This window comes from Chelonoidis abingdonii, chromosome 1 (genome assembly GCF_003597395.2).
Source record: "Chelonoidis abingdonii isolate Lonesome George chromosome 1, CheloAbing_2.0, whole genome shotgun sequence".
Taxonomy (NCBI): Eukaryota; Metazoa; Chordata; order Testudines; family Testudinidae; genus Chelonoidis; species Chelonoidis abingdonii.
In genome coordinates this window covers 104,814,950-104,959,128 of record NC_133769.1, presented here as the reverse complement: position 1 = coordinate 104,959,128, position 144,179 = coordinate 104,814,950, and the positions used below count along the sequence as shown (strand labels likewise).

Below are 144,179 nucleotides of genomic sequence, written 5' to 3'. Positions count from 1 at the left end.
AGTTCGAGGCTTGTCTGCACGGTGCATTAGTCCTCACCAGAAGGATGAAAATTCTAGTGTGCTCTAGAGTGTCGCACACTAACTGGCCTGTGTGGACCATGCTGGTGTGGTAGAAGTTCCCTACTGCACATTAATATAGCCCTGTATGAAATAGGACTGCATTAATGCACATTAGGGAACTTTTAGTGTGCACCACAGGCCAGTTACTGCATAACACCCTAGTACTCACTTGAATTTACACCCCTCTAGTGTGGACTAATGCACATTGTAGATTAGCCCTAGCCTTGCCTATATGGGATCAATATGATACAGTCATGACAATGGATTAGTTTTTCATCTGGTGTAAAACAGGTGGGGATCTGACTCAGTATATAGAAAGAGAATTGATAGAGAACAACAGTATAACCAAATTTGGATTTAGTTTGGGGATAAATTGAGAGTAATGAATTATATTTTCGTGGCACACAGTACATGCTATATATTGGCTACAAAAATTAGGAAACACTGAGCACTAGAGTTGGTTGACTCTAGTAAAAATGGGGGGGGGTTATTGTCAACACATTTTTTGTGGAAAATCTTTGATGAAAATGAGCATTTTTTTCATTTACACCAAAAATTTTCACTGAGTGAAAAAGTTGTTTCCCAACTAGTTCTCCTGAGTGCTCTCAGTTCCCAGTGCACAGGAGCTGACTCACCAGAGCCTTTAGGATCTTCCAGGAGTGAACCCTGGAAAAGAGAGATATGGCTTGAAAATCACACAAGGAGCCTTGGCAACAGAACTCTCCCTAGTGGAAATCTTTAAAAGGGTCTAAACAATGTGCAAATTGTTGGGATCTGTGCTGTAGTTAAAACAGTATAAAAGCCATAGGAGATATTCTGCTGACTCTGTACTGTACATTGTTCTGGCTAGACCCCCCACTTAGAATACTGGGCCACCTCATTGCAAAGCAGAGGTGTGATCAGACATCACTTATTGTCCACTGAGGAGTGGAAATGAAAACAATTTAACATCTGCTACTCCTCACAGCAACAGAACAACTCAAGTGTGCAACTCAACTATCTAGCTTTTATACAAACAAAATATCACATCAGCATTTACAATATTATAAATCAAGGTTACAACCCCGAATGATGTTAGTCACACGATAAATAGGTAAATCAGAAAAAACATCTAAGCTAAAAAAAACCCCATGTCTCTTGAAATTTATGCTGCTGCTAAAACAAAAGGGATAGGATTCAATGGGAACAGATGTTCCTTGCATGCTGTTGCCTCCACCCATGCATTTTAAACAATATTCAGATTAAATTGAGCATTCATAATGATATTTTTTCCCTAATGCTTTTCTAAGGTCTGGCTCTTTCCCCTACACCCTCATTCCCTGACAATTTTATCTCACAGCTGCTAATTTCATAGACTGTATCACTCACAGGCGGTCTAAAGTCTTGACTCTCCTTTTGGATTCTATAGACATTAAAGCTGATACGGCCGCTGCTTAGCTGGTTGGTTGTACTATGTCTTGAAAATTAAATCTTTAAACAGGCCGAGTTGGACTGTGCCTGGGAGAACAGAGCTAAGCAATAGCTGAGTCCAGGAGTTTCAATATACCCCCTCCCCCAACACACACACACAGTGGCCCAGGAAGGCACTGTAGCTCAGACACACAATTCAGTGATTCTCAGGCATAATTCCTTCTCTGCTTCTGTCTTGCTCCTGGGTGTATGTGTGCAGTAATTTGCTGCCAGCAGAAAATTAGGACACACACCCAACAGCTGCATTGGCTAGTGCATTGGGGGGCCAGAGCCAATGTTCCATCCACCCCCTGTGCTTTTGGGTTGGGAGTAGCATTCCCCCACTTACTCCTACATTCCTGGACCAGAGGCATGGGTAGTCCATGCAGGGGTGCAAGGGATGGTCCTACTACTCAGAATATCATTCAACAAGTAAGAAGGAGGACACATAAGGTTTCATGGGCCAAAGCAGCGTAAAGAGGCCTTGGGATAAATGACAATCAGGCCCTCATTTGCATAATGACTTTCATTACCAGTATTCTATTATATACAGGTTCTTTCTTATACTACCCTCATCACCGTAATAGCTAAACACCTTCCAACGGGGTATTCAGCAACATACTAACAAAGTGGGGATTTAAGGTAATAGGAACACCCTATTCTGTACAGGTTCTTTTGCTGCACTCATCATCATAGTGCAGAGGCCCCAGACTATGGAAGGGGGCAGAGGAACATCGGGGGGCCCAGTGGGGCCCAGGCCAGCTCCTACAGGGGGTGAGGGAGGAGCACCACCAAGCCCCGCTCTGCTCTGCTATGGCCATGCCTCCAGCTCCAACCCCCATGCCCAGTCCTACCACCAGCCTCAGCCCCCAACCAGGGCCCGGCCATGGCTTCACACCCAGCCCTGCTCCTGGCACTGGCACCGTCCCCAGCCTCAGCACCTGGCCACAGCCTCAGTCCCATTACCCCTGGTTGCAGGGAGTGGGGGCTGCAGACCTGAACAGTTTGGGGACCATTGCCATAGTGTCTGAGCACCTTCCAGTAATTCATTAAGCAACATGACTAACATCTGCCACGAGTTTGTCCTAGGAAAACATACTTTGACTTTTTAAAATGTGTTTTAAAATACAAATGCAGATATTTTCTAAGGTGTAGAATCAAAAGGAAATGTGTGAATATATCTGGTTAGATGGCATAGTTACCAAGGGACCACATTTTGTATGGCATTTATATACCGAGAATCCCGTTACCTGCAATGCAGATGCACGTGTGAAACTGGGTGCAGTATTTGGGGGTGCCTGGGTGTAACTATGGGGAGAATTTGCCCCAATGATTTCCTCCCAACTTCATTGTTCACTGCTAAACTGCAATTGCCACTGACGACTTCTTCATTTGAACTATCCCAAACAACTACAGACATGGGCGTGGGACTAAGCACCTGACAAGGGGTATTTTTTAAACTCTCTTTTTAAGAACACAAAAAAACGTAGCAAGGGTTTCAATTGGGTTGGGTTCTTTAGATCGACGTATGCACCAAAGTCTGTAAAGTGCTCAGTATCTCCTGGGTTGTGCTGTGCAGCCTCCATTCCCTTTCAGTTCTGTGGGACTGAGGCCTCTCTCTGCTCCTTGTAGGATATGCTCAGAACCTAGAGGCTAGGGACCTATGGTTCTGATTCAGGAAAGCATTTAACCATATACTTAACTGTAAGCATATCAAGTAATCCCATCCCTATTCAGCAAAGCTTTTAAATCCTTGCTTAACTTGAAAGATGTGCTTAAGTCCCGTTGATTTCAATGAGATGTAAGCATATACTTAAGCCCTTTGTTTAATCAAAGCCTATATGGTTAAACAATCCTAAATGTAAAAGATTTTTTCTTTATTTTACATTTCCAGTATCCCGTTCTAGTAACACAATTTGCCAGAAGTTTGTTTGGATTTGTTATTTTCAAGGCACAATTCTGTGCACTTCTCCCTCAGTCATTAAAGCAACAAGCCAAGCAAATAAATAAACAGCAATACTTCTAGTATTCTATACAGATTAGTGGGGCAGCTGGAGTGAAATTCTTTTTTGTTGTTCACCGTGTCAGTGAATTGTTCTTCTCCAGATGTTTTTTTCTGATAACTAGTTCTCCAAAAGATTCATTGTGGCACTTAAAGCTGGAGCAGGGAGAGGAGCCAGTTTTGTTGTGTGTAACAGGAGTTTTATGAACTAAGTTCAGTTTCAGTTTTCCCAGATAAACACAAATCTTACAATTTAACTGTGGTCCTCATCCTGCAGTGCTGTATTCCTTCTTCACTCAAATATCCCACTGAAGCCTATGGGACTAATTGACTAAGAAAAAGGTTGCACAGTTGGGCATTATATATGTAACTTGTATAAAAAAAGCAGTTTATGAAAATCCAAGCAAAAATCAAAACATGTATCCAATTCTGCACCCTTGAACTCAATTTAAGTTTTACCACATAGGAATAGTCATACTGGGTCAGACCAATGGTCCATCTAACCAGTATCTCATTTTCTGACACTGGCCAGTACCAGATGTTCCAGAAGGAAAGAACAGAACAAGGCAATGTTGAGTGCTCCATCCCCTGTCGTGCAGTCCCAGCTTCTGACAGTTGGAAGCTTAAGGACACCTGGAGCACAGGGTTGCATCCTTGACCATCTTGACTACTAGCCATTCATGTACCTATCCTCCATGAATTTATCTAATTCTTTTATTTTAACCTAGTTACACTTTCACCATCACAACACCCCCTGGCAACAACTGTCACGAGTTGACTGTGCATTGTATAAAGTATTTCCTGTTGTTTGTTTTAAACCTGCTGCTATTAATTTCATCAGGTGACCCCTGGTTCTTGTGCTCTGTGAAGGGGTAAATAACACTTCCCTATTCACTTTCTCCACACCATTAATGATTTTATAGACTTCTGTCATAACCTTTCCTTAAGTCATCCTTTTTCCAAGCTGAACGGTCCCAGTCTTTGCAATCTTGCTTCATATGGAAGCTGTTCCATACCTCTAATCATTTTCACTGCCTTTCTCTGTAACTTTTCCAATTCCAATATATCATTTTTGAGGTGGGGCAACCAGAATTGCACACATTATTCAAGGCATACCATGGATTTTCAAAGTGGCATTCTAATATCTTCTGTTTTATTATCTATCCCTTTCCATTAGTGTTTTTGACTTCCACTGCACATTGAGGGTATGTTTTCAGAAACCTATCCACAATGACTCAAAGATCTCTTTCTTGCGTGGACCCCATCTTTTTGTATATATAGTTAGGATTATTTTTCCATTCTGTATTATTATTTCATCTGCCATTTTGTCAGATCCCTTTGTAATTCTTCATAGTCATTTTTTAATTTAACTATGTAGAGTAATTTTGTATCATCTGCAAATTTTGCCACTTTACTCTTCACACCCTTTTCCATATCATTTATGAATGTGTTGAACAGCACAGGTCTCAGTACAGATCCTTGTGGGGGGAGCTATTTAACTCTCCATTGTGAAAACTGACCATGTATTCCTACTCTTTGCTTCCTATTTTTTAACCAGTTACTGATGCATGAGAAGACCTTCCCTCTTATCCCACAACTACATAGTTTGCTTAAGAGCTTTTGATGAAGGACTTTGTCAAAGGCTTTCCAAAAGTCCATTGACTGCTTGTTGATTTGCTCAAAGAATTCTAATAGATTGGTGAGGCTTGATTTCCCTTTACAAAAACCATGTTGATTCTTCCTCAACAAACTGTGTTCATCTATGTATTTGATAAGTTTGTTGTTTACTGTAGTTTCAACCAATTTGTCTGGTTCTGAAATTAGGCTTGCTGGCCTATAATTGCCAGGATCGCCTCTAGGGCCTTTTTAAAAAGTAGGCATTACATCAGCTACCCTCCAGTCATCTGGAACTGAGGCTGATTGAAGCAATAGGTTACATAGCACAGTTAGTAGTTCTACAGTTTCATATCTGAGTCCCTTCAGAACTCTTGGGTGAATGCCATCTGGTCCTGGTGACTTATTACTGTTTAATTGATCAGTTAGTTCCAAAGCTTTTTCTACTGACACCTCAATCTGGGACAGTTCCTCAGATTTGTCACCTAAAAATAATGCCTCAGGAGTGAGGCTCTCCACTATATCCTTGAAGATCAATACAAAAAATTCATTTAGCTTCTGCACAACTGCCTTTTTTTCCTTGACTACTGCTTTCGCACCTTGATTATCTAGTGGGTCCACTGACTATTTGGCAGGGTTCCTGCTTCTGATGTACTTAAAAAAAATTGCTTTTAGGTTTTGTGTTCTTAGCTAGGTGTTCTTCAAATTTTTTCTTGGCCTGCTTATTATACGTTTACCCTTGACTTGCCAGAGTTTATGCTCCATTATATTTTCCTCAGTAGGATTTGATTTCCAATTTCAAATGATGCTTTTTTTTACCTCTAGCCACCTCTTTTATTAGGTTTTTTAGCTAGACTTGCATTCTTTGGTTCTCTTGCTGACTTTTTGTTATTATTTGGGTTATACATTTAATTTGAACCTTTAGTGTGGTGTTTTTAAATAGTTTCTGTGAAGTTTGTAGGCATTTAATCCCTGTGACTGCTCCTTTTATTTTCTGTTTAACTCATTTCCTCATTTTTGTGTAGTGCCCCTTTTTGAAGTTAAATGCTACTGTGGTGGGTTTCTCTGGCATTTCCCTCCACACAAATACATACCTCACATAGATGCAAAATGTAATTGCATTATGGTCACTATTACCAAGCAATTCAGCTATATTCACCTCTTGGGCCAGATCCTGTGCTCCATTTAGGACTAAATCAAGAATTGCCGCTCCTTTTGTGCATTCCAGAACCAGCTGCTCAAAGAAGCTGTCATTAATGATGTCTAAAAATGTTATCTCTGTATCCTGTCCTGAAGTGACTGAGGATAGTTGAAATCCCTCATTATTCTTGCCTTCGTAGCCTCTCTAATCTGTCTGAGCATTTCACAATCACTGTCACCATCCTGGTCACATGGTCAGTAGTATAGTCCTACTGCTATATTTTTATTGTTCAAGTATGGAATTTCTTTCCATAGCATCCATCCATGGTAAGTTTGATTTAAGATTTTTACTTTATTTGACTATGCTTTCTTTCACTGATAGTACCACTCCTCCACCAGCGTAATCTACTCTATCATTCCTATATATTATGTACCCAGGTATTATCATGACCCATCGATTATCCTCATTCCATCAAGTTTCAGCAGTGCCTATTATATCAATATCCTCAGGCACTCTAGTTAACCCATCTTAATATTTAGACTTCTAACATTTAGATATAAGCACTTGTGTATATTGTCAATATTCCGTTGTTTGCCTTCATGTGTGTGATGGGTTGGCTCACAGAAACCCCCTTGGGGCTGCCAACTGATGTGCCAAGACTGCCCCTGGTTTCCCTGCCAACTTGGGACTCCAGAACCCTGCCTGGTTGTGCCAGACACACTTGCTTAAGAAGTGTTCCTGTCTCTAACACTCAGATGCCCAACTCCCAGTGGGGTGCAAACCCCAAATAAATCTGTTTTACCCTGTATAAAGCTTATACAGGGTAAACTCATAAATTGTTCGCCCTCTATAACACTGATGGAGAGATATGCACAGCTGTTTGCCCGCACTCTAGGTATTAATACATACTCTGGGTTAATTAATAAGTAAAAAGTGATTTTATTAAATACAAAAGGTAGGATTTAGGTGGTTCCAAGTAGTAACAGACAGAACAAAGTGAATTACAAAGGAAAATAAAGTAAAACACAAAAGTCTATGCCTAATACATTAAGAAAACTGAATACAGATAAAACCTCACCCTTAGATGTTTCAATAAGCTTCTATCACAGACTGGACACCTTCCTAGCTGGGCATAATCCTTTCCCTGGTACAGCCCTTTTTCCAGCTCAGGTGGTAGTTAGGGGATTTCTCGTGATTGCCCCCCTTTGTTCTGTTCCACTTATTTATATATCTTTTGCATAAGGCGGGAATCCTTTGTCCCTCTCTGGGTTCCCACCCCTCCTTCTAAATGGAAAGACACCAGGTTAAAGATGGATTCCAATTCAGGTGACATGATCACATGTCACTGTAAGACTTCATTACCCACTTGCCAGCACACACATATACAGGAAGACTTACAAGTAAAACAGAGCCATCTGCAGACAATTGTCCTGGTTAATGGAAGTCATCAAGATTCCAGACCATCATTAATGGCCTACGCTTTGCATAATTACAATAGGTCCTCAGAGTTATATTTTATATTTCTTGTTTCAGATAAAGGAATGATACATTCATACAAATAGGATGAACACACTTAGTAGATATAAGCTTTGTAATGATACCTTACGAGAGACTTTTTGCACACTCATTAGCACATTCTCATAAAATCATTAGGGTGTAATGTCACAGTGTGTTTTATTTAAATGGGATTTTTTTACATTTGACTGTTTCTCACTAACTCCAACCTGTACTTTACCAACTCCTTTCCTATTCTGTTTACTAGGACGTAGAGTTACCCCTTTTAATAAATTCATCCCTAATGGATGTTTCCACTTGAACTGGGGGCTCCTGCACACCTGTCAGTTCCTCCCAACCCTAAGTTTAAAAACTCCTCTCCAACCTTTTTAATTATAAGTTCCAGCAAGCTGGTTCCATTTTGGTTAAGGGGGAGCCCATCCTTATATGTTCCTTCTTTCCCAAAGGGTTCCCAGTTCCCAGTAAGCCTATATCCCTCCTCCCTACACAATTGTCTCATCCATGCCTTGATACTCAACAGTTCTGCCTGTCTAACTGGCCCTTCGTGTGGAACTGGAAGCATTTCAGAGAATGCCTCTGGAGGACCTGGACTTTAATCTCTTATCTAACAGCCTAAATTTGACAACCAGGACCTCTTTCTTACTTTCTCTATGTCATTGGTACCTGCATGTACCATAATCACTGGCTCTTCCCAGATCTGCAACCATCTGGGAGGCAATTTACCATGTAATTCTCCCAGCCATCACAAACCCAGTTGTCTATATTTCTGTTAATCAAATCCCCCATTACTATTATCTGGCTTTTCCTAGTAATGGGGGTTCCCTCCCCAGAAGGGTTATCCTCAATGCGAGGATGTCGTCTGGGAGGAAGATCCCAAGTATGTGATTCTTTCCCTGTGCTCCAGCTTGATGCTTTCCTTCCCTGAGATTTTGAGCCTCCTTAACAGCATAGAGGCTGTCAGACTGGAGTGGGACCTGCTCTATTGTGTCCCTAAAAGCCTCCTCTGTGTACCTCTTTGTCTTTCTTAGCTCCTCCAGTTCATTCACTCTGGCCTCAACAGCCTGAACCATGTCTCTGAGGGCCAAGAGCTGCTTGCACTGAATGCACACATATGCCACCTGCCCACAAGGCAGGTAATTGTACATGCTGCATTGAGTGTGCTAAACTGGATAGCCCCTACCCTGCTGCGGGACTTTTGTCTGCCTTATTTTTACTCTTGATGGTTTGTTTGCTTGTTTTTGGGGGTGGATTTATTGGCCTAAGTTTACAGTATGTACGTTAGGTGTATCTGCCTCTCACACTCCCTCTTTAAACTCCTTTGCAAAACTTCCCTATTGGCTAGATCCTCTGGTCGTTTAGGAGCTGAATTTTTAAACCACTGTTCTCCCTGAGTTAGTCCTGCCTCCTTGTCCATATAAGCAGAACCAGGACCTAAATAAGATGGCAAAATGCTTGACTGCTGTGCTGTCCATTATGTGCAGCATAAAACTTCAACAAACAGTGGGACTGCTTTGCTCAGAGATTCTTTGTACAGGGAAAATGAATGAGGGCAAGCAATTTACAAAACCGGGTATTCTGGAATCCCATTAATAAAACCAGGCAGCTGTTCGGGAATCTTAGTCTGATTGCCCTGTGTGATGGAAAGCCCAAAGGTAAAACACAATATAATTAAAGCCAACTTTGGAGATCTGATATTTAGACATTTCAGCATTCTTGTTGTTCTGTGTCACCATTACAATGAGCCTCAGCTAGGAAAAGGTTACAGAGAGACCGAATTATATGTTGGCCCATTCTGACACTGAGTATGTTTCAACCTCTGTAATTCCTGGCAAGTGGCAATATTGAATGAGGCAGGGCTTTATTCTTGGTGCCAATGCCACTCCAGCATTTTCTTCTACCAAAAAAAAAAAAAAGAAAAGAAAAATCATAAAATTTCAATTGGCCTAAATAAAATGAAATGAAAGCTAGAGAAGGCTGTTATTGTCTAGCTTTGAATAAATTAAAATACTAGCACCTGAAAAACACAGGGAAGAACTTTAGGTTCAACTCATAAAACAAGCTTTGGGCTGCAGAATTTGTGCACTACAGAAAGCATACAGATGTCCAGCTTATGCACCAGTTCTGTATGTAAGTGTTTCATTAGCCCTGCCCTTATTAATCCTCTGTTGTCTGTGCCCCTTTAGTAGAAACAACGTCATATTGAGAGTTAGTCACATGAAAAAGGTGGGAAATGCATCTTAATTTCTCATTCATAAAAATGAATGGCTCCATTTATAAGAAAATAGGATGATGTCGAAATTACAGGGAAACCAGAGTACCATGACAAGCTCAGTGAGTTCAGCACATACAGTGCTTACTCCATTATCTCTTGAGAGCAGAGCAATGGCATGAATAATAAGCAGTTATTAAAGTCCTGGTACTGAGAGTTTTAAAGCGGAGGAGTGTGCCTCATCAGAAGTGCAAACTTAAGAGGAGATGAGAACATTCTGAAGAATAAAGCCAAGAGAAGAGAGAAAGATGCACCAGGAAGAAGAAACATTAAACCATGGCTGGACTAGAGAAATTTAGTCCACTGCAAGAGTGAAAATGAGACGGATTTAGGCTTGATGATCTTGAGGCAGTGGGATCAATTTGTACAGAAGAACAGAGGAAAACACACATAACTTACCACCAGGTGCTTCTTCCAGGAGTGCCTCTTGGGAGAGAGCACTCAGATACCTTAGAAATCAGCACATTATAAATGGATGGATGTGGATAGAGAGAGATCAGGCGGAAGAGAAGAGAAGAATTTCTTTTTGGCTTGAGAGGATTTTTTTCTCTCTCTTTCTCTCCATGTAGTTGGTCAGCAACACAAAACAACTTCTACAAGAGGAAGGATAGGCTTGAGGTTAGGCACTGGGTTTGGAGTCAGGAGATCTGGATTCCATTCCTGGCTTGGCCACAGACTTTCTGTGTGACCTTAGATAAAACAATCTCACTGTGGGTACGTCTACACTGCACGATTATTTCGAATTAGCTTAAACCGATATTACAAAACAGATCTAATAAAATTGGTTTAGCGCATCCACAGTGGGATCCCGAAATCGATTGTTTGCGTCCATGGTCCAAAGCTACCATCGATTTCAGGAGCGGTGCACTGTGGGTAGCTGTCCTCAGCTTTATCTCATAGTTCCCATTACGTGTTGGAGAGCACAGTGCCTGATGGGGCAGAAACATTGCCCCGGGTGGTGCTGGGTACAGCCTCACCCCTCCCTTTGTGAAGCAGCAGACAACCCTTTGGCGCCTTTTTCGCGGAGTGCATTGAGCAAACGCCATAGCACAGCAATCTTTCCCTTTTTTTTTCACTGTGTGGGGGGGGGAAATAAACTGAGGAGCTGTTTCCCTGAACCACGCCAGACACTGTGTTTGAACCTACAGACATTGGGACTCAGCCAAGAATGCAAATAATTTCAAGAATGCTGTGGACTGTGGATAGCTGGAGTCCTCAGTACCCCCTCCCTCCTTCATGAGCGTCCATTTGAGTCCTCTGGCTTCCCGTACGCTTGTCCCGCAGCGCTGTGTATCCTGCAGTTTTTAATTCAAACGCTTTGGCATTCGTGTTTTGTAACGGAGCTGGAATACAACAGATTTGTCTCCCCATATAGCGATCAGACTAGTATCTCCCGTCGGTCTATGCTGGAGCTCTTTTCGATTTCAGACTGCATGCGCAGCCGTGCTGATCAGAGCTCCACACTGGCAAGCAGGAAAGTAATTCAAAAGTTCGCGGGCTTTTCCTGTTTACCTGCCCGCTGCATCCGAGTTCAGATTGCTGTCCAGAGCGGTCAGTGCTGCACTCTGGGATGCTGCCCGGAGGCCAATAACGTCGATTTCCGTCCACACGACCCTAATCCGAGTTATCACATCGAATTTAGGCTACTCCTCTCTGTTTGGAGAGTTCCAAAATCGATTTAAGGAGCTGTTTAACTCGATATTAATGACGACGTCGTGTGAACGGATACAGTGTTAAATCGGTATATCGGCCATTAAACCGATTTAAAGTCGCAGTGTAGACCTGGCCTGTGCCTCAGATCCCTATCTATGTAACAGGATAGTTTTTTTTTCCCTCCACTCTTTCTCTGTCTTGTCTGTTTTGACTGTGAACTCTCCAGGGTCCAAGCACTGTCTTTCTCTCTATATATGGATAGCACCTCCCTGATCTCAGGTAGGGGATCTCTAGCTGCATCTGTTCCTGTAGGATAAATAATAATACTGTCTCTGAAGTTAATGAGAGTTTTGCTCTTGGCTTGGATGGGAGCAGGACCAGACACCAGTTATATTTATGATCATACAAGTGATATCATTTAGAGCAACATTTTCAAAGGACCCCTAGGATTTGCTTGCAGTATTTGAAAGCTTATCTGTTGCCACAAAAACACTCACACTTGCCCACCCTGCACAACGGATTATTATGCAGGACAGGTATTACTTTTGCAAACAAGTGCAGCTGCAAATATTGAGGATATACTACCAGACACCCTAACCAACCTGTGTTTATTTAGAGGCACTTTGAAAATACGGAACTTGAAATACCTTTAGCGATGCCTCACTGTGTAATTCACATTCGTTATTAGGAGTGTGCTACTAATTTTTGAACATACGAAAATCTGACATCATGTGTGTGAGGAGTCCATGGAATTCATTTTAAACGATAGCAAAAAAAAAAAAAAGCTGAAAACTTCAAATCGTGAGTGAAAGTGGATGCCAGGTTTTTTGCATGCCAAACATACAGAAAATGCCAATTCACCATTTTCATAGTCATGGGTTTTCCTGAGTGGAATTTCCATGAGAACAGTTATTCCAAATTATACTCCAGGCATTTTTTACAGAAAGGTCCACTTTCCTTGCAGTAATCTCTTTTTTTAACACCAAACTCAACCACAAAGCAGACCATCCATCCCCACAGTCTAAACTACCTGAGTTTAATATTTATTTAATATGCTGAAATCTGCTAAGCCACTTCCCCAGTTAACCTCACCTTCTACAAGTGTGTTTCATTCCTCTCATGTGCTGAAGTAACAGCACCACCTAAAAGCTGGGTTTTGTTGAGTGGTGGGTTTGACTTTTAAACAAAAATGCAGCTTCTAAAATCAACCAGCATGTATATGGAAAAGCTTGAGAATGAGATTTTAATATTTCTGAATAGTCAATACAGATCTGTTAACTAGTTTTCCCCCTCACTAAACACAAAGATCCAGCATTTTTTATACTCACTCCTTTGGTGGGGAGGAGAGGGAGAGAGAGGAGGAATTCTTCAGCTACATGTGTTTCCAGAAATGAGACATATTGTCCTCTTCCTGCCTTCCAGGAAGAGGAGAGAGTGACTGGGGTGAGAACAGCTGACTTTTCAAGTGTACTGTAGTGTTGTGTTGTCTAGTGGTCTGATCACACAGCTGGGAACCAAGCACTCCTGCATATTAACCCCAGTTCTGCCACTTACTTCCTTTGTTACCTTGAATGAGTCACTTGCAGGGCCTAATTTTCAGAAATGCGGAACACCCTCAAATCCTGTTGAAGTATGTGGGAGCAGCTGATGCTCAGCACCTCCAAAAATCAGGCACTTACCTTCTTCACAGGACTGTTGTGACTGGATTACTTGGTGCTCATGAAGTGCGAGGTAAAGCCCTAAGTAGTCGTATTACTATTAACAAGGACAGTTTTTGCGCAATACCAGTCCCAAGGCAGAACACATTAATGTCTGCAAATGAGTCACTCAAACACGTGTGGCCATGAAATATACTGATGGTTTATACAGAACCGTGCTGGCACTTGATGATGGAACTTCAGTGTGCATCGGAGACACAACTATAAATAAATCTCCATACCATACTGCAGAACCAGCTTTCATTCTCAGCTGGGTCCTTCCAAGGACCCAGGAGTAACAAGCTTTTGGGATTGTACTTCTACATCCGAGTCACTTTCTCCTATAGTTGGTGGTTCCATTTCACCTCTGGTGAGCTGAGAACATCCTTAACTGTGCACCAAACCTTGAGGCGGTTGTTAGCATGTCTCCTGTTTTAATAATCTGCATTCAATAGCCTGACATTCTGCACAGCTTACAGCATGTCTCAGAAGCAGCTGACTTCCTTAAGTACTGAAGCAGGGTACCTTACATAACCTTGGTGAAGGAAACACCAACATTTTCCCCTCACCGCCTTTGTTTTCGGTTCCTAATCTAGGAAACACACGTCCTTTCTATTTACTGAGAAAATAATACTAACCTCGTTGTGCCTGGATCCCACTGCACCTCGCTATTAAAATGGAAACCCTTGTGCTGCAGACATGGCTAGGCTGCTAGAGCACTTAAGTAACACACCATGAGTTGCACCCATTTATTACGTGCAATTGTTTCTATGAGACCTAATAGCTCTACCATTGTTATTATAACACTGTGCACTAATATAAATGAGCCTGTAAATGGGGAGCCAGCTAAACTAAAACCATAATAATCACAGCCTGGGTTGTAAATCACAGGCTAGTGTGTTCTGCTGTGGTTTGACTGAGAGCCAGGCAATAGTCAAATAATCAAACTGCAGATGTAGGGATAGCAAATTTAAACAGTGGCAAAGAGCCAAGCAAGGGTCGGGGGGGAACTTTGCACAATGCAGGAATTCCCCCTTCCCCCTTTGTTGTTAACTGGGGTCTATGAAATAACCAGCATTGTTCCTTGGAAGCGTGTGTGTCAGCAGGGGCTCATGGGCTCAGCCAACCCCTTTCAGCGCAACACTAAATATCTGCAACAGTACTAATAATTAGCATGAGTTTCCTGGCTTCTGAAGTTCCCCCTTCCCTCCCATTGCAAATGGTGAGTTAGAGCTTCGGCTCTGAGTGAGAGGAATTCAGGTGTTTCAAAGAGTTTGAAAATGCTGGCCACAGTCCAACGCCCTTAACGTGGGCGTAAATCCAAAGGAATTTCACGGATTTCGGTGCAGCCACCCCCAAATGTATGCTCGTGCCACTGACATCAGAATCAGGCCCGCAACTTTGAACAAAACACCCTCCTGTGTTGTTCTAACCTTTTTACTCTGATTCTCCCTTTGCCCCATTGCTTATATCTGTCTCTGTGCTCTTATTAATGATCACAACAACCCTGAGTAATCTAGAGTCTTTAACCACAGAGCCCGGAACACAGCTACAATTCAGCACCTAAGGCTACCCACTAATAGCCATGTGACAATTAATTAGTGCCTTATGTTGAGGGTGGCGCCAAGCTGCACGGTCCCGCTTCCCTTGCCTCTCTGCACCCTGCCCCCAACAAGCATCAGGAGGCACTGTGCCTCAGATAGCCCTGCATCCAACTGGCTCTTTTTGGGGTGGCAATTAGCAGGGAGAAGCCTCTATGTCTGTGAGCACTCAGAAGCTGCATTTGGTCCCTGAGCAGTTGACACCAAGGAGGGAAGTTTCGTTGCACCCACATTCTCACAGCTGGCACATTTCTGTGCAGAAGCCAGCTATAATCTGGCCTGAATTGTGTTGTCCATTGAGAGAATAGTGATTGTCATTGCATTGGTATGGGGTTGGGCAGTGAGAATCCTGAGGGAAATGAAGTGAAGGACCAGGAGTGGCACTGTAGGAATTATAAGTTGCATGTTCAGACAGTAAATGTGTTTAGCTGAGGACATGAGGGGGAAATTCACCCTGTGCAAAGGATCAGCACAAGGCCTGTGCAAAATTTAAGCCCAATAGGGCCTGTTCTGGATACAGTAAATATCACTTTATCTTTTTTCATCATCTGGCAAACCTGAGAACTCATGCTCTACGTGAACATAGCCATTACCCTCCTTAACTGTCACAGAATGTAAACGGGGATGAGGAGTCCAAAAACCCAAACAAATGGAGGCTGAGACGACCAGAAGCGTGAATGAAATCCATAACAAGAGGGCGACCAGACTGGTGCTAAAGAAGGAAAAGTAGGCTAGAAAGGCAGGGCAGCGGAGCTACCTCCTTAGTAGGTGTCGATGGTCTTAGCACCATTAAAAGTCAGTGCATTTGAGCTGAGAATTCTTGCTATGATTGTGACTGTGGTAACAATGACAGGACACTCCTGAATGCTCAGGCTGTGTTTACTGTTTCCATAGTTGTGAGAGATGCAATATGGTTGCTTTTCACTTCCAGTCAGGAGCCAGACTCTGTATCAGTAGTATATAAACAAAGGAAGTATGTTTCCATTTGGCGAATATACAAGCCCAAGCCACTGCCCCATGATATTTGAAGTGATATTATAAGCTTCTTTTAGGAAAGTACATTTCCATTTGTTTCTCTGACAACCCAAGGCAAACAAAATGGCTGGATTTCAGTTTTCTATTTAATACATACCAGCACGCTGTCATGTGAGGTGACAGGAGGGTGGTAAAATATGAGAGCCTCCTTCACATTACTTAAAAATGACCGTAGAGGAATTTTTGTAACTGTTTTGTTTTTTTTCAAATGTAACATTTAAAGGCTGTCAGTGAGTGGTAAGAGCAGTCGCTCATCAGGCACCATGGAAATGCTTTGCTGAAGCAAGTAGCAGGCACTATCATGTCGGGGATAAAAGAGTGGTCTGGCTGGAGATAGTCATGACCTGAGTTTGCCAGCTGTAGATGAAGATTTGATGGATGACAAATTGGTTTATAATTATTTTCTAGAACTCTCTCCTTCCTCAGCCCATAATGCTGACACAGCAGCAGTGAACGGGTACTGTCATTTTCCTGAAATCCCAAGATTCATGCCACCAGCAGGACAGTTTCCCCTTCCTGCTCTGGAGGTGTTTGCAGCTGAAGTGTCGTGAAGGTAACGTGAACTCTTCCCACTCCAGATCCAAGCACAAAGACTGTAGGCATTGGGCGGCTAGGGTCAGACGGCGGCACTGCTCCCCCCACTCCAAATTTATGTCTGCTGCACAAGTGTAATGCTCCCAGAGTGGTCTGGAGCATTGCTCCTGCATCTGCAATACACGACAGAGCTACAGTCCAGCACTTCATAAATACCCACAGTGAGTTTCCTGCCTGCCAGTTTTGCTCTGCTCCCAGCCTCCCCTCCTCCCCACACACACAAATACCTGACAACTCTGCCTGAGATTTGCAGTCCATCTGGGGGGCAGGACCAGGGCTGCCGGGGTGGGGGGGGGGCAAATGGGACAATTTGCCCCAGGCCCCGCAGGGGCCCCGCGAGCCGCTTCGGGTTTTCGGTAGCATTTCCTTGGCTGGCCCTTCACTCACTCCAGGTCTTCGGTGGCGGGTCCTTCAGTGCAGCAGAAGACTCAGAGTGAATGAAAGGCCTGCTGTAGAAGTACTGCTGAAGCCTCAGAGCGCCACCCGGTGAGTACAAGCACTGCCAAGAGCGGGGGTAGAGGGGCAGGGAGAAGGAAAAAAAAACCCATGATCAGGGCACTTAGGCTGCTCTACCACCGCTGCTTCATTCTTTGGCGGCAATTCAGTGGCGGGTCCCTCTCGGAGGGAAGGACCCACCGCTGAATTGCCACTGGTCCTTCCCTCCAAGAGGGATCCGCCGCTGAATTGCCGCCGAAGATCTGGCCCCGTCCCAGGCCCCCTGAATCCTCTGGGTGGCCCTGGGCAGAGCTCCCTGCCTCTGTCCCACTGGCTCTGAGCTCTGCACACTACAGCTCCCTCAAGGCCAGGAGGGAGGCTAGGGTTATGCACTGGAGAAACAGTGATGTGTGCAAGCCAGGCAATATCAGCGCTGCTGCCGGAGTTTCAAGGGTATCAGCTTGGCCCAGTTGGTATCAATACCTTTTCAAATTGCTCCCTCCTTCCAACAGGCTCTTTCTGGACACCCAGGACTACTCCTGCCAGTCCCATGCTCTGCTAAGTCGCAGGAAGTTATTTATCTCATCCCACTCCTCAAAATAAATGCCTTATCTGCCACTCCTTTTATATGCCACAATTTACTTTGTTTGGTTTGGCACTAAATGAACTAACTAGCCCTAACCTTGGCCCTAGGAAAGAAGAATGGCTCCCACCAAATACATGGAGGTTAGTTGAAGAGAGGAAAGAGTTAAAGAAGAGAATTCATTAAGAAGCAGACAGCAGTAGAAGAGATATTCTTAAACAAAAATATGTGAGCAAAGACAAGGAAGTTAAAAGAAGATCCAGAAGAGATAAAAGAGAATGGACAGAAAATAAAGCAAAGGAAGCTGAGGAGATGTACAAGAAAGGGAAATTCCAAAAAGCTCTTTCAAGTATCTAAACAGCTGACATCACAATTCTCAAACTGTTTTGGCATTATGAATGCTCAGGATGGTACAGTTTTAACCACAGAGGAAGGACAGAAAGCCCAGTTGGATGGAACATTTTCAGGCGGTGCTCAGCCAGTCAGAACGCTAACACACATGGAGAGATGTGAAGCATTGGTTGACTTTATCTCTAGAAGTAATAGCCTTTGCTGAAGTAGCTAAGACCATAAACCAACCGAAGAGTGGGAAAGCAGCAGGCTATGATAAGATAGATGCCGAAATGTTAAAAGCTGGAGAGGAAGTGATGGTCAATTACATAGGCAGGTTGTACAGGCTGGTTGGTGGAAAGAAGAGCTGTCCTAAAGATTGGAGAAGAGGTGTTATCTGCAAAATTTCTAAAAAGAGGCGCAAGCTTTTCTCTGATAGCTGGATAGGGGTGACACTTCTGTCTGTATGTGGAAAAGGGTTTTGCACTATCATTTTGAATGGGATGAAAACTGCTGTTGATAAAATACTCAGAGAAGAACAGGCTGGATTTAAATCTGGTAGGTCATGTTCAGACTAGATTTTCACCCTGAGGAGACTTATTGTGAGAGGCTCAAAATACCAGCGGAAGATGGTTTTTAACTTGCTTGATTTTATGAAAGCATTTGATAGCGTCCACAGAGAACCCCCTGGAAGCTCCTGAGACACTATGGATTTCCAGCAAAGACTGCTAATTTGATAAAAACGTGTATGATGAGTCTGCATGCTGCATCAGGACAGATAGTGGAGAGCCAGAGTGGTTTAAGATTTAAGATACCAGCGCAAGGCAATGTTGTGTGCTGTCTCCATTTCTCTTCCACATTGTCATAGACTTCCTGATGAGAAAAGCGATGGTTGTCATCAAGGACATTGGTTCTGTGTGGGCTGCAAGACTTAGATTTTGCAGATGATATAGTCATATTGGATACCAGCTTGGATGGAATGAAAAGACTCTTTATGAGCAGAAGCTGCTAAAGTGGAACTTTGTATCAGTACGCGGAAGACCAAGACCAGGGAGGTAGGAGAGAAGGCTATCAACACAGGTAGATGTGTGATTGATGGAGAAGAGCACAATTGAGTTGATGAATTCATCTGTCTTGGAAGTACAATATCTGCTAGTGGTCAGCTCACTAATGTGGCAAAGGCAAAAATCAGTAAAGCCAGTGGATCATTTTACTGCTTGTCAAACATCTGGAAAAGTGAGAAGAGGCATCTACACACTATAATGAGAGTGTTCAACACTATTGTCCACCCTACTCTACTGTATGACTCAGAAATGTCGCAGATAGTGAATGTATACAACAGGAAGCTGAATGCATTCAACTACTGCTTGTTAAGAAGAATATTCGGAATTCATTCCACCTGGAGAGAAAAGAGGGCATGGAAGACAAATGAATGACCTATCACAGGACAAGCGGAAGGATGCTACCATCATAGAGAGAACTTACGACGGAGCCAAACATCTTCTTCTGGACAGACAGCAGTGGGGAAAGTCGGTTGCCTCATGGGCCACTAGGCAGAGCAGATTCTAAGTAAGGAAATCTCAGTCTAGCCCCTTGGGACAAAAGCCGCTGTGGGGGTGGGTGCAGGTTGGGTTTGCTTTCCAACGTCCTACCCCCTGAGCCTCCCCTCCATACCAGACCTGGATAGAGACAACAACCGCCCATATACTCTGGGGAGTATACCTGATACCCCCAAAGAGTGAGTTCTTCCCGCTCACACACAGGGGTGGTGACCTACCCACACTCTGTGCACCTAACATCCTCCAACCCCCATGAAAATTATTTTCCTCGGCTGCCTCAGCTGAGGATACTGATAAGGTGTTGTTTTAAAAAAACTCATTAGCAGATTGAAACCCCTTTCCCGATTGCTCTCACCATATGAGGAGGCTGAAAGCCCCCTCCTTTCTGCCCTTTCTCCTTCTTCCTTTCTTTAAAAAAATGTGTCATCGCTGAGACAGAGAGCTCTTCCGCCTGAAACTCCTGCTAAAGCATATACAATGTGAAATCAGGAAACTGTGCCACTCATAGCACTTCCTGTAAATGACAACTTTGATTTACACTGACTATAGATCTTCTCTCCTGGATTCCAGATTCCAGAGGCCTTTCCTGCCTTTTCAGTCAGGCGTACCATTTTTAAAACTGCCATTCTTTTGATCTCAGGCTTACAGTAAACCAGTGTTGCTCAGAGGAAACTTGTAGAGAAAATTTTACGTCCTCTGATGCATTCCTGCACTGCTTACTCGGTGAACAGAATTGTTCTGGTATGTGATTCAGCTAAGCTTTCTCTGGTTGTCATCCAAAAGACAAAAACAACGCAACCTTGCATCACTGATACATTGTGCTATGTGTGATATGAAAGACCTATTATTCTTTTGCTACATATAGGTGCTTTATTGTAATGTACATAGATTAAATCAATTCTGAAGGTCACAATGAACATTACAAAATCATTAAATTGCAAGGTTGTAACAAGCAGTTTGGTGAATAATCAGAACATCCTGCTGGGAATGCTGATGACTATACATAAAGGAAATTTCACTGTGTGGCTTATAAATTTATTTGACTAAATTAAGCACAAAAATACTAGACAGACTCAGCTTGATTCACCACTGTGTCACTCCAACTTATTTCTAGTAACACAATAGAGTTATGCCAGCATAAAAGTGGGGTAGCGCACTGGTAATCGGTAAAGCTCAAGACTTGTTGCCATTGATTTCAGTAAGAACAAGAATGAGGTTGCATGTATATCCACCGTTGCCATATTCTAGCTGTGAAAATGTTAATATGGTAGCTCACACACCTTGAAAAATTATACACTTGAGTTTCTGGTATACAAGTTGCACCCACTTATAATGAACTCAGATTGAGTGACGGTCCACAGATGAACTGGAATAAAAGTCCAATATTGTTTTAGTGTATGGCAGTGCAGTCATTTCAAGTCCATATATAGTGAAACTTCTCTTATTAGTATAATTATTCTGTGAAAAGAGTGACTTCATTGCAAGAGAGGACTTCTGTACTTGCTGCTATGAAAGCTGAGCTCTAAAGCTTCTGCAATAAAAATAGCATTGAAAAGACTGTTTAAGATCCCATGCCACTGACAGTACCATAGACATTAGAGAAGGAAATGACCTGTTAGGTTCTCTGTCCGATGCAGGGTTACTCTCTGTGGTGTACTGTTGTGGGTGTTGGCTAGTCTACTGCTAAATAGGGTGTCTACCAATTTCCTTGGGAAATTATTCTGTGGTTTGATTAAACCTTCCCAGGAGTCTTTTCCTAATACCCAGCCTAAATTTTCCTTTACTCAGCTTCATCCTAAACCATTCCTCTCCCTCCTTGGTGTGATTTGCATCCTTCAAATACTTCTAGACAGTTATTATACCTGCCCCCCTTCAATTTCATTTAGCCAAGTTAAACATAGTCAGCTCTTTTAATCTTTCTTCATAAATCCAATTTGCTCTCTTGAAATCTAAGCCCCTTCTATTTCAATGTGCTATCCACTCATTCCTGGGAATGAAAAAGTCAAATACTTTGCGGTTAATTCCACTAGCAATCCCCATTACTGACAGGAAGGAATCATTGTGAGCAGGGCCAGTGCCTTAGGCGAAACTTCCCCCTTGCACCACCACCCCACCCAGTTACACCCCCCCCATGGGCTAACTACATCCACCGCCACCCCCCCACCAGAGAAGCACCCTCCCTGCGGCAGCTAACCCAGCCCCCCACCCGGGAAGCCCCCCTCCCCCGCAGCAGTTACCCCTCACCCTGCAGCTGACCGCGCCTGGGGAGCTCCTCCCCTCCGCAGAAGCTAACCCCACCTGGGGAGACCTCCACCTCCTCCGCTGAGCATGCCGGCATCGCTCTAATTCTCCTCCCCTCCCAGGCCTGCAGCGCCGATTGGAGGAGACTTAGAGCGGAGTCTGTGTGCTCAGTGGAGGAAGCAGAGTGGAGATGATCTGGGGAGGGGAGCAGTTCCCCTGTGCGCCCCCCAGTTACTGCAGGAGGCCCTCCCTGTGCCCCCCCCCCCAGCTCACCTCCACTCCACCTCCTCGCCTGAGCGGGCTTTTAGATGCCTTCAACCACTACGCGCCCTAGGCAGCCACCTAGTTTGCCTAAGCAGTTGCACCGGCCCTGATTGTGAGGCTGTGAAGCAGATCAAGGATAGCTTCTATTCTAGTTGAAGCCTCTGCTGTCTGGATCACGACCATGGCCTCAGTGACCATCAAATTTTGGGATCTCTTTGAAGGTTAAAGTCATTGGGAATTTCTGCAGCTGAAACCCTATGCATCACTTTGCAAACTAACCCTGGAGGGTAACAAATTAGCCATTTTAATTCTTATTTTACATTGTATGATATATATAATAATAATATTTAGTTCTTAAATAGCACTTTTCATCAGCAGATGTCAAAGCACTTTACAAACAAGGTTAGTGTCATTATCTCCACTTTATAGATGGAGAAACTGAGGCACTTGGCAGGGCTGACTTGCCCAAAATCACCAGGCCAGTGACAAAGCCAGTTCAGATCTCCTGAGTCCCAGTCCAGTGCTCTGTTCAGTTGGACACATTGTCTCAAAGACAGCAGTGTAACCAACATAGGATACGCTTGAGTGTTTTTTCACTTGCTTGCTGTGAAAGTATGTTAACATATAGGGTAAAATTTGACTTTCAAATGGGACTAGGATCCTAAGTGACTTAGGAGTTTATGAAATCATTACCTACATTGTGACTGGTTTTCAATGAGTGACACAAGTACCCATGTGGGACAGAACTTGTTCACACAGCTGGAGGAACATTTGTTATGCTTTCTCAGCACCAAATTTCTTATAGCCTAAGGGGAGGCCTGTGTAAATAAGAAGAAAACATCCACTCCTGTGTGTTGTCAGCCACATGAGATCAGAGGTTTGTTAAACTAGATTTTTGCACCAAGCTCGGAGGTGGTGTCAAGGAACATCCCTTTACTTATCTAGTCCTTGTTCATAGCATTACTATGTGTCACCAGATCATCAGGTGGCATAAACTGGGAGAGAAAGGATGCTCCGATGTTTAGGGCACTAGCCTAAGACTTGAGAGGCCTGAGTGCAAGTATCTGATCTGCTACAAACTCCCTGTGTAACTTTGGGCAAGTCATTTAGCCCCTCAGAGAATCAGGTGGAGATAACACTCCCCTACCTCACAGGGATAGTGTTTGGATAAATATAAAAAGGCACAGTACACTGAGACACTCGGATCTTGTGGCCAAAGCAGATATGCATCTAAAATAGATAAACTGGTGTAACTCTATTGACATCAGTCAGTGAGAGCTGGCCCATGATCTTTATGTAGATTATTGGAGGACACTAGAGCCGGAGGTGGCAGAGAAGGTATCCCAATCCTGCCACTGACTTATTGGTGAGATCTTGGGCAAGTCACTTAACTCCCTCTGTGCTTGGCTTTCTGTGTGTAGAAGGGCACAGTGATGCTTCCCTGCCTTTGTAAAGCAGTTTGGGATTCTCAGATGAGAGATGCAGTATAAATCCAACTATTCTAATCACCAAACCTGTTTGTAAATTTCTCCTCAAGCCACAACAGCTTTGGCTTTCCGCCTCAGACCTGTTCCACAGGAGCTTTATTTTACAGATAAGGGAACACATTTAGGTGGAGATTTTCAAAACTGCCTTAGGGATTTGGATACTCAGTCTTCAAGGTGTCTCTGAATAGCTCAGCTTCGTATATTGGTGATAAACCATTGAAACAACTTACTAAAGGATGTGGCGGAGTTGCCATCTATTGGAAGCTTTAACTCCAGAGCAGATGACTTTGTAAAAGAGTTGCTGGAGCTCAACCAGAAGTTATGGGCTTGATTCAGGAATCATTTGATAAAATTCTGTCTTGTGTTAGAGAGGAAGGGCAGATTAGAGGTTCTTCCTTTCTGCCCTTAAAAGTATTTTAATAACCCAGAGTAACGGGGTTTACAAACCCCTCACAAAGTCCGAGGCAGGGGACATGCTGGAGCAGGACTGGGCCAGGAAAGTTCTGCCCTTCAGGCACTGCCGAGCATGTTCCTGGGGCAAGGAGCAGTATTAAAAGAGCTCCAGCCGCCCAGGCAGAGGGAGGAGAGAAGACATGTCCAGGAGGAGCACTGCCCTGAGACAGGAGGAGAAGAAAGAGCTCTTATCAGGGTTCTGAGTCTTTCCTCTGTTCCTTTGAGACATCACCCCAGAGGGAGGGAGAACCACACGTGGGCCACCAGAAGGTCACCTGCATCAGCCCTGAGGTTCTGGGGGTTTGAAGCAAAGGACTATAATCAAACAGCAGACACTCCCTATCATAAGCATTCCCAAATCTGGACCTTAGCGTCCTGAAATCTGGGTGCCTGCATGAACCCCTCTAAGCTTAATTACCAGCTCAGATTTGATCTCGCTGCCACCAGCCAAAATTCCAGTTTTGTCATCTGGTTCTCCCCAAACCCTTCCTGGGGAACCCCAAACTCAGAAACCTTGGCTACCCGAAAGGGAATAACCCACTTCCCTTCCCCTCTCCTCCCACCAACTTTTCCTCTCTGAGCAACCCTGGAGTACTATGCAATCTCTTTACCTCACAATTACCAAGAAGCCATGTCTCCCTATTCCACAAAGAGACAAACCCCAATACAAGGAAACAGAAATATTCTATCTCTCCTCCCTTCCCACCAATTCCCTGGTGCCTGCCGGCTTACCCTCCATAGATCTAACACAAAGCGAATTCCCCTTCCCTATCTTCCTAGCCTACCCAGAGAAAACTCAAACAAGTCTTAAAAAGAAAGCTTATATAAAAAGAAGAAAAAACACAGCTAAACATCTGACCTCTGATTAAGTTGACATACACGGGCGTATTACTTAAAGAAAATATGAATAAACAGACTTATTTCAAAACAGATACACTTCAAACATTCAGCAAACTACATCACATGTAAAACAAAACAAAACATATAAAATCCTATCTGTTTGCTACCTTTGTACTCACACCTTTGACTGAATTAGAGCTTGAAGGATAGAAAAGAAGTCTCTCATAGCCGAGAGACAGAAAAAGACTCAGACCCAAAAAATTCCCTCCCCTGAGCTTTTAAAACATCCGGTTTCCTGATTGGTCCGCTGGTCAGGTGTTTGGTTCCCTTTGTTAACCCTTTACAGGTAAAAGAAACATTAACCCTTAGTTATCTGTTTATGACACTCCCCAAACTAAGACATTGGGAAGGGTAGGAGGTGGGCCAAGGACAGGCCAGCCCATGCTGTCACAGTCAGATCCCTGAGCCTGCACCCCTTACCCACCCCATATTCCCCTAGCCCTAGCCCTGGAATGCGCAGGGTGAGCGGGTTACAGTCAAGAAAGCTGACCCAGCTGCTCCCTGTTGAGGGGGTCTGTGATATACTGAACTGAAAGCGAATCTAAAGCAGCAGCCCCTGACCAGTAAGCCTGCTGACTGAACAACCTTGCTACACCCACTTACATAACTGTATGTGAGTAGTTTACATATATTTTACATTGGTGTTGGCGTCATTCAAGTGCAACACCTAAGAGAAAATGTCTAGAGAAGAACCAGGCTAGTTAGAACAGCTCTTGGAAAGCTGCAAATAATGAGGGAAAATCCCCAGTGCATGTGATCTCAGTATACGCCTTGTCCCGTTTCTAATTCCTCGGGCCAGGATTTTTTGTTCATCTGATCTTTATTTACATGTTGCTGACTCTCCATCTAACTGCAGCTGGAGAGTGAGTGATCAGGAGAGCTGGCTGAAGGTTTTTGAAATTTTAGATGACATTTTTTTCGTGAAAAAATTCAAAAACCAGTGAATAATATTCTCCATTTTTTGACCAGCTCTGGTGACTGTATTGTTTTAATAGCATGACTTTGGGAAAAAAATGTAGTGTCACATTACAAGGGTTTGTGGATGGAGAGAAGGCCAGGCTGGAATGGAGGGTTGACTGAAAAAGTGAATCTTCAGGAAGAATTTGAGGGTGAGAGAAGCAACACAGATTCTAGGGAGTGGAGGAGGGGCACACTGGCTGTGGAGGCTACTGTTGGTCTGTCTCCAAAAGTGGCCACCAAGTGGCTTGTCTGTTGCTGCTCTGTGGCCTGGAGAAGGGAGATACATCTCCTTGGCCATGAGGCAATCCTTATTCCACAACCCAGCAACTGTGACTGCTCCTGGATTCCAGTGTTTGGCCTCCTGACTTCAAAGAAAGTTGCATGCTTCTAGCCAAGGGCAGAATTTGCCCTATGTTAGGGGAGCCAAGGTGTATAAACCAATGGATTTGATGACCAGCTACAGCCAGATTCTGACCCAATTATTGCCTGTGCATCCCAGTTAACTAAAGTAGATTTCAATGGGATTAAGCTGGAAGTAAGTGAGGAAAGAACTTGGTCCGAAAGTAAGAGCCATCAGTTAGACAGTGAAAAGCAGCAGGTAAGCCCTTAATAACAAGAACAAAATTAAGGAACTAGAGTTACATAGAAACCACAAAATGGATACCAGTAGCCAGGAAGTGCAACGGGTATAAACAAAAGACTACAGAAGGGACAAAGCATCAAAAATAAATAAATAAATAACTCTGTGAGGCTACTGTGTGTGCAGAGATCCTGAGCAGGGAGCAAGGTTGGAAAAGAGCATTCTCCTCAAAGTGGACTGACACAAGGTGATAATTTTGATAAAGCTGCTAATGTCCTATGAAATGTAACAGTGGCTGATGGGCACCACGACATCCTCAGTAATGTAGAAGCTGAGAAAAAAGTAATGTGTAAAACTAACTGTTTTTATTAGCCCTCTAACTTTATGTCCTTTCTTTTCGGTTTGGCTTTACTTGGGCACTTTTTTAAAAAAAAATTAGAACAGGTTAAAGGTCATCTTACATTTTTCTAAAGTTTAAACTATGAACAGAGGAAATTTTCTGTGTCCCTTAGGAAAGAAAAATCTTCATGTAAAACCTGATTTGACATCCCATTTTGAGTTGCAGCTGCAACCATACTGGATAACGTGCAAATGAAAATATGCACAATAGGTAATTCTGGGTAATAGCCAAACAACCATAGCGGCTTTGATATTGGCATTGTTCATATTGTCTCTAAACATACCTAAAAAAGGAACTTCTAAGATAAAATTATAATTAAAAAGTCCTTATTTTGCAGTTTCCAAGGAAAGCAGTGGTGTATTTTCTGCATGCAATAAGCCCCGTGCAGCACACCTCACACATTTTCATCAGTCTGAATTTAAGACAAAGACTTGGCTTTTGAAGTCGGGGATGGGGTGGATTTTCCTACGTACTACTCTCTCTGTCGGTGTTAGAACACCAACTGCGGACGCGCTCCACCGACACAAGGAGTGTTGTGTGAACATGCACAAGCAATGTAATTACAGTGGTTTATGAATGTCAATGTCAGTTAAACTGACTTAACTATAGTGTAGACATGGCCTAAGGTTCCTAAATACCTTTGAGGATCTGGCCCCTGCTCCCATCAAGGTCAATGGAAGCTTTACCACTGACTACAGTGGAAGCAATTAGACCACTGCAGGACACTTCTGAAAAGCCCTTCTTTGGTTTATCTATTCATAGCACAATCAGTGGTAGAACTGACCTCCTGAGGGCCATTTCTCCACTGAAAGAAATACTTAAACTAGAACATAGCAAGGCAAAACTATGCTAACTCTTGTGTTCCCTGGATGTTTGGGATTTAGTGAAAGACAGATCTGTAGTATTCCAGAAAGCCACTTCTAAACAGCGTTTGCCAGACTCTTTGTTTACGTTTTAAAAAAGTGAAACTCTTCTCTCACTCTTCCTATTTTAATCTTTTATATATTTTATGAATAGCATTTCTTTGTAAGCTAAAAAACGTGGCCCAGATTTAGCAAAGTACTTAACCCTGTGCCTAACTTTAATCATGTGAAGAGTCCCATTGGCTTTGAAGAGGATCTACTTGTGTTAAAGTTAGGCACCTGCTTAAGTACCTCCCTGAATAAGGGCCCACATGAGAAAGAGAAGATGGAGACTTCATAAGAAGCCTGACATAGTGAAAAGATCTGTAGATGTTGAGCTTGGAACTTTAAATTTATTCACATTTTTTTCCTTTTTTTTAAAGGACGCATCAGCTCTGGATCAGCGACAGAGCTCTACTTTATAAAGTAGTGGTTCTGCAGAGAAACAGACTAAACTTGGTTCCTACCTTCCCAGTGTTCTTATAACAGACTTATATTATGATACATTATTTATTCTGGACAGAGCCACACAAAATAGCAGTCTTTAACTGGGGGCAGCATACTCTTGCCTTAATTTTGTAGATGCTGGAAAATAAAATATGCCCTGAAAAGAATCTTCCATGGCCAAGATGTACAAAAGCAACTAGTGATTTGGGGTGCTTTGATTTTTGGATATCCAACCTAAGACACCTTAAAGGGATCCTGATTTTCAGAAAGTACTGAGTCACTCATTCTCTAAAAATCAAGCCCCTTATAAGTTTATCATTTGGACATCCAAGAATTGTGGCATGTAAAATCAGTAGCCATTTTTGAAAGTCTTGGCTCATACCTATAAAAACTCTGTTTTACTAATGAATAGGTCTGTAACAAAAACATGTTTGTCCTGCTGAAAGACAGAGTCTGTGATCACCTCTAAGAAGCCCACATTTCGTTATTTTTTGTCATTCTTCCCCACCCCTCAAAGCAAACTGAGATGACCTTTTAACACTAGTTTATTTCTTCTCTGCTTGGTCTGAACAAAGGCTTTCTATTTCACATGGATCTGAATGCAAAGAGGATATTTTTGTGATGAAAGGTCAACCCTTTCTTTTGAACTTTGCAGTGCATGAGCTAATTGTAGCATCACTGCAGATTTTGCTGTTATTTCAGAAATCAACCAATAAAACTTTATACCAGGGGCATGCACCAAGTACAGCCGAGAGAATAATTTAGAGTGGGTAATTTACTGAATTAATGTAGCCTCTTTGTCTGCTTTCAGGATGCTGGGGATGCAAATGCAATTTCCTCCAGTTTATTTGTGTTTTGGAATTGCTCGACAGTTTTTCTGTGGATTTTTTATGCTATGAATTGATCATGAACAGTTCACTACTAACTATTCGCTACTCAAAATTTGAGCTACTTGGAAAAGTTGTGACTGCCGACATTAGTCACATGATATTGTTTCAGTTCCCCAATAGGATGAGCATAACTTCAATAACTTCAGTGGCCTTGAAGCAGCTATTGACTGGGGCTTTGAACCTTTCTGGGAAAAGAAGCAGTTTAGGAAGTGGAGGCAGATGAATAGGATTAGGGCATGTTAAGACATTTTTATCCCTTCTCCTTTTGCAGCTCCACAGGCCTTGTCCAAGGTATGACTCCTAAGAAAAAATCAAAGTCTTGTAAGATTTAATGTCTGGGTGAAGAGTTTTAATCTAATGTTGTCTCATCCACATTCATTAAATGCAATTAATTATGTGTGTGCAGTTCTATTTACACAGGGTGAGGTCAGACCCTTGGCTGCCTCTGAGCAAAGCTACTGGTGAGGGGCGTTGTGGCCCCCTACTGGGTTAATAAGCAGCATCCTATCCCAAAGTGCTTTATTGCATTTACTTGTCTGTAATTTTATGTCAGCACCACAAAGATCAGCACAAAGTAATTGCATGTGCGTGCATGCTCCTAATTGTGAAGAATGCAAATCGCATCAGTGATGTGCTGCCAATACTTTAACAAGAAGCTCCCACAAAAATGTTCCTCCCTCCCCACTCCTCCCCAGCTCAGCTTATGCTATACCCTGTATACCAGGAATATTTCCTTTCCCAGGAGAAGTGTTTTAGTATTTCTGCCATTTGAAGCAATTTTGGTCCATTCCAGAGGCAAACATGCTCTTCAAAAGTATTTTTAAACTATCTCTGGCAGAGGTGACTTAGGAGAACTTTGAGAGGGGAGGCAGGCTGCCAAAGAGCAAAATCATCCAAACCCTCCCCTCATTTGAGTGGCAGAATTTTAACAAGAGGCTCCTTGGAGTCTCCAAGAGTCCCTTTCAGCACATTACTGCTTCCAGGCCCTGTCTCGCTGTGTGCCAAGGTTCTGGTGAGGGACTTGGGGAACCTAGCCTGCTTCTGCTCTGAGCAGTGTCCCACAAACTATTGCACTTCTGCTGCCAATAGCCCAAGTGTGTGAATGAGGAGGACCAAGGTGAATGCTCTCAAACTTTAGAATGGATGTGCATGGCAGGGAAAGCCCATGCCCCTGCCTGCCCCTTTCCATTCCTCTAAGGAGCTGAACACATATTTCATTTTATGCACTGTGAGCCATCCCACTGACTTGAGTAGCGGTTTCTGTTGCAGTGTGGGCATAAGTCTTTGCAGGATTAGGGCATTAAGTTGGTATGTTTCAAAAACTGAATTTTGTACTGTTGCAAAGCCTTGGTTTGCAGTTGTCTCTTTGGTGAGCAGATACAGGATAGGTAGAAGTGTCATGAGTTTCTGAAATGCTGTTCGTCCCCCAATTCTGGCCTATTGGGACCATTTCTACACATGGGAAAGTAGTCTCAAGACCATCCAAACCTGAGTGCCTCCACTGAAATCACCAGGAGAGGTTCTGATTGGGGGGGAGGTTGTCACATGGATCCTTGTCCACTAGGAACTTAGCTGAGGCCACCAGTTCAATCCTACAGAACACCAAACAGTCTTGGAATGATGACTTTGGACTGCTGGCAATCTGGCAATCATTTGAACTGGAACTGCAGAGGTGAAAGGCTCTGCATCCCATTACCAGTACCCTCAGCCACCCAGTCCTGCTACTTGAAAGATATTTATCATGATTTTTCATATGCATCTGAAAAATTATTTAACTATTCAAAATCTTGGTGGAGGGAACTTATATAACCTACTGGAGCTCTCCTCCACTCTACTGCATAAATAATGTGAAGTATTCCATGAAGGATTGCTGGGCAGAGATGAGGTCTGTGACACTGGCAGACCAGGTGCCAGCTCATGCCAAGGCCCTAAGTCTCCCTGAACACTGACAAATGCATATCTGGAAACCAGTCTGGTTCACCTGTGGGTTAGTATAGTTAAAATGGATATTAATGTTATAAGAATGTGTTTAGTTTGTAGACTTTATGGAATGCATATATTAATCCTACTTATATCTGTATCCCATGCTATAAGGTAATACTGAAGTTTGCTCTGTAACTGTAAAATGTTTGTTATGAAACTCTGTAATTCACAAAACAGGAAAAATACACCTAATGCAAAATTCTGGATTGCTACAGAAGGTGTTATCTCCTGCCCCTCAGGAAGGACTATTGAATCCAAATGGGCCTTTGTGGAACAAAAGTTTTGTCAATTGCTCCCCCTACCCACCCACAGTGAGGTTATGTGTGGAAGTGCTCATCCCATCAGCTTGGACTCTAGGGAGGGGAGGAATAAAAAATCTCTGACCAGAAGGGGCTTTTTATGCTGTTTGGATTCTGTGGGACAAAGATTCCTAAATATAAGCAGGAGATCCCCAAGATTAATTGGAGTTTTCCCTCATGGACATACAGAGCTGGCATATTTCAGCGGCTCTGTCACCATCTGAAACCTAAGACTGCAGCTCATTTGTGAGTGTGTGTTTATCTGTTTTAACCTTGTAAATAACTCATTTCTCCTTCCTAGTTAATAAACCTTTAGTTAGTTTATTACATGATTGGCTACAAGTGTTGGCTTTGGAGTGAGATCTAAGATGCAAATTGACCTTGGGTAAGTGACAGGACCTCTGAGACTGAGAGTAACCTGAATATTTTGTGATCTGTGGTGTCAAGTGACCATCTAGCACAGAGTCAAGCTTGCCTGGGTGGCAAACTAGATTGGAATGCCCAAGGGGACTGTCTGTGACTCCATCTTAAGCCTGTATACTGCCTGAGGAGTTTACACTTGGTTAGTGAAATCTAATTATAGAACTCACAACCAGTTGGGATTTGTGCCCTCTTCTTAAGAGTCTGCTCTGAGGCTAGTATTCATGTATCACTTGACAGTGTGACAGAATCCACCTATCAGGGAAGGAGAAGAGAATCTTTGGATGCAGACTGGCTAACCTAGCAAGGCAGGCTTTAAACTAGGTTTGATGAGGGCAGGAGACAAAAGCCCACAGGTATGTCTAAATATGGACACCTGGGTGAAGGGTCAGAATCTGGGGGGAACATGGGCAATCGCAGCAGGGACAAAGGAGAGACAAAGAGGGATTATAGGGGCAAAATCTAATGAACATCTTAGATGTCTGTATAATAATGCGAAAAGTATGGGGAATAAACAGGAAGAACTAAAAAGTAGTGAATGATCACAATTATGACATAACTGTCATCACAGAAACTTGGTGGGATAATTTACATGACTGGAATATTGATATAGAAGGGTACAGCTTGTTCAGAAGAACAGGCAGGAAAAAAGGGAGGAGGTCTTGCTTTGTATATCAAAGATGTATACACTTGCACTGAAGCGGAGATAAAAGTGGGAGGCAGACTTGTTGAAAGTCTCTGGCTAAGGATAGTAGGGGTAAAAAACAAGATTGATGTCATGGTAGGTGTCTGCTATAGACCAGCTAACCAGGAAGAAGAGGTGGATGAGGCTTTTTTTAAACAACTAACAAAATCATCCAAAGCATGGGACTTGGTGGTCATGGGGGACTTCAACTACCCAGAAGTCTGTTGGGAAAATAATACAGCAGGGCACAGATTATCCAACAAATTCTTAAAATGTATAGGAGACTACTTTTTATTACAGAAGGTAGAGAAAGTGAGTAAGGAAGAGGCTATCCTAGGTTTGATTCTGACAAAAAGGGAGGAACCAGTTGAGAATTTGAAGATGGAAGGCAGCTTTGGTGAAAATGAAATGACGAGTTCATGATTCTAAGGAATGGTAGGAGGGAAAACAGTAGAATAAAGACAATGGACTTCAAGAAGGCAGACTTCACCAAACTCAGAGAATCAATAGGTAAGATCCCATGAGGAGCAAGTCTAAGGGAAAAGGAGTTCAGAAGAGTTGTCTCTTTAAAAACCTACCCTTATTAAGAGCACAAGGGCAACCTATCCCAGTGCATAGGCAAGTTAGAAGATATAGTAGGAGATCTTCAACAATCTCAAACTCAAAAAAGCCATACAAATAGTGGAAACTAGGTCAGATTATGAAGGAAGAATATTAAAAACAAAAACAACAAGCATCTAGGGACAAGATTAGAAAAGTCAACACAAAAAATGAGATTAAACTAGCTAGGGACATAAAGGATAACAAGAAAACGAAGACCAAGGACAGGGTCAGCACACTATTCAATGAGGAGGGAAAGCCAATAACAGATAATGCAGCAATGGCAGAAGTGTTAAATGCCTTTTTAGTTTCAGTTTTCACCAAAAAAACAATGATTGGATGACTAACATAATGAACATCAGTATAAATAGAGTAGGAACCAAGGGTAAAATAGGAAAAGAACAAGTTAAGAATTACTTAGACAAGTTAGATGTCTTCAAGTCAGCAAGGCCTAATAAAAATCCTACAATACATAAGGAACTGACTGAAGAGATCTCTGAGCCATTAGTGAATATCTGAGAACTCATGGAGGATGGAAGAGATCCCAGAGGACTGGAAAATAGCAAATATAGTAACTATCTATTAAAAGGAAAACAAGGACAATACAGGGAATTATAAACTAGTCAGCTTAATGTCGGTACTTGGAAAGATAATGGGAGCAAATAAGTAATTTGTAAGCATCTAGAAGAAAATAAGGTGATAAGTAACAGTCAACATGGATTTGTCTAGAACAAATCATGTCAACCCAAGCTAACATCCTTCTCTGCCAGAGTAACCAGTCTTGTGAATAGCGGGGAAGCAGTTGATGTGGTATACCTTGACTTTAACAAGGCTTTTGATACCGAAAAACTAGAGAAATATAGCCTCCTAGACGACCCTACTATAAGATGGGCATGCAACTGATTGGAAAAGTGTACTGAGAGTAGTCATTAGTTGTCACAATCAAGCTGGAAGGGCATATCAAGTGGGATCCCTCAGGGTTCTGTCCTGGGTCTGATTCTATTCAATATCTTGATAATTGAATCAAGATTCAATTGATTTTGATAATGACATACAGAATACACATATAAAGTTTGCGGATGATACTAAACTGAGAGGGGTCGTGGGCACTTTGAAGGATAGGATTAGAATTCAAAATGATCTGGACAGACTGGAGAAATGGTCTGAAGTAAATAGGATGAAATTCAAATGCAAAGTATTCCGCTTAGGAAGGAATAATCAATTGCACAACTACAAAATGGGAAATGACTGCCTAGGAAGGAGGACTGCAGAAAAGGATCTGGGGGTCATAGTGGATCACAAGCTAAATATGAGTCAACAATGTAATATGTTTGCAAAAAAAGCGAACATCATTCTGAGATATATTAGCAGGAGTGTTGTAAGCAAGACACAAGAAGTAGTGCTTCCACTCTACTCAACATTAATAAGGATTCAACTGTAGTGTGTCCAGTTCTGGGCCCCACACTTTGGGAAAGATGTGGCCAAATTGGCAGAGGATAGCAACAAAAATGATTAAAGGTCTAGAATGCATGGCCTAAGAGGAAAGATTAGGAAAATTGTGTTTGTTTATTCTGGAGAAGAGAAGACTTAAAGGGGGACATGGTAGTCTTCAAGTAAGTAGAAGGCTGTTATAAAGAAGAGGGTGATAAACTGTTCTCCTGAACCACTGAGGACAGAACAAGAAGCAGTGGGCTTAAAATTGCAGCAAGAGAGGTTTAAGTTAGACATTAGGAAGAACTTCCTAACTAACAGGGTGGTTAAGCACTGGAACAAATTACCTAAGGAGGTTCTAGAATCTCCATCACTGGAGAATTTTAAGAACAGTTAAAATATCACGTCAGGGATCTTCTAGATAGGCCTACCTCAGTGCAGGGGACTGGACTAGATGACCTATTGAGGTCCCATCCAGTACTCCATTTTTATAAGTCTGTGAAATTAAGGCCAACAGTTCTCAAAGTGGTCACTGAGTTTGGATACCTCAGTTTTGGCTGTCCTATCCGACACACTTGGGACTTGATTTTCAGAGGTGCTGAGCCCTGTAGTGCTGACTAAAATCAAGAGGACCAGAAGGTGTTCTACATTCTGAAAATCAGGTCCAAGTTGTCTCAAACTGGACACCCAGAAATTGAGGTACCCAAAACAAGTGATCGCTTGTGAAAATTTGGACCTGTAGATGGGAATTTGCCAACCAACTTTTAGGGCATGCCCTGCTCCCAGTCAACCCAAAAGACTTTTTACAATATTATAATTATTATTTTATATTTTAGGGCCAGATCCTCAGTTTGTGCAAATCAGCATAGCTCTATTGATGTCAATGGAGTTATGCCAATTTACCTCAGCTCAGGCACTCAATCACTATCCATTGCATTTGCCACTGTGACAGAAATCACTCCTGGAATTACAGGTGGAAGCTTCATACTACTGTATGGTTGGAGTAAGCCTGAAAACTACATGCAGCACTGGGTTATACCGGAACTTTGCAAACCGCCTACTCCCAGTGAAGCAGCAGGTTCTGCTGAAGAATACTTCTCATTTACCTAGCAAGATCTGGTGCATGCCACTAAAGAAAACAGGGAACATTAAAAAAAAAAATCCAGCCTATCCAGGCTTATTTCTTTGGTAAATCCCAGTGCATGCAGAATGCTGACATATGGCTAGTTCCAGCAAGCTTTCCCAGCAGGCCTTTACATGCAGTTACGGCATCTTGCAAACAAACACACAAAAATTTCCTGGCATCTGGTTTGAATTTGTTCTCCTTTTGTTTCTATTTACAGTATGCCTTGTCCTATTATCTCTGAGGCTTAAAGTTGGAATGTGGGTGTAGGAGGTTAATAAACTGTATCATTGCAGTGCAATAGAATAAACTGTCTCCAGTCGCTCCTGCTTTCACTTACTAGCCAGTTCTCTTCTGGCAGCTCCTTGCTCAACTTTCTGTATTTTCCAAATGCAATAGCTTTGTCCCTATGTATGAAAAGAACATAATTTTTCTAAGTGCACTCCTGCTGAGGATTGTAGAATCTCATGATAACTTCTGCAGAGTTAGATTGTTGGTGTGTCTATCCTAGCCATCTAGCTTTTTAATTGCTTCTCCACATGGTTCCATTTTTTGTAGAGAACAAGCCACTATTAGTGCAAGGTGTCTTCCAATTGTTCTCCCTAAGTTCAACATCCAGAAAGAAAAATTACCTGATACTGGCCACCAGAAATTGAGCCAAACCTGGCAGCAGAATCCTGCCATAGGCTAATGGTCTAAAGAGATGCCAATTACCGAATCAATACCACAACCATGCTGAGTACCCAAAAAAGAATGTAGTTAGTAAAAGCCAGCCCAGTATTTGGCAGGGTGTCACTGAGTCCATGTTGGAAAATTAAAGGATATAACAAGCTAGGTTTAAATTGACAGGGAATGCCATTACTTGTGTAAATTATATAGCGTAATACACAGGGAGAGAAAACCAAAAGAGAAGGGCAGCTAATGCCAAATTTTTCAAATAGCCTCTGCTATTGGATGGTCCATGGAATGAGCAGGGGGGGGGTTCAGTCACGTTATCCATGTAACCAATCCCCAGAGACACTCAGCTACTAGCAATGAGACCCATATCAGTACCTAGAGAGAGCTGGCATTCGTGAAAGCTCCATCCCGTATTGGATAAAATTGCACCTTTAAATGCCATCTCAAGGACCATTTATATGCATATGCAAATAGGAATGAATATAATATCCTTTATGCCAAAGATATGCAGGATTGTGTATGCCCTGCTGATACGTATGTCAACTATTGTATGCAAAGTCCATAAAATGTTTCAAAAAGGAGAATAGATCTTGATGACCAGAAATAGAGCTAGGGAGGGAATCCAGAAAAGCTCTAGCCCAACCCAAGTTCAACTACTTAGTTATTCATGACAAAGTTGTCTTGACTTGAGGCAGAAGCAGACAGCCCCTCATGGAGTACTAGAGCCAATACCTAGCTAGATAGTGAAAGTCATTGTTCAAGGGAAGAAGCATCTATAGTTTTTATATGTAACACCCTGAAATGGGGACTGCTGAAGATGTCAGTGGAGCCTGGGATGACACTACCAAGCACATAGTTCTTCAAGAATTGTTATCTATCTGTAGTGATGGACCTGCACTTCTGCCACATTGCCTACAGAAACTATCTGTGCACGTTAAAGAAGCACATTTGAACCACCAAGATACAGGTCTGCCTAAACTGAGTAGTCTTGCTATAGATGTAGCCCAGGCCTTATTTGCCCCTCCCGCTTCTTGGGGTATGTTACATGCTCACTTGTGGGTCCATCATTTAGGCCCTGATCCTGAAAAAACTTAGACATGTTTACATTTTACTCATGTGAGTTGTCCTCTAGATGTTGGTAAGTAGTGACACCGAAATCATTGGGATGACACACATGAGCAGAGCTTTACACTTATTTTCAGGCTCAGGGTGTTAGACTCTTAATTCCTCAGGGCGAGGACACGGGCATACTAGGACGCTCCAAGCATGGCTATGGACTCTATAAAATAAACAGTAATAATGGGTGCTTTGCCTGTGTGCTACATATCTCCCAGGGCAGTAATGCCCTTCTCTCATCTTATCTACTCAATGAAATGCCAATAGTTATTTGGAAGCAATCTGATCCAGCAGATGAGGACTGGGATGAGATGACCTGGGTTTTTATTCTTGGCTAAATCACAGATTTGCTGCATAACCTTCAGCAAGTCACTCATCTTTTGTGACTCAGTTTCCCCAATTTTAAAATGGGGCTAAAATACCCATCTTTGTGAAGTGTATGTGCTTGGAGATCTATAAACACACTTGAAATTAGTACTAAATGCTCTTGGCTTCCTTGCCCAAGGGCCAAGCTGTTTAGATTTTGTCTTCCAAAAGTCAATAATTAAAACAAAATGGAGTCTCAACTTCCCTTTTTGTAGTGTGTGTGTGTGGCAGGGGGGAAGGAGGGAGGGAATCCTGACATGGCTTCCCAAGTGCTGTCACAGCATAGTCTGCTTTCCTCTCATCATAACCACCTCCCCCACCACTTTATCGGTAAGGAGGCTCCAAGGCATGCCCTCTCCCTTACCACACAATTTAGTACTTATCAGCATCAGGTATATTAATGTTATGGTTGACTCTGAATAAGCACTTAATGCTTTCCCGTGTCAATTACTGTAAAGCTGGCTTAATTACTCCCTTTGTAATGTAGTAATGTATGTTTCCTTTTGTGCTTTATTGGTCTGTGGTTGCTATTACCCTGCTCTGTTGGGTAGTGTGATGTTACATAAGTCCTGCAATGAAAGTCCTGAGTTCCAACAAGATCAGAGTAGAACTAATTAGAGAATGAATTCACATGGCACCCAAACCTCCTGTAAGTAAAAAACCAAAAAGGTACCTGGACTGACTAACTCAAGCAAGAAGTTTTATGTAGCTTCAGTCAGAGCCAATAGCAGGCCATTAATTACCACCACTCACTTTATTGAAATAGGCCCTTGACACCAATGGGAGACCCAGTCTCCGGCTTCCCTCACTGCGACCCATCTTGCCAAGACAAAACACCAAGATTTAATCTCTTAGCATCAAAAGCCTCCAATTTTCAAGTGGACTCCAACCAATTAAATCAAAATGAAACTCCCTTTTTGTCTTCCACCAGCTGACCGCTCGGCCTGCTGAAAGCCGTATGACTAAAACCACAGCACATCTGATAGCAACATATGGCTGACAGCCTTTTGTCCAAACAGACCTTGGATTACATCAGCAGGAAGATTTAAAAATAATAATACATTTCCTTCTCTGACCAGGGAGGGGAAGAGACTACTGTTGGGAGTGTTGCTTGGCATAAATAAACGTGCTGTAGCCTGGCTGTGAGACAGCCTGTTCTGCCCTCACCTGCAACATGCCTAACTCATGGATCTCAATCTTGAAGAAAGGAGATCCCAGTTAGCTATTCTTCTCTGTGCTATTTTAATACAGATGAAAACCGTGGCTTGTTCATGCCAAATCTCTCTTAGGATATGTCTACACTACCCACCGGATTGGCAGGCAGCGCTCAATCCAGCGGGGACTGATTTATCGCATCTAGTCTAGACGCGATAAATTGACCCCCAAGCGCTCTCCCGTAGACTCCTGTACTCCAGTGCCACGAGAGGCACAGACAGAGTCAATGGGGAGCGGCAGCAGTCGACTCACAGCGGTGAAGACACCACGATAAGTCGATCTAAGTATGTCAACTTCAGCTGCATTATTCACATAGCTGAAGTTGCGTAACTTAGATCCACCCCCCTCAGCCCGCCAGTGTAGGCCATGGCTCAGCATGCAAGTCTCAGTAGCCACCCATATTCTCTTCAAATACACAAATAAACCAAAAGCTTTGAGTAAACAACTCAGTACAGTTTGCTGGAGATGCTGCTGTATTGTTGCATGAGAAGTTCATTGGTATTTGGCCACAGCTGATCTACATTTATTTAAAGAGAAAAAAAATCTTACATTCAGTTCATTTTATTTTTATTTAATACAAAACAGTATCAGATTAAAAATACAAACACTTTGGGTGATTATCCAGCGTTTTCCCTGTGTGCCTTCTAAAGCCAACCAATGAGTGGAAAACAAAACCAAACCATTTTGGCTGCAGCTGTAAAATAATGTTGCAACAATTAAATTACACCAAATATATTATTATACCTTTTTGAAATGGCTTTCAGACCAATAAATAAAAAAGACAAATTCAAATAAAAAAAAAAGTCAACTTCGTATTACAAAAAAATTAAATAAAAACCACAACACTAATAATAATGTGCAGTCAAGTTTTTTTTTTCTATTCTTCTAGGAATGATAACATGCCAGTAAATCCCTACATGACATTTCCAGTTTGGCAGCAAGCAGTCAATCATTCATTCACATTTTTACACAAGATGGCAGGCCTGGGCAAAAATCTAAGGAGATCTGAGCCTTTGGGGTGCTTCTCAGTTCCTCACAACAGCAAGCTGAGGTCCGTCTCCTTCATCTTGAAACTCGTAAAAATCATTTATCCATTTAGAGCCAGATTCAAAGCTGGTGTCAATCAGTGTTGGTCTACTGAAGTCAATCTTCATTAGGTCAAGGGAAGAAGGCTGTTTTACACCAGCTCAGGGTCTGGCATCTTACACTCCAGGGCATAAAGTTAAAAGAACATCTTTTGCCCAAAGCTGTAAACAGGGCCAGCTCCAGGGGTTTTGCCACTCCAAGCAGCCAAACAAAAACCTGTGATCGCAATCTGCAGCAATTCAGCGGGAGGTCCTTCGCTCCGACCAGGAGTGAGGGACCCTCCGCCGAATTGCCGTCGAATAGCTGGACCTGCCACTCATCTCCAGAGTGGCTACCCCAAGCGCTTGCTAAGCTGGTGCCTGAAGCCAGCCCTGGCTGCAAAGCTCACCTGAATTGCTTAAACCATGTGGTCTCTAGTTCACATTTCCCTAAAATGGAATATGGCAAAACTCTTAACTTTGCACCCCCCAAAATAGTACATGGATTTTTGAAAAGGCAGAAACAACACATGTAAACTCTTGGGAGGACAGGATGCCTCATTATCATACTGAAACCCATCTTCTTAAGAGAACAGTGAGCATTTGCTTTGTGTGAGCATACCACCATAGATGCCTTTTACACCTGGGCTGAATTTTGGCCAAGTGTCTTCTGGAGGAAAAACCTTTCCATTGAGATGGAGGAGGCGCTTCAGGAAATTAAAAGTCACCCACCTTTATGCTATTAATCCTACTGATTTTAAGGAGGAGCTGACAGAGTGAAGTACTGTGACATACAAAATAAGGAGTCTGCAAGCTAGGAAGCAACGAGCAGTAAAGCAGCTCTTTGTTCTATCTTAAATCTATTCACATTGGTATTCTGGATTCTCAGCTAATCCAAATGGAGCTTGGTACTATTTTTCTATGGCTTTTAGGATTTTAGAGCATGCCCAGAGAGAGTGGCCCAAATTCTGCTCCCAGCTGAAGTCTTGGGGTAAAGATGAGAGCAGAATTTGGCCCATTAACCTCCAGTTGTTTGTGTGTTTGGACCGTTAGAGCTGTAGCCAATTTGACCTCACAGGCCAAATTCTGCCCCCAGTCACACGAATGCAGCCCCAGTGAAGCCCAGAGCCATACATTTATGTAAATGAGATCTGAAACTGGCCATATGACTCCAGTTTGCCCAGGCCTGTCAAACGCATAGTGCCTTGCTAACTGAGGCTTACATTCAGGTAATCCAGTAGACCCAAGTGGTACCTTTATGGGAGTTGAAGCCTTAAGTCTGGATATTTAGATATACCCAAGGAAACATATACATTTTTCTCCTTTTCAGACTGATACCACTGCTCATGCAGTACCAATTACAAATAGAGATAGATACCTGCATTTTTACACCAAATCCCTTGTCGCGTCTACTGTTTTCATTCCAGCATTTATAGTCAAATTCCTTCTGTTCCACTACTACCTACTTCAAAACATTCTTATTTGGAAAAAGGCACATCGTCACTGATTCTCAGTCCTCTGTCCATTTACTACATGCTACAACCTTTTCTTAAGCTAACATTCTAGAAGCAAACTACTCTCCATTCTCAGATACATGCTCATAAGCAGGACCGGCACTAGGGGTTTGAGCGCCCTAGGTGCATGGCCATTTCGCCACCCCGCGCGCTGGTCCCCCGGCTCTGCAGTCCTCCGCAGGCACCACTGCGGCAGCTCCACCGGAGCCCACCGGCCGCCCCCTCCGGCAAAATGCCACCCCCTAATAATGCTGGCGCCCTAGGCGATTGCCTAAGCCGCCTAAATGCAAGCGCCGGCCCTGCTCATAAGCAAAGTGGAACCATTTGCTGACAGTGAAAGTGACTGAAATCTGGATCTTGTGCTTAATTAATCTTTGGGAGAATGTGATAAACACGCCCCTTCCTAGGCATCTGTTTGGCTGGCAATCTGGAAAATGTCACAAACCTAGTAAATATGTTGCGGGCGGAGAGCAGAAATCAACTAGCCATTTGCAATGTATAACTTTTTCTAGCTCATACTATGGTTTCAGTTCTTGTATTTTTTCACTATTGGTACTGTGCTCCTTGCTAGTGAGGAGAATGACATGGTAGCTGGAAAATGTGAATCTGTAGCCACATGCCTCAAATTTTCTAGGCATACCACGCTAAGGGTGACTATTTAAAACTACTCTTCCTATAGCACATTCAGAGATTTTTAAAGTCAGAAGGGACCACTGTGAACATCTACTCTGGCCTCCAGAATAACATAGGCCACAGATATTTCACCCCGTAATTCCTGCATCAAATCAAATAACTTCAGGATGAACTAGAGTATATTTTTTAGAAAGACATCCAATATTGAGAAAGATTTAAGTGATGAAGAATCCATCACCTCCCTTGGTAAAGTTGCTCTACTAATTAACTACCCTCACTATTAAAAATACCTGCCTTATTTCCAATCTGAATTTGTCTATGTTATGCCTTTGTCTGCCAGATGCTGGTGGTGGTGGTATTATTTATTTCTTTGTACGATTGCAGCACACAGAAATCCTAATCATGGACCAGGACCCCACTGTGCTAGGCACGGTATGTTTGCATCTCATATGAATATTTTCTTTGGGCAACTAGGTAATACTTTAATAAAGCAAACTAAAAGACAGTTTGCATAATGCTCAAGAGAAGACTTTGACATATCTCACGATTTTCAGCTGAGAATGCGCATTCAACCCATTTTGATGATCCTACCACTGTCAGCAAATTGGTATCAGGCTAACTCCATCATAAAGGTACACATGACAACTCCCTTCCCTTCCCACCCTCTCACTGTGCTAGTTGAGCTTGTTGCAGATCTCCAGAGCTTTCTTGTAGACCTGAGTCACATCATCCATGTCTGTGAGAAGGGAAAAACTGCTATCCCCCAGCCGATTTCGATAACGTTTCAAATGCTGTGAGCGTGGGCGGTTCTGGAGTCCTTCAAAATCTTGGATCTGGAGGAAGTTTTCAGCAGAGACACAGCTCCTTATCCTTTGCCTGTTTGGCCTGCTCTCTTGCAAATCTAGCAAGTCAAAGGAGTCACTGGACAAAATACTGTCATCACTAATCACACTAGAAGGACGACTGTAACTTCGAGATAATCTATCCCCAGGCAGGACCCCTTCTTCCATGGCTTCCACCATTGGTGTTTCAGGACTGACCAAAGCAGAGTCAGTGCTGCTGGTGGAATACTTGCTGTTGTGTTTTAGGATGCCCTTACGTCTATAGGAATGGCTATGAGACCCAATTCTTGATGTTTCATTGATGCCTGGGGAAGTGTCACTGTTTCCTGCCTCATCCTTATTGTCCAACAATTCAGAAGATTCACTTCGCTCTGGGGAAGAGTAGTAGCCAGACTCTCTCTGCTGAGTCTTCTTTAAGATTCCTTTTTTTGGCATGAGGGAAGACGCTTTAGTGCCATATTTGCTTGCTATCTCTCCCTCCATGGCACTCTTAATGACTACACCAGTCCTACACAGTTCTTGCTCTATCTTAAAAGCGGAGGGTAAGGCTGGGTTGACCACTCCTTCGATGAATCCTGCACTGTGAGACCGATGCTCACTGTTGCTCCTTTTCTTCAAGATGCCTTTGGGCCTCTTGGAGGTTGGTTTGGATGCATTCTCAGCCCCTCCTTCCTGGATCGATTGCACAATATCATTTTCCTTCTTTGATTTTTTCAGGGACCTCTGTCGCTCCAGCGTAACTTCCGAACCTTTGGGTTTGGAAAGGCACTTCATTTTGGTATCAGTCTCTGGCTGGAGACCTGTCGAACGGTGATGCCAATCAATAAACCTAGCCAGCAGTGGGGACTCTGAGTCTCTCAAGGCATCACAGTCACAAACGCTGCTCTTGTAGCCCCAATTAACCCACCAGTGATTGGCTATGTCTTCGATAGTTGCTCGGCGCTCAGGATTCACCATCAGCATCCACCTGATTAGACCACGAGCATCTACGGTCAAAGAATGACATTAAAATAGTCAAAATATTTGTTTTGTTTTTTCATTTTAAAATGGACATATGGGCAAGACATTTTAACAGAAATTATGCTTCGCAAAACAGGTGAGGTGAACATGCTGTGTGGGAAGACTTTGACCATCAATTCAACTTCAGGAAATGAAATTAAGTGCAAGTTCATATCTGAAGCCACATGATACACCCAAACAAGTGTACTATTGGCTTGTCAAGTAGATGAGTGTTTCTCCATATTAGTAAAGGAATCTAGTGTAGATACTGAACTTTACATCAACCCAGATTAGTATAAGCCTTAGAGGAAAACAAAAGGGCACTCAGGTATTTCAAATGATGTACATCATTAATTGTGTATCTTTTTTTTAAAAAAAAGAGGGGGACAGAAAGTAAAATGCAATTATAGTCTTTTACGTATTTTTAAAGGAAAATTTCCACAAAGCAAATTAGGTAGGAATAACCAAGAGGGAGAATATGAAAAATGGTGGCAAACAAATGATGAAAAATAAATGTCTAGTGAAATTTATTGATAGATTCGTAGATTTCATAGCCAGGGGCCATTATGATCATGTAGCTGGGCTAGAATTCTTGGGTGCCTTTCTATCAAGGTTCTAATCATGGTGGCATCCCCTTGTGTAATGATAATTGTGAAGATATTGGTATTGAATTCAGAATGGGTTCTTGGGCCAAGTGGTTGCTTCCCCATGACTATTCATGTTCTCTCTGCTTTTGATATATATTACACAATGTAGTTAGACTAGAAGACTGATCTGTATCAGGACCTTGTATCAGTTTACAGCTTGTCTGAACAATTTTGCTTGCAATAGCTAACAGACTTTCCATTGTCATAGATCTAGTTAAAAGACCCTGTTAAAGCTTCCACAAGGCAATAAAATCTATCTGCTGTAAAACTTTCATTTCAAAAGGTACCTACATTTTGGTAAGGGCTCTATCCAGATGGGAACTGATGGCAGATGATGTTTTGAGAGGGGATGGGAGATCCTTTTACTTGTCATTCTAAAGTGACACACCAGAAAATGCTGGTAGAGGCCAAGTCAGCCAGCCATTCTGAACTCCTGTCATCTCAATGCATTACACCAGCTTTTTTTATACCTGAGGGCTGTGTTGGCTCACGATATTCTCCGCTGCTGATCTGCCTGATTAGATTTTTGTGATCAAAGCCATCAAAGGGCATCGTTCCATAAACCAGAGTGTAAAGCAACACACCAAGGGCCCAGCTGTCGACCTAAAAATACATAGACAAGACGGGTAAAGGATAGAAAAGCTGATTCCTGCAGTCTTCCAGAACCATTAGCACCACAAAAGCAACTGAACATCCAGCTGTGCTTGGTTACCAGCATGCAGGTATTTAACAGCTGACAAAGCGTAAGCAAAGCAAATGAAAGTAACAGAAGGCAGCTTGAATACTTCCAACCTAGGAGAGGCCCAACATAGTCTATGCGTAAGATACTATCAGGACCAAACTAATGTTCATGCTCATTATTACCAAATACAGATCATATTTGTACCACCAACACAAGATTAATTTTAATTTCACTTTCCTTCTCCCCTGTGCCTGCTTACCTCTGGGCCTCGATAGGGTCTTCCATTAACAATTTCTGGGGAAGCATATAGTGGGCTCCCACAAAAGGTCTGCAGAAACTTGTCTTTGTGATAGAGGTTGGAAAGACCAAAGTCTGCAATCTGTAAAGACAAAAGGGGTTGGTAATACTGACATTTACCTTATGAAAAGATAGGGATGGAGTGAGATCTACTGGTTAAATCTTCAGGATTAGGCACCGGGACTCTTGATTTCTATTCACAGCTCAGTCACTGATTCCCTGGATGGCCATCAGTAAATCATTTAATCCTGGATACCTCACATATCTTTGCAAGGATAATTGGAAGAACCTGGATCTTACTATCCTCTGGTTGCCCTGCACCACGTGTAGTCATTTACACCACTGCAAACTGAGCATAAAGTGCTACCATTCTGATGTGGCTGCACTGGTCTAAAAGCCTACACAAGGTGCAGGCAAACTGAGAGTCAGGCCCTTAGAACTCAACAAGAGAAGTGAGGCAGTGGTGTCCTGGGGACTAGGTTCCAGAAGAAAGTGGCATCTGAAGTCATGTGGAGCCAATTATAGTAGGGGGAGAGAGAGTGACACATTGTCTAACCTTTCCAGGTTCAACAGGCTTTGATCAATTACGCCATTGTGGATTTGAATGGTCAGCCAAAGCAGAGTGCCCTGTGTAAGGCAATAAACAGAAGTGCATTCCGAATTTGAAACAATGGACCCAAATCCTGCATTCCTAAAAACGCCCCTTGTGATTGTACTTCTTCTAGTCCAACAGCTCTCAACTAGCGGTCTGGACCTCCTGGTGGCCCATGAGTAGGTTTCAGGGAGTCCATCAAGCAGGGCCAGTGTTAGACTCACTGAAGCCCGGGGCAGAAAGCCAAAGCCCCTCTGTGCAGAGCAGAAGCCCAGGACCCTGAGCTCTGCCACCTGGGGCTAAAGTTGAAGCCTGAGCAAATTAGCTTTGTGGGGCCTGCTGTGGCATGGGGCCCCAGGCAATTGCCCTGCCTTCTACCCTCTAATGCCAGCCCTGGCTTTTATATGCAGAAAACCAGTGGTGGTGGCACAGGTGAGCCATGGAGTTTTTATAGCTTATTGGGGGGCGAGGGCTCAGATATTAAAAGGATGGGAGCCCCTGGTCTAGTCTCTGCTCTTGTTCTTATCAAACAAAATTTGAGGATTGTGACACTGTGGCTTAAAAACTCTCACATTCCTTACATTTTCATTGTTTTCCCAGCACAAGGCAACATAGCTCACAGTTTTATCTTGTTTTTGACCCAAATGTCTGTGTCATAGAGATCCACCTTTTTATTCATGTACACTATTGACACAAAAATGCTGGCTCACAAAACTTAGAATTGGTAATATTCACAGTAGCTTTCTGTGCAGTTACCCCAGAAGTCCCCTGAGCCACACTGCAGCTGCGAGCACAGTTAAGCTGTCCCTTCATGGGACAAATCCTGCTCACTATACTATTGTGGCTTCAATGGAACTATCCTGTGAGTTGGGATGTGGCTTCCTTTGAGATCCTGGGATGGGGGAGTAGTTTGCCAACCCATGTGAGATTCTGTAGAGGGGGTGGATTACCATCTAGGATTATGTTGCTAGGAATTACATTGCTGGGGCTTTGCTGGGTTTAAATGCCTTGATAGACACTTTTTCTTATTTAGTTATTTAAATTACATTATAAAAATTAATCCAACATAGTAACAGGGTAGCAGAAGCTGCTTCCTCTTCCCTTTCTGCAAATCTCTTGGAAATGGAGGCACAGAAGCTGAGCCTCCCACCATAGCAGAAATTTTTGTGTCAATAGTGTACATGAATAAAAAGGTAGATCTCTATGACACAGACATTTGGGTCAAAAACAAGATAAAACTGTGAGCTATGTTGCCTTGAAAATGTAAGGGATGTGAGAGTTTTTAAGCCATATTTGCTTGCTATCTCTCCCTCCATGGCACTCTTAATGACTACACCAGTCCTACACAGTTCTTGCTCTATCTTAAAAGTGGAGGGTAAGGCTGGGTTGACCACTCCTTCGATGAATCCAGTCCTACACAGAAAAAAATGGAGCAGAGGGTTGGGCTCATAAAATGCAAAAGACCATTCAGCCAGCAGAAGATGGTTTAGGGGTGCAGTAGAGTGGAGCTGATGAACACATACAATAATGGCTGCCAGTAATGCAAGAAGGGTATAAAGCATGCAGAGAATACATGAGGCAAGTCTGACAACTTGTATCTTGGTTCCTGACATGATAATAGATGGCTTAAACAATAAACAATACAAAAAACAAATAAACAGAACAATAAATTGGGTTTGCCCCTGTTTTTATGTTGTATAAAGGAAGCTTCAAAAGTATTTTTCTGACCAGAAAGAAAAATACTAAAAAGGAAGGAGTTTTCTGTTGAGGTTTTTTTTTTCTTCACCTTATAAATGCAGGCCTTTTCTACCACGAAGAACTAGTGATATATTATGACACCATAAAAGACAAAAAAGCAAAAGCAGAGTACTGTAATCAGAAGGCAAAGAGGATTTTTTTTCAGTGTTTAAATCTTTTTGTTGTTGTTTGCTATTGCTAACATCGACATCACTGCAATGTCTAATCAGCATTTAGGAAAAAAGATGTCCTTGTTAAACTTTGACACCTCTCACTCTTCTGCCTTTCTCTGAGGGCACGTCTAGACTACACGCCGTATCGGCGCGTTAAAATCGATTGCTCGGGGATCGATATATCGCGTCTGATCTAGACGGGATATATCAATCCCTGAGCGCGCTTATATCGATTCCGGAACTCCACCAACACGAACGGAGTTCCGGAATCGACATGGCGAGCCACGGACATCAATCCCGCGTGATGAAGACGGGTGAGTAAATCGATTTTAGATATTCGATGTCAGCTATGCTATTCTCGTAGCTGAAATTGCATATCTAAAATCAATTTTATCTCGTAGTGTAGACCTGGCCTGAGACATCCCCCACCCCCACCCCAATGTTCTGCAGCAAAACTAGGGAATGCCAGACTAAAAACCAAAAATAAGCAGCAGAGTGGGGGAGAATTTCCAGGTTTTCTTTACATACCAGAAAGAAAAAAAATGGGGGTCATGTCCATTTTTTGCTTAAATCCCTGGTCACCTTTAAAATCCTATTTATCCCATTTCAAGCTTTCACCTCTAATATTGTGCTGGGGAGCATGTGTGTGTGAGAGTCCTGCAGATATATGCAGTTCCTAAAGTAATGTTGAAGGAGTAGCTGATTTTTGTTCATTAATAGTACTTTATCCCATTCCAGTACAATTATTATAATTTGAATTTACTCAATATCTCAACTAGTGCATTATCAATCTGTTGTAGCAAATTCAACCCTTAAATAAGTGTGTTTTGTAAAATCTTCATTGGATGTCTGGAATACTGTTGAATGGGGTGTACTACTGCAATCTGCAGACATATTCTCATGGCTCAAATTGCACTTAATTGCCCTAAATTCCACTTTCTTATCAAGTCACCCTGACTGGCTTGTAGGAAGTTGGTTTTAAGTCTTATGAAGTGTGTCCTGTCAATCAGAAGAAAGGTGGAACCAATTCAGTGTTAAAACTTTCCTGCTAGTCCCTGAGCTTTGGTTTAATTCAGGATACAGCTAAGACAGGGGCAGACACTGCACAGTATGCTTCCTTAAGAAAATATATTCCCTTAAGGCCATGGAATGTATAAAATGTGTGTCTATGTGCATTGACATATATAGGGATACATATACCACACTTCACACCAAGGAACTCCCAGACTTGGACATTCATGTTTTCATTTTGGCCATTCAGGAAAAGGGTATTTATATTACAATCCACTCCCATACTCACAGACTGATACTTATCAGCTTTTCCCGTAAAAGCTGTCGTGCCCCCCAAAACAAGATTAATAGAAGCCAAGATTACTTCACGTTCTTGGCACTTAAATGGAGCTAAAGCATTAAGTCAAAAAACCTTCAAAATTGGGAAGTGCTGGCAGCAGGCTTTTCTTCCCTTAGCTTCTGGAGGTGCATGTTACATGTTTACTGTTAACTAGAATAACCTAGAGGTCATTTATTGGTTGGTTATAAGTATGGATTGTAAATTCCATGAAGTGTGCATTCATTTAAAGAACTTGGGCCAGGTCTTCAGCAGGTATAAATTAGCATGGCTCCACTGACTTCAATGGAGCTATTCTGATTTACATCACATGAGGCTCTTTGTATTTCAATGCAGACTAAAAATATATTTGGTCCATTAAAGCAGATGAATGACTGAAGAATTTACATGCTCGGGGTGAAATTTTCAAGAATTACATGTATCTACTGTGCTACTGTGAGCAAACTGCCTGTTCTGCATATGTATAATCCTCATGGGTTACCAGCACTTATTCTGGCTTGTTTCCATTTTAAAGCCCGACAGAAGGTGCAGTTAGCAGCTTCTTGTCGCTACTACACTTAAATTTTTCTCTCCTGCTGTTACTCTGTATCATTTTAAGTTTATCGTATCAACAGGAGTTTTGGTCTTTTGGTGCTGCCTTAGCCCTACTGTCTTTCTAGCCATTGATTGCACAGGCATGTAGGTGGGATGATTATGAAAGAGGGTGACCCCCTTCCTATTGGTACAGAAGGCATTGGTAGGAGACTGCAATTCAGTTGAGCTCAGGGGAGCAGCAGAAGAGGTAGCTGATTGGGAGGATCTATGTATGCAGTGTTGTTGCACCCATGTTGATCCCAAGATATTAGAGAGACAAAGTGGGTGAGGATCTATCGTTTATTGGACCAACTTTTGTTGGTGAGAGACACAAATTTTGAGCTAGACAGAGCTGAAGAAGACCTCTGTGTAGCTCAAAAGTTTGTCTGACTCATCAACAGAAGTTGATCCAATAAAAGATAGATCCTCCCAAGGTGGGTGAGGTCATTCGACATATAGAGGCGCTTAGTTCCCAGCATTCCACACAATGTTTCAAATTAACGAGAGCTGGCGGCGCAGCAGTGAGAGGGAGGAAGCTCTGTTGTTTGGACCAAGGTCGGAAGCCCAAAATAGTAGTAAAGTCATTTTAAAGTAAATTGTATTGCTAGTAGCTGGGAAGTGAGTCAGGACAGAGAGAGGTTAATATTTTTTGCACGATCCCAAGCTTCACTACCACATGATTTAAACTGACTATTGCTTTATGTATATTGCATGGTATACAATACAACTAAGATTGTAATATTTTTTCAACACAGCAGAGTGTGCTGACTTGGGGAGTCCTGGGAGGGATCAACTCATTGGATTCCACCCCATTTTTCTCCTCCAGGATAAAGATAATCAGTATCCTGGGAGAACCTTTTTTGAGCATGGACCCGTGACTGTGTTCCAGAGGCAGGGAAGTTCAGTGGCCAATCTGCTGGTAACACTTAGGTGAAACCAAATCAGACAGGTTTCATCACTATCAGTTTCCTTTCTTAGTTTAAAAAATGTTTTTTCTTTCCTGACATGACAGACTGTCCATATTTGTTATAATCACTTACTGGTACTGCAGTAGTGTCTAAGAGCCTCATTCATGGACCTGGACTGCTGCTGTGCTAGGTGATGTCAGCACCATTACTGACATGCAGAATAGTAACACTCTGGGTCCAAATAACACCGTGGTTCAGTTCAGAGGTCTTAGCAACATCATACTTCGCAGAGTTATATGATTTCTCCATTGAGATTCTGTGCTACGGCACAATTTACCAAGAAACTGATTATACAGCCATTTGCTCTGAAAATGCAACATAATACTGACTGCTAAGGACATTAAGTACTAAGCTATAGGACTGCAATGGTCAGTTCTAAGCCAAAACTAGTATGGTTGTTTTTTTTTTACTTCCAAAGGATCAAAGCACACAATCCTTCTCATGAGTGACTGAAACAAGACATTATTTATGATTTAATATATATCAGCTCCCCCCGTTTCAGGGAGTGTTCAAGAAATGGTTTTCAGGGAACACCACCAACACAGAAAATCCTTTAGTAATCTAACCATGCAACTTAGACTAGAAGCTCCTACACACATCGGTCTGTGGAACAGTGGGGATCTTCCCAACTGTCTGGATTCCAATGATGCTACATTTGTCAATCTTCAAACATTGATGCTTCCTGTTTGTTGTACTTCAGTCCATGACTCTTTCAAGTTTCCAGAGACTTTACTGGCTAATTAAACTCAAAAACCCAAATATCTCTATGCACACTGTTCATCTGCCTCATGACTTAAATTTAATCAGATCAAATTTAAGAATGGCTTCAAAGTTGGCAGGGTATCAAATAGAAAGGATAGAATAAAATGGCTAAGTGAATTCTTGAGCTCAGAGGGTAATTTCTAATAGATGAACTGTTCTTCACTTCCCGTCCTAAAAGCATTGTAGGGTGCTACTCGACATTGTTCTGGTTTCTTATAATGACATTTTATTAGATGTTAGCTGTTAACATAGCAGATGAATAGTACAATTGTGTAATCTGCACGATATGTGTCATTAGTTATTTGAAAAGTTTATACTTTGCAACCTTGTGAACAAAGTGGTTCCTTTTTATATACATTTCTTATAACCGGTTAGTAAAATTTGTGAAGGGCTTTGGGATCTACTGGCAAAATAAAAAAATATAAATATTAGTTCATGAGGATGGGCATCTTAGAAAGACAGAAAACAATAAGTTTCATCCCATTTTAGTAGATGTATTTCCACTGAGCATTCAAAACCAGCCACTCCTTCCTAAAGCCCCAAATTGCACATTTCTCTCTTTCTGCATAAAGCATGTATAAATATTTTCAGAATCAGGGCCTGTTAGAGTTACTCAACTGAAAATAAATAATTTACAGCTCCAGATGTGTTTCCTTGCCAACAAACACTGTTTATGAAACAGAAAAAAAAGGGGAAATAAAACCCTGTGTCACTAACATAGAAACCACAATAACAAATTCTAACCCCAAAGTATCAAGGCAAATAGCAGCTGTCTGTTTAATATCAAGTACTGGAAGTAGTTCTCAATGTGGTAGGTAAGGTACAAAAAACCCTTCCTCAGAGGAATCCAAATTCAAACACCATTGATAGTGGGATTGTGAAATATAAACCGTTTCCAAATCCCAATCCTTAAACCTCAAGAGCTTCTTTGTTTAAATATAGGCATCATGAGAAAGCAAGACAGCTTATAACCACGTGTGTGTATTTCATGCCCATGCATATTTGCACATATAGAGATGTGCATTACTTTTAAAAAAGGAATGAGTGAGGAAGAACTGAAAATCTGCAAAAGGCACACACACAGTAGGCTAAGCAGAATTTAATCCAACAAAGGCGGTCCTTGAGAAAAGAGTCTAAGAATACCCCAAATTGTTCTTTACTGGGAGCTGTAGGAAATGTGTAATTATTAAAAGATTCATCAGCTACCAATATTTCTTCAGGTATTCTATGAACACAAGATTTATGTTAAAGTACCACTGCAGTATTTGATATGTCTAGAGCCCCAGGGTGAAATCCTGTCCATAAGTTTTTCCACTGACGCTGGTGGGGCTAGGCTTTCATCCTCATCTTGCAAACCCTTGCTCACAAGAGCAGTCCTGGCTCATACCCATCAAAGTCAACAGGATGCTTCATGTGGGTGAGGACTTGCAGGATCAGGCCCCTATTTACTTTCTGACTAGCATCTTTCAAAAATAGCACCAACCACTGTAGTATCTGAGAAAAAAATCTGATTTTTGAAGTGTTTTGATCACGCTGAGTTTGGGTATTATTCACCTCTCACTGGGGTGTAAATCAGGATTAAGTCCCTTGAAATCAGAAGAGTTGGAGTGGTATAAAACAGACATAGAGAGAGAATCAAGCCTTTTGTCTTGATGCAATTTCCTACAGGCTTGAGAAAATGACTGGTTTGCATGTGATGAACACAGCCCACTCCATTTAACAAATTCCCCAAATTCTTCTCTCTCAAGAAATCTGTGATGAGCTGGGAAGATAGTTTGGTACGTAATGCCGAAAGAGAGGCCATCCTGCATGCAGAAGCCTGGACTACATGCAATGTCCTAGAAAGGCTATTTTTTGTTTTCGGTGCTATTAAAAGGGGCAGTGGGGCTGCCAGCATTGGTGACACTGTTGGCGCATAATGGGAGAGATTGACTCTAGCACTACAACCCTGACGTTAACAACAAACATTCAAGTGTCGCATAGGATGTGCCCTCTGTAAACTGCTATTTTTAGAAACTGCATATTTATGTGTCTTTAATCCACCCGCTGATCCAACGTAGCTTCTGTCATCAGTTTTACACAGATGGTACCCACCATATGGTATTGTCTATTTCCATTTCTAATGTGCATACGTTTAAAATGAATAGGATCTCTTCAGTATGATGCACAAAAGACAAAGCAGGAGCATGGTGGCTATCAGTGGAGAGACAGAACAGAGAACTGACAAAGACAAAAGTTGAGCTTTTGGGATAGTTGGCTGTGTAAATGGTTTCCTGAATGCTTCGTTTTCTTAATTAAGCCATAACGCACATCAGCCAGTTGGTGGTATCTATCATCTGCCTCTCTGTTTCTCCATAGATCTTTACACCTAACCAACCTATGCTGCATCAGGAGGGGACAGTGACTGTATGCCTCATGAGTGTGAACTGACACCAAGCTGAAGGTGAAACAGATTCACCGTCTAGGAACTTCACTAATCTCCCAGAACTGCATTACTTATCTGTCTTATGGCTATTATTTAAAAAAAAAAAAAGAAGAAGAAGAAGAAGAAAGGAAAGAAGGTCATTCCCATGCTTTCACTGGGGATTACTGACATGGATATGACATCACTGACCACCAGTCAGAAAGCTACATTTGTGTCTGGAGTTCTAAGGCCATTTCCTAATGAAGCACATGTGCTTTACTAGGTTTATTTTGAAACTCTATTTGCTTATTTTCCAGACGTGATCAAAAGGACATTCGGAGTGTTCCGTAGGAGGCACTTGAACCCTCTAGGCTAAGAAAGTTTTTTCGGGTCTTAGCAGCAGCCAGCAATAATACCATTTGTAATGTAAACTGTACTGCTTGAAACACTCTGCTGTCTTCCACTGGCAAATTAATATTGCTTTGGGAACTGAGCCCCTTGGGTGGCGAGAACGGTTTCCCCCCAAAATTATCCAAAGCTCCATTTTGCACTTCAAGCTAACCATACACAGTGCTCTCTCTCCTCAACCTCCCACCCGCTCAGTTACTTGCCAGTTGCTGTTTCTATAATGCTGGATCCTATCACACCTTGGCTAAAAATTGCTATGGAACTTGCAAATCCATTCAGAGAAGAGGACAGAAAGAACCTTACCTTAATGTTAAAATTGTCATCAAGAAGGATGTTTTCCAGTTTTAAATCCCTATGGACAACACCATTCTAAAATGAAAAACGAAGGGGGGGGGGGAATATTGGACAGGTTAAAAAACTAAACCATCAGGGTGGTCTTTGTATCTACATTTCAGGGCTGAGTTTGCTGTCATAACACTCACGGCCCAGTGACTAGTGACAGGAGATGTATTAGTCACTTGCTGTGTGGTTAAGAGAAGAATGACTGGAATCTGTCCTCCCACAAAGCCTGTAAAACAGCAGGGGTATTCTTTTCGGAACTTAATTCCAACTCCTATCCTACCCCCACTGTGTGAAAGCAATATATTCTTCCCAGGCACCAGAAAACAGAATCTGTCAATGACATTAGTCCTTAGAAAAGCTCTAATTCCTCCAGTATGCAGCCATTTGGGCAAGGGAGTTACCCTAAAAGACTGCTACTGCCTGCAAATGTTAGGGATGGAAAGTAACAAGAAGGATTTAAGTCTCAGCATCTTATTCCTAAAGTTCTGAAGACTAACCCTGCACAAAAGACTGTGATGGGTTTTCTGTGCTGTGCACTGAGGACTTTGCAAACCTCCCTTACTTAGCAGAATTTAAAGGGAGATTAAAATGTTTTAAAATTCTAACAAAAGGGTTGCACTAGCTGCTTGTTGGCTTTAGTCTGGTGGAAATTTTGGCTCTATACCTCCATAGCCCACAGGAGCAAGGATGGCCCAATGGTTGGGACACTGGCCTGAGAGACCCAAGTTCAATTCCTGTGTGACCTTGGGCAAGTCACTTAACCTCTCTGTGCTTCAGTTCCCCATCTGTAAAAATAGGGGTGATAATGCTTCCCTGCCTCAATAGGTTCCGGAGAGGAGATGGGCACTGCTGAGATAAAAGCAACACCCATTGAAATGTCATGAATATAACATCCCTATGACTGCATCAGTCACAGGGTATGTGGACAACCAGAGCCCGTAAGGGAGGATGAAGGGCCCATGAAGTTAATCAGCCTGATGCTTGTTTTTCATGACTTAAATTGTCCTTTGAAAGCATGCCATGAAGGATAAAGACAACAACAAGGGGAATCCTTCTGATGCTCCTATTATATCTGGAGGAGTTACTTTTGGATAACTTAAATGACTCCATGACAGGTATTCTCACTTTCTTCCCCTCTCAAAAGAGTTCCCTTGTTCTGAAGTAGCACATTTACACCTCTGCTCTGCGTTTTTTTTTGTTGTATATACTGTACCTTATTCTTCTGTCAAAAATTGTTCTGAATTCAAATTACAGGAAAACCTGTCAATCCTTTTCTATTGACTGTGTCACTAACAGTAGTCTTTCTTCTACAGAAAGCTAGTGGAGTATTCTGTTACATAAGGAGAAAATTTTCAAAGGCTCAAATGGGAGTTAGGTTTGGTGTAAGGGAGTTAGCTGGTGGAAATGGGCCCAGGTGAGGATATGGCCTTTAGTCTCTAAACATGGACGGTGAACTAGTGGAATATTTGCACTTGTGATACCTTGCTGAACAGTTAAAATACTGCACCTGGACCCTCCCACTTCAGCAGCTTAACATTTTTACCTCACTGGTCCTTTTATGCATGAGAGTCACTGTTAAAATCTCAAATAGTTACACTATTAACATCAAATACTGTGCTCACCTTGTGACAGTAATGTACAGCAGAGACAATCTGCCGGAAGAAGTGTCTCGTCTCCCTCTCGCTCAGCCTCCGCCTCTCACTGATGTAATCATACAACTCCCCTTTGCTTGCATACTCCATGATTATCACGATCTTATCTTTATTTTCAAACACTGCAGAGGCAATAAAAAAAGATAAACTGTTCATTTGATAGATTTAAAATTGACACTTAAAAGAGGGGAGAGACTAAAAATGATTTAGGGTATCTGATGCACCATCACTGGAGCATGGAGAGGTTTCCAATATACTGCCACCAACATGCTTGGCAAAGGTTTGGGCTAGTCAAGTGCATTGGTTCTAAACTTGAAGGTCACAACCCTATGGAGATTATGAACAGGTCAAGGTAAGAAGGGTTGTAACTATCCTCACTGTCTCTACAGCTAGATGGGAGGGGGATCCTGGCACTGTAATATGGGGTATAAACAAGACCACTAGGTTCTACCAGTCTGAGCAAAGTACTAGAGTCAGGAATTCCTGAGTTCTAATCCCAGGTCTGACAATGACATGTTATATCCTTGTGAAACACACTTAGCCAGTCTGCAAGATTGGTATTGCATATCTTTTGAAGAACCTAAATTATCTGGCATGCTAGAGAAACAAGGGGCAGAACTGAAATGCAAGTGATGAGCTCACAGAGCTACTTTCATGCCCGGACATCTTCCGTGAGCCAATACTGCACCAGATTCAATCCTTGGCTAAGTTATCTTTTCAAATGCTTATCCAAACAAAGCATGTAAATCCAGGAGCTACCTAGGGAGAGAGGCTGGTTCACAGTGCTAGGAGTCAGGAATTCCTGGCATTAGAGTCCCAGCTCTGATCCTAGATCTCATTGTGGCCTTGATCTTTTGCTTAAGGACAAATTCTCAACTCACGGGCACTGATGTAAATCTCAGAATAACTCCACTAAAGACAGAAGCAATACCCACCTCAGAGAGGTGTCATAAAGATTAGTTACTGCTTGTAGAGACACAGTGTAAAGCACTCATCATTACTATGATTATTCAAAAATACAGATAACTTAAGACACATAAATTAAGTATTAGTTAAACAATAATAAAGATGAGGTCTGAGCTCTTTGCTGCAGGCTTAATTAAAGGACCTGTGATAAAGGCAAAGGTGCTTAATGTTCTACACTTGTTCATATTATAAATCATTACTACTAGTAGGTATCATTTTGTTCAGTTAAAGCAAGCTTTTTCCATACTCTTGCTATTGCGTACTCACAGTGCCATTGAATAGCCATTAAGATAAAAGGGCCTGATTCTGTTTCCCTGCACCATGTGTCATCAATTACTGCAATGCAAAATGAGTGTAAAGCCATTCTGGTTTGTCAATGAAGAATCAGGCCCAAAGAGTTCTAGGGGTCATATCTTTAACCAGAGTTCTGCAAACAGGTTTCTATTTATTTCCAGTAGTAATACAGTCCAGACCCCTCCGTCACACTGGTCTGAAAGAAGTCTGGTCTGAAAGAAGTCTTTTGTAACCATGACTCATAATATGGTTAGAGACTGTTGGATATGTGATTTTATAAATCAAACAATACATAAATAACCAGTTAGGTCTTAAATGTGTCAAATTCATGAAAAATTATTTTACTGCCTATATTTACCATCAATATTTCATATGTTTGATGTTTTTCATTAGAACTGAAAACAGCCACGCTAGCACACACTTAAAGGCCACTTCAAAGGGGTTTTGAAGTTATATTGTTAACTTTTATTAGAGCCATTACAGTAGTGAGCCAGGGCCCCATTGCACTAGGTGCTGTACAAACACAGACAGACAAAGACCTAGCCCTTGTCCTAAAGAGCTCGCCATCACAAAGGAACACACCCTCCTCCACGTGTTTAAATCGGTGAAACCAATGGAACAATGCCAGGTTCCATCAGCTGAAGTTCTGACCTTAAGGGTTTATGTATACTGTACAAATATTTTAATTTAATAATTGTATTACATATTTAGCATACAAGGGGAGTCTGGGATGTCTGCAAGGGGGTTCACTTCCTTACTGTTGCCTGTCCTTCTCCCAGGAAAAGGCTATGCCTATGACTGACTTTACTATCACAATTCTAGGTATTATTAATTATTACCTAATTGTATGAGCGCACTATTCTGAACTTCAGTGGGAGGTCTGGCTGCTCAGCACCTACAGGCCTCCCCACAACAGCTCTCACACATACAGTGTGCATATGTGTGTGTGTGTGTGTGTGTGTGTGTGTGTGTGTGTGTGTGGAGGGGGCGGCTGGCGGGGGGTTGGCTATCAAATATTTGTGACTGCCTCGAAACTCAACATTCTGTAACGGCAAATGCACGGCCACTGATAAGAACTCCAGAAAGCTTATCTTCATAGACATACAAGTTTACAAAGGACTAAATTGTGCCTTTAATGATCAGCTCTATATTGGGTGTGAGTTAGGAGCTGCCATCCAGCCCTGGGAGTTACGAGAGGGATTTTGGCTGACTCAGCTAGGACTCCTCCCGGGGGCTTGGGAAAGGTGAAAACAGCAGCTCTGCCACCCTTCAAAAGTGTTCCGTGTGTGCTTCTCTCTAGGCACATCCAGCTCCTTTGGCTGGTACAGAACAGGCCCACGGCCATGGTTCTGCTTTTACCCATTCTTCCCTGCCTCCTCTGGGTGAACGCCTCCAATGCTAGGCTCAAGCAACGCCTGTGCTCACCATCCTGCAACTGGGGTTTTATGCCACCTCTGTCTCTTGTGCACCTGTGCAGGGCCAACTGCAATCTGGCCCATAGCGTGCACTATCACAGCTGTACGTTCACAGTAGTACGTGACATGACTGCTCCTTCAGAGCTCAATCCTGAAAGGTCCTGTGCTGTGTGCCACCGACTGCCACTGACTCCACTGGGAGTTTATGAAAAATAAACATTTAAACTAACAAAACAGGCCGTGACTAGTTTCAAATTGCCACACTGCTTTGGCTGATACATAAAATTTCCTCTGACTCTGACAATCTACCGTACAGACAGGAAACACTGTACCTGGCCTGGATAACCACAGTTCACTTTAGAATGTATTGAATTTCCTTGTATTTCATATTATAGAGGCAACTTGCTGAGGCAAGACCATGCTGGCAGTGAAACTTCCTCCAAAGTAACGAGGTTATTGGGAGTCTTCCAAACCAGGGCTATTCTGGACCTGCACAACTGGAATGTTGTCTTCCAACACGGCCATTAGTGTTTTAAGGAACATACTTCAGCTTTTGCAGCTCAGTGTGAAGCTGCAGCTCCCAACGCACAGATAGTTTTTATTCTTGGACTTTGTCTCTTGTCCCCTCACACCTTGTCATTAAATTCTACAAGACAAAGCTTCTCTGCAGTTCTTTCTAAATCCCCCTAAGCTTCAGCAAAATAGCTCTGATAAAAGGGAAAGGGAACTGCCAGATAAAATTGGCCACTGACTTGTCTGCTGGCCTTACAGTACCCCAACGCACAGACTCCTGCCAGTGATTACATCCTACATGCATCCTCATTAACAATAACCTTCGGAAACTGGAAGAGCTGTCTCTGGATGGATTATACTACAATATCCTCTCCAAGAATGATAGACTGATAGTCTCTGGAAAGGACTCAACATAATGTGTGTTCTATACAAAAGCGTTCTGACGTGTTATTGATACAGCATTAATGAGCGCACCCATATCTCTGAGCACAGAGACAGTTGCTAACTAATCGCTATTCAGCCCAGGAAGGGGGAAAGGAATAATTCTTTATGCTTAGATAATACACTAAAAATACATGAATTCAACATTTTGAATCAGAAGTGAAGTTAGTTCACAAACAGCTATTGAACAGTGTAGCAGGCTTTATTGTGTATTATATGTACAATTAAACTGGACAAATTCACCACTGGTATAAGTGGGCCAAGATCCACTGATCTCCATGGAGTTTCACTCACAACAAAAGTGAATTCTGCCCATGTATGTGCAAGGATACAATGGGGCTTGATTAATCCCAATGGGTTTGCCCAGGAGAATGTTAACCATGGCACAGGGGCACAAGTGGAAAGACTCCTTTTGCCTTTGGACACTCTCCACTCATGACTGAAGATGTCACAAAAGCTGTTCGATGTCACTAAACATGGTAATTTCCTGGTGTTCCATGGCTGATGATCTCATTCTTTTGATACATGGATTTATTGAAGTTGTGCCTTAGCAACTCAATCATTTAAGTTTTGTCAAATTTTCCTTTGTATTTAGAAATTTCTAATTCCATGACCAAATTTCCCTCTCGACTAAAATTTGACATCCAGTTTGAGTCTTGGTCCAAGAATATTTCCTTACAATTACATAGAAGCATATACAGATAGTCTTTGGTTTGAGAAAGGCACGTTATTATTTATATAACATTTTTAATGTTTTCTATTCTCCTCTAACAAACAGAGCTTATCTTTTAAAAGCTAAATTTAGAAAATACTAAATCTCAACTACGTATTTTTGCCTTTGCGGGGGAAAAACATATTGGAACCAATCAGTATATGAGCATTTCAATACCTAACATCCTGGATTCACTGCACTGTCTTCTGAAGGATGCACTGATGCGTATTATTTATCTCCATGAAGAAGACTTTTCATAGGGACGTTACCCTTTGACTTACACTGACACTGTGGAAGCTCTCTCAACATAACCAATACTGAATGAGCACAGAATAGGCAGCAGTACCTCTCTGCACTGTAGCATCAATACAACAAGAACTCCCCACTGCAACACAGAGAAAACCCTTCAAGCACAGATTCCTTGGCATACAGACCTTTCCATCCCACCTGGGACATCCCTGCATGCATCCTTGGCCCCATACCCACCACATCTTTACTCACACCTCGGCCCCTCACATCCTTATTCTCTCCCTGAATGCAGATTTCAGTGCTCTAATTTTTACATAAAAATTAATACCAGTTTTAGAACAATCACCGACACATATCACCCATTTGCATAAATTCTCCTGAACGTTACAGAAAAGCATAGCACTTCCTGGGCCCCACACCCCATTTGCAGTCTGCCACTGAATTTTATTGCTTACATACACCAATACAAAGTCCTGTACAGTGTAATGAACGCCACAACTACCCTACATTAACCACCAAAACACCTGAGCACATACCCAATAAACAGGGGTGTACAATGGTTGCACAGGATGAAGGTGGAGATGGTGGTAGAAAGGACATAGCTAGATTGAGAAGGGGAAGTAATGAGTGGAATGGAAATGCATGGCTTTGTTCCTGATTTCCTTACTTTCTAGGATTCACATGAGTGGGATATGCAATCTGAACTCAGAGATAAAAAAAGTCCAACGTTAAACATTCACTGAAAGTAGTGTTTGTATGGGAATATCTATCTATTTACATGTATCTTCAAACATGATACAACATACTGTGTGTGTGTGTGTGTGTGGTGCACAGACATGCACCAAAAGTAGTTTTAGAAATATATGCCCCAAGAAAATAATGTGATTGTGAGTTGGGGGAAGAAAGGAGGGCATTAACTAAATGCTGGATTTATTTACTGCAAATAATAATGAGGTAATAAATACGCTACCCTGTTAACACCTGGGCTGTGACTTGGAAGCTGATGATGGACTGATTGCCTCTGCATAGCTCCTGTGAATGTTTGGTACACATTGTGTTTTCACTGTTTGATTTATTATCTGCCAGCCTCTGCCATTCTGAAGCTCACTTCACTTCTGAAGTGCTTCTGCACTTCTGCTGCAGCTGGCAATTTCAAGGAAGCAGGTTTAGCCAGGACAGATTGCTTCAGGAACTCTCCATGGCTCGCTAATGAGGAGGCCATGAAAGGGTGCCCTAGACTGCTCCTCAACTGCTGATGAGGGTCATGGAGTTTGAAAGGTTATTTATGCATAACAGTGGGGAACAGCCACGCATAAGTCCCTTGAGAGAAACAATGCAGGTAGTGCAAGTTAAATCAAGAGCAAGATACAGAGAGTTGTCAATATCAGAAGTTGTTATAGGACAGAACGAAGAAATACTTGTTAGGACCTGTTTATCATTTTTATTTTTGAGACACTGACTTTGCATGTATTTAGTTCCAACACCTTGTATGCTGGGTGATATTGGGAGAGATGTAGCAAGGCCCCAGGAAGTGGTGGAGGGAGCGCCACAGTAGGTGGGGGAAAGGACCACGGTAATGTATCGGGAGGTGGAGGGAGCACTGCAGTAATGTATAAGAAGGGCGGGGGGGACACTACAGTAATGTATCAGAAGGGGGGTAGGAGCACTGCAGTAACATGTCAGGAGGGAGAAGCTATGTATCGGGAGGTGGAGGGAGCGCTGCAGTAATGTATCAGGAGGTGAGGAGAATTATTTTTCACTGAGCTATACATTTGTTTCAGTCTTCCCACTCCAAAGAGCCTTTCCTAAAAGTAAGAGCAGAACTGTGCACAACCAGCAAAAGGTGCTTACGTTCAAATACTCAAGTATGTGTTGCAGCTTCTCGTTCTCTCTTTTTTAATTTTCCTGTTAATTCTGAGGAAAAGGTTTGTTTGTTACAAAGAAAGCTCTGCATTTCTGGGCAGATAATTGAAGCCAAATCCCTTGGCTTGGGAGCTCATTGAAGAATACAAACGTACAATTGGACATATGCTTAACTTCTCACTACCAAAGATATATTTGAGCTGAAGTACATTTTGTAACATCAAGAATTGTTCTCCATCACACTCTGTACTGCTATAGTAATAATTCCTGGATGTAATCTTTCTACTTAACTATATTTAGAGGGCTTGAAATGATGAACTCAGCTTCTATTCAGAGCTTTACAACTCCCAGATAGGACTGGCAGTGCAGAGACCTCTCTCTGCTGAGAGTACTGGGAGTCTATTATACCCAAAGTGAGCAATATTCCCCTCTAGGAACACAAGAGTTACACTTCCACAGAAACCGTATGGGCTAAATTGAATATGCCTTTGCAAAAACTGGCCAAAAGGATTCAGTGATGTTGTGGACATCTTTTTATTAAGATAGTTTGCCTTGAACTTGTTTGAAACCTAATTTCAAAAAATACCCGGTTCCCTTTGTTTCTGTGTTTCCAGAATGCTAATTCAGACTGGGCAGGAGTTTGTTTGTTTGTTTTAAATGGACTACTTCCTCATGGGCTGATTCCTTTTGTTTTATATGTAACCCTGGAGTAAGAATTTTAGCTTGTTGGTTTAAGAGGGGCAGTCAATCTCCCTTCCACTGGAACCATTTGAATTCTCCTCATGCCTTTGCTCTCTATCAGAGCAATCTCCTAAATTAGTTCCAGTATGTTGACATTCCTTCCATCTGGTGTCTTTCCATTCCACGGTATTTTTATTACTCTCCTAACAGCCGCAGACAGAAGTACCTTTTCTCCGCTATAAAGTGCTCTTTTATTAAAGGTCAGCCAAATCAAAAGAACTAGCCAGTTTATCTTTAATTTTAGGCACATGGGCTGGAATAACCTTTTCATTCAGTAAAACAATTTAAAGCCCAATTAGCACACTCATGTTATAAAGGACAAAAATTATTCCTCAGAAAGACGAATAATGGGAAATAACTTCTTCCTGAGAATTATAACCTAACATATCTCATCAGTTCATGACTCTTTGGAAAAACAATGTGTAGCTCTTTGTTCTAAAGCCCCAAATCAGTATCTTCAAGATGTTTATTGTTATATAATTTTTAAAAATAAAGTACATAGTGGGCTTGGGTAGCCTTCCTCTTTCAGGGCCCAATTCAGCAAAGAATTTATGCACATGTTTAACTTTAAACATAAGCTTAATTACCATTGAAGTCAATGAGATTTAAAGCATATGCTTCAGAGTTAAGCATGTTTTAAACTGCTTTCCTAAATCACAGCTGCATACAGTGGAAATGCAATGCATTTCTTCTTAAATTAAAGGAATGTAGCTAAAATCCTGTGATAATCATTTTAAATCAGTCTGTGGGTTAAAAATTAATCCCCTCTGAGTGGATTAAATCAAAATGAGAACCATACTCCTTGCTGATATCCATTTTCTGTATACATGGATGAGGAAACATAGAATTTGATGTTTCACCATTTAAAAAGAAGCTGAGAAAAATGTGAGAATCATTAAATCAGCCATAACGTTTAATCTCTCTTTTACACTATGTTATCCCAATTTTGCCCGAGTGAAGAACAGACTTGCTAATTACATTTTTAAATTATGATTGCTTTGTAACCTCAGACAAGCAAGCATATGCCATGAGGTGGCAGTTAGAAATTTGTTTTTATTTTTTAAACGTAATGTAGCTTGAGATCATGTCAGAATGTGATTTTAAATTCCCAGTGTTCTCAGGAACCTGAGGGTTCATCTCACAAGTGGTGGTGTTTAGGTGTTAAACCATACTGAATGCAAGGAAATTCATGTGGGTGGAGTATGATACCTAGGAGTTAAGTTTGTTTATACTTGTTTCATTACTAATCACTAGACCATAGAAAATTTGCTTTATATTCTTGGATGTTATCAAAAGAAAACAATGGAAATAATATACTTGGAAGGTCAAAAAGCTATATAAATAGAGGAAGCCAATTAGCAATGTGGTTAAATGGTGTCACCATTGAAATACTTTCCCTTGGTTGAATTTTAAAAAGAAAAAAAAATCTCAGCTTTCTAGTTTTTATCATTCATGTTAAGCGCCCAATCCCGCATGTGCTTCACACTACAGGACACCTATTGACTTCACTGAGTTCTCCACACAGAGGCTCACATGATCAGGCACTGAGGTCCATTTTGATTCTGTCTGTATAAAAGCAGGGTGGAATTGACTGACAATGACTGACAACTAACCGATCATTTTCTGTTACTGTTGCAGAAGCACGATATAAAATGTTAGATTTAACATGTATTTGTAAATAAAACAACTATTATAACTAGGCAAAATACATCGTCTTTGTAAATATATGGTAGATTTAAAAGGCTTTACATTGAAGTTAAAAGGTTTAAAAGAACTAAACTAATTTCCTGATTAGCAAAGGTAGGAAATCTAATTCATGTCAGTTTACATTTGTAATTTACACTTTGTGGAGATGTGCAAAGAATCTTTTCATTCTCTTTTTTATTAATCAATAAAATGCAATTGCAAAGACCTAAGGAAATGTGTTTTTAAAGGGAAATGCAATTTTAGTTCTGTGATGTTTTAAAGGAGTTTGACCCTTCAAGGTGCTGAGTGCCTTGGCTCCAACCCAGCAGAGCACTTAATACATGTTTTACTTTATGTGCAGGAGTAATAATGCTTTTGACTTCAATAGGCTTTCTATTGGGCTCATATTATATTTCAGTAGGGAAAACCTTTGTTAAATCATTTCCACAGTGTTTGCAAACAATGTGTTTACTTTTTTTAAAGTAACTTGTCCTTTTCATAAATGGAGGAACTTTTCTGTTTGTGTTTACTGAAACCTGGGACAACACTCGGGACACGCAATGGAAACTCTTACACAAACACTGTACTTCACCACGTAGAGACCCATGAGCCTGATCCTGCGCATCCATGTGTATAACTTTACACCCATGAACAGTGTTACACATGTGTAAGTGTTTACAGGATTGGGCCCTATACGCTCCCCATGTTTTAACTTTTATTAAATAAAGTATTGCCAGATGGGATGTTTTTTGCAGTCAGGCTACCAATGGAATAATATGTTTACTCTCAAAGGCTTTAGCTACCAAGTCCAGGAGTTTGCAAGGGGGGGGGGGGAGGGTTTACTTTCTGAGTTAAAATTTATGCTCTGAAATCAGAACACTTCTAGCAAAGTCAGCTTCATCTATTCAGTCCTTTTCAAGGAATTTAAAGTCACTCGAAAGAACACTTCCCTTCCAGCTGCACTCTAAAGACTGCCAATTACAGTCTTGCTTGAGAGGATGGAATTTCTTCTGACTCAGAACTGGAGGTCTACCTCTTGCAAATAGTGCATGAGATAAATTCATTTTGATTTGGGTACAAAAAGTATCATTAAACAGAAAGCCTGTTTACATGCATTTGGATTTACTTAGCATTAAAAACCAATGGCCTATGTTTACACTGAGTTGACAAATTCAGAGGTTAATCACCTTTAGCCAATAAGGTCAAGAGGATACCAAAACATGGATCCCATTTCAGGAAAACATGTGTTTGTAAGTACAATTCAAAGATCTTTTAAAGATCTTCCAGACAGAGAGAGCAGTACTCATTCTAGCCAGACTCAGTGCAGCCCTGCACCTCTGCTTATGGATTTTAGGGAGTTTGATGGCAGTTCAAATCTCTTCTTGAATACCCACAGCAAAAGATAAATTATAAATAGACAACAGAGAACTAAAAATAAACTTTATATATAACAATAACTATAATCATGTTTATGGCTCATTCATGAAGATGGCTTTGTAATCTAGGCCCTGATGCAGCAAGCTACAGTACCTGCCTAATCTCAAACATGGAAGTAGTCCCATTAACTTCTTTGGAACTACCTCTTATTCTTAAAGTGAGGCACATGAAGAGATATCTTTCTGAATTGGAATCCTAATAATTCTGCAGTACGTAACTATTCCCCTGGTGAATATGGCTATGTCTCAGCTGGTCTGCCCTGTATGAAGTTTGCTGTTGGAGAATATTTCTTTTGGCCTCTTGGAGTTGATGAAGCTACAGCTGTCATGTCTCTGTTCCCAGTACCACATGATTGATTTTATAATGGATAGGATCACACTGTCCATCTGAATTCCCATTGCCCATCTCCACAGGCCATGACTGAAATACAGATACACCTCTACCTCGATATAATGCTGTCCTCGGGAGCCAAAAAATCTTACTGTGTTATATCAAACTTGCTTTGACCATTGGAGTATGCAGCCCCACCTCCCCAGAGCACTGCTTTACAGCATTATATCTGAATTCGTGTTATATCAGGTCGTGTTATATCAGGATAGAGGTGTAATTATTTTGTTTCAATAACAGAGTAGCTATTTCACCAGGGATAGAAGCAAACAGTAATGTAATGAACACCCTGAAAACCTCTGAAGACCAGAGAAAAGCTGCCTCCAGCTTCCATGTAGAAAAGCGTCACTCATGCTTAAGAAATCACAACAGAATAAACAGCATGGGATCTCACTGATGGTAACATTGTCATGTGCCATATGCACTTTCACTGCGGGGGGAAGGGGTGAAAAACCCTGAACTAAAAACTTGTCTTGGTTCTGCTGTGGGAAGGGATCATCTTCAGCTAGAGTCAAGGAACTGAGGGTTGTGGGGGAAGGTTTTGCTTCAAGGTAACTTTAAATTATTTTCTATTTTTTTTTAAATCTTTCTAACTCTTTAAAATATTTTAACTCAGTAACATTATTTAAAGCAGAGCAGGGGACATAAGAAGGCCACTTGGTCAAAGCACTGTAGCATACCTAATTTTTTTAGTTCCAGTGCACACTGGAAAAAAATTTGGTTCCATTTGCAACCCACATGCTGACACAGCATCCCTCCCCTTTTCTGTTCCCAGATCCTGTTATGTGTTTATTCCATAAAAAGACAGATGAATTCATCTCCTTTCAAGTAAAAGAACATGCTTTTGAATAACTCAATATGTGATATTGTAACATTATTCCAGGCCAGACCTTGTTTCAATCAGTCAGATCAACTCTCAGAATGGAGTTGCCATATACCTATCATCACCTAGCGTGTACAGTGGGTGTGTAGAGTTAATACTTAGGGCCAAATTCAGGTGCCTCTTCCCAATATAAGCATGTGAGAAAAGAAGAGTGACTAAGTGGAGCAAAGCTCCCTCAACACCTTTGGAGTTTGCACTCTACAGGTCCTCTGTGGCTCCATTCCTACTCAGGACCAGAGAGGATGTACACTTCCTAACCTGTTTAGGTCTGGCCAGGATGTCACAGCCGAAGGAAGGAAGGAAGGAAGGAGGAGCTTCCACTAGAGGCCTCTATTCTATTTTTTAAAAAGTCTCCCAGAGTCAGTAGCAGCCCTGGAGCCAGGAACTATCAGCTGGAGAAACCTACTAGCCCCACGACCATAAGCTGCAGGGAAGGGAGCTAGGGAGCAGGAATGCAGAGCACAAGGGAAGGAGTTGGGACTGGACTGGGAGACAGGAGTGAGAGTGATGAGCTAGTGAATGGGTTGGGAGCAAGGGCTGAGAAGTCAGTGGGAAGCTGAACCTTGGATTCAGGGAGGAAAGGGGCCTAGGAAGACAGCCAGCAAGAGGGGCTGGCAGCAATGAAGGAAACAGGGTGTGGGAAGACTGAGACTGACCAGGTGGGCTCCAGGGAAGTTAAAGCAATGAACTATGTGGGGAATGTTTGGGGGATTCAAAGAGTTTAAGACCAGAAGGGATAATCAGATCATCTAGTCTGACTTCCTATGTGGTTGAGGGGCATGAACTGAAATTGATTTTATATTGGTGGGGGGAGGAAATGAATTGGAATGGAAGGAGGGAAATGAAATTGATTTTCTGGTTTGGGACAGGGAGGATTGGATGGTTTATGTGACAGCTCTCCTTACACTCAGACAGAAGCATTTCAGCCACGCATTAACAACTTCGCCCATGCAAGGAATTCTTGTGGTTGCTAGGTGGTGTACCTTTGCAAAGTAGAGTATGATTTGAAGCGGAATTGGTGCACAAAACTGTCTCTCTACTAGGAGATGGTAAAAGACCTAATCTAAAAGCGTATGAAAACTAGGTCTGAGACAACAAACAGTACAGATGGTGAAAAGAATCGCAGTCACTAACCTTCAAATATAGTGATGATATGAGGATGGCTGAGGGATGACATGATTTCAATCTCCCGTCTGATGTGAACCATATCTTGTTCATCCTTAATTTTGTCCTTACGAATGGATTTTATTGCAACCTATAAATTCAGGAAATCGAGCATTACTCTTGGAACTGAACAGATGCAAATAATCTATTAGGGGTGTTCAGAAAATAAATACAGATGTCAGATGCTGGCAGAATGTGGAATGATCAAAAACAAAGTTTTAAAATACATACCCCATGCCCCCTCCACTTCATTACAACACTGCACATACACTCTCATTACTGTAGTGAACCACATTAAGTTTTCAGACTTTTATTTGAATGGCCTTATCCTTCAGAAAAGGGTAGGTGTTTTCAAAAGGACTCAGAGTTGGCCTAAATCTGAAGTCAATGGTAAAGCCCCCCATTGATTTCAATGAGAACAACATTTGGCCAGAGTTGATTGTTTTTGACAATCTCACACAAAAGCTTTAGCCCATTCTCATTAGAAATCTTATTCATTTTTCAGAGAAAGATGCTGAAATTTTAGGGTACCGATAACAAAACATATTGGACTAAGCGAGAGGGATAGTTCAGTGGTATGAGCATTGGCCTGCTAAACCCATGGTTATGAGTTCAATCCTTGAGGGGGCCACCTAGAGATCTGGGGCAAAAATCAGTACTTGGTCCTGCTAGTGACTCAATGACCTTTCAAGGTCCCTTCCAGTTCTAGGAGACAGGATATTTCCATTAATCTTATTTTTTTTATTAAGCTCACACAATGAGCACAATATTAATACAAGCTATTACATGATGAGCTACAATACAAGTCCTAAGTCCTGAGCAGGCCTAAGTAAAAAATAAAGAAACCCGTAATATTTGCAGACACTGCCTCGAAAATTACTCTTGTATAAATCCTGTACTTTCATGTCCTATACCGCACTTATACAATCACTCCAAAACCATATCCTTCCTGCTTCCTTCCTCAATCAGCCACCTTTCACAAGCACATCGTGTGACTGGGTATCTTTCCAAAAAGCAGGGTGGGAACAGAGGAAGGGATAGGCAAACTTGCAGCACAAATTCAGATTCAAAAAGGCCTTGCAAGTGTGTGAGTTGCCTGTGAAAGAGAGGACTTATATGAGCAAGCTCATAAATAATTGCTGAGGTCAGATCATGCTACAGAAGAAAAGCGTAAATCAACAATGGGAAGACCCTGATAGGGGGAATGTGCAATTTGAATGACAGCAAATGGCAACATTGACTTTATGATCACAGATCCTTGTGCCCTGGCTTTAAAAAAAAAAGCCATTGGGGTACGTACTAAATTACCAGCTAGTTTAAAATCAAACATTAGCCTTTTGTCTAACATCATTATCCTCCAATGCTCCTCCAATGACCTTGTTCCTACCATGGAGACCACCCTTTTGTGGATGAATAACGCTTTTGTTATTCCACAAGCTTATTATAACATGGAACTTTCCTCAGAAAACATTTTGCCTTGTGAAAAAGTATTTGGGTTTACAGTGCTCCAGTCTATTGTGAAACACTATTTGTGTGCATCAATAATTGCAAATGGCATTATTGGTGCCTTTTTAATTATTACAATATATAGCATCAAGGACATTGGCAGGAAAGGGAAAAATATAAAAGAATATTAACATGAACTGTACTTAAATGGGAACTACAGAGTCCCCAAATTGGGAAGGCATTCCTATTCAGCAAAAACTTAAGCGCATGCTTAACTTTAAACTTAAACCTAAATCCCTCTGAAGTCAATAGGACTTAAACTCATGTTTAACTTTAAGCATGTGTTTAAATGCTATCCTGATTCAGGACCTGAGTGAACAACAGAACACAGCAGGCAGTAAAGGATGAGTGGAGTCATATATCTAAAAGCTGAACAATTCTTTTCTGCTTCTTGACCCAAACATTTGGGATAGAAGTTTAAAAAGTAACAGTGCGATGCAATGTTTTCATCTAGGATTCACACTTTTCTAGTACAGGTAACAAGAAAAAGTCCTCATCAGAGGAATTCCAAGCAGAGGACTAACACAGCTAACACTAGCAGACAACGCATGATTTTTCTCTCTTTCCATTTTTCTGCACTTGGATAGGCTGTAAGTGTATACCTTGTTTACAAGAAGGATGTGGGTGGCTCTTGGAGCAGCACATGCATTCCTGAAAGTAAATTTAGACATGGGTAAAAACATGCCTTTTACTGTAAGACAGCCTTGCACTTGGCTCTCAAGAAGAATTTAAGAAGGATTTTATTGTCAAGCATATAACAGGTAGCAAATTCTTCACCATCCTGGGTCAGAAAAGGAATAATGGCATCCAGGAGAGCATGACAGCCTGCCAGCATCCTAACTCTATACTTGATAAACAGGAAAATTAGTTCTCATAAGTAGCTTCTATTTTAAACATGGAAGTATATATTTTTTATATGAAAAATACACAACAGTGATTCACATTATAGAATCATAGGACTGGAAGGGACCTTGAGAGGCCATCTAGTCCAGTCCCCTGCATTCATGGCAGGACTAAGGGTATGTCTTCACTACTGGCCGGATCGGCAGGCAGCGATCGATCCAGTGGGGATTGATTTATCACATCTAGTCTAGACACGATAAATCAATCCCCAAGTGCTCTCCTGTCGACTCCTGTACTCCACCTCGGCAAGAGGCACAGACAGAGTCAATGGCGGAGCGGCAGCAGTCAATCCAACCGTAGTGAAGACACCACGGTAAGTAGATCTAAGTAAGTCGACTTCAGCTACGTGAATAACGTAGCTGAAGTTGCATAACTTAGATTGACACACACACACCCCAGTGTAGACCAAGCCTAAGTATTATGGCTGCATATAGACATTAAAATGTATCTTTGAACTTGTCTTGGAGATGTGTTGCCTGTGGCTAAATTTTTCATAAGCACCTAAATGACTTAGAAACCTAAATCCAATTTCCAAAAGAGTCTTAGGCACTTAGGAGCCTGTCTCATTGAATATCACTTTCTTTCTTTCCTAAGTACCTATCACATTTGAAAATGGGAATGGATAGACTCAACATCACAAAGACTAGCAATCCTGTCGGCAGTCTCATATTAAAGACCAAGTATTGGGCCTGGATACTGATCTTTCCCCCACAGAGGTGGTACCCAAGTCTAGACTGCACACTTCAGACTTACAGTGTTCAGAAGCTTACATTGGAATCCATGGTGTTGCTTTTCTGTGGATAGAGGAAACTTCACTCTCCAAAACTGTCACTTTCACCAGTACCAAATTCACACAGATAGGGTCAGATCGTCAGCTAGTATGAACTGGAACAGTTCCACTGACTTGAAAGAATCAACACAGATGAGGATCTGGCCCAACATCTTTCAGTTGTATTGTTTTTGAAGTATTTTACTGAAACATGTTCAATGGTTTCTCTTAAGTGCCATGGGGGCATTTTAGGAAATTACTGTACATGTCATTGTTTTGGTCTCAGTGAACAAAACAAGATCTCTATCTGCTTGTTATAGTATCAAAATGTAAAACAAGCCTCTTCTAAGTACTCTAAATGCTGCTAATGGATTTCTGTTTATGACATTTATTTTATACAAAAATACGTTCAGGAAAAAAGCAGCCTTTCTAAAATGTGTTTACTCTTTTAGCACTAGAGGTATTGTAGACTTCATTTGTCAGAATCTTAATTATGGGACTGATGCCAGAGACAATTCATGAGGAACCAGAACAATTTAGACCTAAGAACCTGCGTCTGATGAAGTGGGTATTCACCCACGAAAGCTCACGCTCCAAAACATCTGTCAGTCTATAAGGTGGCACAGGATTCTCTGCTGCTTTTATAGACCTAAGAAGTTATCTTAATTGAAAAATACATTTTAAAAAGCACTAATTTGTTCATCCTGCAGGTGCCCTTCTTTGAAAGCAAGAGATCTGTTCTGTTCATCATCACAACATATTAAGTGTCAAAGTACATGAAATTTGGTAGGATAAAATACAATATGCATTTTATGCCAACCTTATCAACAGCTCGTGACAACCCAGTTCCAGATCTGACTGCAGAGGAAGTGTGATTAGCCCCTGCGGTAATTCCAGAAAACAGTATATGATTCTTACCAAACTTTTTATTTGTGTTTTGCTGATTTTAAAACACCTCTAGCTTTATATCTCAGAATATGTAATTATGGTATTTTTGGTAACTTTACTAGCAGAGCAGTTTAGTTTTTCTCAGCCTCCTGAATGGATGAGATGCGTCAGGTAACTAAGAATCCTAGTTGCAGACAGAATAACATACCTGGTTCATAATAGAGAGATAAGTCTTTCATTCCTATGTTACAGGTTCAAGATCAATAGGGACAAAGGCCCTGACCTTGCAAACACTTAAGCATATGGTCAGGGCCGTCCGTAGGACAGTGCGGGGCCCGGGTGGAAGTGACAAATTTGTCACTTCCAGGACTGACCTGTCACTTCTGGGACCGACTGCACCAGCCAATCTCACTGGCCCATGGGTCTCCCCCAAAGCGTGGATCTGGAGCGGTCACCCCAATTCGCCATACCCAAGCGACGGCTCTGCATATAGTTAAATTTATGCACATAAGTGATCCCACTGATTTTAGTGGAACTACTCACACGTGCAAAGTTAAGCATGTGCATTTTCAGAACTGGATCCAAAAGTAGTTGCCACAAGATGGCTTCTTTGGGGACCATAATAGGACGAGTTGGTCTCAGTTCATTTCCTAGAGGACAGATGTCCGTTGCACATGTGCACACAAAAGGATCACAAGTAGCACTAACTAGAATCTTTGTCAGTCACATACTGAGGCCAAGGATTATATGGGCATAGAATGTGAACTTCCCTTTCAGTCCTACAGTTGGTCAGGATTGAGTTCATTCGTGAGGAGCAGCTGGGAAAATCTCCACTCCCCTCTTCTGAGGATAGCCAGAAGTAAACAGAGTAAATCCTGCACTCTTCAGAAACACAAAGTAACAACAGAGACAAAAACATCTAAGCAACAGTGAACCTTTTTTCAGGGAAGTAGCTAACTCCAATCTTAAGAGTTAATAATTTGCCCACTATCTGCTGATAATTTGCCCACTGACAGGAAAAGAAAATGTACCTAAAAGTATAACTTTAAAGTAGAAACTTGTGCACTGTGGAGGCCCACCCACTCTGACTCACTTCAGTGATGTGCAATGTTAAGGGTTAAGCAGTGTGGGTGAGGTGCATTTGGAAATGAAGCTTTCAGTTAAAAAAATCCCACAACACCACACTTTACTGTTTAAACATTTTGGTTTAGATTGTCACTAACCCTCACATGGTCCTGCAGGGCCATATGGTCTCAACAGTCCAGTGCAATTGTGCGACCAGTGATCACATCATGACACTGGGTCCTGTCACCCATTGTTCCCCCTCCAATAAATACGCAGACAAAGATGGGCAGAGCCGTGGAGGCACTCCTCCATGCAATGGCTAGCAAAGTTGGATGGGCATGAGGTGCGGGGAAGTAAGTTACTCCCTTTGCAGGGCTACAATAAATTACCTGTCTGACTTTGCTGGAAAGAGGATTTATACTCATTCTCTGGGCCCACCTGGAGGTATTGTGGAGAATTTCCCAAGTATGTTTCATACTTATTTGGCTTTTGTTTGTTGCAAATACTTTGTATCAAGTTATATTTCATAGATGGTTCATGACAGTTACAAAGGTTTCTGTACATTCAGTGCTATCTTCATGAGAAATGTTTCACTTCTTCCAGACTTCTGGGCAAAGCAAAATGGTTGAAATTTTCCATAAAGATACAGTAAAAGCATTGTGCACAGCAAAATATGACATATTATAAACACTTGGTAAAGTGTACAAGTAGGGAGTAGATGTCCACCTTCTAGCCACTCACTGAGTTCCCATTAGATATGTATGTTTGTGGGACCAATCTGGCCATCAGGTTATTGGCAGGTGAGGGTGGAGATTAAGCCATACAGACTTAATCTTGAACAATAAAGCAATATTTTCAGGAAAGAATAAAACAGTTCCTTTTGGCTGTTTCTAACTGATTTTTAAAGACAATGTGCCAAATTCTGACTCATTTCCCCCTGGGATTGCATGAATGTAAACAAAGGCAGAATTTGCTCTATGGCATAGATTTATAGATTTTTAAGGCCAGAAGAAGCCATTATGATTATCTAGCCTGTCCTCCTGCATAACAGACCATAGAATCTCCCCCAGTAATTTCTGTATACAATATGTTCAGTTTGGCTGATAAGAAAACTATCTTCTGTTCTGTAGAATATTTTTATGTTTGAAAAATAAACAAAGAACGATCCATCTGTGTGCTCACAAGCTGTTCCATTTCATTGTGGAGGCTGGGAATTTTAAGTTGATTCAACCTTAGGCGTACCAGTTATCTGTGGCGCAAATTCCAATTTGTTACTGCAACAGCATTCTAAGAGTGCAGGGAAAATGACATTAGGAGAGAATGCAGTCTCCTGAGGGAGGAAGACCAACTACTGTCACTAGGAAATATGTTAAAAATGCAGCTTAAAAGAAGTTATTTAAAGCAGAATAGGGTTTGCTTCTTTTTTTGGGTCTGTGTGTAGGGGGTGTTTTAAAGCATCCACAGGCCACCACTTCCTCAAATCTGTGACCAGAGGGGATCATCACTGTGTGATGGAAAGTAGGTCCAGCTAGGTCTGTGGCTCTGTTTCCCCTCCTCTGGACTTCATGGAAGATGTAGGTCAGAAGCCAGTGCCGACTGCCAGACGCTGGGACTGGATGACAGGGGATGCATCATTTGATGATTGCCCTGTTCTGTTCACTCCCTTGGAAGCCCCTGGCATTAGCCACTGTCAGATTACAGGATAGTGGGCTAGTTTACTCCCTGGGGAATTCTGTGCTACTGTGTGTGCACATAATTAATAAGCTATAGATATTTTTAAATTTTTGCACAGAAAAAAACTTCTGCTGAAATATTAGTGCAGTTCTGCCTTTTTCCCACCAGAGGGCACTATGGTGATAGAACACAGCAGCAGCTTCCAGCCAGCTAGGGAAGAGAAAAAGCCTGCCCTATTTGTAGATCCTGTCAGGCCAGGTCAGGAGACAGGGGCTATGGCGAGACAGACAGTGTGGGACTGCCAGGGGTGGGGGGTGTCAGACAGGGGCTCATAAGGGCTAGTGGGGGAGGACAGACTGGGACAGGAGCTGAAAGGGAGTGGAGGCACAGAGCCACAGGGGGGAGGGAGGTGCAGGGCCACATGGTGATTGGGGAGAGGGTGCAGAACAACATAGGGATAGAAAGTGTCTGAGTCGTGGCACAGAAACACATGGGGACGGTGAAGGGGTACAGGGACACACAGGGACAAGGGAGTGGCTAGGCTGGGGCACAGATGCACATGGGAGATGGGGCAGGGGCAAAGGGACACATGGGGATGGGATGGCTGAATGGGAGCACAAAGGCACATGGGGACAGAGGGAGGGGTGCAGGGCCACATGGGGATGGGGCGAGTAGGTGTATTAGTGTGGGTGGAGGGACACTTGTAGACAGGGGTGCAAGGACAGATGGGGTGCAGGGACACATGGGGACAGGGGTGAAGAAGAAGAAGTGCCTGACTGAATGGGAGAGGCTAGGGCTCAGCCAGGGTCTGCATGGAGAAAGCCCCCTAATAATCCCTCCCTGCACCCCCAAACTTATTCCATACTTTTCCCACCCATACCCAACAGTCCTCCAAGTTCACACCCAGGCTCCTTCCCAGCAATTTACTTCCCTCTCCCTGAGCTTCTCTGTTACCCCTCACTCCCCCATGCCTTTGCACTGCTTCTGAGGGGTGTGGAAAATATGGTTCTGTGTTGTAGTTTAAATGAATTATTACTCAGAGTTCTGTATTACTATGCCTAGTAAGGAATCTATTTGTCAAAAAACATTTCCCGAATCTTTTTTGTTGTCTGTATTGTTATAGACATACTTGCTGACAGGTATTTTGAAATAAATGACCAAAAATAGTTGAAACTGGTGTGATTATATTGTGTTATTCTGACAAATAAAATATGCAGAATTTTGCAGAATCTGAAAATATTGTGTGCATAATTTTTAAATTTTTGTTGCAGATTTTTTAATTTTTGGCACAGAATCCCCCCAGGAGTATTAGGTTGGACCACTGGTCTGACCCAGTATGGCTGTTCTTGTGTTCTATGTGTGGAGTTAGAGATTGGGTGGACCAAATGCAAGGAGTGGCAGGATGAGGCAGACCAAGAGTAGAGCCAGTGTGTGTGGGAGGGGGAGGGAGAAATGTTCCTCCCTCAACCCTATGGAGCATAGTCAGAAAAAATAATAAAAGGTTCGGACTATTACATTTTTCATGGAGCCTCCCCCCCTTCCCCAGACACTCTCTGGGGCAGCTGCACTCGATTGGAGTGGAATGGGTCCTTGCAAGTGTGATTCCATTGGAATTGCTCTGCCAGGGTCCAGGGAGGCACCAGGGATCAGAGCTAGGTAAAGGGCTCTTCTGGATCTGCTGGGTTTTGGGGCAGATACCATGGGTTATTCCATGGGGAAGGTGAACAATCAGGAAAGAACTCCACAAGGGCATCCTTGTGGAGATTTCCTCTCCTAGCCCCTCCTGTGTTTCTTCCCATACTCTTGGGCCATACTCCTGTTCTTAGCTGGAGATGGAGAAGTACAGCTCTCTTGGCAATCTGACTTCAAGCCATATTCAATATAAACAGAAAACTGTTTACAAGAGCCTTCTGCAGAGACATAGAGAACACTTCATGTGCTGAGTGGAAAGTCAAATAAAAAGGCATTATATGAGTTTCCGTAAAATTAGTGCTTGGCCTTGTACATTGGACTGATACATCTCAGAGTGTTCTCCTTTTGCGGGGCAGAGAGAATCAGGCCATCACAGTACCATCATCTTGGAGAATGTTACTTTTCAGATCCCATAAGCTAAATCATCTCCATGGAGATACTGCCTGGGAGACAATCATGTGGCAAAATCCTAATTAATTATTTATAAACTACCCAACTCCATTGTTTAGTAGATTGGCAAACTGTGTCATAATCAGGGAAGTTGCTTAAATGCTTTTCTCTAAGCAAGCAATGGTGCAATCTGTACCCAGTGGAACCCTGCTGATTTAAACCTCAGGGATTTTGCTTTTTTTTTTTTCTATTTGCATGTTTGTTCATGTCATTACATGGATGTTTCCAAAGATGAATTCTGTTGTTTGAGAGCCAGCAGCTGCATCAACAAGCACATAAGGGCAAGCATGCACATACCAACCAAAGGTTATGTAGGCACCTTTAATTTTTCTCTCTTAAAAGGCGAGGTAACTTTTACAGCAAACTCATTCAGTATGGTAAAAACAGAACATCTTCCACATCCCAATGTGTCATATAAAAAAGATTCTATTTTCCAAATATGAAGCTGATTTACTGCTACCATATCTCTGCTTGTCGAGAAACTCTCTCCTGCTCAGGCACTGGAAGTCCTGGGTCTAGACGATAAATGTCAAATCAAACTTTGATTTGCATAAGATGAGACATTGTGTGCCTGTGCCTTTAGAGAGAGCCAGGATACTTTTATCTGCGTTTTACTTCTTCCTTTCCAATTTTGTTGGCTGTAAATGCCATTATCATATCATGAGTGGTGACTCAGCAGTAGAAGAGGAATTAGTGATTCTGAAATATTAGGTTGATTTTCATCGCCTTTATCATGCCTCCTTTATTCACAGACTCAGAAAAATGCCTGTGTAACCAGGTATGAGCACTAGAAGCAATCAGACCACAAGATTTATGCTGCACATATACAAAGTGAGTGACAGGAGGCATATTGTGCAACACCCTTCCTCCCCTTCTGTCCATGGTATATGTTAACAGGATTTATGTGCGTATTTCCTGAGTAATGCCCTGCTGGAAAATTTATATCCCTTCATTGTTTGGTATCTGTTGTCCTCAGTCTGCTGTGTAAATGCAGCTTGGCATATTTTTACTGTGCATCCTCTAATAAAATTCCATGGACAGCCCCATTCTTTTGGCATTCGGAAGGAGCTCTGCCTTGTCTTTTCATTATTTCCAACTGGAAATGACAGCTCTGCATTAACCATTTCAAGATTGATTTATCCTCAGAAATAAAGGGCAATTCTTATGGTCTGGCATAATCTTCTTCCCAACAGGACTTAAAATATGAGTTAGCAGTTTGGTTACTCATGTTCCATCTCTGTGCAGTGGATCTTGGAAAGGGGCAACTGGAGGGCTCAGTCAATGAGTAATAAAACCTTCTACTTCTAGATTATTGCTGGTTCAAATCCAGCCTAAATCAGTTACCATCTAATAGCTCTTACATTTCATAGTCTCAATCCAGTTGCCACAGAAGACTTCACATCCCAAAACCAACACATAAATTGATGGACCTTACAACTCTAAAGAAAGCCACCTTCCCCATTTAAATATAGCAATAATACAATTCCATATTGCAGTAGTTATGTTCAAAAGAAGAATAAATATATCAAACATTCTTAGGACTTAAGTGTTATCCAATTTTTCAAACACTGGATCAACATCAATCCATCCTCTCGATATCCACCCACGTTATATCAGTTATAATATACCACTGCAGTTCCAGAAACACTCCACTCTGGCACAATCAACAGTGAAGCAAGTTTGCCATGGTATCTACAGAATACAGAGTTCCGGTCATTTTCCATTTTTTCCCTTGAACTCCAGTGTCCATCCCACCTCATTCACAAAAACTCCATCTCCCCAGGAGGGAGTGGTGGAGAGCAATGATAGTTCAGAAAATAGGGAAGAAGATTGCTGTTACTTTCTCAAAGTGGAATTGTGTGGGGAGCTACTGAAGAGTAGAAATCCACAGGTCCATAATTGGAATTAAAATAAAAACTGTCTTACAAACTTAACTACACAGTCACTCTTCCTCAAGAAATGTTAACCAATACTGAACGCCATTTTCATCGAAAGGATAAAAACTGCATTTATATTAACTTCTGGTGAAGTTGCCAAGCAGATGTTTGTTTTTGGCTTCCACATTTACTAAAGCCAAATGCAACAAGGAATTGGGATTCCACAATGTCTAACTGCTTTCCTTCCAGGTTACAATTTTGTTGGAACAAAAAAAAGCTGACTTTACTTATAAGTAGGAAAAAAACCTAGTAGCATCTGTTTCTATGTCTGTTTATATCATAGTTTGAATAAGGTTACAATTGTGAAATCTTTGTTATTGATCAGCTTCCAAACACAGCACAGCGCCATCCAGAACATGTGCAAGGGAGGAAAACTTACTGCAAGTGTCTCATGTGCCAGTCCTTTAAGGTCTGCGAGTCCACGTGCAGAATGTTTATTACTAATTTAAAATACTGGCAAATCAGGGAAAAGGAGAGTGAAATAATTCACAAGTCCCATGATCACTGCGCTCAGTTTTGCATGGTTACTAAAGATTCCTCCTCCAAATACTGCAAGACAGTTTTCAAAATTAATTTTGCGGCTTGATTTCTCAGCTGCCATAGCCAATGATACAATGAAAAATGGCAAACTGAAGCAGTAGAAAGGATCTTTAGTGATTCAGTAGGCAACATCTTCATTGTGAATCGGTCTTGAAACACAATGTTAGAGGACACTCTGCCTTTGGAGGTGCTGAATTGGGATGAAATGTAAAAGCAAGATGCTGGTCACTTGTGGTCATTTAAAAAATCCCTTACACTTTTCTCAAACATAAGGGTCCTTGCCTTGGTGTTTTGGCAAAACTCCAGTTTGAATATATTCTCCTTGTCTACTGTTCCCCCCACCCCAAATTTAAACTGGTAAATATTATTCACATCCTCTTAGAAACTTGTATCCTGTTGTTGTGTGTGTTAAAGAGTTGCAACAATGTACTTCATCAGTTAGAAAAGTCTGTAACATATTGGCATATGTTTAAGGAGAAAGACGCTAGATAAATGACACATAAAACAAAAGAAGGGTTTTGGATTATTTTAAAACTCTTTCTTACGATTAACTAGAATTTTCCAAGGACCTACCTGCAGGTACATTTTCTTTTCAAGCATAAGGTCCAGCTGATGATGATATGGATTGACAAGTTTAACACTGCCTACATTAAGGGAACTCTTCACCCTATTTTCTCTCTCTACTGTATACTGCCACTAAGATAATTAAACCTATCTTAATAATAAGGCCCATTACATGGGCACATGCATGCAAATAAAAATACTTGGCTTTCTCTAACAGAGCTATAACAAAGGAGTAACCTACAAAGCATTCTCTCAAAATAAAGACAGTATGGAAGAAGCACTGCATGCTCCTCTAAACAATCAAAATCTAGCTTCCATTGAAGCCAGTAGGAGTTCTGCCCTTGACTTCAATGGGAGCAGGATCAACCCTCTGAGAGAGGAAAATGGTACTCCCTGAAGACACTACTGAGGGAAGAGGTTTGCCATCCTCTCCTCAGTATGTCACAGAGAAGGGAAAATGGCTATTGGCCACACCCTTAATGCACTAAAGATGGCCTGCAGCAACCTAAGGTTTTCCACAAGGCTCCACAGCAGGTAAAGTGATTTCATGGGGTGTATAGACAACATGCTGACCTGGCAACCAATGAGTTAATGCAGGAACTACCAGCCAACGCTGATTGGCAGCCTCACAGCAGCTGGGAGAATAAAAGAGCTGAGAAGCAAAGAGGTGGGGTGGCTGCCAGAGGAAGAAGCAGACTAGAGAAAGTAGGTCCTGCCAGCAAGCTGGTGAGAAACTGTCCCAGAAGGACAACACCCCAGAGAAGGGATGACCAGCACCTCAGGCTGCAGAAACTGATAGAACCAAGGGAGGTAGGATGGAGATCAGGGTACAGCAGAAGAATTGTTGAGGGTTGATTCTGTCTGCCAGGGTTGAGGGCCCTGAGCTAGAACCCAATTGATGGGCGGGCTTCGGTTCTCCAACCTATCCCTTAACAGAAACTTAAGAACCAAAGGGGGTTCCAGACCTCTTGAGGACAAGAAACAGCTAACTACTGCCAAACATAAGGGGAAGCCCATACACTCCAGTGAGACAGAATTTAATGTCTTTGCCTGTAGAGTAGGACTACAGAGATTCAGACACGAAGGGTGGGCTGACTGCCCTGCTGAACTGAACAGACTCTGTGCAACACTCTGTCTGACCAAAGGGTGCTGCTGACACAATGGGGCACCAGCTCACAGGGCCCCTATAGATTCAGAGAAGCATCAGGACTGCTGTGTGCTCATCAAATCACAGACTTTTGGGGGTTCTCTTCTCCATCATTAAAGAGAGGTAATTTTATAGTATAAACATGGGGGGGGGGGCTGAAGGAGTTATGCGCTCATGCATACACTTTTACAATCCTCATTCTGGGTTTTATGTAGATTTTGTTTTATTCTCCCAGTACTGGTGGTCTTAGAAGCAGGATGAGAGTTAATTAAAAGGGAAAAGAGATTATTATTTCAGTCTGAGCATCACAGCATGAAGAAGTTTTCTTTGAAAAGTTTATTTTTAAAGAATCCATATTCCTGGGTTATGATTGTGTTACTCAAGGCCCAGCCCTGTATTTCTTGAGCATCTAACATTTCCAGTTAGGTCAATGGGAGTTTTGGGTGAGTAGGAAATTCAGGTTTTAGGATTGTCAATTGTGGGCAGCAATGATGATACAAGGAGTGCTGTGCTATACAGGGAATATGATATAAAGTGCACAAAGGTATGTAATGGAGAGGGAGGAGCAGGAGCTTCAGTTTATCACACAGGAGTATCAACTCTGAGGCCCTGATGGCTAAATTATAGTAATTTTCTAAAATGGACTAGGTTGCAAATACAATCCTCTATTGGGGGCCTAGTAACCCACAGTCCCCCATCCTGTCTGGAGAACTGACCCTGGAAAATATTTTCAAATGTTGGCAACTTTGTCAGTTTAAACCTCACTCAGTTTCCTTTTGTTCTAGGTCTGCAGATCATTCTGTAATACTAAACTCTCCTCTCGTTTTTGTAATAATTCTACTTTGGTTTCATCTTATTCGGCCTGAATGGTATTAATTTAATTGCCCTTTTTGGTTATGGACCATCCTGGAAATTATTACAGAGTTCCATGGAATTATTACAGAGGGAAGAAGGGAATTGCTCACATTTTTTCCATCCATCTCTGATTTCTAAGAAATGTCTGTATCCCTGAAAGCAGAGGGACCTGCTGCTGCTCCTTTCTATTTATCAAAAGTAAATGAGAGTGGCCACCCTAATGGATTGGTGGAAAGGTTAATACAGAAACAACCATGCTCAGGTTCTCCTGGGCCAGTAGGGCTGGAGTGGACAAAGATGTGACAGGTAAAGTGAAGAATGAATTGTCCTATCACAAGATCTAGCAGCTGGATACCAAGCAATTTTGCAGCCACAGAGAAGGGTACCTATTCTCCCTGTTCAGAAATCAAGGGGGTTGTTCTGAACAGTTGAGGGAGAATTAAATTTGAAAAAGAGGTAACCCAGAACAAAGGAATGGGTAAAAAAGCCTTTGGCAATGAACTCACTTGGACTGTGTAATTTCACTCAGACTGTAGCCCCCACCTCCATCACACGCACACCCCCTTTTCCTGGCAGCTGCCTTAGTCAGAGTCAATTGAACAAGGGAGAGTCAGTGCTCAGATTTCTGGGATCCTTTTGCCAAAAAGTTAGGTAGAGCACCAGCAGCAACACAGGCTTCCCGCTTCACCCTGCCAGTGACCTTAACACAGACTTGGATATACCACCGTCCCCAGAGTGGAGAACAATTCCCTCTCATGCTACTTGGTCCAGAATTTCATCCCAGCAAATACCACAAATCATGTCATGCTGCGTAGAACTATTTAAGAGGTGCTGTGCACTGTGAATTGCTGTCCATGAGGGACTGAGCTAGCCACTGCCTAACCCATTTTATTTAACTTTTTCCTTAAACTACCCTGAAGGAGGAGGTTGCATTGCTACTCTGGAACTCAGAACCACTTTTATCTCATTTGAGCCAGGCATTCCTTTGCTAAGTGGCAGAAATAATTTAATTTTTAAAACAGAGTCTAAATAAAAACATTTGTGACATTTTCTACATAAACTATTGGCTCCATGTCCTAGAAAGACACTAATCCTGACTTAGCTAAAATAAAACCAAATACATTACATTCAGTGGAATTACACCAGCAATTAAGTTCTTTTTTTAGCCTCTGGATAAAATCGTGCATTGTATTAAATTATGTGTTTTCCTGGTTTTGCATTTTTACATTCCTAAAAACAAGAATGCACATGGCTACCACTGGAATACTGATAACTTCCAGCTCAATCCTATATTAACTTGTGCAAGCACTGCATTAACCTCTCAATTGCATCAGATAATCCATGACAAGGATTAACAGAGCTGCCTTGTTGAAAATGAAGCAATCTTAGCCCTCCTTTTACTGACTGCTTTCTGAAGTGTGCTTTAATGTGCATGCCATAGCTCAGAATGAGCCAACATTTAAATTCGCTTATATAATAGGCTGTTAAAGTGTCATAGCGGGCTTTGTTGGGCAGATAATGAGAAGAATTTGGGTGTACAGTGAAACAAAGACACAGCTGCCTGTGCCAAACATCCAGTTTATGGCAATACTTCATACAAATTATTCCCTATAACAACCGAACTGTCATATCCTACAACCACATCCCAGGCAACCTCCCAACTGAGCTCACTAAGGCTGCAGTCTGATGTGCTGTACACACAAACACCAGTAATACCCAGATGTTCTCTATGTAAAACATTTGGTTTGAAACACAGAGCACTTCTTTCCAAAAAGCCATTACATTTGTTTAATGGACTCATACAGTTCAACTAAAATATCCTGGAGCAGACATTTGACTGCAATTCTACTCTATGAGCCCCATCTGCAAAGAAGAGAAAAAGCAAATGAGAATGCTTTACATGATTTATTCTGCCTTTATGATCAGCCAGTTCATAAAACACAAGCTCTGTCCTACAGACAGTAACACAGTTTGCTTTCAAGTGTGTCGTTTAGCCCTTGCTTGCATTAAACAAATGCATCAACTGAAACAAAGGGTCAAAATTCTTCAACTTACAACAGTGCTAGTGTAACCAAGAGCAGAATTTGGCCCAAAGACGTCACAAGGAATGTGATTTTCTGTTTTACATTCAGGGAGAGTGAATAATGATCGCCAGTAATATTCATGGCTACACAGTTTTCTTCACATGTGAGGAAGGCTGGAAGGAGGGAGGTTAAAGTACATAATTAAATTCTTTTCTCTAATGAATTCCTCCATGGTAATATTCACTCCACAATGAAGCATTCCACGGTCCTGTTAGAACACATTTTTATAATGAAACGCTAGACAGAAGGAACTGAGACTATACTTATTTCACTGAAATAAAGAGATGCATAGAAAACTCTTGGATTATACTCAGAATAAGACTGTTGCTGAAATAGAGGGCCAGCCAATCACTTGGCTGCCAATGTGTTGCACAATTTTTTGCTGAAGGCCCTTGTTCATCATGAGTCTTAACTACTTAAGCTGATAATGGGGTAGGGTCTGGGCATGAAGAAGAGGAGACAGTCCATGGGTGGAAGAAAACATAACATCTACAGCGCTCATGGGTTACAACTGCAGTCTCAAATGAAGATATTCACTTTACCTGTCACAGAGGAAGTGCAGCCTTTTCCTGGGATGTATGAAGCTGCCACATATAGTCAAGTAGAAGGCAGCTAGGCTTATGATTAAGGCACTGGAGTGACACTTGGGAGACTGGGCTTCTGTTTCTGACTCTGCTACAGATTTCATGTGTGACCTTGGGCAAGTCACTTAATCCCACATTGCCTGAGGCCTTGTCTTCACTAGGAAGGATTTGTCAGTATAGTTAAACCAGTATCGCTATACTGTCAAACTCTCCTAATGGAGACACACCTTATTCCAGCAAATAAAATAAAAAAGCTCAACAGTATAGCTCAGTCCAGTTCCCGCAAATGAAATAAGCTATACCAGCAAATAGACTTTTTTGCCAGTATAACTGTGTTTACAGTAGGGCTTTTGCTGGCATAAGCTGTGTTGGTTAAGGGTATGATTTTATTTTTTCATAATCCTAACTGATATAGCTATGCTGGCAAAACTTTTCAGTATAAACCAGACCTCATTTCCCCTTTTGTAACATGGGAGAAACAATTATTCCTATCTCAAAGGGATGTAGCAAGGCTATGTCAATGGCTGCGGGGTGCTCCGACATTATGGTGATGACAAGTACAGAAAAAGCCTATAAATAAAAATGAATGACGAAAAGGTGAGTTATATAAAGAAAAGGCGGCTCAGGATAAAGCAATGGATAAACATCCTATTACTCATATGTAGACAAGGTTCAAATATTCTTTGCTTGTGGGAGGGAGGTGAGTACCCCCCTCATGTACACCCTTATCTGGGTTAATTAAAGCCAACTAAAGCTCATTCTCAGATGACTGGGACCAACAATCCATACAAATAGACCTAACATCAAACAAACACATGTTTAGCTAACCACTGCTATCACAATAGAGTTATCAAATGTTTTTACCCATTGGTGTAGGCCCAGCTGTACTGCTTGCTAATGTATTTTAAATAGTCTTGTGGTAAGGCAGTAGTACTGTATTTTAGCTGGTATTTTTACAGGCTATAATCTTTCATATCGGTATGCAACTACTTTAAGCCTCAGGGAGTGCAGTCTTAGTTAACCAACCCTCTTGCTGAGCATTCAGCTACCAAGGAGGTTTCACTCTTCAGTATTCTCCTGATGGTCACTTTTTCCTATGCCAAAATGTTCCACTTGGAACAACAAACCGCAGAACACTGCTAAGGTGATTATGAGGTAAGTCTTCATTTCAGATTTAACTACAGATGCAAGGGTTCTAAATTCCAGGACTACACTATTTAAAGCATGTCATTCCTTGTGACAAACATAATTAAAAGCCCTAATATGGAACCAAAATGTATTATGACTTTGTCTGCAAAGCCTAGCAAAAACAAAACAGAAATTCCAAATGTGTATGATAGTGGGTTGTTTTCTTTAAACAAATGATGCACAGTCATTTTTCTTAGTTAATCTTTTGCTTAAATATGGATAATCATTTGTATGAATAATAAGCAAACCAGTTATTTTCAATTATGATCATTAGCAAACACTGATCCTAAAGTTCATGCTGTCTTGCAGAGATGTTTTTATCTAACCCTCATTGCTAGATTATGAAGCAGGTTCTACAAGGAAAATATTCAGACTCATTTTTAAATTAGACAAATATCTTCCAAATATAGTGAATATTATGGAGGTGTCCTCTAGCATGTTCATCATTAGGATTGTGTCAAGATTGATAGTTATATTAGGGATTAGATCCCTTTTCTGTGTAGGAGAAATATATTCTGGAGGCATCAGTAACAACTCCATTGTCAAAACTGCACTGTGACTTCCACCTAAAGCATGACCAAAAATCTCTCTGCTCTGTATCTTAATGACTGGATTTAGTCTCCAACTTTGGCATAATAATCTTTCGTGGGACAAACAAATGTTCTATTTTTTTTCAGTCAAGTATGTACAAATCACTGTGTCTGTGCCAAGGCATTGGTGCTTAAAGACACCCTGCCCCCTCCACCCCACAAACACTGCTGACTCAGCTCTCCAACACACTGAAACACTCACACCATGGGGAGTCTTTCAAGCACCAGTGCCTCAGCTCAGACACTTGGTTCCTCCAGTGCTCCTGCCTGAGTTCTCCAATGTGCCAGCAGCAGTGCCAAGGTAACTAAGGGCCTCTATGCCAAAATACCAACATATCAAGGGCTTATCCAGTGCTGCTGACTTGGTGTACCAGATAGCCAAGGCAACAGGCCTGAAGGAGCCCTTTAAGCACTGATGCCTTGTCACAGAGACAGTGAGAACCCTAGTCACACTCCTGCCCCCCACTGAATCTCCAATCACCATCAAGCTCCCCCACATTCTACCTCATGTCCTCCTTGGTTCCCCGGTGCACTATAAAACTGCCCCACTGGGACTGAGGAGGTGGTGAATGGTGCATTTAAGGAGACCATGAGAGGCTAAGCAGGGATGTGGGAGAGAACATGGAAGGTGAACAAAATGTGGGGTGTGCAGTGGGCAATGGGGTTGTGGAGGGAAGAGTGCTGTGGTGTGGATGTTGCTGAAATCATGTGGACAAGGAAAAACTGTTGTAGGTTGCGAGGGATGACTGGGGAATTACCTAGGGATTAATTGTTGTACTGATGGAAGATTAACTCTTTATTTAAAAAGCTTTTGGTCTTGGATAGAAGGATGACAGTCATGAGATCATTTTCACCAAGGAATGGACTGTGGCCATGAAATAAGCTACAACCCATGGAACGAACTGCATTTAATTTGCAATTTCGAGTTTACCTACGGTTGGCTCACAAATCTAATTCCACTGGGTCTGCTCCTAACATTCCAATCCTGTCAAGCACTTTTCCCACATCAGCCATTTTTTTAAAAATAAAAGGAACTAACCATAAAAATATTTTATTCCTTTCCTCTGTGTTCAGAACAGGACTTGAAAAATCACACTCAAGCAAGATCCAGGACTTGTATTCCATCCTGGACCAGTGGTAGTTACAAGGTCTGATATCTTAGGAACAATCAAAGCTAGTAGCAGTGCTATCTGTCCTTGGAGAGCAGGGATATTACAAATATCAATAATCCATATTAGTTTAATGGTATAACTTGGGGATTGTTTAGTTTGTACACATGGTGATAGGTATAAAATTATATTTAGCTGCAATCAGAATTTAGCACCACAGCAAGGGACGACTGCATTCAGGCATTTTTTCCCCATTTGAACATGTAGTTAAAGGTGATGGAAGGGCCTCTACATGAATTAAACATCTGGTATTTTTGGTGTGAGTCCAGGATGTTTGATCAGTATGGCCAGACACTATACTCTCATGGAATACCTCACCCAGCCCCCTAGTGTTCAAAGGTCTAGGATCTTCTAATTTATACAATGTACAATGTTGTCTGTGCAGACATGGTGATAAATATAATCTGTTTAAAAAGCAGATACTTCTCAAATCATAACTCACAGATGCTTAAAGGCTTTCATGTGGGTAAGACAAATGAGAGCCACAGTGCCTGATTCTATAGCCAGGGAGTACAGGAAGCAACAGCAGGAGAACACTATTGAAAGCCTGGATACACTTATGGCTTTAGTGAATTGGTCATCAAATATAACAACACACAGATGCAGTTTTTACCTTGCTCTGTAGTTTTTTCACATATCTAGCAAAATGTGGAAACAGTTTTTGGTTTCGTTTGTTAAACAGACACACATGGTATCCCTGTCTGTTAAAAGATAGCTAAAAGATGCATCAACCAATAATTTGCATGTCTAGTATTACACTTCTGATTGGTCCATATATGGGGTATAGTTGGAGTTGCAAAGAGGTGTGTCTCAAACAAAGAAGTATAACAAGAATATTTTTTTAAAGAGTCAGGTGCATGCCCTGACAATGTAGGGCCAAATTCTGCTTTCTGGGGGGAAAGAAGAAGAGAAAAATGTCAGCAGATCTGTGTGTGCTATAAGGGCACTAGAATGTTTCCCACATTCTCTCCTTTGATTTTCATGGATCTGTGAGTGTGGATCTGGCTGTGGCCAAGGTTTACCAAATACTGTCAGTATTTTTTAACCCATGTATGGTTTTCTCCTCTGGTATTTTGTAGCTACCACCTGCTGCTTATTGGTTCTCCAATCCAGCAAAGACCTTCTAGTTATTTATTTACAACAACAACAACAAAAATTGACTCGCATAGTAATTGTGATTAGAATTCTATAATGAATAAACAATATATACTAGGAACTGTAAGTTCCAAGAAGCTTTATCCAACACAGATGAGCTTAAACTAGAATATGTATGAAAGTGCTCTCCACATGTCATATTGTAACTGTGATTCTTAGGCAAAAATAAAATCACACACACCCTAACACCATAATACATTTGATCAATATGTACCAAGAGATATTTTGTACAGTTTCCATTCTGTTGTGTTCTCATACACAACAGAAACCATTTGTAAAAAAAACTTAGCACTTATAGCATTTTTTAACTGAGAGCTGCTTTATAAACACTAGGACAAATTCTATCATGACTTTCACTTCAGTGAGATTGCATGGCATGTAAATCAAGGCCGAATTTGACCCATAAATTAACACAACTTCTCTGTGTGGCAAAGTAGCAGTATCCCTATTTTATAGATGGACAAGCTGAGGCACGGAGACGTTAACTGAACTGCCCCAAATCACATAGTAAGTCAGTAGAAGAGCCAGAAATAGGATCCCAGAGCCTAGAAATCCATTCACTTGTTTATAGATCCAAAGTCCTCCAGTAAATGCCACCCACTCGATATCCACCCAAGAGTCAGAGTTAGCGTCTGGCTCCGACTGAGCTAAAAGAACTAAAAGATTTGTGAAAACTATCATATTCAGACAACTATGAGTCCTTACTGGCAACTCATTGATGCAGACTTTTACAGAATATTTATTTCACCAAACTAACTTGCTTCTATATTTTTCAGCCATTCGTTTAAGTTATTTTTAGCTAGGAGCACCCCTTTTGATCTAATCACTCTCTAGTTTGAGGATCTGGAGAGCTGTGCTTTAGGAAGGATGGCAGAATACAGGCCAATCAATTTCTATTTCAATCCCTGAAACTCAACCCCTTCCTGCACATTTCAGATACTCAACTATGTATGTGAGAGTTGGATGTAGCCACTTGACACTTACCTCATGATACTTCCCACTGTAATAAATGTATGGTACTTTCTATGAAGGACTTTACATAAAAAAAAATTATACAACATTGGATTTAATTGGGAAATATTTACACCACTGTTTTAGAACAAAGTTACGTAATAAGTAGGGATGGAACAAAACAACAAAAATCAGTCCCCAAATCCAATTTACTTAGGCTTATTATAGGCAGTGCAGGTAGCAATTCCCATAGTTAAGGTTGTCCAACACTTTCTGTTATAAGGCTCTGTTTTCAGTTGCTTATATTTTTGACAAATTTTAATTGTTTGGACTGCCAATTTTCCATGCTAGGTATCTGCCTCAGGATGAATATTGCTAGAAAGTTTTAGTGGTTCAGCCATTTCCAAGAAGGTTATGAAAAATGTTGTTTTGCCCATGTTAAAAAAAAAATCTTAACTTTTTCACTAAGCTCTAATGCCTCCATGCTTTGGAGCAGGAACTTGAAATTTAGCAGGGGGTCTCCCTGGTGTCAGGAATGTACCTTCTCTCATCTACATGGAAACTTGCCCAAATTTATCAAAAGTCATAAGCCTCTGAAAAATTGCATATGCTCAATAGAGTGTTGTTAGAGTTTGGAGCTAAATTCGCCAACGATTCCATCTTCACAGATCATGCTGCAACCCTCTCAGCTCCTGTGTAATGACTGGAGCCTGTATGCACTGTCTCCACAGAAAGACTGAGCATGCGCCATTCTGACACTGCAGGAGCTCAGATCTTCCCTGCAATTGCTTCATGCAACTGTTAGGTACCACTGTGGCACCAGGCACAGGAACTGAGAGCAGGAAGACACTCTCTCCTGTACTCTCAATGCTCCCCCAGCTTGGTCCCTGTCAGTACAGAAGAGGAGAATGCAGCTTGACTGGAATGCAAATAGGGGGTTTTCACAACAAAATTTTTGGTGGTCTCTAAGTACGGCCACCAACTCTTGCTGGTGGCCGCTCTGACAAATTTTCCTAAAATACTTAATTAACTTTAGGAAAAACAAATTAATATGCACATATACTTGTCCAAATCACTATAATTTATTTATGCGAGTTTTTTTTTTGCAGATTCAAAAAAGTACAGTTGTATTTTGATGCCCTTGGCCCTCGCTGCCCCTCTCACCCTCCATGGATGTCCCTGGCCCCTGCTGCTTCTCCTCATCCACCCACCCCGCATTGCCCCAAGCTCCCTTCTGTGGCCTCACACCCCAGGCTCATCCCGCTCCTTGCCTCTTTACCATGGCGCCCGTAAGATCAGCCTTGCTAAAGCCCAGAGCCAAGTGGGAGAAAGACTGCTCTAGGAACGAATCAAGGTTGAGCAGCAAAGGGGGCTGTCTGCTGGACCCATGCCTCATTTGTTGCAGAAGCTGAAAGGTATGTAGTGAAAGAGACAGGGAACTGCAAGAAAATAAAAGATGATCTCACAGCTAAGGCACTTGAATGCTGCCTTGGAGAACTAGATTCTATCCCTGCCTCTGCCACAGAGTTCCTGCGTGATGCTGGGCAAGTCAATTAAGCCAAAAAAATTACAGGTGGCCACTGTGTGTTCCTCATTTTCTGGGTGCTTGACTTGAGGTGTTAGGGTCTGATTTGTAGAAGTGCTGAGCACTCAGAACAGCAACAGAAATCTGCAGGAGCTCTACTCTGAACATACAAAGTGCTACAAAATGCTAAGTACTCTGAAAAAGTCAGGTCCCGGCATCTCAAAGTGGGCACCCAAAGTGTGTTGAAACTTTCGACAATTTTGGATTTAACCTCTGCTCCTCATTTCCCCATGCATAAAATGGGAATAATAATCATATCACTTCACATCACAGCACTGTTCCAAAGACACATTAATTAATGTTTGTCATGAACTAAGTTACTACAATAAGAGCATTATAGAAAAGTTATAAGGAAATTTATAATTCTGTATTTGGTTTGAATAATACGTAGTAAATAATGCATGGGGCCACACATGAACAATGAGAATAAAAATAAATATTGAACTGCCCATTCACTGTATGAGGGAGGAGTCCTGTGGATAAAACAGGAAGTGATTACATAATTAAAATAAAGCATACAAGAGAGCTGAATTAAGGTTCCACAGACAACATTACCCTGACATTTCCTAACTTTTGAGTGCTTGACTTTTCAACATTAACTTGCTTTTAATGTAGGTTTTTTTCCCCTCTGGCTGTAATGGATTACTGATCTACCCCTAAAGGGCTCAATTATGGGTTGTCTGACAGACACTTTATGTAATTTGCTGATGTAAAAGTTACATAAACTGGACCTGCCATAAAGTGGCTCCTCACTTGCACAGTGCTCTACTGGAACTGCTCTGCACCAGACCCTTCTCAGTTCTCCATGTATGGGGCATGCCGGAAGACAGAAGGAAGAGTGGGTGCTGCTATTCTTGGCCTGCAGCCACTGCAACCAGAGCATATTGTCCATTAGAGCAGCCCTCAGGACTGGGCAGAATGTTGACTGAGCCAAGAATACTGGAAGGCTTTAAAGTGGTGCACAACGCTATTACTCCCACCCGACCATTCCAACACTGAGATCAACTCAGCAGAATGGAGAATCGGGGCACTACTCCTTGTGATCTGCACAACTGTTCTTATCTTGTTAATTGGGTCATACTCCACTTAAAAAATCTTGTTGTAAACAAACAAATGTATGCGTTACAAATAAGACCCTAATTATTAAAATGACCAAACTTAAAAAAAATCCAATTTACTTGTCATTACTGTAATTATGTTTTCTACTTCTCTCTGTCAGGGCAATGACAATCAATGAAGCCAATTTCCCTTTGTTTACATCATTTCACTTTCAGGTTCTCAAAAGCAATGTTTGAGTTTCCAGCACTACAGGGAAATGCTGATTTGTTTTGAAACAAGGTTTTTTCACTGGAATTTTTTCAACTGTGCAAATGTTTCTATTGATCTAAAATTTTGCAAGAGATTGCTTTTATACAACGTAAATTTGCGGCCAAATTTAATTTGGCACTGTCCCTATGACTGAGAGCTGCATAGTGCACTTCTATACAGAAGAGTAAATAAGATGTAAACACCTGTACCAATATGCGTGAAATGCCTGTGTTTTATGTTGTGCTACAACTTGTCATCAGTTCTCAGAATAATATGCCTGACTTAGGGGTAGAAAGAGAAGAATAATGTTGTTTTCCGTCTGTTGGCCAGGAGGAAGATAAAAGCCCTGACTCTCAGGAAGGGACCAGAGAAAAAAATTCCCTGCTGCTGCTCCCACTCCCCTAGCCCACTCCTGGACCCTGCAGAAAGAAAAATCTGTCCAGTGAGTGAATGTTGAGGGGGACAGAGACCGGGTGCTTGGAGAGTGGGCACGTGAAAAATTGTTACATGAAATATACAGTGTTATTAATAATTGGGATATTGGGGATTGAATGAGGACAGAAGAGGGAACCTCTAAATGAGTGGACCCGCAGGGGGCTCTGGATGTGCCTCCTTTAAAAAAAATCCAGTTCTGCTCTGCTTTGAGTGCATCATGCAATGTAACATGCTTTCATCTGGATTCTTGCCAGTTTTCACAATACTAAACTTTCTTGTGCTGATATTAACCAAAACATGCACTGTATCAGCAGAATATCATTTACTGGCCTATATGTAATCCCAGAATAAAACTACATAAAGATGGAAAGAAGGTTGAAAGGACATATCAGCAATTTAGGGTACTTATCCCCAAACCAAGCATTTCCTAGCATGAGCATCTTGCAGCATTTCCTTTCATTATGCATCGTGCACTGTACAGGCACATATGACCACTACCTAGCACATCTTGCACTTATATGATTGTAACTATGGATTCCTTGGCTAACCAGTACTGATTATAGTACATGAGCAAAGCTTTGTTCTACTGCTTTCATGTGCAAGAGGACAAGTGGAGAAAACACCTACAGGAATTTCAATGTACATGCTACTTCAAAGACTTTCTATATCCTCTTTTCACCCTTATACTTATAGGAACTTTCACTTAAGATATCATAAGATGTGAATTTTATACGCAACCAGTACTAAATAAGGAAATCTTGTTTGGAAAACAGAGTGCCCCAAAATATCATATTGGGGTATTAATCTCTCTGTTTCATGCAACACACAACATTGTATGTATAAGTAGTACGCATTCAAATAAATCGTTTTCAGCAACAAACTAAAGATATCATACAATCCACCTAGCAGTTTTACTTTCAGAACACTTTCTGAAGATGTTTCAATGCAAAATGTTAAAAAAAAAAAACCAAAACCAAAATCATAAACTAAATACACATAACCTGTTAAACCAAAGCCAAATACTATTCCCACTGAAGTCAATCCAGACTTGCTGCTGACTTCAGTTGGGGCAGAATTGAGCCATTTATGTATACAGGACTCAATTCTCCTCTCATGCTGGTTTTGTACTGATGTTACTCCATTGCCTTCTATGGTGTTAATTCTCATTTACAGCAATGTGAGATCAGAATCAGACTCTTAGCCTGTCAAACCTGTCGACTGACTTTGTTCTTAAGTTGTTTATTACAGTTAGAAACAACTGAATGCAAAATTCAAAGCTTACATTTTATATGATAGTCTGGCTACTCATGCAATAATCTTCAGCAAAACATTGTATAGCTAAATTGCTTGTTGGCTAATAAAAATTTTTAAAGGCCAAATATGTTAGCGCAGATTACTTGGACAGGGCTAATAACTGGGAATGTAATGTTGTTTCCAAGGTTCAGGTTTGCAATCTGCTGCCATACAGCTTGAACTATTTACATACTGCTGAGTGAAAAAAGATGATTGGAAGCAAACAGCCAGGTTAGAGAGTGACCTTGGGACTCCTGAAACCTAGCTTCTGGTTATTGGACAATTTGTGCTTAAGACATAATGGAATGGTGCCTGCCACACTGCTCTCTGTGCATCCCCTGCTGGTCACAGTATGAACTATTCAAGTCTTTTCAATGATGCCATAAATGCTGATGAATAATGAGAATAGAAGGGAAGAAAGAAAAGAGAATGAAAAAAAGTTGAATGAAAACCCTGTGCCTCTCCTGACCCAGCCCCCTTTTGCTGCATTCTCCTCTTGTGGGTGAAGTGGTCTGTGAGAGAAATCGGTACTCGAAGTACCGGAGTCAGGGGGCAAAACTGGGGAAAAAAAGGTCATTTCTATTAACTTCATGTCTGGTTGGGTTCAGGGCCACTAGCTCTAATTCTTTAGAACAGACAAAATGCAGGTATTTTACATGTGCTCAAACGGGAGAGTTCAAGCAAAAACATTACATTATAATTGAATGTATCTTAATAAAATATAAATGCATTGTGGCAAGGATTAAGTTTTACAATATAAAATTAAGCTATAATATACTCCAGTAAGTATTCTAGATACCAGTCAACAGATTGTATGCAACATTTTTATTTCATTTAAGAATCCAGCTGTATTGTGATTTTCACCCTTTCTCCCTATTTCCCCAAGTTTTGCTACCTCAGCCACATAGATTCAGTTCAGACTGAAATTTGAAAAACAACATCTCTTTTCAGAAGAAGATTTTCCCTAAACAAATCGGATTAAAGCTCATTCAACATCTTTCTTTAAGTTATTCAAGTTTAAAAAATAGATGTTTGTTACTTTTTGCAACTAAAAAACTCAGACTTTAAATAGATCAGTCTTCATAATAGAGATCATTAGCTTCTGTTAGTCTGAAATTTTAGACCAGCCAAGACAGCAAACATTAAAAATCTTGTACTTGAAGTGAGCATGTGCAGAGATGTTCATCTCTGGTTTCTCTTTAGCTAGCCTCCAAATGAGCTAGTAAAATGAAAGAACACATAATGTAATTGTACAGCTTGGCTGAAACTCTCATTTTAACTGTTGACACACAGATCTAGTTGTAAAGTAAATGTCCCTTGTTAAAGCCACCTCACTGGCAGTTTTTGTTCCTTCCTTCAGGTATGTGCTAGGTTTGCAGACAACCAAAAAACAGCAATTAAACAAAACTTGTATTTCACTAGGGTAATGTCTTGCTTTTGTACAAAGTCTGCTGAAAATCAGTCTACCTCAAATGAAATATATGCTAAGATGTCTTCAGAAAAGCATCTATGTCTCTCAGCAGTCAATCCCTAATGCACTCACTGCATCTTGTACCACCATCCTACTACTGGAGATGTATTTCAGTTGAAAACAAATGGCAATGTGTGTGTTACTTCAGATGCATTACAAGAGCCCATCTGTATGATGCTGAAGGAGATGTTAAAGAACTTGCTGGACTCTAGTTATTACAGGGTGGCCTTAAGGCTGTGTTAGGTCTTGAGTCATCCCACAAAACTGAGCCATGAACTGAGCTGTAAAATTCAATGGGGCTGGATTGCAGTCCCAGCATTTTGAAGGTGTCAGCCAAGTTCAGATCGCAAAAGTTAACTGTAACAAATCACTGCAATGTATCACTTAAAAATAGCAATTAATATTCTGACACCATTCTGAAGGTCAATTCAATTAGCTAGAGAACACAGCAAGCTTCACTGCACTATAAATTTCCACCCTTAGAAATAAAGATAAGGTTGCTGGTGATGATGGCCACATCTGTGAAGGCCAACAAAAATACACATTTTATTCCAATCATAAATATCATTTGGCACCAGGTAAATATGCCCCACTATATAAATACCCCACATGGTTTATCATGAGTTATTGGCTGGAGTCAAAACACTGGTTCCAAAGGCATTTGAAGGCTATTCAGATCTAGTTTTAAACTCCATAACTAGCTGTATAATGTAGAACCCCAAACAGCTGGGTTCATATTCTCCCATCCAATGGGGAAATTTCAGCTCGAAGCTTTGTGGCTTGGGCACCTCTTGAATGCCACATTTTCCTTTCTACCTCCTCTAAGTTAATGGCCAGGGGGCTGGTCTCTAAAGAGCTCCTGGGAAGATGCACCCGAGGAGCGGTGTTTCCCTTGGGAAGCTATAAAGAAAACAGCTCAGGCTGCCTTACCACTCTGCCAGAAAACCTCTCGATGGCCCTCTTGACTTTGCCATAGGTGCCCTTGCCCAGGGTCTCCTGCAGCTCATAGCGGTGCTTCAGGTTGTGCTTGTGATGATGCCTCTTCACCCCTTGCTGTTTCCTCAGCTCCGGCGCCGCTGTCACCTCGGAGGATGGAGCCTCTTCCGCGGGCTCCTCCAAGGCCGCGGCTCCCTTGCCGGCGCCCGGCTGGGAGTCGCAGGAGAGGCAGCGCTGGGGAGAGGGGCCGCGGCCAGCATCCAGCTCAGCGCCCTCCATCTCCGGCGGCGGCAAGGCGAGGGGGGCACTCGCGGGAGCGCAGCTGCCGCCTCTCCGCTCTGCCCACATCTGCTGTGCACCAGCCCTTGCACCACTGGGGTGGGGATCCGCAGCGCCCCCTCCCCCTCACCCCACTCGCCGGCTGCTGAGGCACATTTGGCACTCGGGGAACAGGCGCCGCTGCAGCCCCGCTTGGCAAGTCCCCCCCACACCCCACTCCGCCCCCCGGGAAGAAGCGACGCCCAGGAGCCAGCGACCCGGAGCTACCCCGCTCCGCCCCGGCTACAGCGGCTCTGGGCAGCCCCCTCCTGGCCGGTGGCCCCGGGCTGGGAAGCGGCTCTCGGGGCGGCGGGGAGCCGAGTTCCGTCTTTGTGCTACAGCAGTGGCCGCCGAGGAGACTGCCCCGCCTGGCCCCTCACTCAGCCGGGCTGCCCGGCCGGGGCGGGGGGGGGTCGGTATTTACAGCCCGCGGGCCCGGCGCTGGCTGCCCCTGCCGCCGGCCCCGCCGCACATGTGCGGCTGGAAGGTGCCCTTCTGCTCCAGGCTATATTTGGTGGCCGAGAGTGCCCCGGCTGGGGCTGGGTCTGGGGCTGGAGCCGGAGCCAGCTGCGGGGCTAGGCGGCCGAGCCGCTCTCTCGGTGCGGAGCAGGCGCCGGAGCCGCCTCCTCATGTTCCCTTCAGCCCGGCCCCGGCTGTGGCGAGCAGCCGCTTTGCCGCGGCCGGGAGCGGAAGCCACAGTCCCTCCCTCCGCCCCAGCTCCGCACATGCCCCGGGCAGCCCGCCGCCTGCCTCGCTAGCCTCCCTGCGGGCTCGGTTTGGCTTGGGAAGGGGGGGCAGGCAGCGCCTAGCGGATTTGCAGCCAGGAGCCGCCCCTCTCCAGTGCAGGCGCTGAACTGGGAGGCGGGAACCAGGCAGCCAGGAGTGGGAGGCGGTGCCCAGCCCCGCAGGTCACAAAGCGGGACTCACGCTGCTTGCAGGGTGCGGTTGGCAATGCCCATCAGCCACTCAGCTCACAGCCCAGCAGCCAGCGTGAAGCGAGGCAAGGAAAAAAGCACGGCACAAAAGGGACTCAGCTGCAACCTGCTGTTAAGGAAACTGAGATGAGGGGGCAGATGGACGGATACCAGGACAGACAGACTGGACAAAGGAGGAACAGACAGATGCCACGGGCGGAGAGTGGGACAATAGAAAATCCCATGGACAGAGAGATACCATAAAGGTGGATAGACAGGTTGCTTTTATTTTCACTTTCATATAAGGATCTCTAAGCATTTACAAAGTGGCTTATAGTAAGAGAACTAGCAAGATTAGGCAGAATACTGTAGCCCACAATTTCAGACAAAACCCATTTGAAGTTAGCCTGTGCTTTACAGGTGCAAACACATGTACATACAATTTAAACCAGTGGTTCTCAGACTTTTGTACTAGTGACCCCTTTCACATAGCAAGCCTCTGAGTGTGACCACCCCTCTTATACATTAAAAACATGTTTGTATATATTTAACACCATTATAAATGCTGGAGGCAAAGCAGGGTTTGGGGTGGAAGCTGACAGCTCGTGCCCCCCCCCAAATAACCTCGCAACCCCCTGAGGGGTCCAACCCCTAGTTTGAGAACCCCTGATTTAAAGCATGCATACGTGTTCAAATTTGACACTGCAAAAACTTATGCATGCACAGGTATTGGGTTAGTTAAAATATGCACACCAGTGTCAGAATTTTTAAAGCACGTGTTAGTGTTTGCACCTGCAAAGTGCAGGCATAAAGGTGTGCATGCAACAATTTTGTGTGCACAAATGCACACACACAGGCTGGATAGAGGCCTGGAAGAAAATGTACCCATTTATGTCTGGAAGGTGTTTCCAAAAAACTATTATATTCCCCAGTATCCTAACAGCTCTGTAAGATTTCTGTGTAATTAGAACTTTTAGAAAAACACTGGGCACACCCATCAGCTTTCTGCATTGGCATCGTGCAGCACATATAATCCCTCGTATGATCCAGGCTGGTGTTTTTCAACTTTAAGAAAAATCTTTGGGTTTTGTGCCCAAATTTTCCATGCAACCCAGAGCCAACCTTTGGGCCTGCAGAGCCATCATCTCTGGTTTGGGGCACCTAGAAATGTAAAGGAGAAAATAAACTTTTCTTTTCTTTTCTTTTCAAGTAAGTTTCTAGTCCTTTCCCTTGCAAAGATAGCCTAGAAAACTTAAATCAAAATAGATATGTCAACTGATTGCCAGGGTTGAAATTTTATCACTTATCTTTCCTAAAAATTGCATGTCCCCTGAAGCCCAGGAGCAGGTTCGGGGCACCTCCTGCTTTTAGCAGAGGAGTGGGAGCTGTGTTGCCCCCTTATTTTATTCTCTGTTCAGCATGACTAGTTTGCTGGGCAGATGCAAAGACCCAGACCTCTCTGAGGTTACTGGCTCAGCATTTTCATCTTGCTGGCTGACAAGAAGGCACAGGTCTTTTTGAGGTTACCAGCTACTAGGTACCTCTACTTTGCTAGAATAATCACAAGGCACAGGCCTTTTGAATTTGCTGGTTCAGTAGCATTGTCTTGCTAAACTGGTGTCAATTTGTGAGGTCACTAACTCAACTCTTCTTGCTTGCTGGGGTGATGTTAAGGCACAGCTCTCTGTGCACGCACTGGCTCCACTTGTGTAATTGACTGGGCTAATGCAAAAGCTCAGGATGCTAGCTCAGCAGTGTTAGAATGCTGGGATGATGTCTAGGCAAGGGCTCTGCGAGGTTTATTGATCAGCACCTCCATCTTGCTGGGCTTATGTGAGAGCTTAGCTTTCTGTGAAGTCTGCCAATGCACCTCTAGCTTGCCGAGATAATGACAAGAAACGGGTCTTGGTGATGTTAATGACTGCACCCATAGTTTAATAGACTGATGTGAAAGCACAGGTCTCTATGAGGTTATTTAATAATAATGGAGATATATCCATCACCTAGAACTGGAAGGGACCCTGAAGGGTCATCGAGTCCAGCTGCCTGCCTTCACTAGCAGAACCAAGTACTGATTTTGCCCCAGATCCCTAAGTGGCCCCCTCAAGGGCTGAACGCACAACCCTTGGTTTAGCAGGCCAGTGCTCAAACCAGTGAGCTATCCCTCCTCAAAAGTAGCTTGCTTTTCCCAATGTGGGGCTCAAACCCACAACCTTGAGATTAAGAGTGTCATACTGTACCAACTGAGCTAGTCAGGCTGCTTATGCAATGTTTTAATTCAAGCATTGGTGCTGCAGCTTCATCTTAGGAGCAAAGGACTTGCCAGACTGGATCAGACCTGAGGTCCACCTAGTTCAGTATCCTGTCTCTGACAATAGCCTGTACCAGATGCTTCAGAGCAAAGTGTAAGAACCCCACAGCAGGCAGATGTGGAATAATGTGCCCCCTCTCATTGGGTCTCAGCCTCATCTCTAATGGTTAGAGACTGGTTTAAGTCCTGACACATGAGGTTTAATTTCTCTTCCACAAAATTTATCATTGACAACAATAATCATATGTTCTTGATATCCATATAAATGCCCAATCCCTTTTGGAATCTTAAATTCTTGGCCTCTTCAACTTCAGGTGGTAATGAGTCTAATCACACATTACACAAAATGTATTTCTTTTTCTCATTTTTTAAATTTCCCACCTTTTATTTAATTGAACAGCCCTTTGTTCCTGTGCTATGAGACAGGGAGAACAGAAGTCCCTGATCTACCTTCTGCAGATGAGTCATTGTGTGGATTTTTATCATGTCCCCTCTTATTTCTTTCCTTTCCAAGGTGAACAATTCCAGTCTTTTCAATCTCTCTTCATACGAGAGTTTTTCTATGCCCTAGATCATTCTTGTCAGCATTCTTTTAACCCTTTCTAGTGCAGAAGGCTGATGGTAAAGAACAGACCTTTCTGAGGTTACTGGCTCAACGCTTCATGTTGCTTGGCTAGTATCAAGTAAAAGGACTTGTGAGCTCACTGGCTCAGGACCTCTAGCTTTCTTGGCTGATGATAAGTCTGAGCCCTCTGTGAGATCACTAGCTCACTGACTTTAACATACTGGGCAGACGTGAAAGCACAAATCTCTGTGAGATCACTAGCTCAACATCAATGGTAAAGAAGATCACTATAGCAGAAGAAGCTCACAGTTGTGATGATGGTATGTTTTGAATATTGACATCATGTGGAACAGTGACATTGCATCATCTAGTGTGATGGAACATGGCGAAGAGAACGGGGGCAAAATAAATAAAAGTTCTGACTGGAGTCCATATCTCTGAGCAGGCCCTTAGTCAACCAAACAATTGTGCATGTGCACATGCCAAGGGTGGCTCTGTGCAGGGGAACCCTTGTGCTCCAATCCACCCTTGATACCCTGTCTGGATGCCCCACTATGGAGTGCCAGGAGAGGAGAGGAAACTGACAGGACCATTACCTAGATTCTTTCTATGGGAAGGGGGAGGCTAGAAACAAAGTCTCCCTTTTCATCTAGAGGCAGGAGGAGGGAGAGGAGGAGGCTGCAGAATCTCCCTTTTTCCTGCTTTGCCCCCTGGCCAACAGGGACCAGGGTCGGTGCTACCATTAAGGCGAACTAGGTGGAACTAAGTGGTTGGCTACAGTGCCAAGATTTGGGGGCACCAAAAAGCAGTGCCCCCAGTTTTTTTTACAGTGGTTCCTCCCCGAGCATGTGGTCGCTGCTCCACTTCTCCTGCCTCCCAGGCTTGCAGCGCCAATCAGCTGTTTGGCGCCGCAAGCCTGGGAGGAGAATTAGAGCAGGGGCAGCGTGCTCGGGGAGGACACGGAGCAGAGGTGAGCTGGGGTGGGGAGGTGCCGCAGGGCTCCAAGGGAGTGGGGAAGCTGCCACGGGGGGGGTGCCTCAGGGAAGGGGGAGCGAGCTGCCTTGGGGAGGGCGCCTCACGGCGGGGGCGGAGGGGAGCACAAGATGGAAGTTTTGCCTAGGGTGAAACTTCCTTGCACCGGCCCTGACAGGGACAGAGATCTGCCTGGAGAAATATGGAAGCAGGTAGGGGACTGACTCCCAGCAGGAAACAATTCATCCTGTCATGTCTGTGCTGTACCACCCACAGGCAGTAAAAGCTCCACGAATTCCCTCGCAAGCCACCAGCTCCTTCTGCTGCTCCCACTTCAGATTCTCCAACTTGCTGAGTCCTCACTTCCTTTGCCAGTGAAGAATCAAGAGGAGAGGGGATGGCTGAGCTCCCACAAGATCAGGAGAGGACAAGAAAGGGAATGGGAACTCACCCTCTTCTTTGAGCAGAGAAAGAGAAGCTGTGTTCCTAACAGGAATCGCTAGGAGGATGAAAATTCAGTGGCCTGTGTTATTCAGGTCAGACCATAATGGTCTCTTCTGGCTTTAAAATCTATCAATGTATAGGTTCCTCTCACACAAAATTTTAAGTAAAATAAGGTAGCTAAGTCAGAGAGGAAATTCCTGCAAATCCTGTTTCTGGGGCTATACGTAGTGGCCTGGACATGAGCTGGTTATGTTTGAGAGGGTGTGGGAAGAAGTGAAAAATCGTTTTGCATGCCTGCCCCAACATTCTTGGCCAACTTAGTGCAACCTCATTTGAAGCGAAATGGACCAAGATATGTATTTCTGGCTTAGTTTGAAGGAAAATAAGTTAATAACAAAGTTTAGAAAAATTGGGTCAGGTTCTCGCCTGCATCCAGCTTTGCTGAGTGCAGGAGAGAGGGCAGACTATTAGGGAGTCGTTACCACTCTGACTGTTCTGCCCTGTGCAGCTCCAGCCCTGGCTCTGCTAAAAGTTACAGCAGTCTAGGGCTTGTCTGCCAGCCGAAAATTGCTGGAGGCAGGCAAGTAGCACTCCAGGCATACCTCCTCCCACCACTGGCATGCTTCTTAGGCCCAGGAGGGCTGGCTGGCATAGGAACTAGCTATGCCAGTCTCAGACTGACTGGGTGAATTCTTAGCTAGCTAGATACAGGGCAGTATCCAGAGCCTTTGCATATCTTGAGCAGCACAGAGGGGCCAATTCCAGGGAAGAGAATCTGCCTATTGCATTTTGGTCATGGAGGGTTATTAATCTTCACAAGAAAATGTTCTCTTTGACCTGCCCATAAGCATACACCATAATCACTCTTATATGACTTCATATGTCATCAGTAATTGTTATTTATTCTGAATGGGCAGATATAAAATGTAATAATACTCCAAACTAAAACTCCAAATTAAAAAATGTCTTGTCTTTTCATAATTAGATGCAGTATATACAGTCATAAATACTATTCTCTGCTTTAAATTTCCATCCTATTGAACAAAAAGATAGAGGGGCATTGAACAAATCAGATATGTAAATTAGAGATAAGATATGGTGTACTGAATCTGTCCACATGTAATAGCAATGACGATGGAGAATATGCCTTTCTATTATGGAATAAATATATAAAATGAGAGACACGAAAGTACCCACAAAAGATGAAAAATATCACAGTATTTTCTTTCTGTTATGGAAGTATTGTCAGCTTTATGGTCAATTTGACATTTACGTCATTGTCAAAATCGAAAGTAACGAAGCAACAGCAAATCACTGTTCAGCAGCAGTTGGTGGTGTGAAGATACTGGCAGAGCCAGGTCATAGGCAGCCTATGGGCATGCAGTGAGCTGCTTAGTATCTGGACTGCAGAGTCAAAGACCATTCTGGGGCAGCCCGTCTCAGTGGTACCCGATGACAGAACAAGGAGTAATGATCTCAAGTTGCAGTGATGGAGGTTTAGGTTGGATATTAGGAAAAACTTTTTCACTCAGAGAGTGGTGAAGCATTGGAATGGGTTACCTAGGGAGGTGGTGGAATCTCCTTCCTTAGAGGTTTTTAAGGTCAGGCTTGGTGAAGCCCTGGCTGGGATGATTTAGTCGGGAATTGGTCCTGCTTTGAGCAGGGGGTTGGACTAGATGACCTCCTGGGGTCCCTTCCAAGCCTGATATTCTGTAATCTCAAACCACAGCGTAAGAGTCCATTACCGAATTGAGTGTGTGAGGTGAGAATCCAGGTCAGGCAAAACCAGGATCTTGCACCAGGGTCAGCAATGGTCCTACACCAAAGACATTATACCAAAGTCAGGGTTAGGAGCTGGGCCAAAGTTGGGAATCTGGGATTCAGGTGAGTTACAACAAGTGGGATCTGAGGCATTGCTAGACAAACCCCAGAAACGGCTTTCTAATTTGTATGGCATGTGCCAGCCAGTAAGGGAATTACGGATTGCTGTCACTCATCCCCTTGAGGGCACGACTTCCTGCAGGGCTAAGCCTCTCAATACTTCTCAGAGGTAACCCTACCTGGGCCATTGGTGGTAATGAGGAAGTGGTATGTGCCCCAGACCCTGCTTCTAGGCCTATCAGTTGTTACAGATACTGAGAAAGGAAAGAAATAAAATGATGTAGATGATAATCTGAAAGTAATGCCTGGTTTAGACACTTTAGATATTCCTGATTATTCAAATAATTATGATTCTGAGTCAAAAATATGATTCTGCATGATTTCGGCCCTCTGTATCTACAGAAACCAAGAGGGAGTTTTTCCACCTTTGCTATTATGTTATGTAACATCTCCTTGTTCTCAAATGGCCAAGTCCTCACCTTCACACCAATGGAGATCGCGCCATTAACTTCAAAGGGAGTAGGATCAGGGCCCAAATTTGCAAGAAAACAATAACACCCATAAAAGCTTCTATACAAAATGAATATTCTTTAGTGCCTTATAAAATTAAAGAGATTAGCATTTAAGATCTATAATGGGAAAAGAGGAAATGTAATGAATAAATTCCTTTCTACTGTCAGCCAAGTGGGACAAGGACAGTCTAGCCTAGTTGTCAGAGCAGGTATCAGCGCTAGTTGTTGGAGCAGGCATCAGGCACCAAGAATTAGATTCGGAGTCAGTAGTCAAGACGCTGGAGTCAAACTAGAAGGTTGGAACTGGATACCAGAGTCAAGACAGAGATCAGGAACTGGAGCAAGCAGAGGCAGCAAGAACAAGGTAACCTGGGAGCAGTCACAGCGGTGAACATGAGCATTGAGCAGCCAGTAAGCTGCTGCTGGCTTAAGAGCTGGTGTGCTGGTCCCTCCAGCCAATCAGGTGGTGTGGCCAATCGGGCAGCCTGCTGCAAGCTAGCTGTGCTGATGAGGATGCTTGAAGACTAGTTCTATTGCAGTCATTGATTCCTGACATTCATCCAGGAGAGGATTTGGTAGTTCTGTAATGCTAATGGACCAACTTCTGCTCTTATTGGAAGACTTAAGTGGAGTTATTCCACATTTACACTGGTGTGAGAGCAGAATTTGGCCCCAGATCTATCTAAGGGTTTTAGACTGCCACCCATTATCATAGTATCTGAGAGCCTTCTATGTAAAATCAAAAGCATAGCAAAGAAGTAGAAACACTTCTTGAGGGTGCATTTTTTCTTTTTTGAGGCGTGGGAGGCGTGTATTTGGTGTTTTAGACTGTTAATTTCCTTTGGTTTTGGTGTGTTGGGGTTTACTGGGTAGAAAGTGTTGTTTCATTCATATGATGGAAAGGCCTCAGGTTTTGCAGCATTTCCTAAAGATGGTCAGACTCTGGCTTTGGCTGATCTCCTCTGGGAGTTTCTTCCATAGCCAGATCCCCTGCATCAAGCATGCTTTGTGCCCAAGTCTCACACGTCTCATCCTGGGCTTTGTGATCAGCATTGTCCTACAGGAGTGCAGCTGCCACAATGGTTCATGAATTGAAATTCAGTCTTTGATGCAACTGGGGAGTGTGGGGGGGTGTCCATCACTTGCTTTGAACGTTATGACCGAAGTGTTACACTAGTATTAGAAGCTGACTGTGACCCAGTGGAAGGACTTGGGCATGGCCCTGATGTGCTCATGGCAGCCTAACTGTAAAGAAGGCAGGCAGCCACGTTCAAGCATCAACACTGTGGGGCTGAAGTCTTCTAACAGACCCCAGGAGCTTACAGGAATACACAGCCTAGACAAGATCCAAACTTCTGGAACAACATAAGGAGACGCATACTATTAAAAATAAAAATGTTGGATTTTATTTATTTATTAGAAATTAGGGAGATTTTACCCAATGGGCATATTATTGCTATTCTACCATTCTTTATGTTAACTTACCCTTGCAGGATGGCCAATGGACACTAATGATACAAAGACCTATCAGTGGTAGTTGTGGATGCTCAATACCTCTGAAAATCATCCCACTTATTTTAGTTCCTAACTTTAGACATTCAAGTTTGAAAATGTTGGCCTAATGGCTTTCCATCTAATGTTTAAATCCTCTCACAAAAAAACACAGCATGTGGGTGGAATTATACATCAGATGCATAGATTTTGATATTTAATTCCTCTCATGTATTTCAGTGGGAGGAAATAAACATCAGAACTCAAAGCAATTTCCTACAAATTCTACTTTTCAACACCAAATGTTTTCCAATTATGTACATTATGTAGCTTGCAGACCTGTTAAGTAAGTAGGTGTAATTTGTACATAATCACTTGTCTGGCCACAATCACAGTTCATATCTATGAAGCAGTGGGTATTATTATTATGAGAACTCATGGATACAATACAATGTTAGACAAGGATGTGTGTATACCAGAATTGATGGGCTGGTCTTCTACTACTTGATCCTGCAAGATGCTGAGCACTGTGGTCCTGATCCACAAAAACACTTAAAGTTAATGAGACCATTCATATGCTTAAAGTTAAGCACGTGCTCATGAATTATAGAGTTTAAGGCCAGAAGGGACCACTATGTCATCCAGTCTGCCTGCCTGCACATAACAGGCCACTAAACCCCACTCAATTCTACATTTACGCAAATAACTTGGATTAGACTAAAATATTACTAAATTATTTTTGCTGGTTCAGGCTAGAGCTCACCACCAAGCAGAATCAAACCCCTAAAGAGTTACATGTATGCCAATGTGAATATTCTTAATAGGGAAACCTAGCAACACACCTTCATCCTTCATTTAAATGCATTCTAATACATGGATTTTTGGTAGAATGAAATGAAAACAGGGAAACCTGTTTCACTAAGTAACAGAGAATATCTCTTGGAGGCAGAGGTAGTTGGCATCTGTCTCCTGCTGCAGATTACAGTAATTCTTCACTTAACATTGTAGTTATGTTCCTGAAAAATGCAACTTTAAGTGAAACAATGTTAAACTAATCCAATTTTCCCATAAGATTTAATGCAAATAAAGGGGGTCAGGTTCCAAGGAAATTTTTGGTGGGCAGACAAAAGGCATTATATACTGTACTGTACTGTGGTTGGGAAGTGCCCCTGGCTTACTCCACATGAGCACAGCCCACTGCAGGCAAGGAAACTAGGAAGCACCTTCACAGCAGCAGCTTCCTCAGAGAAAAACAGGCACCGACTTTGCTGGGAATGCTCCAGGCCTGCCTCTTCCTGTCCCCTCTCCACTCCAGGCCCATTTCTTCCCACTCCCACTCCACCTCCTCTTCGGAGCATGCCACAGCCCCGCTCTTTCCCCCATGAAAGTCCTAAGGGCCACCAAACAGCTGTTTTGCAGCGTTTAGGACTTTCTGTGAGGAATGGGGAGAAGCGGAGACGCGGCGCTTTCCCACTCCTGACCCTCCCTCCCAGAAAATCCTAAGCACTGTGAAACTGCTGTTTAGCAGCGTTTAGGATTTTCTGGGAGGAAGCGGAAGGAGTGGAGACACGGTGCTTCCCCGCTCCTCCCCCTCCCTCCCAGCGCTTCGCCCTTAGGACTTTCTGTGAGGGAGGAGGAGGAGCGAAGACAGCACTTCCCCACTCATCCCCCTCCCTCCCAGCACTTACCTGCCACCAAACAGCTGTTTGGCGGCGCTTAGGACTTTCTGGGAGGGAGGGGGAGGAGTGGAGACGCAGGGCTTCCCTGCTCCTCCCCCTCCATCCCAGAAAGGCCTAAGCACCACACAACAGCTATTTGGTGGTGGGGGAAGCGCTGGGAGGGAGTGGGAGTAGGCAGCAAAATGGAACTTGTGCAATGCTCTCTTGTAAAGTCACTGCAGTGGACAGAGCAGGCAGCCAAATGACATTATAAGGGAGCATTGCACAACTTTAAACGAGCATGCTTCGTAATTGAGCAATGATATAACTCTGAAACAATGTTAAGTGGGAGGACGTTAAGTGAGGAGTTAGTGTACTGTGTATTATCTGCCCTGACAGGCCATCCTATTCTGCCACTTAACTTCTTTATATAAATACTTCATAAAAATGATGAGATTCCAGCATATTCAGGATGTAATGCTGATATTCTTTATAACAATGTGTGTGTGTATGTATATATATGTGTGCGTGTGTTTATATATAGTGTAAGGATCTATGGGCTTCAAACCCAGTGCTCTAGTGCCTGGGACAGTACATATTCCCAGACTACCATCTGCAGGCTATTTTATGTTTTTAGCTAGGAGCCCTGTAGAGCTGAGACACCATAGCCATACCACCCGAAGTAATCAGAGCACCAGCACCCTGTGTCCTTCTGATTGGCCCGCTATTTAACCTTGGAGGGTGGCCCTGAAAGTTTGCTGGTAACCATGCAGATATCTGGTTTGCTGTGATGCCACGCCTCACCTTGCTGTCAGATTGCCTGTCTCTGATCCTAGCCTGACTCTTGCCTCCTGATTCCAGCCTGGTAACTATCTCTGACCCTGATTCTTGCCTATTGCCTATTGATCCCAGCTCTAGCAATTACTCTGATCCCTATTGTTGAGTGTAGCCTTCTGATTGTCTATGACTTGTGGACACCAGCCCAGCTGTGACTGCTTGGCCAGACTGCCTACACCTTGGTCCCTTAGACGGTGCCTCTTTCAGCTATGTCTCAACTGGTCTGTTTTGTATTTGTACTGGGTATCTTATTTCACCAATAAAGTAATATTTCAGTGAAATAATAAATGCCTGATCACAGAGATTTATGGGCAGTGAAAGACCACTGACGCTGAGTAGGAGTGGTTATGGGAAGAGGCTGCTGGGAGGCAGGAAGGTCTCTTGGCTATTTAGGTGGTGACTTCCACAGGGCTGTAATGGTGCCCAAGGAAGGTGGAGCCTAACTCCATGAGACCTCTTTGAGAGGCCTAGTCTCAGCCCGTTCCATCAGGTTGAAATGAGGGATTAGAATACGAATACATTATCATTGATTGTGACGAGTAATTGTTTGTTACTATTCTTGTTACTGTGGTCAAAGGTTCTGCATGGGAGAGGCCGATCATCAGCTGGATTTGGAAGGATCCCATCCCTCAATATGTACTTACTTATAGTTATATCCATGTAGTATCTGAGCACTTCACAACCATTCATGAAATTAGCCTCACAACAGCCCTGTGAAGAAAGGGATTATTATCTCCATTTTATAGATGGGAAAACAAAAATATGGGGAGGTTCAGGCCCCCCAGTTTTCAAAAACATCCCCTAATTGTGGGTGCATCTGTTTTTAAGTGCTCCATGAAGACACACAGAAACCTGATTTTCAGAAGTGCTGAGCACATCCAACTCCAGCTGAAGTCAATGGGACCACCACTTTCTCCCACTCCTCTCAGTTTAAGTGTTCTTTCAATGCCCATAAATCTCTATGATGACACAAGAGATTATTACTTTATTTAAAAATTATTTTTACAGTGGAAATCAGATATACAGTACAAAGCATAGAACAATCCAAAGGAGCATTAATCCTCAGTGTTAAAGTCATATATATCAGCAGGTTGTAACAGAAAACCAACATTTCATCTTTCATCGTCATTAGCCATGAGTTCAGGTTGCTAGACTGCAACATCCCATCAATACACAATGTACAAAGCAAGGAAATAAGCAGTTAAGTCACTCAACACCCCATTCACACTCCACTCATCACTTCCCTTTCTCATCCTCTATTACCTCCCTTCCATCACCCCCACAGTTCTACCCTTATCCGGAATAACAGGCTGCTTTACCTTCAACCACCAATATACTACACCAGCACACTCAGTTTGTCATTCTTTTACATTCTACCTAGTGCGTGTGCACAGTGACTTAACTGCTTATTTCCTTGCTTTACATTCTGTTTAGATTTGCATACCAAATTTAGCGCAATCACTAACAACAAAAATCACCTGTGCACAAAATTGTTCCTAAACATTACAGAGAAATTTATCTTACAGTCACCATTTAAAATCTGATGTTGTACCTTGCCTACTTACAATACAATGCTATATACAGTGAGACTAGTGGAAGCCATACCAATCCTGTAACCCATGATCATATAACCAGTAAAACCAGGCAGAGTTCAAGGGTGTCTGTGGGTTGTTCCACATAAAGGTGAAGATAATGTGGCCTGTGGGTTGTGGAAAGAGATAGCTGATCTCAGAAAGGGAAGTGGAGTGCATCTGAGGCATCCAATAGCATAATTGCTTATTTTCTTGCTCTTTCTGCTTTGTTTTGGTGGGAATTGTAGTCTAAGAAACTTAACACGAAGTTAGCTAAGTATTTTTGTATGGGAATATAATGAGGAAGAGTGAATTTTTGTCATTTTGACCCCATGCATCCTGGTGACTCATAAATAAGATGAAGCAAACAATCTGGGATTTCCTGGTCATCCTGATGTAATCATGATGTCACATCCACTGAGTGGATCCCTGAAGAGTCTATGGTCCAGATTTATTTGTGACTCAAATGTTGCACTGGAATCACAGTCCGTTCCCTGGGATGCTCATGGGATAGGCTAGCAAAGTGCCACCTTTTATTATGGGCTATGTCCTAGGGCAACAATCTAGCTCTATAAAATCTTCCCTCAACTTTTGCCCACCGGAAACTCTTACTAAAGATACTTTGCACTGATGCCTGTGATGAAGAAACGAAAATGTAAATTTTACTCAAACTTTGTTTTGGAAAGGTTGATTTGCCTGTGGACTTTTGTCAGGTTGTATATGATATGTGGAACCAATTTTCTTTTAAAATTCAATTGTAGGTCTAGAAAAAGGAGCTACTTTTGGTATAGAAAAGGAATGTTTGTAGCCTTTTCCATCTTTTTTAATTATGTATTTTTTTAGAGGTGAGCACAGAATCTAGCCCTAAAATTCTCTTCACAGGTGGTATAGCCATTGGATGGTAATAGATTTTGGACACAATGGGCAGGGCCAGCCTTACTGGTGGATGACATGGGCAATTGTCCAGAGTGCCATGGTTGGGGGGATGCGGTGGTCAAGAGGTTGCAGAAAGGCCATGCCCTCCTGGGAGGTGGGGGGAGAAGATAAAGGAGGCTGAGTGGTGGGAATCTGGCACTCACACATGTCCCCTCTCTGCCCTTCCAGCAGCATGACCCCTGCAGCGCCGCAGCAGCTCCACCTGTTGCTGCTCTGCCTGCTGAGTGGTTGCCCGCAGCTCAGAGAGCAGTACGTAAAGGGCACCAAAGAAAGTTCACCTAGGTCACCAGTTTCCCAAGATTGGCCTTGACAACTGGCCTAGCTTGGACTTCCTAGTGGAACTAGTTGTCTATCCACTGAACCATCCAGCATATTTTGGGCTATTTGAGACCCATTGGCATGTTTTGCATGGATACTGAAAAAGCAGCCATGTAAAATATAGAATGTAATGTCCACTGTGACCATATATGGAGAAAATCCAGCATTCCCTATAATTATGTGGTAATATAAGCAACTTTGCCCCCCCTCTCCCCCCAACACCTCCATGTGAGCCACCTGGACACTGCACTCTTATGAGTAAGGGACATTGCACACCTGCTTACTCCCTTTATGGAGCATGCGGGTGGGGAAGAAGTGGAGCCTGGGTCCATACTCCCTCTTCCTCCCCACACACACATAGCAGGTTGGCCAACTGCAAATTAATTCCCCCCAGCGAGCAGGGAGGGACTTGAGGCATCCTGAATAGTGGCATCCTGTCTGTTAGTCTATAAGGTGCCGCAGGACTCTTTGCTGCTTTTACACCATCATCACAGTCCATTCCCTGGGATGCTCATGGGGTAGTCTAGACAAGTGCCACTTTTTATTATGGGTTATGTCCTAGGGCAACAGTCCAGCTCTATGAAATCCTCCCTCAATCTTTGCCCACCCCAAATTCTTAGCAAAGATACTTGGGACCTGGGATCCTTCAAATTTAACACAGTGTGCATCATGGCTTCTTTGCATAGCTGTAATTTTGTCTGCATGATTTCATCTTTGAAAATTAGTTTGTCAAGGTTAAAACAAAGCTAAATTAGAAAATACTGTCATGCTCAGTCAGAGCAGAGGCTGCCTGCTTTATTTAGCTTAATTCCATTTACTTTTCATCTGTCTGTAGCCATTTCCTGCTTTAAATGCTGTAGCTGCCTACAACTTGTAAATCAAATAAAGTCATAAAATCTGTTAATAGCAACATAATCATTTTATGGGATGTGATTACAGTGAGGCAAATAGGATATTATGGCTTTGGGATATGTACCAATAAGATAGGGCGAAAGAGACAGTGAAATCCCAAAGAGAGAGTGCACACATTTCTTAAAAATCTCAGGCAGTGAGCTGGAAAATAAATTAAATGGTAAATTAATCTGTTTATGTGTTGATACACATAATCAGTTCTTCCATTCAAATCTTACTCAAATGTCAGTCATCCTTTATGCATGTTGCTTAGCTGAGTTAACTCTTTAATCAATGGCAATTTGACTAAATGACAAAAAGGATCAAAGTCATTATGCATAACAATTGCATTTCATTGACTGGGTAAATGCAGTGAGACAGATTCTCTGCCCCTCCTTGTGTGCTGCTAATGTGGTACTACAAAGGGAGTAGACACGGGCTGAATCCCCATTGCTGGGGATACCCCCAGTGTGGGGGTGTCCCAGCAGACATAGAGCCTATGTCACTGGCTCAGACACCACCATCTCTGGAGTGCCCATGCGAGGAGAGTATCAGGAATGGGGTGGTCAGGGACAGAAAGAAGCGACTGGTGCATGCTGTGTTCCAGCTACGCTTACCTGATGGGCAATTTCTAGAGAATTGTTGACAGTTGGTGCATATAAGCATCTCTAACCTAATCTCGATGTCTCTAACCTGCTCTGGCAGAGAATCACGGAGCCATGCATACCTGGGTAAATCTGGTCAAGCAGAGAATCTGAGCCAGGATCTAAAGCTGCCTTTAAATATGACTTTTCTTATCGCTCTTACAGAACTGGAATGGTCTATCCTGCCTCATGAGAATTAAATAAAAATAAAGCCCCGTCAGGCTTGCAGAATGCTTAGCAGCTACTAGTTGTGTTACAGTAATTAAACAGATTTACTGTTTAGACACTGTTTGGAGGTCAGTTTAAAAAAAAGTATTCAATGCTAATAATAAGAGCAATGTGATCTATAGGCTGTTTTTCCTTTTGCCTGGTTTCAGGGCAGAATAAGGCTCATTTTAATCCTGCATATCCTGACTTCAGCTGGAGTTCTGTGAGAGAGAAGTCTACAGGATTGGTCTCTTTGTCAGTTAAAGTGACTGCATGCCTATACACATGACACCAGTTCGTCTTTTCAGAATAGGCTAGACTGTGCCACAAGACCACTGAAAATTACTAAACCCCTCCCACCCCCCATGCTGCGTCGGGTCCACTGGCTGGTCTGCTCATTCCTTCCTCACTCACCTGTTCCAGGAAGAAGTAAGGTATGCAGCACTCATTTCCACCTTCACACCTAGATCCGAGACTTAAGTGTTTGCTGAATCAGGCCCGTAACTGCCTCTATGCCAAGGCTTGGATGTAAAGGAGGGGCTTTGGAACCTACCTGCACTCCCACGCACTCCCTCCCCAGCATGTCAAGTGCCATCCGATCCCAAATAAAATGTGGCTGGGATTTTGCATAGTTAGGTGCCCAACTCCCACTTTCAGTGTGAATACCTGAGTGTTCAAGCTGAGAATTCATTTTCTGCTAGCGTTAGTGCAAGAAAAAAGATGTGGCTTGAATGTCTGTGGAAAGCAAACACAAAAGGGAGAATGAAACAAATGCATTTTTAAATGCGAATAAATGCTTGTGGGATACTTTCCTCTCCAGTACTCTCCCACATCTATTGCAAATGCATAAATCGAAAAGCAAGTCACTTACTCTCCCTTTTTCTGAGTTTCCCCATTCATAGAATGATACAATGATACTGCCCTCTGCTGTAAAGCACTTGGAGATCTATGAAAGAAAAACACGATATAAGAGTTAGGTATTATTTGTTATATGGGAAATGATTTAGCAGAAGTTATAACTTTAAGTACATGTGCAAGCAAAAAAGTTCAGATGGATTTCTGAGTCTTTAATCCTCCCATAGAGAAGCTGTATAAGGTTTAGAAATGAGAATGGGGTAACCTTGTTCACTGCCACAGAGCTACCCAGTTTGATATCTGCAGATTCTTCACACTGGAAACACTAATATACCTTGCAGTAGCACCACTAACTGGCAGAGTATCTGTGTATGAAAGTATAGGATTCAAAACATACACACATACAGGATCTTTTTACAGCAACATTTCTTAATCCTTCTCAGCATTTTAAAGCATCAAGCTTGATTCGTATGTTACTGACACTGGTGTAAATTATGAGTAACTCCATTGAAGCCTATTGAGTTATACCACTGTAAGTGAGAGAAGACTCAAGCATGTTGAGTTCAAAGAAAACAGCTATTAGAGTCAAGAAAGGAGATAACAAAACCCGAATTGTTATTCTGGTGGCCCCTAGGAGGCCCACTCATGGAGCAGGATCCCATTGTGCTCAGTAGTAAAATTCTGCCTTGAATATTCAGTCACTGGAAGAAGCTATGCTTTCAGATAGCCTTGAAGAATCAAAATCACTGTTCTGGTCATCATTGAGGGGCATTCCGAGTCAGTTCCCTTGGTGCAGTACACAGAATCTGGAAAGAAATAATTTTACATGATCAACATTTTCTAGCCTGATTTAGAGCAGCCTTTGTTCTCCTTGCTCTTATGCTAAGAGCATTTTAGTCAAACCAAAAAAATCTGCCCCCCAGAAAGCATAAAGTTTATTATAATGGATCAGATCATGGAATTTCACCAGTAGAAAACTAGCGTAAATGAACTTAGAATCAGGGCCAAAGTCCTCAAGCTTTTAACAACATTTAAACCTTCAAAAATTTATTCAAGCTTATTATGTAACACATAGGTGTGACTTTGGTTTTTGCCAGTGGGTGCTCCTCTGCCCCCTCCACCCCATGTGAGCGGTGGGCAGGGCCTCAGGGGGAAGAGGCCAAGCAAGGACGGGGCCTTGACGTGAGCAGCAGTCAGAGCCTTGTGGAGGGAAGAAGCTGAGCAAGGGTGAGGCCTTGGGGGAAGAGGCCAAAGCATGGGTGGGGCGGGGCCATGGTCCAGGCACCAGGACCCACAAAAGATTAATCCGGCCCTGTGGGTGCTGTGTACCCCCTATTTTTTAGGGTGTGCTTAAACCCCAGTGCACCCACGGAATTGGCATCTCTGATGTACCATGTCACTCAGCTTCTACGAGTCGCTTGAAATCTCTACATTAACCAATTGTAAATATCATTATGGCTCAGTTGATGGCAATTTGGCTCTTGGTCAGAAGATCAGAGGTTTAAATTGGACACCAGAACTTGCATTCATCATGGCCAATGTTGACATTATACAATGAGTTATCTCTTGCCACTGCATTGTTAAACATGCTCTACTTCCAGCGACATGTAAAATCAAAGGATTTTCTGCCCATCACAGGTGGCTGACCAAGTTGAAGAATCCCCGGAAAGTATAAAGGGCAGCTCCCTGTGTCCTGACCATCATTCCTCTGCTTAACAAAGCAGGTGCTGATTGGCTGCTCTGTTTGCCCACATACAGAAGTGCATCTGAAATAAAGTGTAAGAAGCCTGAAATGACTTGCCCCATTTAGAAATGCAGCAGGAGACCTAGGAGCTGCTATGACGGCAACACGCATTTGAAAGGATGTTTTCAGCATAAAAGGCAAGGCTCAAAGAGGCCTTTCGAAGCAAAGGTGAAGCTTTGGGGATCAGTGTTTCCAAAATAGCAGCTGCAGATGCTGTGGTTGCTGGACTGCGATATGCTGCAATGTGTTCCTGTGGTGCGGAGTCCCATGGACAACGAGGTGCCGCTACGCTTACAAAGTGACAGAATCTGAGGTGGGATTTCTTTACAAAAAAATAATCGATCGATGCTGTTTTTTATTTAAAAATAAAATAAATGCCAGCAGCCCATCACCCCTCAGGAGCAAACATCCACCAGCCAAACATGATGGGGCTGATTTTCAGAGGGGCTCAGTAACCACAGCTCCAGCTGCCAACGATGGTCACCATTCCAGTTGAGAAGCACTGAATGGGGACTCCCTTCAATAGACCATTAAAGCCACTTGTTAATTGTCCAAAAGTGGAGGATGGAGGAGGGGAGTTCACCCTCCACAAGGCACTGACCTCATCCTCAGAGTCTGGCTGTGCAATCTACCATTCACTGCCAAACCAGACTGCAGTTAAAAGCACAGGCGAAGTCAATATAAGTACGTGGAAAATAATAGTCCAGACGAAAAAGCAGCATTGTCAGAGCAAGTCAAAAAGACTTAACGGTCTATGGGCCAGAGTGTACAACGCCGTGAAGATAATCTTATGTCTTTGTACAATAGAGTTGGCAAATGTAAATACACATTCATCTTTGCTTCCTTTGTTATTTTTCTTCCCCTACTAGATTGTAACATGCAGCACATTCTTCCGAAAGCCATTTTTCTCTCTTTAGGGAGCTGGGTTCATGTCATGTTTGGCTTTTTATGTGTTCTTAAAACAAAATCACAGTGGGCCAGGCTACCTGAGTGTCATGCTGGAGGCCGTGGTGTAAAAGGTTAAAATAAAAGCTACTTTTCTCAGATGACTGTCCTCTCGCCAACTGTTGTCATTTCCCCTTCATAGCCATAGTTTCAGCATTCTAATAGGTTGAAAGATGAGTCCCTGAGGAGCCTAAATTAAAGACACCCCATAGAAAAGGGCAGTGCCTGACCTTCTGCAGCTGTGCCTGGGCTAATACTGACTCATTGTGTTGCTGCGTGTTATATTCTGAGGACAGGGCAAAGGAACGATATAGAGGCAGAAACTGGTTGCTTGTTAGCTCATTCATAGACACCTGGTGCTCCGCCTCCTCTCCATGCTTCAGGGCCTCCCAGTCCTATTGTATATAAATCCACGCCTTTAGAGCTCTTAGCTGGTTTGGTTAAACAAAGAACAAAACAAACCCCACAGATGCCCAGAAAAGGCTTTCTCCGCCAGGAGGTTATTATCATGGAATTCCGATGAGGGATCTAAGTAAGGAACTCTGGCTGTTTGTTGCTCCCGGTTACAGGTTTAGAAGGCTGCCATTGCGCAGCATATATTTTTTTTGCCATTTGTAAATGCCTAATCTGGGCCAGATCTTCAGGTGGTGTGAGTCAGTATAGACCCATTGGTCCAGTACAGCTACAGAAGTCTTATTAGAGGTGTCTAGCACACAGCATATGCCTTCTGTTATCTAGCCACACTTTCCTCTCACTTACCCTGTTTACAGCCTGAAGGAAATGCTAGGGTCACTCAGAAGTTGGGCCAGATACAGTCTTACTACAGCTCCTTTGGCTTCAGTGGTGTTACATCAGGGATGAATTTGAGCCAGTAAGGGACAAATTCTGTTCTTAGCTACACCAGTGTAAACCTGGGACAACTTCAGTAGCTTCAAAAGAGTTATTCTGCATTTACACTGGTGTAAGCGACAGCAGAATCTGGCATTGCAGCTAAAGGAGAAGAATGATTTATATATATAAAAAAGAAACAGTGGCAAGCAGCACATGCAAGCTGCGTGGGCCTGGCTTTGAAGTAAAAAATACATAAAAACTAATACTAAATCCCCTCTGAGACTATTAAATCTGTTTTATTCCCAAACCCTCTGTAGAGGCAATCAACTCCTTACCTTATAAAATATATGCAGCAGGTGCTAGGTTTGGGTTTTGTGCTTCACAGCCTTTCCTAGTGCCAGGTTATAAACCATATTTTAAGGACATTAATAAGAACCTTTTGGTCAGTGAGACTATGAGCAGCAACCAGGATTCAAGGGGCAATATTCTGCTCTACACCAATGAAAATCAGGAGGTATGCCACTGACCTAAGCCAAGTTACTCCAGACGTAAACTGGCGTGGCTGAGGCAGAATTTGGCACAGGGATTCGAAATCTGTATCTCAAAAGCTTTGCATTCATCACGTTACAACTGTCTAAATCTTGTCAAGTTCGTATTCTCAAATATTCTATTGATGGCTCTCCCTTCTGCTCTCTGCCACTAGCTCAGTTTTCCCAAGGCTGCGACTAAGGACTGGCAGGAGGGGGCTTATCAGACTTCCTCCTTTTTTTTTTTTTAAATTTCTCTTTCTTATCTGATGTTTTTCCTGAAAAGCTCATCTCCCGCTTCTGTCACATCTATCAACATGAAGCTATTCAGGGCAGGCAAGGGCAAGTGGCCTCCTATAAGAGTGGTGCCAACCCAGCTGCACAAAGGACATCTAGCTGAGGGCTTGACAATGTACTTACAGCAATATATGGAGACCTATCCTGGGACTTTCAAAGCAGCCTAAGGGAGTTAGGTACCCATTTCCCCACTGAACTGCAAAAAGGTTTGAACACTTACCTCTCCTTAGGCTCCTTTGAAAATTTCCAGTCCAAATCTGAATTCTGTCACTTGCATGAGCTAGGATGCACTGCTGCTTCCACTCCACTGAGTTACTGCTGTGTAGAAAAGATGAATTAGAGGCTATAAGAGGATCTCCATGCACAAACTGAATTACATGTAAATCACCAATGCCTGGACAGCCTGTGTGTTCCCTGCAGGTCTCTCACCCAGCTACCATATCTGCTCAGCGTTAAAGCTTTGACAAGATCTTGGGACAAAGTGGTTCCTTCATCCTTTTGGCAGCCCTCTGAGACTTACTTTGATGCTTGGCTGCTGTGCTTTGTCTTAACATTTATTTTTGTCTTTGCAAAAGAGCAAGTTGAGCCCAATTCCCACAACAAGTACTTCTAATGCAGGTAATAAGAGGATGCCTGCTCAGGATAAGAGTAGCCAGTCTCCTGCAGTTAATTATTGATGGTTATTGCCAGGTAAGGTCAGCAGTATTTCACTGACAGCATGGAAAACATGGTATGTCTCAAGATACCACAAAACCTGGATAATAAAATAGCTAAAAATAGACCTACTGCTTGGATTTCTGATGAGTTTTGCAAGAGAACTGTTGTAACACCAGACATTTCTCTTTGACCAGCTACAGAGGAGAATCAAAAATACTGTCACTAGGATATTTTCATCATCAGAAGGATACATGTAATTACTAAGATCAACATTTATAATGAGAACTTCAACCATTTTCTAAATGTCACTGTTATTATTGGAAGCAGGTTAATCAGCAATCTAAAGCCCTCAATCATACCTTGGACCATTCCCAGGGGAGAATTTTCCTTAAGTGTAGAAGACTAGCTAGACATTTAATTTAGTGGGAAAAATTTGGAGGAAGGGGAGGTCTCCCTTAGTAAAAACATAAGAGGGCATATTGGTGAGGAATGCCTACTACCTTAGAGATGGCAAAACACATAACTGACAGCATGGAACAGGGCAGGCTATAATAAGGAAACATTTTTTTTAAAAAAAAACCTATTACAAACATGTGTAAAGAGGCAGCAAAATGTAAGAAACGAAAAGTAAAGAATTGCAAGATTTTATGGGGAAATGACGAATAATGGGCTGATATGCCCAAAGCCATAGGTTGAGGCCTGCATCATTTATTGCTCAGTGGAAGTCATTTTTCAACTCAAGGAACAATATTCTTCTTCTGCGGACTAAAAATCCCAGTCAGTATAGCATTTATTGTCCCCTTTTCAATGATAATTTTGCCTTAAGGGTACACTGGTTACCCTCCACTGAGGCTCCTCTGTTCTTATTCAAAAGGATCAAGTTCCATCTGTTCCATTCAGCGCTGTAGACGTGCAGACTCACCCCTGCGGCACCTCCTACTGGTGACTTCTGGGAATTAGCTCACTCCAGCTCCGGAGTGCCCTCTGCAGGCCAGTGATCCACCTGTCCTCTGGCCCCTCTGTCCCTTCCTGGACCCGGTGCCATTTTACCTGGGGTGCTGCCCCCTGGCAGTAACCCCTCAGTCTTAGGGTCTCCCCTCCCCACTATCCCCACCAACTTAGTATAAGGCTACTGCCAGTCATTGTCTAGCCCCATGCCCTGGGGCAGACTGCTGTATCAGCCCACCCATCACTGGCAAGGTTCGGTTTGGACCTGCTGCCTTTCCCTACTCCTGGGCTGCCCTCTGCAACCCCCAGTACCCCTTAGCCTTCTGCTAGGCCACCGCCTGGGGCTTTCCAGGCTGGAGCTCCCCAGCCTGTCCCCAGCCCTGCTCCACTCAGGTACCTTGTCTCTAGCTCCCTGTAGCCAGGCCCTTCTCTCTCTGAATGTAAAGAGAGAATTCTTCTGGGCCTCTGGCTCACAGCCTTTTATAGGGACCAGCTGGGCCTGATTGGAGTGTGGCCCAGCTGCAGCCACTTCCCAATCAGCCCAGCTTAGCAGCTCCCAGCCACAACCTTCCCCCAGGGCTGTTTTAAGCCCTTCAGGGCAGGAGCAGGGTAACCACCCTGCTACAAACATCTTACATTCCCAGAACCCAATAGGTACAAATGCCTTACATCAAGCCTATCCTGGTTGTGACAGCAAAGTACTTAAACACGTGCTTAACTTTCAGTTTAAATGTACTCATGGCTAAAGCATGTGCTTAAGTGGTTTATAGAATTGGGGCCATAGTCTTGGGCTGGGATGGAGGGGGAGTGACCAATCCTTTGGCTCTGCCCACTCTCTGTGATCTGTAACTAACTCATCCCCTCCACCATCGCATCAGCCTGTTCCCTATGGAGCTGCTCCAAACCCCCTAGACACCAATGAAGAGGTCTCATTGACTTGAAAGACCTTTACATCATGCCTCATAAAAGACAGATAGAAAGTGGGATCGGGAGAGATGCCCCTAAAAACAACATATAAACAAATGTAACTGGCATGATGTCTACCAGCTATCACCTTAATCGGTGCATTTCTTTGCCTACTCCATCCATTTACCCCCAACCTTTGTCTGCCTTGTCTATTTAGATTGTAATCTACTGGGCAGGGACTGTCTGTTGCTATGTGTATATATGGTACCTAGCATTATAGGGCCCTGATTCTGAGTGATGCCTCTGGGTATTGCTCTGCTACAATAATACTAATAATAAATATGCGATCTATAGAATATATACAAGTCTCTTTAAGATCGTACTATGCAACCTGCAATCACTGGAGCCCCACTAGCTCTTCTGGAATGCTGTAAAGTTGTTTGATTAAGAATTAATGTAAAAATTAATATAGCATTTGAGTAAAGTACAGAGATAGTATCCCAGGATCTGAACCCTGTTATTATCACCTCTATTAATTAACTATAAAGATTCAGTTCCTAGAGTCCGTGGAAACCATTAATTATCCTTTCACCAATTTCATGTTCACAAAAGCCTAACAAGGCTGGTTTTATAAATTTCTCCTCTTTGTAGGGTTGCACTGTTCTTTATCTAGCCTGGCTTGTTTTAAAACATGCAACACACTAGAAAGAATATAATTTCTTTTCCAAAAAAGTTATAAGAATCTTGATAGCCTTGATAAATAGTTTATAGACATATCAATAAATGTAACAGCTGAATAAGATTTGAATGTACAACCATTAGATGGGCTATATAAGGCAAAAGCCAGGATTATCAAAACTGAATGCCTAAAGTTAGGCTCATGAGTCCGTAATTAAGTATATAAAAAAAATGCCCTAATAGGAGCTGGTGGGTGCTCAACATTTTTGAAAATGCCGCAGGTGTCCAAACATGTATTTAGGGCCCTGACTTTATGCATCTAATTTTGGAAATTTTGGCCTGATGCTTTCGGCACCATGCTACAGAGTCTTTGCTTAGTATTGATGAGAATTTACCTAGTGCAAAAAAAACTATAAAAGGGTTCCCTTAGTGTTCCCCAAATGTAATAAAAGGAAGGATAGGCCAATGGCACAGGGAGACCGGGGTTCAGTTCCCTATTTCACCAGATATGTAGTGTATGGCTGTGGGCAAGTAACTTAGGCTCAGATTCCCGATGATATTTAGGTGCCTAACTTCTCTGTGCTTAAGTCCTCCATCTGTATAATGGGGATAATAGCACTTCTTTACCTCACAGGGGTGTAGTGAGGATAAATACATTAAAAGATTGTAAGGTGTTCAGGTGTGGCATTGTATGTAACTTATCTAGGAGATATGACTAATGTAAACCTTGGGAAATATTATGAGTTTCAAAGGACTTTTTTAAACAATGGGCTAAGCCATTGGGCTAAGACAAGAATGAACTGTTAGTTGACTAGGTTTCCTAGGAAATATGTGGGCGGAGGGGAATGCAAATGTCCACTGCCAGACCTGATCCTTTAAAGCTTTGCCCTAGGGAGGGGACCTTTGTCTACAAATTACCTAATCCCAAAATCCAAAGCCCCAAAGATCGTAAAGGAGTAACTCATAAATTCATAGGGGTGTGACATGACTGAACTATTGAATAGCTGTATCCCCTCAATTCTCCAGCCTTTTACACAGCTTTGCTGTGAGAACAATTACTCCTGGCTTGCTCACGCACAGCCTCCAGCATGTAAATCACTCTCAGCTATACTGTATGAGTGCTATGGCCAGCCATTCTTGAAATTACACTGCAGAGCAACACCAGCAAACTCCCAGTCCCAGACTTTTCCCCAGAAATATGCATCTTGTATTGCCCAGCCCTCTCCTGGACAACACAAGCTCATACAAAGTCCATCATTTTATTAATAGAAAATTATATGCACAAGTCCTGTTATCTCAAATGGAGCTTTCCAAACACTTCAATCCAAACACAATGGTTTAGGTAAATCAATAAAACAAGTTTATTAATACAGAAAGATAGATTTTAGGTGATTACACGTAATGAGGCATACAAGTCAGAATCAATACAAAGACATAAAACGTAAAACGCAACTAATACCTAATTTAACAAGCTACGTGAATTCAAAGCAAAAGGTCTCTCTCACCAGCTATTCTAGCAGTCTTACTAGCTGAATTCATTTCAGCCAGGATCCCGCCCCAAGCCAATGATGCTTCCTTTGTCCTTCAAGTGTTGTCGATGCCATGAGTAGAGATGAAGGGAGAGAATATTTTGGGGCATCTGTACCCCATTCTTATACCTTTTCCTCTTCTTTGAGAATCATCTCCAGCTGGGGTTCAGGAGACAGGAAGTCTGTGGGGATGGGAGCCTCCCACTGTTCCTTTGCCAAGATGTAGATGTCTCACTTACACCCCTTTTCCTGCCAAAGAATGGCCACATAACCAGGTGATGGTCCATCTGATTTCACTGAAACCTGACTGAGGTGTTAGTTTGCTTTTTGTCTCTGAGGAACTGGTTTGTGGCTGCTTCCCCAGATTTGTAATGTCTTAATAACATTATATAGTAGAATCTTAAAACTTTACCTACAATGTTGCCACACACATTTTGCCGGGAAAATAATGATCAGCAAATTATGAGTTTTCAAATGATACCTCATACAAATGATACCGCATACTTTGTACAAAATTTATCATAGTCTCGTAAAAGGGGTGAACATAAGGGTACAGACTGTCACAGGGGGTTCTTCTTCTGAGGAAAAAATTATGAACTTCTAACCACAAGAAAACCCCAGTGTGGGGTTTGAAGGACTATTCACCTGCCAGAGCCATTGTTGGATTGGGGGTGATTGTTACAGAGCTTATTCCTTCACTCTCACCCTTCCCTGGTCCTTCTCTCATGAACAGAGAGCAACAATACCCGAAGTCTAAAGGTAGAAACAATTCGATGTTTATTGGAGTGATCTTCCAGCAAGCTTAAATTCAAGTTCCTTTTCCTTATTTTCGAATCCCAACTTACTTCCTGTTTGCCCCTAATTTATATAGTAATATTTTCAGCTGTACCTTAACCAACCATTCTACTAAAATTTACCTAACCAATCCTAACGTATTGTAACATGATTAGCTAACCAATTATATCCCACCACCTCAATTACTTTGCACCTAGCAAAATTAATTATACAGCAGATAGAAATAATCACAGAACCAGACAGAGACCATGCAAATAAACATACAAAACAATACAGAAGTGAGGATTTCACAACTACATCTATACAGACATAAGGGTTCTCCAGCTGTGTCTATTGTTAAGTGAGTTCTTACGAAACAGAAAACTATCAAACTAAATTTCTAGGCTCTTTCCTTTCTCTGGAAGTGATAGATCGAATCACCTTCCTAACAGTCCCAGATTGCCTTATTTTAATATGACTAGTTTGGAATGTGAGGACATCACCATACATTTCCCAGTTTATGGCTGCTAAAGAACCAGACCTCAGACTGTCACGGTAAGAGAAGGCCACTACACAGACAGCAATTTTTGATTCTCTCTTTTATACCTCTATAACTAGCTAAGTGATAAGAATACACCTAAATTCTTAAAGTATAGGCCTTTGCAGACAGGCCTAAATATCTATATCCTAACAGTGATCTCTGGTAAGGTTATCAGCATGCTTGTAAGTTCTTTTATTGTTTCTAATATGTCTCTGTAATGCTTTTATGTAAGTATAAATGTGGTTGCTTAGAAACAGCTATATGGTAACTGTTCACAGCCTCTGAAGAGAAGGCAAAGCTGGCCTGCTGAGGCAGTCTGTGTAGCTGGGGAATTCACAGTGTAGGCAGGAAACTGCAGTTTGGAAACCCAGGTCAGGAGAGGGAGAGATGCAGGTCTTCACCCAAGAAAGTTGTTGTCTGGGGAGATGGAAGCCTAAGAGTGGATGCCCTGGCTGAATCACAAGGGGGAATTACAGGTGCAGTTATCCTGAACTGCGACAGACATGTCAATGAAAATATCAATACAAAACTGAACATGAAGACTTCAGTGTTCAAACACAGCCTAGTGCTTAGTTCATACCGAGATCCACATGTATGCCGAATTTCCTATATTTTAAAATTATTTACAGTGTACTTTCTCTTCAATTAAAAAATTAGAAAAATAATAGCTGTAAATTTTAGCTGCGAACTTCTCCATTAATGGTGATGCCTATTGCATGTTTGTATGTAGTGTTAGAATGACTGGGTATGTTACCCACCCACTCTAGGGCACCCACCTTTACCTAGTTCCTAGGGCTCAAGGCATAACCCAGTCGCTTTAGGCACTCCCACCTTTACCCAGTTCCTAGGGTTTAGGGAGTACTCCTCTGCAGGTTTGCAGGATCTTTTTACCAGTGAAAGAGCCTTACACAGTAATACTTTATCCCCTATTTATTAACAATTACCAAGCAAAATACACACACCATGCTCACCAATCCTGATCACGCAGGTAGACTATCCCTGTTGGCCAGGCAAGGTCAGTCTCATCTGGGTTCTGGTTGCTGCACGTCATGGTCATGGTGAAGATTCTTAGGTAGCTCTGATTTTAGGCTGTGTCTTGGGGGCAAGTTCTTCTTCTTCTTCCAGGTTTTTCCTCCTTATTCTTTTCCCTTTTCCTTTCTTTTTTCCTTCCCAGCTGGTTTCCTTCTTGGACCTCAGTTTATATAGTGAAACTTGAGTCTTGCTTAGCTATCGCTAAGCCAATCATTTTACTAAAATGTTACAACATAATTATTTGATCAATCCTAACATAGTGTAATAATTCTTTACCCAATCATACCCCACCACGTTAGTTAATTTAAATCTTGTAAAATTAATTATGCAACAGATAGAAACAATCAAAGAACCAGACAAAGACCATACAGATGAACAATAGAGAAGTGGGGGCCATAAAAGCCAAACAATAATGGAGTAGAGATTTCACACCCACAACTATTGATAAGTGGTTCCTTGTCAGATAGAATGTTATCAAACAAAGTTTTCTTTAAACGTCTTAGGATCTGTTTCTTTATCTAGTGATGGTGGATTCTATTAGGATAGGATCACCTTCTTAACAGCCTGATATTACACAGTTTTATGTAATTTAGATGGAATGTGAGGATGTGACTTTCTGTTTCTTGGCTCATGGCTGCTGCTCTCCTAACATGGCTGCAGAAAAAGGCCTCAGACCTTACAGGTGTGTGCAAGAATGTAGACAAAACATAAAGTTTCCAAGCCTGATGCTGTCAGGACAATGTCCCAGATTCAAAGTGACCATTAAATTGAGTTTTATTGTTCATCCACTTATTCACACAAGGAGTGAAATGCAGAGGACCAGGTCCTCAGATGGAATAAACCAGATTAGCTCTGTTGACTTCAGTGGAACTCTGGAGCGTAAATTTAAAATTCAAAATACGATGACTTTATTAAAACAGCCCAGGACGTTTTGACTGACCTTCAGTCTTTGTCAGCAGCAAAAGTTTCTTTCTCACAAGTATTTCATTAGTAGATCTACCTTACTATGGAGTACTATGTAGAAAACTTTAAAGGGACAGAACAAAATAATGTGTCACAGTTCAGAGCAAATGCATCAGTATTCCCCCTCTGTGGTCCAGTAAGGGCACCCGCTCTAGACTCTGAGCTCCTCGGCCATCACTTCTCTTAGTCTGACTCCTGTTTCTCTCTCATGACCAGGATGTTTCCAGATTGCATAGCTCCCTGCCTATACTGTGACCTCCTCAGGAAAGTCAGACTGCCTAAGCAGGCCTGCTTTGCTTGTCTCCTCAGAGATAGTAAACAGTGGGAATTGCCACAGTTATAGTTACCACCAGTGGTGAGCTGGAGCCGGTTGCCATAGGTTCCCAAGAACCGGTTGCTAAAATTAGACCTCCGTGGAGAACCGATTATTAAAGGGCCAGGGAGTAGGCAAAGAACTCCAGTCCACAGACTGGACCATCCTATTGCTCCCAGGATTCCCAGCTGGGGAGGCTGAGGCTCCCCCGGCTGTTCCTCCACTTCCCCCCAGCTGCAGTGGGGCCAGCTGCCTGCACCAGCTGGGCAGCTCAGCTGAGCTCCTGAGTCGTCCTGCTGCTTTGAGCTGCCGGCAAGGTAAGAGGAGAGGTGGCTGCAAGCTCTAGGGTTGCTGGGGGGCAAGTGGGGCAATTTGCCCCAGGCCCTGCAGGGGCCCCCGGCCCCACGGGGTATGTCTCCCTCCGCCCCGGTCCCTCCCCCGTTCCCCCTCCTTTAAATCAGAACTTTTTATAGGGAACCGGTTGTTAAGATTTTGGCAGCTCATCACTGGTTACCACACAGTTTTTTCTAAGCAAGCCCATTTATTCTTAAGGTAAAAGCATCACAGAAAAAAACATATTAAAAACAATAAAAGATAAAAGCTTATCAGAGATCCCTCCAACTCCAGCAAAGACTCTGGCCGGAGAACAAACTGCACACAGGGTTTTCTCTTGTGGTCACAAGTCCATCACGGCGCTTTCTCAGAACTAGCACACTCATGAGTCCCTCCTTTATCCAGTTTGAGTCTCTGAAGAGACGGCAAATAGTTAATCAGCCAGATAATGGGTTTCTGCTTGAGGGGCAACTTCAAAAGGATGGCTCTGGAGGTGGCTTATTTTGCATTCCTCTCCTCCCAAGTATTTCCTAGGAATCCCCCCTTTCTGTCTAGCACATTGTTTCAAAGAGTCCTTTGAAGTGCTTGGGTTTACATTAGCCATGTCTTCTCCTTAAATAAATTATATACAATCCCACAATAACACGTCAACATTTGCATTTTTAATTCAATGCACTCCTAAAATACTTATACTTATGTCAATAAGGTTTAACTGAGATAAAGCAGGAAATTACCTTCTCTCACAGCATGATGATAGAATACATGTTTTAAGCTTTTTTTAATTTGTCATTTTAACATCCTGTCATTAACATGATTTTGATTTCAACCAAATATATATGTTTCTTCGCTAGGGGTCAGCTGCTGCAAACACTTTCACATGTGGGTAACTATACTCCTGTAAGGAAAGAGGCAGTCAGTTAGGAGCTAGGACAGCTGGGGTTTGTTCCAGATTCTGCCACTGATGTGCTGCATGATTGTGGGCCTGACAGTTCACCTCTTTGTGAATCCCAACCTTTGTCTGCCTGCCTATTTGGTTTGTTAGCTTTTCAGGGCAGCTTTTCTTAGTAGATGTTTGTCCAGTGCTTAGCACTATGGGGCTGGTTGGGGATTCTAGGAGCTACTATAAATAATAGTCCCATTAACACTAATATAAGATTCAAATGAGTAAAGATACTTATATGCCTGTTTCCAGGATTGGGATGAGTGAGCGTGCAGTTGACTACAGCTTAAAGAAACACTATTGAATTAAAAATTATATGAAAAGACCCGCACAGCACTCCCTGCCTTACTGAAAACAGATTTTATTATTAAAATTTAAATCATTTTTAAAAAATGTAATTCACTTTCCACCATTTGTTCCCCTTGTTTATTTTTTATCCTAAAACTGTGAGCTCTTTGGGGCAGGGGTCTGTCTTTTTCTCTTGTGTTTGTTCAGTGCCTAGCACAGTGGGGTTGGGGCCTCTGAGCACTACAGCACTACACAAAACAAGCGATAGCAATAGCTTCATTCACATAGGACAACAGAAATAGACTAGTCAGTATCATTTGTGGTTCTAGCTCCTGTGGTTGTGCAAAAACTTTAATAGCATGAGCTGAATTTAAAGTGATGCAGTATTGTCTGCCAGAGTTTCCAGAAACAGTAACTCTGAGAGGTGTGAACAACTATGATTAATGCCACTTGGGTGTTAACTCTGGAGTCTAATGGTGGTCATTTCAATATCTGTGGTGTTAAACTATTTCACAACTGATCATTTGAACAGAAACTTCCAGCTAACATGCCTATTCTGCAGTTGCAAACTACTTCCTCTGATGCCAAAATCCCCAATTGTTACTTACACAATTGGCAAAGCTCTCAACTTCTCCCCTTGACAATGCCCAGGATGTAATGATGCACTGTCAGTTCAAAAATCTGTGGCTTATTGAAAGTGTGGGAACAGCACAAAATCAGTTGAATACTATAGTGATTGCATTGTTCATTTCCATACTTATTTCAGTAAAACCTTGGGTTTTCCATTTAAATGAAGCAGCCCCAGAATTTTTCAGTTGACTGCACCACAATACCACAGAATCCTGCAAAATATAAGACCGGTTTGCCACAGAATACATAGTGTTGATTAGCAAAAACATTGAGACTCCATGCTTGTAGTAGGGCATGCGCTCTGGGATAGATCGACTTTAAATAGATTACAACTGCTCCCTTGGGAAAATAATGTTTGGTGGAGCTAGGTGAAGGGCTGCTGAAGAGGGATGAATTACTCATTTTCCACCCGCTTTTGGCTCTGTGTTGAAAGCCACTAAAGAAAAGCCAAAAGAAGCTTTCCTGGCCAAGGCCGGTTTAACAAGAATAGCTTCATGCCCTGTGCACTAGTTATCAGGAAAGGAGCCCGAAGATTGCATTTGAGATATGGTCAATGGTTGATTAAGGAATGTGGCTACCAGCCTCTCAATACAGGGCTGCCTTTGCTACCATACTTAGCTGATTTGAGCATTAAACACCCCTAAGGCATGTACTTCATGGTCAAATTCTGGCTTCAATGGCACCAGGATTTGGCCCTTAATGACAGAGGATGCAATTAAGACACAGTCCAGTGGGTGTTCAGCATAGCATCACCCCTTAGGAGGGTACAGCATACATTCTCCTCTGTCACCAGCCAGCTGTACTGGCCAATCCATGTTAGGGAGGCATGATCTTGCCTCTGCCTCACTTCCTGTGGAAAGGCTGTGGGACACAACCTTCCACGTGGAGAAGTGCAGGGGCTGCAGTTGTAGCCAGTCTCTGCATAGGGTTTACAAAGTGGGGATGATGATAACAGCTTCCAGATGCTTACCAATGGCTCTACTTTTCTGTAAGGAGAGGAAGGGTAAAGATTGGGTAAAGAGGGCCACTTGGCTTCCGATCACTCTTGTACCTGTGACATCGATGGGAGTTGGCCACTGAGTTCAGTGGGAATTAGATCAGACTCATAATCTGTGTCTCAGTTCCCCATCTGTAAAATGGAAATGATAATAGAACTGGTTGGAAAAATTCTGAAAAAACAATGTTTCATTGGAATTTTCAGACTTGGTGAAATTGGAACATTTTGTGGTGATGGACCAATTTCTCCAATGTTTCAAAGGAACCCAGGCAGGTTTTGAAACCCCCTTGCTAGGCTGGTTTCCAGCCAATTCACCCACCTGGCTTCTCAGTAGCCTGACTGGTGTGCTGCCGGGAAGCCCAGTCTTCCAGGATCTGTGGCCCCATGCAGATTGCTCAAAAGTCAGGGACCCTAGGACTTCTAGTTTCTGTGGCTCCAAGGCAACCCAGCAGACTGACTGCCTCTGAGTCAGAGCTCCCTTTTGCAGAGAATTTCTGGTTTTCATTCAGAACAAAACCACGTTTTGGGATAGCCAAATCTTCCATGGAATGGAATTATCTTTTACCACACTGCTCTAAATAATCTACCACCTTTTGTCTGTCTTGTCTATTTTGATTGTAAAGCCTTTTACAGGTATTGTCTCTAAGCATGTGTTTGTACAGGGCCTAGCACAATGGGGCCCTAATCTTGGTGGTGACCTCTGAGCGCTATTGTAATACTTGTAATAAATATAGCTTATTATTCCTCCCTCAAACCACATACATCTATGTTGATGTTTTACCAAATGGGAAAATGGACTGTTTGCAGCAAAACCTTATAAAAAAAAATTCATTCTGAACTCACAAATCTCAAAACAAAACTTCAGAGGGCCAGAAGGGATCCAAGGAAGTTCTGAGTCTCAGTCTGCTTATTACGCTTTCCCTCCTTACTTGTAACTGTAGGATTTCTTCTCTACTCTGACCCAACCAATAGTGACAAGAAAGTCTTCTCCACAGGATTCAGTCTATTTATGTCTGGATAGTGCCAAGGGGAAAATCCTTCTGAGCAGAGTAAGGCATGGCCCATTTCGGTTAGCTTCTTCCTCTGGAGTTGTGGGTGGAAGATAGGGAAGGAAGGAGATAGCTAATGTTTTGTTTAAAATCATTTTTCTGAAGAGATGTGTAGTAAAATAGATTGTTTCTTTTGGGGTTCATTTCTTTCATAGCAAAGCTAGAATCTTTCATGAATAAATGTTCCCATAAACAAAACCATGGAGAGCACTGGCTCAGCAAGGATTTCTGGATCAAATATCTAAATGTGCATACTTGCCAAATGAATATCTGCCCCATAGTCTCCAATCAATAAAAAGAGATGAGGGGCAAGGGATTTCTTTGTCTTAGCATAATGGACTACACTTGCTAAATTGCCATGTAGATTAATTACATTATTATTCATGTATTTGTATTGTTATGGTAGACATCACCAGGTGACATTGTTACATATAGACCTCCACGTTCTTTTCCTTAGCCTGCGAGCAGGTTTTCACTGTTGGGAAGATATGCCACGTTGGGTTTATGCATCCATCCTTTCAGGTGCCTGGTGCAATGTCATAGAACTATATGTGTGTGTGGGGTTTTGCAGTTATTTGAACTACTCTTGGATTTTGTACAGAGGCAGATTCTAGAGAGAAGGAGCTGTGTGAGTAGCAGGAGGGTTTGCTTTCTGCCTTGGGCTCTGATTCAAGTCAACTCTTCAGGCAGAGTTGCTCCCTGGGAACTGCACATTGATAATGGGCTGAGATTCCTGGAGGAAGAGGTTGCCCGGCATGCTGTTTGACCATATCATGTCAGCACAGATGTCTGGGTGTAAATAAAGAAAGTTACAATGAAAGGATAAGCAGGATCTGTGTCACTGATTTCTCCTCTGGGGGAGACTGACCTGCAAGGCCCTGGACAAGTGCTCCTGGTCAGCACAGAGTGATGCAGATGTCAGAATGAGGCACTGGTGTAGGAAAAAGGGGCACCTAGTGGTCCAGCCAGGAATCTGGGGCTCATTATGTTAGACATTGTACACACATGAAATGAAAAAGGACAGGCCCTGACTCAAAGAGCTGACAGCCTGAGACTATGATGAGAGACAGCAAACGGGGCAGGGACCAGGTAATAATGAAATGACTGTATTTGGAATAATAAGTAGCAGTCATTTATATATGTAACTTTAGCACAAGAGCTGGGATTAATCTGGGGTTGTTTCCACGTACTACAGGTAGTTTCTAAAGCTCTGACCCTGCTATGAAGTCAATGGGACTTAACACAAGCATGGGGATCCACCTGCATGGATCTGATTGCAGGAGCAGGGCCAAGACAGGCCCTTTTCCAGGCAAAGAGGAGAATGCTGTGGTCAGAAATAAGGGCAGTTTTTTCAAACGGATCTCATCACATAAGAAAGAGGTGACAAAGGGCCGTAAGCTAGGCAAAAGGAGCCTGCACAGCTGTGAGGCTCAGAATATCTAGGGAAGCTTCCTAGGCTCTGTAGATGCAGAGGCTATTCTGTACTCCATGGGGAATGGAACTTCTCTGCAGACAGGAAATGCCCATTGAGGTAACTTCTAGGTCCGTTTTAATACTTATTCAATAAAGTGTGAGGGGACAAGATGGAGCTGATTAGTTTGTGTACCCAGGGTGGCCCTAAACCTGTGTCAATGTACAGGTAGATGGTGAGTCACACTTTTGGGGCCACTGTCAACCTCACCTCAACTTTCCATTAAAGCTTTCCCCACTTCCGGATGCACTATGCCACTCTACTTTGAAAGATGAATATAGGGAATCAGTGCTCCCCCAGTGATAAGTGTCACTCCCCTTTCCCTGCTAATAAGCCCTCCCTCTCTCCCCAAATGTCCTACCTGGATTATGGAAGTCTGTCTGAGCCCCCCTCTTCCCCACCCCCATCTTAATTTGCAGAGAGATAACTCTGTGCTGACAAACTTTCGGTGTTGGTTCAAAATCACCCTGTCCATTTCCAGCAACCAGATGTGCATTTCACATGCCTGGGGGCTGGTCGCGGAACCCTAATACATTTCCAGGGTAGAAGCTGGAAGTGGCACTTGATCCCCATTATATATATGGATAAAGAGAGGTGCAAAGATGTGAAGAGACTTTCTCAAAGTCCCTCAGCTGGTATGTGGCAGAGATGGAACTAGAACCCAGGTCTCCTGATCCCCAGTCCAGTGCCAAAGTAAGAGATTAGGCCAAATACATCCTCATTAGTGTCCATTGCGAGGCATCAGCCGCTGATGTGCAATTCCCTGGACTCACCACACATCAGAGCTTTTTTACTTTTATTTTTAAAATATGTAAAATTTAAATTAAAAAAGTGAATAACTATTAGTGTCTTGTCTTCTAAAGATAATCTTCAAGAGCATCAAAGCAGGGGCCAGATTTTTAGCAGGGCTCAGCACATCTGGGTGCAGAGCCCTTTTGAAAAATGTGGTCCCTGTTTAAGTGCGTACATGGGAGCTGAATTCTTTTGAAAATCTGGCCCAGTTTATAGCTGCTGAGCTCTTGAAAAATCTGGTCCTAATAGTCTAGAGGAAGTATCCAAATTTTGGCAGGTACTTCTGGGAATAATGCTTACCTCCCTTTGTCAAGTACTTTAAGAACTATGGATGGATGACAAACGTTATATACCTGCTAAAAGTACTTAGCAAAGGCCCAGTGTTTAAAAACACATTTTTAAGTGTTGCTATTGCAAACTATTGCCACTAGGTGGCAGTTTTCAACTGTTTGATCAGCAAATTACTGTCAGCTGGTCAAGCTTGTGCTACCTACATATGGAAGATACTCTGAGAGTCAGGTATATTCTCATCTCAGCTCCTTCACCCTGGAATTCTTTTTCATGTTGGAAGCCAGCTGGAGGTTTGATCTTAAAGGAGATGTCAGATGAGTGACAGCAAGAGGAGGACAGTCAAAGCCAGTGTGGTCAGGAGGGGCAGGTGGAAGAAGGAGATGTTACAGGAAACCAAAAAGGAAGGCAAGGAGAAGCAAGATCAGTGGGGGAAAGGCAAGAGGGAGGCAAATGGGTGGTGAAGTAGGTTGAAAGAGCAGCTGCTGAAGATACAGTCAAGAAGGAGACACAGGTTGATAAGCCAGAGAGAGCAGCTGCAAAGTAAGCAGATTGGGGCTGGGCTGGAGGCCTGGTAGATGCATACCTAGTGGGTCAGACCCCATGAGCTAGTCCTGTGTGCTGACTGCAGGAAAGGAGTTGCATGCTGGCTGGCCAGAGGGCATGAGGAAGAGAGGCTGACTGGAAGGAGGAGAGAGCAGCAAATAGAGGAGCTGGAGACTTGACCAGCTGTACTGGGCCAAAAGAGGCAGTGTGAGGAGGGAGTGCTAAACTCTACTCACTGAGCTGTCCCCCATGCAGTGGTGCCTTTACACATGCACTACCCTGCGCACTGCAGTGAGAATACACCCCTGCCCTGCTTTAATTACAGTAACCCTGACGAATATTGAGTTTGAGTATGATACAGGAACACTGTTACACTATTCACGCTTTACTATCTGATAACACCTTCACAGCTGAAGATCCCACGGCTCTCTCTAAACATGAATTAAACACCCCTGCAAAGTAGACAGTTATTTCCATCCTCACTTCACAGTTGGGTAAACATCTACTTGGAGCGCATAATGACCAATGACCTAGAAGATCACATATGCACAGTCAGCATTGGGAGGTGAACAATCCCAAATCTTCAGATCACTGATGACATTGATGGGCTGGCAGGAAGCAAACATGAAGAGCTGGAGACAGTGAAACAGTTCAAGTATTTGGGGGCAACCATCACTGATGAAGGATCTGTCAGGGAAAAACCAACCCCCCCCCTTAGTCTTGAGGCCTAATAAGCAAAAGCTATGAAATATTAGAACTGCAGCTAGGCTTATTTCAAGTATTTGAGGGCAACCATCACTGATAAAGGATCCAAGGCAGAAATTTGGGCAAGAACTACGCAAACAACCGCAGTAGAGGCAAAACTAAAGCCAGAAAATTTGAAGGAATAAGAACATCTCCCTGGAATCCAAACTAAAACTGCTGCATGCATTGGTCATCTCCATTTTTCTGTATGCGTGCGAGACATGGACCCTTACAGCAGAACTTGAACAGAAAATACAGGTAGTAGAGATGAGATACTGCCATAAAATCCTGGGCATCTTCTACTTTGACCATGCCACTAATGAAGAGGTCCACAATATCATCACCCAATACACTGGGTCATATGAAGACCTGATGACTGTGAAGAAGTGCAAGCTGAAGTGGTATGGCCATATAACAAGATCATCTGGCCTATCCAAGATCATCCTCCAAGGGACAGTACAGGGGAAGAGAAGAAGAGGTAGGCAGAAGAAGAGATGGATTGACAATATAAAAAAGTGGATAGGAATGGACTTCACGGAGACTCGAGCACTGACACACAGTCATCAGGGGCGGAGACAATTGGTTGATTGCTCATCAATGATAGTGCCTCAACGACCAATGCAGTTATGGGAGTGATAATGAAGATGATGATGATGAAACTGAGGCATGATGGTTAAGTGACTTGTCATGGCATGTCAGTGTGGGCAGTAGGAAGAGAACCCAGGATTCACCTGTTCTCTGCTCTAACCACAAACTTTAGGAGGCAGAAAAAGCTGGGACTTGCCACTTATTCTAGTCCATGTGCAAATGATGAGGGGGCATGGGAAGTTCAGTAGAATCAATGACCTTAAGAACAGGAGAAGAAAACTGGAGACTGCGTTAGTGCCAGAAGATTGGAGATTCTTCCAGAGTCAAGTGAGAGTGGGAAAAAGTTAAGACAGATATTTGAGTCCAACTGATGGATGTGTCTACAGTGCAGCAAGGGAAGGGTTTGGAATTCATAGAATTTAAAGCAGGGGTGGGCAAATTACGGCCCTTGGGCCAAATCTGGCCTGTCAGGGCTTTGGATCCAGCCTGCAAGATTGCAACCCTGTAGCACCGCGGGCCCCACATCACTCCCAGAAGTGGCCGGCACCATGTCCCTGTGGCCCCTGGGGGTGGAGTGTGTGTGCAGAGGGCTCTGTGTGCTGCCCTCACCCACAGGCACTGTCCCCCGCAGCTCCGGGAACAAGGAATCGTGGCTAGTGGGAGCTTCAGGGGAGGTACCCACAGGAGAGGACAGGACGTGGAGCCCTCTGGTCCACCTCCCCCAGGGGCTGCAGAGACATGGTGCTGGCTGCTTCTGAGAGCAGCATGGGGCCAGGGCAGGCAGGCAGGGAGCCTGCCCTGGCCCTGGCGCATGCTGCTGCCACCCCAGAGCCACTCCAGGTAAGCAGTGCCAGGACGAAGCCCGCACCCCTCCTGCACCCTGCACCCCTGCCTTGAGCCCCCTGCTGCACCCTGTACTCCCTCCTGCACCCCAACCCCCAGCCCTGAGCCCCTTCCTGCACACCGCACCTCCTCCCACACCTTGCACTCCCTCCTGCACCCCAACCCTCTGCCCCAGCCCTACATTCATAGCCCTGCATGCAATTTCCCCACCCAGATGTGGCCCTCAGGCCAAAAAGTTTGCCCACCCCTGGTTTAAAGCCTTCTGTGATCAGAGACTTGTTGGTTTCCCCTTAGCAAATGGGATTCCAACTATCTGGATTCAAAAATGTTGGTCCTTGTTAGGCAGGCTTTAACCTGGTTAGGGAGGGGAGGGGGCAAAGATGTCAGACACCCAAATTCTCGCAGGAGCTTTGCTTACTGGAAGAGGCTAGCTTTTTGAGCCAGAGATCATAATGCTGTGCCTATTGCCACTTTTCCTACTTTGAATCTGGTAGCTCTTTGTTGTCATTCTCTGGTAGTTAATTTAGTACCATGCCTCACCCCAAAGAGGAAGTCTGCTGAGCAGCAGTGGCAGAGGTCTGTGGTGTGACTCTGATGTGATTGGGGGAGTCAGTGCAGAGACTGGGTTGCTGTCAGCAGCTGTGCGTTCCCCTTCATGCTCTGTAACTGCACAGAAATTGCTGTTGGGGCTGAGCAAACCACTGGTGTTTCACTGCAAGCTATTTTTACGCTGACCATTGCAGTGTAGGGAAGGCTGGAGGCAAAAAGGTTTCAGAGTGGTAGCTGTGTTAGTCTGCTTCAGCAAAAACAACAAGGAGTCCTTGTGGCACCTTGGAGACTAACAAATTTATTTGGGCATAACCTTTCGTGGGCTAGAACCCACTTCATCAGATGCATGAAGTGAAAAATACAGGAGCAGGTATAAATACATGAAAGGATGGGGGTTGCTTTACCAAGTGTGAGGTCAGCCTGTCAACTATCTGTAATGGGCCACTTTCTTACCACTTCAAAAGTTATTTTTCCTCCCTTGGTATCCTTCTGTTAATTGATTTATCTTGTTAGACTGTCAGAGAAGATTGGTGACTTAGGCTCTGTAGTGTAGACATAGCTTACATCTGCATAGCTGTGGCGACATGGACCTAGTTTGATGCAGCATACATCCAGAGAGAGAGTTTTTCTGAGGGCTTGTATTTAGGGAACGTTACAGCAACCTCAGGGCTGCTTTAACTCGCGGTCGGCTGCCCACAGCCAGGTATGACCAGAATGTAAGGATGCCCCAGTTCCTTTCCCCAGGATCATGCCAAGTGTACAGGAGCCCTGCACTACCAAGGAGTTCTCCCATGCAGGGTGAATTCTCAGGGTGTTGAGCCACCAACACTATGGCCATGATGAGTTGCACAAGCAGCCAGAATGGGAGCCAGGATCTGAAACCTGTAGCACATGGTCCCTGTATATACTTTGAAAATAAATAGAGTATATCCTGTAAATCCTATTGTCTTTCGATAGAAACAATGTATTTCTACAGCTGATGGCTCATGAGATATCAGGTCTTAAAATGATCACTAATCCTTTGCCAACATGGTATTATTGATATCAGTCTGGGACAGAACACAGTAAGTCTAAAAGCAGTGGAATTGTCATCCTCTTAACAGCAACAATTCTGCTGGTGAGCTCGTCTACCAAACCCAAAACGTCTTGCTGTAAATAAGATGAAGACACAGATCCTCAAAGGTATTTAGACCTAGATACCTTTGTGGAGCTGGGCCAAATTGAGATTGTCAGTAATGACTTCTGGAAAGCACCACTAGAATGTTCTCAACACCAAGTAATTTCTTCTTTTGCTCTTCTCATTGGTGGGCCTAAATTGCAAAATTCTGGCCTGGATTTTGAGCCCCTGAAGATAGCAGGTGTTCGAATCTGCAGAGGTTTGGTTTTGTTCGGCTCATTCTGAGACTGGTGTCAGCTAGTTTGGGCTTGACTCCCTCAAATTCAGAGGGAGCTTGTGCTACAAGTTTATTTTGGACCTATCTTATGCTTAATTTCTTTATGAGGAAAAAAATCTACATTAAATCAGCATTTCCCAAACTTTTCAAGAGGTCTCAGAACGTCAGCTGCAGCCACAATTAATCAGCCCCTTTGGCTCATGGGGTTCAGGGTGTGTCAGCTGGCAGTTACCAGCCACAGATATCTAATTGCAGTGTAGACATACCCACTGTGACAAATAGGGCAATCTCCTGGATAAATCTGAAAGTTTGTTTTATACTTTTGGGGTCCATCGTATTTAAAATGCAATTGTTTATGTGTTATTGTGGAAGTACAGGTAACTCTTCTAGGAGACATGACTAACATAAACCTTGGAAAATGTTAGAAACTTCAAATGATTTTTTGAAACAATGTGAACTTGTAAAATTAAGTGGATTTCCCAGGAAAACTCTGGTGGGGTGTATGCTAATATAACCCCTCTGGTTAGGCAAAGATCTCATCCGTTTGAAACTTTGCCCTGAGGAGGGGACACATTGTCTGGCTGATTACCTATTCCCAGTCTCTTCAAAGACCCCAAACTGGATAAAGGACTCACTCACAGATTCATAGGAGTTCTTTTTCAAAGCAAGGGGTGTTATGAATTTGAAACCCTAGGAAAAGGGCTGCTCACCTTTCAGAGCCCACATAAGAGTTGGGGTAAACTCTGGTAAGTTTATCAGTATGCATGTAGGTTCTTTATTGTTTTTAATAGGTTCTCTCTCTGATGCTTTTACCTTAAAAATAAAATCTGCTTGCTTAGAAAGAACTGTGTGGTAACTTAAAATTGTAGCAATTATACTGCATATCATCTGAAGGGAGAAGCGAAGCAGGCCTGCTTAGGGTACTCTTCAATGAGAAAAACAAAGTGGTAGCAGGGAACTGGTCAGCCTGGAAATACTCTGGTCAGAAGGAAAAGAGATTGGGTACCCACCCCAGAGAGGTGATGGCTGAGGAGCCTGGACTGGCTATCCTGGCTAGACCATAAAGGGGGAATACAGGTACAGTTGCCCTGAACTGACAAATATTTCTCTTTTACATGCTTTGGGCAGTGAAATAGTTAATTGGCATTTTAAAATATCAATGCTGGGATCTGAACTAGCATTCACTGAAATAAATGGGACAGTTCACAACCCAGAGCTATTGTTTCAGGCTCTTTGCAAACTCAGATGAACATTGTTCCATCACTTATGCTCAGGCTACATTGTCAAGGTTTTCTTCACAATCATAACAGCTGCTAGATTGTTACTTTTGGTTTTGAAATTAAACCTGAGCCTCTGATGAACAATTGAGAGGCTTTTCCACCCCACCACCAGCTAACTCCTGAACCTCACTGGGAATATTCTGTAAAATGCTAAATTAAGTACCTTTCACAATAAGCAACATGAAAAAAATCAAAATACAATTCCAAGTGTTTATTATGTATTAAAAATACTGTAAATAAGCCATACAGTTCACTTCACAGTAACCTAAACAACTGTTAAAAACTTGCAAAGGAAAGTCAACAAGAACAGTGCAGTTCAAAAAGTAACAACAAAATTATCTCAATGCAGTGCATCCACCTCACTTATTAAGACTTAGTTGACTTATTAGCAACTTCTCACTATGTACAGTGGGAACAGCATTACAGATGGCTGGGTATTTTATTCCTAAATATCGGAGGGGACTCCCTCTTTACCTCTGCTATTCCCAGAAATTACCCCTTTGGAAGGTGCTAATTCTATTAATCATTCTCCAATGCAGCCAAAGAGTTGGCTAAGATAGGGCATGCAATACACTCTCTGTAATGTGGCTAGCAGATATCCCCATGTACAGAGCGGTCTGTACCTAGGCATAAATACCTTTGAAAAACAACCTTTGAAAAGTAAACCTCAGAAAGAAAAGAAATCATAAATCCTTTTCTAGGGTACAAACCCCCAGAAAGTTCCATGTTCAAGAGGTTCTTAGAGTGCTTGAAATTCTTTAATATTTGACACATTCTGTTCTCAGCCAAGCTGAGGCTTGTTCCCACTCCACTGAAGTCAATGACACACTTCCACTGACTCCAGTGGTACAGAATACAAAAATACTAATTAAAGTCACTGTCACCTCAGGGGCAATCTTGAAAGGCATTTTATTTAGAAACAATTATGTTGGTATCATTCTGAATCTTCTCTTCCTCCTCCTGTGGTATTATTAGCAGGCTTAGGCCTGGTCTACACCTAAAACATTCCCTGGCATAGCTATGTCAGTCAGGGGTACGACGCCCTCCTCCATGCAGCAACATAGGTATGCTGACAAACCCCTACGTTTGTGTGCTAACAGAAGAGGGGTTCTGCTGGCACAGCGAAAGTCACTGGGGGAGGTGGTGTTCCTACACTGGCAGAACAACTCCTGTGTCAGTGTATGTTGTATCTATACTAGGGGACTGTGCCGGCATAGGCGGTGGTGTTTTTAGTTCCTCTCCTCAGTCTTCCTCACTCAAAGCTCCGATCATGTCCACAACAACTAACCGTGATATCACAAAAAAGGAATTAGGACTTCAAGGGAAAGATTCTGACAATGTAAATAATCTCAAAATAACATGGCAAAACGTTACTGAGCTCTCTGGCAATGAATTCAATTCAGATTCCCCCTCCCAACCATGCTAATCTGTACATGGGGGTTTGGAGGTGCTGGGGAAAGGGGCATATGGGCACAAATGTGTGTGTATACTCTTTAGCAGTGCCCTGGAACACCCCTCAGCAGCTCTCGGCTCAGGTTTTTTGGAGATCTAGAATCTGTAGTTGCCCTATACTTCTCCCAGCTCCATGAGTTCTCCTGTGTGCTGTTATGCATGCATGGCAGTCAGAACTTGCTTCTTTCCCTACCCTGTGGAATAAGCTGAAAAAACAGATTAGTTGCCTCAGGCTTAGTCTACATGTAAAAGTTTTACCAGCATGAATGTTTTGATTAAGGGTGTGTTTGGTTTTAATCAAAACAGTAAATACCACTAAAAGCCCTAATGTGGATGCAGTTACAGCAGTATAAGGTACCTTATACCAATATAATTACTCCCCTTCCACTATGGGAATAGCTAATCCAGTATAAAGGTGCTTTATATCAATATATCTACAGGTATGTCTACACTACAGCTGCTACAGTGGCACAGCTATGCATTGTAGCTGTGCCACTGTAGCATCATAGTGTAAATGCTTTCTACAATGACAGAAGGGTTTTTTCAGTTGATGGGAGAGATGAATTAACTACAAGAGGTGGTAGCAAGGTCACCAGAAGAATTCTTCTTTTGACCTAGCTGCATTCACACAGGGAGTTAGGTCAACCTAATTACATTGCAGAGAGCACATTTTTCACAGCCCTGAGCGATGAAGGTAGGTCGATTTAATTTTAAGTATAGACCAGGCCTATGTCTACAGTAGGGATATTGTGCTGCTGTGACTATACCAGTATAATTAAAGCAGTACAGCTTTCTAGTGTAGACTAGGCCTTAGTAATTTACCCTACTCACCCATCTAAAACACACAAAACTTTAAAAAATGAAACTAAACAGGAGAGAGATCCAGGAACTAAACAGAACTGTCTCTAATTATGTGTCCTTGTTTTCTTTGGAGGTGTCAAAATACTGGGTATACAAAACTATTATTTTAAATTCAATAATTGCACAATTAGCACTGTTCACTTAAACTTTTTCATGTATCTTTTCTACTTTCATAAACAATCTATCCAAATCATTCCTTAGGTCATCTACCAAACTCTTCACAGACTCCACGTTGTTCTCATTAGTTTCTATTTTCACTGAGTAAGCAACTAAACTATCTACTGCAGTTCTTATCATTTTCAAGTCAGATTCGACTTGATTGACAAAAGATCTTAATTTGTCTACAGAGTCTTCTACAGAAGACAGTTTTTCAAGATAGTCTTGAGATTGTGCTTGGCCCATCTGAGGCTTTTCTTGATCCAGCAAAGCACTAACTTGTTTCTGGATGTTACGAAGTGCATCAGCAGAGTCTGGTAGGTCACTCACACTTCTTCTCAGTTCATCAACATCATTGTATAATGAGAGCTGAGATTCACTAAGACTTCGCACAGTGTCTACTATTGAATGTACATCAACATCTGAGGTACTGCGTAGAGATGCAATGGCTTCCTCTAGTGCAGCTAGCTTGCTTTCATAGTCTTCGTGCTTAGAAAGGAGTGATTCCATCTTTTCAGTCTGTTGAGCATCAGTAGAACTTAGAGACTGAAAATAGTCTTCTACACGTCTGAATCTGAATTCAAAGTCTTCCCTGTTCTTTTCAAGGGTTTCTAACACATTTTTGGAGAGTACATTTTCTTCCTGTTTGTTAAGGTTGGCTTTAATTTGCAGTAAATCTTCATCAAGTCTTTTAATCTCATTAGGGAGCTGCATAATGGATTCTTCAGCTTTAAGAACTTTCTCTTGAAAAGCTTTTAATGAAAGGTGTTCTGTGTCTGCAGTCTCTTTGAACTTCTCAAGTTCCTGTTTGAGGTTGACTAATGCTTTGATTTCAGTATAAACATCAGATTCCATGGACTCTAT

The 144,179-nt window shown here is 42.5% G+C and overlaps 2 protein-coding genes across 2 annotated transcripts in view; both read right to left on the bottom strand.

Moving 5' to 3' along the window:
- Positions 1–42,216: 42,216 nt before the first annotated feature.
- NUAK1 (NUAK family kinase 1) lies at positions 42,217–98,854 on the bottom strand. The gene is made up of 7 exons (XM_032787253.2): positions 98,099–98,854; positions 69,336–69,456; positions 56,585–56,736; positions 54,924–54,989; positions 45,618–45,737; positions 45,147–45,279; positions 42,217–44,016 (listed from the first exon to the last, which is right to left on the bottom strand). The coding sequence occupies exons 1-7, from the start codon at positions 98,450–98,452 to the stop codon at positions 42,863–42,865; spliced, it is 2,100 nt and encodes a 699-aa protein (XP_032643144.1). The 5' UTR covers positions 98,453–98,854; the 3' UTR covers positions 42,217–42,862.
- Positions 98,855–141,042: 42,188 nt separating this feature from the next.
- The window catches only part of CKAP4 (cytoskeleton associated protein 4), a 12,741-nt gene continuing 9,604 nt past the window's right edge, over positions 141,043–144,179 (bottom strand). The window contains exon 2 of the mRNA XM_032787252.2: positions 141,043–144,179. This exon is cut by the window's right edge and continues 456 nt beyond it. Within this exon, the coding sequence (XP_032643143.1) occupies positions 143,301–144,179 (879 nt within the window). The 3' untranslated portion in view covers positions 141,043–143,300.

Coding starts and splice junctions, on each gene's coding strand:
- NUAK1 (XM_032787253.2), bottom strand. CDS start 98,452: ATGTGGGCAGAGCGGAGAGGCGGCAGCTGCGCTCCCGCGAGTGCCCCC. Junction 54,990..56,584: donor CTGTACATTACTGTCACAAG/GTGAGCACAGTA, acceptor TTTTCATTTTAG/AATGGTGTTGTCCATAGGGA. Junction 44,017..45,146: donor TGAGCCAACACAGCCCTCAG/GTATAAAAAAAG, acceptor CTTTGACCGTAG/ATGCTCGTGGTCTAATCAGG.